Consider the following 144,179-nt stretch of genomic DNA (forward strand, 5'->3'; position numbering starts at 1 on the left):
CTAGGGATGGAAAGCTACAATTTAAAGGGGTGATTCATGGATGCAATTGGGTTGTAGGTATATAACTTCAATCTGGCACTTTTTATTTAATGCAAAGTAATTATAATTTAATTCTGAAAAAAATATTGGGGAGAAGTGTCCCAGTAATCTCCGTTGAGATAAATGGTGCATGTGCATTCTACCCGACTCAACTGCAAATAGGGCTGGTCTTCATAATTTTACAGGGCTGCTTTTTATTCCCAGACTGGCTCTGAATGTGAACCTTGCATATCACAAAAGCAAAAGTTATGAATGATATTAGGCTTCACCCTCCTGAACTTTTGATCCTATAATTGGAATGGATTAAGGCTGGATCAGTAAGCACATCTGACACTGCTTCATGACATAATATTGTTTGTAATGTATTTAAGGCAAATTCTACTAAGAGATGCATTTGAGAAAACCATTTGATACAAATTTGAAAACAAAAATCAGTTAAAAGGATAAATATGTACTGCATTTGTATGTAAATTATAACAATTATTCTGTTGGTTTTGAAATTATAGTGAAAATGTTCTATTACAAGTGAAGCATTAAACATCAACATAAAACATATTTTTATGTAATTTTTAGATATATTAACCAATTTGAAACAAAGAAGAAAAAAATACCTTTATTGGTTCATGCTAATCATGTTTGCTTCCTCGAACTTTGCCAGAAGAGAATAAAGACATTTTACAAGCACATAGTTTTATTACTGATAAAATATACAGTATGTAACTATTCAGGAAACATTCAGCTAGATTACGAGTTTTTGTGGTAAGCTGAAAAAGCAGCTTTAACAGCTCCCTAACGCTGAATTTTTTACTACCGCTGGTATTACGAGTCTTGCAGGTTTAGGGGGCACCACACACTTTTTTTGGCCTTTACCGCAAACCGACTTACGTAAAGTTGGTAAAACCCTTTTTTCTATGGGACTTCCCATAGTGCTGGTATTGCGAGTTTGTCCTGGACGGCCAAAAGTGAGCGGTACAACCCTCTACCTCCAAGATTCCAACGCTTTCTAAAGTCAGTAGTTATGAGTTTTACACTACAACACCGTAGCATAAAACTCATAACTAAATTGCTAAAAGTACACTAACACCCATAAACTACCTATTAACCCCTAAACCCAAGGCCACGCCCCCATCGCAAACACTATAATACAATTTTTAACCCCTGATCTTCCGCTCCGGACATTGCCACCACTATAATGAACATATTAACCCCTAAACCGCCGCACTCCCGCCTCGCAAACACTATGCCCCCATAACATCGCTGCCACCTACATTATACTTATTAACCCCAATCTGCCACCCCTAACATCGCCGCAACCTACATTATATTTATTAACCCCTAATCTGCCATCCCCAACGTCGCCACCACCTATTCTAAATTTTTTAACCCTTTAAACCTAAGTCTAACCCTAACCCTAACACCCCCTAACTTAAATATAATTTAAATAAATCTAAATAAAATTACTATCATTAATTAAATAATTCCTATTTAAAACTAAATACTTGCCTATAAAATAAACCCTAAGCTAGCTACAATATAACTAATAGTTACATTGTATCTAGCTTAGGGTTTTATTTTTATTTTACAGTCAAGTTTGTATTTATTTTAACTAGGTAGAATAGTTATTAAATAATTATGAACTATTTAATAACTACCTAGCTAAAATAAATACAAATGTACCTGTAAAATAAAACCTAATCTAAGTTACACTAACACATAACACTACACTACAATTAAATAAATTCCCTAAATTGAATACAATTAAATAAATTAAATTAAATTAGCTAAATCACAAAAAAAAACAAACACTAAATTACAGAAAATAAAAACAAATGACAAGATATTTAAACTAATTACACCTAATCTAATAGCCCTATCAAAATTTAAAAAAGCCCCCCTAAAATAAAAAAAACCCTAGCCTAAACAAAACTATCAATAGCCCTTAAAAGGGCCTTTTGCGGGGCATTGCCCCAAAGAAATCAGCTCTTTACCTGTAAAAATAAATCAAACAAACCCCCCAACAGTAAAACCCACCACCCACACAACCAACCCCCAAATAAAAGCCTAACTAAAAAAAACCTAAGCTCTATTGCAGGCCCAAAGCCCTAACCTACAAAAATAAATCCACCCAATACACCCTTAAAAAAATCCTAACACTAACCCCCGAAGATTCACTTACCGGGAGAAGTCTTCATCCAAACGGCAAGATGTCCTCAACGAAGCCGGCAGAAGTGGTCTTCCAGATGGGCAGAATTCTTCATTCAGACGGCATATTCTATCTTCTTCCGACGGACTACCGATGAATGAAGGTACCTTTAAATGATGTCATCTAAGATGGCGTCCCTTAATTCCGATTGGCTGATAGAATCAGCCAATCGGAATTAGGTAGAAAAAATCCTATTGGCTGATCGGATCAGTCAATTGGATTGCGCTTGCATTCCATTGGCTGATTGGAACAGCCATAGAATGCGAGCTCAATCCTATTGGCTGATTGGATCAGGGTTTGGTTGTGTGGGTGGTGGTTTTTACTGTTGGGGGGTTGTTTTGTATTTTTTTCTTACAGGTAAAAGAGCTGATTTCTGTAAGGGGCTATTTATAGTTTAGTTTAAGCTAGGGATTTTTTTTTATTTTGGGGGGCTTTTTTTATTTTGATAGGGCTATTAGATTCAGGTGTAATTAGTTTAAATATCTTGTAATTTGTTTTTTATTTTCTGTACTTTAGTGTTTTTTTTGTGATTTAGCTAATTTAATTTAATATATTTAAATTGTATTAATTTAGGGAATTGATTTAATTGTAGTGTTAGGTGTTAGTGTAACTTAGGTTAGGTTTTATTTTACAGGTAACTTTGCATTTATTTTAGCTAGGTAGTTATTAAATAGTTAATAACTATTAGTAACTATTCTACCTAGTTAAAATAAATACAAACTTGCCTGTAAAATAAAAATAAACCCTAAGCTAGATACCAATGTAACTATTAGTTATATTGTAGCTAGGTTAGGGTTTATTTTATAGGTCAGTATTTAGTTTTAAATAGGAATTATTTAGTTAATGATAGGAATTTTATTTGAATTTATTTAATTTATATTTAAGTTAGGGGAGTGTAGGGTTAGACTTAAATTTAGGGGTTAATACATTTAATATAGTGGCGGCGACGTTGGGGCAGCAGATTAGGGGTTAATAAATATAATGTAGGTGTCGGCGATGTTGGGGGCAGCAGATTAGGGGTTAATATAATGTAGGTGGCGGCGATGTCCGGAGCGGCAGATTAGGGTTTAATAAGTATAATGTAGGTGTCGGTGATGTCGGGGGCGGCAGATTAGGGTTAATAAGTGTAAGATTAAGGGTGTTTAGACTCGGGGTTCATGTTAGGGTGTTAGGTGTAAACATAAATGTGTTTCCCCATTGGAATCAATGGGGCTGCGTTACTGAGATTTACGCTGCTTTCTTGCAGATGTTAGACTTTTTCTCAGCCGGCTCTCCCCATTGATGTCTAGGGGGAAATTGTGCACGAGCACATATAACCAGCTCACCGCTCACTTAAGCAGCAGTAGTATTGGAGTGCAGTGTGGAGCTCAATTTTGCTCTCTCACTCACTTCTTGCCTGTTAACGCCGGGTTTGTAAAAACCGTAATACCAGCGCTGCAGGGAAGTGAGTGGTGAGAAAAAACTGCTCGCTAGCACCGCACAGCTCATAACGCAAAACTCGTAATCTGGCCGACTGTAATTTGCATAATCTATAAAAAGTGTTGATGCAAATGAAAAATGGTTCTTATTAAATAATTTTTTGTCATTTGCCATATGCTATTGGAACACATTATGATCAGTTTAACTGTATGCATTTATTGTTTAAAATGTTAAATGCTGTTGGTATTTTTTTTTTTATTTTTTTTTAAACGTTTTTTTTTTATTGAGGATCAGGTTCAAACAAATATCATCACATAACAATGAAACAGTGATACATTGGACTGTACAAGAACATAGCCAGTTACACAACAATAACTGGCTTGCAACCGGGAATTAAACTTATGGGGGGTCGATCCCGATAAAAATCGTCGCCCGCAAAAGCAGGCGACGCCAATATTTGCGCGGGTTTGGTATCCTATATACGGCGTAACCTAGAAGTTACGCGCAGTATATTTCTGCCGTCGGGCCGTCGTAGTTTTTTGGGCCATAGGCAGGTATACCAAACCCGCGCAGTTTGGTATCCAATCTACAGCGTAAGGACTTACGTGGCGAAAATGGAGAAATCTACTCCATTTTCACCTCGCCACAAAAAGCAGCCCGTAAGAAGCCTTACGCTGAGTATTGGAGCCCCGTAAGACTCTCTAAACTAGCTGCTAAATAAACCTAACACCTAACGCATGCCGCAATGTCTATCTAACTGTCAACCGCGATCTGCAAAATAAAACTAACATCTAACGCATGCGCAATGTCTATCTACCTGTCAACCGTGATCCCCCGCCGCAAATCCCTAATAATAGTATTTAACCCCCTAAACCCGCCGCCATCTACATAAAACTAACCCCCTACTGTGAGCCCCTAAAACCCGCCCGCCATCTACCTGATCCTATCCCCTAACTTCTGACCCCCTTACAACAACCCGCCGCCAGCTATATTAATATTATTAACCCTAATCTAATATACATAAAGTAATAAACTCTATTACCAAGCCCTTAAAAGGGCCTTTTGTTGGGCTTTGCCCAAATTAACAGCTCTTTTGCCCTATAACCTGCCCCTCCCCTACACCGCCGCACTATATTAATGGTATTAACCCCTTATATAAGCCCCACCCTTACACCCGCCGCCATCTATATTAAAATTATTAACCCCTAATTTAATCTACCTACCCCGCCGCCAGCTATATTATCTATATATAACCCTAAGTATATTATAGTTAATATAGTTATTACATTATATATATTAACCCTAATTATATTAGGGTTAATATAGTTAATATAGTTACTATAGTATATATATTAACTATATTAACTCTATCCTAACCCTAACACCCCTAACTAAATTCTTATTAAATAAATCTAATTAATATTATAAACTAAAATATTCCTATTTAAATCTAAATACTTACCTATAAAATAAACCCTAAGATAGCTACAATATAATTAATAATTACATTGTAGCTATGTTAGGGTTTATATTTATTTTACAGGTAAATTGTTAATTATTTTAACTAGGTATAAATAGTTTATTAAATAGTTATTACCTATTTAATAGCTACCTAGTTAAAATAATTACCCAATTACCTGTAAAATACATCCTAACCTAAGTTACAAATACACCTACACTATCAATAAATTAAATAAACTACAAATATCTATCTAAAAATACAATTAAACTAAACTAAACTAAATTACAAAAAAACAAACACTAAATTACAAAAAATAAAAAAAAAGATTACAAGATTTTTAAGCTAATTACACCTGTTCTAAGCCCCCCTAATAAAATAATAAAGCCCCCCAAAATAAAAAAATGTCCCTACCTTATTCTAAATTAAAAAAAGTTTTAAAGCTCTTTTACCTTACCAGCCCTTAAAAGGGCTTTTTAGTGGGGCATGCCCCCAAAGAAAACTGCTCTTTTGCCTGAAAAAAAAAACACAATACCACCCCCCCACAGTACAACCCACCACCCACATACCCCTAATCTAACCCAAACCCCCCTTAAAATAAACCTAACACCTACCCCCCCTGAAGATCTCCCTACCTTGTCTTCACCACCGGGCCGAACTCCTCATCCGATCCCGGGCGATGTCTATCCAAGCGGGTAAAGAAGAGGTCTTCATCCCAGCGATGTCTTTATCCAAGCGGCAGCAAAGTCTTCTTCCATCGGGCAGAATCTTCCATGAAGCGGCATCTTTGAATCTTCTCTCTACCGACGCGGAGCATCCATCCCGGCCGACCGACTGAACAACGAATGAGGTACCTTTAAATGACGTCATCCAAGATTGGCGTCCGTCCGAATTCCGATGGGCTGATAGGATTCTATCAGCCAATCGGAATTAAGTAGAAAAATCTGATTGGCTGATTGAATCAGCCAATCAGATTCAAGTTCAATCCAATTGGCTGAACCAATCAGCCAATCAGATTGAGCTCGCCATTTTATTGGCTGATCGGAACAGCCAATAGAACGCGAAAAAAAAAGCCCTTTTCAGGGCTATTTGTAGGTTAGGACTTAGGTTTAGTGGTAGGGATAGTTTAGTATTTTAGGGGTTAAATAATTTAATATAGATGGCGGCGGGGGTAGGGGGATTAGATTAGGGGTTAATAATTTTAAAATAGATAGTGGCGGGGTAGGGGCTCACTTTAGGGGGTAGGGGAAGGTAGATGTCGGCGGGGTAGGGGCTCACTTTAGGGGGTAGGGTAAGGTAGATGGCGGCGGTGTTAGGGCTCACTTTAGGGGGTTATAGATTTAATATAGCTGGCGGCGGTTTAGGGGTTAATAACTTTATTAGGTAGCGGCGGTTTTAGGGGTTAATACATTGTTATTGTTAGGATAGTGAGGGGGTATAGCGGATAGAGGGTTAGACGTGTCGGGCTATGTTAGGGAGGCATGTTAGACAGTGCGGGTGATTTAGACTTTAGTCAGGTTTTGTAGTTTTCTAACGTGCCGCAAGTCACTGACGACGCCAGAAAATTTGTACTTGCGCAGATTTCTGGACATCGCTGGTTATCCGATTTACGGCACGTTAGCATCTGACGGCGCCGTATATGGGATAGCTAGAGTTGCGAGCTGAAACTGCGGGCAACGCGGGTTCCCTCGCTTGCGCCGCAAACTACGATCTATATCGGATCGCCGCCAAGATATCTAACTTAGTGTACAGTGGGTGAAATATCAGGTTGGTGTTTCACATTTATTTATCAATCAGGAACCCGAAACCTCAGGTTTTTCAACTTAGTTATGTTAAGTAGTATCTTGTGCAGTTAGATCTGGTAAAGGTAAGCTGTAACCATTATAATACCTATGGAGTCAAGGGTGTGGGGAAAGTGCACAAATAGATAATTAAGGGGGAGGAAAGGGGAGAGAGAAAAGAAAGAGGAGAAAGAAGAAGAAAAAAAAGGGGGGGGGCTAGGGTATCACGATTAAGGGTCCTAATTAATCTGGAAATTTCTCTGTCCATATGGACCAAGTCTCCAGATGAAAGTCTACTTTATCAAGAGTTCTATGAGAATACAGCTTGTGCGATAGAGGGTGGTTCTTTGTTTTTCCACATTCTTGCTATAGTTAGTTTGGTGGCCATGAGGAGGTAAGTTACAAGTGCTTCTTTGGCCGGGGTTAGAACTGGGAAACATAAATGGAGTAGACAGACTTCAGGGTTTAAACGGTAGGCTGATTTTTAGCAGAGTTAAGATCCTAAAGAGTCTCCACCAAAGGGGGTAGAATCCCGGTGCAGGACCCACCACACATTAAGGAGGTTACCTAACCGTCCACAGTCTCGCCAACACAAGGGGGAGTGAGTGCCATATATCCTGTGCAATGTGGAAGGAACTAAAGTGCCATCTGACTAAAATTTTATACTGTAGCTCCCAAAGAGCAGCGCAATGTAAAAGTTTCTTTGTCATGAGAATGCTCCTATGCCATGTGTCGGTGTCTACTGTGAAGCCGATCTCTCTTTCCCCAAGCTCTGTGTTGAGAAATTTTAGTTAGTGTTGAGTGCTCAAGGAGTAGGTTATAATGGAAAGAGAGGGGCATGTTTAATGCCCTTTGCTTGTGTCCATTTGACCTCCCATCTAGACAGTGGTCTTAGGTTTTGTTTGGGAAAACCCCATGATTTCAGCCCAAGAGCTGAGGCGAAAGGCCTCAAGTGTAATATTGGGGGAATTTCAATTTTTTTACAAAATTTGGGGGTGCGAAACCCATCCACCCTCGATCATAGAAATCCACAATCGTGGCGGTGGGAGACTCCGCCAAAGCTCGAGGTGCGGAGTCTGGTAAGCAGTAAAGAGCGCTCATCAGGGAAAGTGCCGGGGGAGTGATGCGGGGCTAGATCCGATTATGTCTCGCTTGATCCCAAAACCTAAGGGTGTCTACTAGTATCGGGGATATACTGTCTAGTTTATCTCTGGTGATGAGAGGGGATCCATAGCAAGTCAGGGAGAGTAAGTCCTGTTGGTAGTACTGATGTCTCAATGTTGAACCCTCCGGGATAGTCATCTGTGAGTACTCCAGTTAACTAAAGGTGATAACCGGGCTGCAGTATAGTACAATATAATAGTTAGGGAGGGCTAGGTCTCCATACACAATCGGCCTCTGAAGTGTGACTCTGGAGGTTCTCGGTCTGTTATCCCTATGAACGTAATTAGGTGACAAGGCTCTGTAGTTTGTTTAATATGGGCCTTGGAATATTGTAGGGAATGCACCTGAAGAGATAAGTGAGTTTGGGTAATAAAGGACACTTTATCGTAGCTATTCTTCTTGTCCAACATATTTCCTTGAATTCCCAGGTTACAAGAAGATTCTGAAATTCTGTTAATCTATCTGTGTAGTTTTTAGTAATGGTAATGTCAGGGCTCAAATGGGTGGCAAGAATTTTAATGGAGTGTGAGTTCCATTGGAATTTGTATGTCCTTTGTAGGGAAACTAATTCTCGGTGTGGAATATTAATGGGCAGAGCTTCAGTTTTATTGATGTTTAATTTATAAAATCTTAATTGACCAAAACTGCTGAGGGGCCTAAAGACTGCTGTTAGAGAACTATCGCGGTGAAGTTGAGAAACAGGGTTATATCATCCGCGTATAGTGAGATTTTATGAGAAGATGTTGTCAGGGGGCTCCAGAGATTTGGGAAATCAAATCTAATTGCTTGCGCCAAATTTTCAATTGCTAGTACAAAAAGAAGGGGGCGAGAGAGGGCAGCCCTGCCTTGTACCATTGGTTATGTAGAAGGGGTCTGATCTAAAGCCCACTCCCTTCACCCTAGCTGTGGGGGAGACGTAGAGAGCTTGTATCGCGTGAATAAAAGTGTCCGGGAGATTAAAAGCTTGCATCGCGGTCCAAAAGTATTCCCATCTTACCCTGCCAAAGGCCCTTTCGGGCATCTAGCGACAGGATGAGGAATGGGACCCTCAGTGGCAATCGATAGAATATTAAGAATTCTCCTGGTGGCATCTGGTCCCTCCCTCTGCGGGATAAAACCCACCTGATCGAGATGGATCAGTAAAGTGAAAACTCTTGACAATCTGCGGGCCAAGATTTTAGTGTATAGCTTTGTATCTAAGTTGAGGAGGGATATGGGCGGTAACTGCCACATAACTGGGGAGGTTTTCCTGGTTTCAGGACCGTCGTGATTGTCGCTTCTAAGTATTCTCCAATAAAGGTGCCCTTGCACATTATCTCTCTAAATAGTTTGCATAGTAAGGGGGCTACCAGAGGTTGGAACACTTTATAGAAGCGGGCTGTGTATCCATCTGGCCCTGGGGATTTGCCCTACCTTGAGATCTTTAATTGCTTTCTGCACTTCTTCTAATGTTATGGGTTCCGCTAGAGCCAACGAGTTATCTGGTGGTAGGCGAGGTAAATGAAGAAGATTCAGAAACAGGGGTAAGTGGGGGGTTATCAAGTCCTTCCTCTATATTATAAGAGAGAGTGATAGTATGATTAAAGGAATCTCCATGTCTCTGGGAGAGTACACTGGTTTGCCAGCTCACTGTTTATGAACATAACTCTGGCCTGCGCTGGTGCAATGCCTAAGCCTTGCCGCCAACAGTGAGGAGGCTTTATTTCCGTGGTGATGAAAGATTCTTTTGCATTTCTCTAGAGTGTGGTGTGTTCATTGGTATTCTAGGTCTTGGATTTGTTTGGAGATTGCTGCTATGTCATTTATTATGGAGCTGGAATAGGCAACAGCGAGCCTACGCCTCAGCGCTCGTAGTTCCGCAGAGAGAGAGGCCAATGAGGCTCCCTGCCTTTTTGCGTAAATCGCTTCAATAGTGATAAGGTGGCCTCTTAAATAAGCCTTAAGCGTTGCCCATAGTATCTCAGCTGAGGTCTGTCAGTTATGATTAATAGTGAGAAATTCTGCTATTGTTCCTTGCAGCTCTAATTTAAGAATAGGATCTGTAATAAATTGATCTCTCAATCGCGATTTGGGAGGGAAAGTGCTTGTTATATGTGGTCCAAGAGATAAGGCTACAGCGTCGTGGTCTGACCAAGAAAGTGGCACTATTTTTTATGGAGGAGACATTATCTAGTAGTCAGGAGCTAGTAAAGAAGTAGTCAATACGGGTAAATGATTTGTGTGGGGAGGAATAGAACGTATATTCCCTGTCTTGTGGATGCCTTGCTCTCCAGCAGTCGTATAGATCAAATTGACTTATTAGATTTTGAAAGGCCCTGGAGAGGGGGTGAGTTGCTCTATCTAAGGTCCAGTTTCTGTCTAGGGTGTGATCCCAAATTAAATTAAAATCCCCTCCCCAGTACCAACTCCCCCTGCTTCACAGCAAACACCGATTTAAGCAACTTTGACAGAAACCTCACTGTTTGGAATTAGGCGCATAGATATTTACCAACGTCATCATGTGGTGATTTATTTTACAAACCTGAATAATGTAGCAGGCTTGGGTATCAGATTCTAAATATATGGGCTCATATATGAGGTTATTACTAAGATATATGGGCAACCCCTCTGGACTTGGACTGGAAGGAAGGATTCTAAAATTGTCGGGTATCCCCTAACCATGTGCGTTGGTACCTGAATCCCGAGTCCAATGAGTTTTCATGGACAAAGGCTATGTCTATTCTGGATTTTCACATAAAGTTCATCAGGAGGCTGCGTTTTGTAGGGGAGTCAAGGCCCTGGGCATTTATGGTGAGGAGACGACGGTCGTCTATCCTGAAGAAAAAAAAAAGGGGGGGGGAGAGAGTAGGTTTGAAAGAAGTGTGAGTAGCTGTTGGTATTTTTGGCATTATGCATGCCCTGGAGCCTTGAAATTTTAAAGGGACATGAAACCCACATTTTTTTCTTTCATGATTTAGAACGAGCATGCAACTTTTAAGCAAATTTCTAATTTACGTCTATTATATAATTTGCTTCATTCTCTTGGTATTCTTTGCTGAAAAGCATATCTAGATAGGCTCAAGTAGCTGCTGATGGTGGCTGCACATAGATGCCTCGTGTGATTGGCTCAACCATGTGCATTGCTATTTCTTCAAATAAAGGATATCTAAAGAATGAAGCAAATTAGATAATAGAAGTCAATTGAAATGTTGTTTAAAATTGTATCCCTCTACCTGAATTGTGAAAGATAAATTTTGGTGTTTAGTGTCCTTTTAACCCCTGGCAACCTGTATTGCTGGTGAAGGTTTCACTAGGTGCTTCTCATTGCAGCATGTTCAGTATCCAGAAAAAAATCTGTCTGGCTACCTGGGAGAAAGCAGCCAGGCTAAGCAGTCTCATTCTCTTGCCTCCCCCTGCATAGAAAGGCGTGTGTTTAAGAGACAGCACAAATGGTGAAGAGAAAAGAATGCAAAAGGTTGCAGCAAGACCCCAATGGACACATAACTGGGACTTACATATATTAACATACCAGCATAGTGTGAATATTTTCTGAATGCAGTGATACCAGGTTTACTATAATAATTTTTCAAAGGCCAGACTTCCCCTACAAACAAGACAAGTCTTATTTGGAGCACCAATCTGGACTTATTATTGGAGTAGACAGGGTTTACCATTGTAATTTTTTTTTAGAAAAAATATCAATTGTTTTGCAGTATCTTATCTTGCTACCCTCTGGTGATGGTCAGTTAAGGAGAGATATGCAGTAAGATAAGGCTTGTGAAGTCTGCAGTGTGTCCAGATTTCTACAGACTAAATACCGGAAAAAGGGACAACAATATTGACAGTTTGGGTACATATATCTGGGACTGTATGGGCCCCTATTTCAAATCTGAGTATCGTTGATAGCAGTTTAGTAAGATGATCACAGTAGCCACAGTGGTCACCTGGCTATTTTCAATGTTATTTACGATGTTCTTTACAAAATATAATTTTTTTTTAATATTTTTGTTGCATTGTTCTTACATGGTAATCAAATCAGGTTATTGATTTCACTAATCTTAGTGTAAAACGTCACATTTTTTAGCTTTAAATTTACTGAGCAATAGCATTTCTGGTTTAAAGGTACAATAAAGTCAAAATGAAATTTAAGTGGATTGGATATAGTGCATGACCGTTTAAACAACTTTCCAAGTTACATCTTTAGTTCAATTGGGATCCTTTGTAATAGAGTAATACTAGTTGAGCTCAGGAGTGTGCATGTTCTTCAGCCATTTGATAGCAGTGTTTGCATAATTCTGTCATGGTATGTCCTATCTTCCCACCAATTTTTAATCTCCAACAAAGTATATCAGAGAACACAGCAAATTTGAAAATAGACAACATTAGGAAAGATACTTAAAATTGCATACTCTATCTGAATCATGAAGTTTAAAGGGACACTCAAGTCAAAATGAAACTTTCATGATCAGAAAGAGCACATAATTTAAGAATCCTTTCAATTTACTTTCATTATTAAATTTTGCACAATCTTTTTATATACACACTTTTGAGGCATCAGCTAATAATGAGCATGTGCACTAGTTCACAGGGTACACGTATACTAGTGTGTTATTGGCTGATGTCTGTCACATGATACAGAGGGGCCGGCATATGGGAAAAATAAATTTACCAGAACATTTTTTTCAATTACATTGTCTTTTTTAGTATACACTTGTAAATTATGTATTTCTACTGCATTTAGTGATCCTTTAATTTTGATGTTACTCTCCCTTTAAGTTGCTTTCTAATTTATTCAATATGGTGGGAAAATAAAATGTGAATGTGTTTTGCATGTGCACAAAGACCAATGATACAAATACAAACTTTTTAGGGTATAGTAATAAGTGGCATGTGTTTCTATCCGGTGATTTATGAAGTAATTTTAGCAGTGGAATTAGAATAGTGAAAAATGGTGCCGTAAATGTGTCATTACGTACGTACATGAGTGAGTTCTTAACTATCTTTTTACCAAACTGATAATGAAAATGGCTAATTGTGATCATGTGGATATGGAAAAGAGCTGATCTGCGATAGCAAAACATTACAAATAAGCACTTGCGGCTTCTTGGAACTATTTAAAAAAAACATTATAGTATAAATTAAATAACGCTTATTTTTTTAATATCAGCTCTTTCAAATTGAACGTATAAAATAATACTTGCATATAATCTTTTTTTACTCTTTTATTAGAGCAAAACTAATTAACAATATTTTTAACTTAAGAAGTTAAGTGTCTGTGATAGTTATTCTCTGAACTTATACATACTAATACAATCTTAAGTAATATTCAAGGCTCAGTTTTAATTGTGATAAGCTCACTGCCTTTGTTTTTTGAATGTGGGAAAATTATAGATCATTTATACTGTTTTGATTATCACAATTAGGCAAAATGGCAATATAGACTTAACTCCAACAAACAAATATTTTTATGGTCAACAAAATACCCTTTTATAAATTATCTCTTTTTAATCCAAAAGCAGGTAAAATATACCTTTGTATGCATTTATTTGCTGTCATTTGTACCACCTACCAGCAGGTGGCAATACACATTATTTATTTGTCATCTAAGAAGCAGTCACAATTGAGAAAAACAACAAATAAAGAGAAATATATGTAAAACAAAAATCTCAATTGTGCATGGTAAACGTAAGTTGATATCAGAAAATTTAGAGTGATAAAGGACAATCATACCTATGGAAGCAGTAGGCATTATTACTGAAAAGAGTGCTACTTATTTGATATTTGATTAAAACTTCCCCTTTGTTGTTAAGGAAAGAGTTATTTTAGTCTGTTGAATTTTATCTGGTTATAGAACAGTTCATCTTCAAGGCAAATACAGCATTAAAGGGACATAATACCCATATGATAAATTACTTGAACGTGATGCAGCATGACTGTAAAAAGCATTATATCATGATATTCTCTATGTAAAACAGGAAAATATTTTACCCTCAAAATGTATTCAGCCACACACATATAAGTGCTCTGTAAATAGTTATCCTTCAGTTACTGTCCAGGTGCAGTTAAATAAAAAAAAACAAAAACAGCCATTCAACATCAGCAGTGCTGAGGTCATTCTTTGCTATACTGTGATCTAATGAGATTTTATTGAAATCATGCAAGATTTCATAGTAAAACTTCCTTAAACTGAGTAGAGAAATAACATGCCACATGCACGTTTCCTTGCAAGTCCCCGGACCTAGCCAGTTTGAGGTAAAATATCTTCCTTTTTTACATAGAGATGTTCGAGTGAAATTTTCTAGCCCGCTTTTTACAGCTAATGCTGCATCACTTTCAGGTGCTTCATACCATTTGGGTATCATGTCCATTTAATATGGCTATGAATTACATTCTATTTCCTTCCATAAAATATAGGAATATAAAGAATGATTGGCTTGAACAATGATAAACATCCAAAGAAAACATGGCTGATGCTCCAACTATAGTTTAAGAGGCTCATATATTTTTAATGTTATGGCACAGCTTAATATAGTTTTGTTGGTTTTACAGACCCAAACTCTAATTGATACTAATAATTAATTTCAGTGCAGTAGTACCCTTATCATTTGTTTATTGAAGTCTCCTGGCCTTACAAAGATTGCAAGCATCAACATAAGATATCTGTATAAGGAAAACTTAAAAGGCAACCTCCCAAGTTATCATGTTGTAGTCCACTTCTGAAAGGTAACCAAGCTCCTATTGCTTTTTTTATGCTTCTTAGGTCATTCTAGTCATTTTGACATCAAACCATATCTGTCTGGAAGTTAATTAATATAAGTTCTCACAGCAGTTAATCATAATGGTGGCACTGCATCCAACGCTTCCGACTTGCTAAGGGGATACCCTCGTTCCACACGCAGCTGTTTGTTCACTCGCCAGTACTTGTCCCCTTTAACAGAAATAAATCTTCCCATTCTTCCAGGTCAAAACTGCATCAAGCTGAGTTGGGACTCCTGTAAATAGGCTGGAGATTTTCTTAGATGATAAGTTGCTCCACCCAGCTCATCCCATTGCCAATAACTGTCCCCCTTAAAGAGAGAAAGATAAATTATATAGATTATATGCATAAAAAAGAAATCCCCTTAACCTTGAAGAAACATTCTACTCACTTCATTCAGTAGCAGACACGAAAGCTTAATTTGTTGGAATGTAGGTGTTGTTACCTAAACACTTATATCATTCATGTGTATAATTCTACAATTTCATATCATTTTGATTTATTTATTTATACACTTCATTACGTTATAACTTCTGATGATCATATTTTAGTTTTGTACCAGCTTTAAGTAAGCTATAGTTTTAATTATTATTATATTAGACACCAGTTTGTGTTTCAGTAGCATTTAAAATAAATCTGTCAGTTAAAATATTTCCATTTAGATTTAATACAGAAATGTTTTTCTTTCAAGAGGTCAGGTTGTTGGGAAACTCAAAAATGATTATAAACTTTCCTAGAAAAAGGTACAGTTTAGTGGATTAGAATATTGTTATACAAATTCTCTCAATATAAAATATCAGTAAAGTTAAAACTGAGACAAGGTATGGGAAAAGCACACAGTAACGTGGGTTCTTGAAAATGTCTTTGTAACTAGAATACTCTTTAATTTAAAAACACCTCAAATGCCTGTTTATAGCTCTTCTGATAGATTGTGATTTTCCTTGTACTGTGAAACTTTAACTTTCAGTCAGCTTTTATTTAAGATAGATAGTCCTTAAAGGGACAGTAAACTAAAAAATAATCACCTAGATTACGAGTTTTGAGCTAAACAGGGTGCAAAACTAACGCCAAAAAAGATTGTGTTATTTCACTCTCCATAGCGCTGCCATTACGAGTTACTAAAAAAGCCTCCTGTGGTGTGATAATGGTGGGACGTTACGCTGCATCCGCAACACAACTCCAACGGTGCTTTGAAATGCTAGTGCACGCTTTCACCCATAGCCTCAAAGGGAGAGAGTGTTAGAAAAAAACACCTAGAAGTGCCGGAATGAAAAATCTCTGTAACGCAACCCCATTGATGTCTCATGGGAGGAAAAAAAGATAAGTTTAAACCTAGGCCCCCTAACATCAACCCCAATGTCTAACCCCACCCCTAATCCGGCCCGACCGCTCAACATCGCTGCCACCTAAATAAAAGTATTAACCCTAATCTGCTGCTCCCGACATCACCAACACCCTAAATAAAGTTATTAACCCCTATTCCGCTGCTCCCCGAGATCGCTGCCACTATAATAAGCTATTACCCCCTAATCCGCCGCTCCCCTTACATCGCCAACACTATAATAATGCTATTAACCCCTAAACCTCTGGCCTCCCACATCGTTGCCACTAAATAAACCTATTAACCCCTAAACTGCCAGCCTCCCTACATCGAAAAACACTAAATTAAACTATTAACCCCTAAACCTAATACCCCCTAACTTAAAATTAAATTACAATATAACTATCTTAAAATAAATAAAAACTTACCTGTGAAATAAAAATAAACCTAACATTAAACTAGATTAACCTAACATCACTATTCTAATAAAATAAAAAAATAGTACCAATTAAAAATATATAAATTACAAATTTAAAAAAAACTAACACTAACATACAAAATTATAAAATTTAAAATGACAAAAAATAATAACACTAAATTATGAAAAATAAAAAAAAACACTAAGCTTACAAAAAATAATAAACGAAATGATCAAAAATAAAAACAAATTACACCAAATCTAATAGCCTATAAAAATAAAGAAGCCCCCAAAATAAAAAACCACCCCCTATTCTACAATAAACTACCAATAGCCCTTAAAAGCCCCCACAACATCAAAATCCCACCACCCAACCATCCCCCCAAAATAAAAAACCTAACTCTAAAAAAAAAACTAAGCTACCCATTGCCCATAAATGGGCATTTATATGGGCATTCAGCTCTTTTTCACTGCCCTTAAACGGGCATTCAGCTCTTTTACAAAAGCCCAAAGCCCTTATCTACAAAAAAAACACCCCCAAAAAAGACCTAAGCCCTAATCTAAAAAAAAACCCACCCCAAAAATTAAAAAAAAACAACAACAACAAAACCTAACAGTAACCCAGAATATCTACTCACAGTTCCTGAAGTCTGGGCATCCATCTCCATCCAGGCTGCGAGAAGTCTTTATCCAGGCGGCAAAATCTTCATCCATCCCGGGAGCGTCTTCTATCTCTATCCCCGCGGCGCAGAGTGGAGACATCCTGGAAGCTAATCCCATCCTGCGCGGAGCGTCCTCTTCATACGGTCACCATGCATTCCTAATGGCTGATTTGATTCTTCAAATTCAAATCAGCCAATAGGATTTCAGTAGTTCTCATCCTATTGGCTGTTTTGAATTTGAAGAATCAAATCAGCCAATAGGAATGCAAGGTAGACCATTATGAAACGTCTTCAACTTCAGTGTACGGCGGTGACCGCACAGGATGGGATCGGCTTCCAGGATGGCTTCACTCCGCGCTGCCGGAAATGAAGATAAAAGACGCCCCCCCCCGTGGAATGGATGAAGATATTGCCGCCTGGAATGAAGACTTCTCTGAATTGACATTTTTCAGCGTTAAAAGCCGTACCCGCAACACTTGTATTCTAGCCGTAAAATTACATAATTCAGCACATAGTGCAGCTTTAAAAATCACAGATTTTAGAGATTTTAGCCCTCAAAGTTATACTTACCTCCTTTTCTCTCCCAGGCTCTTCTGATCAGGTCTTCCTTTCAAAAGCAGTTCGCGGTCACGCTGTCTAATCACAGTGCACCTGATCGCGCTATTGAACTAAATGTAGCTCCGCTCCCGCTCTGGTCTTGTAGCGGGAGCGAGCCTACATTTAGTTCAATAACGTGATTGGGAGTGCTGTGATTGGACAGCATGTCTGCGAACCTTTAAGACCTGATCAGAAGAGCCTGGAGAGGAAAGGAGGTAATTGTAACTTTGGGGGCTAATATCCTCTAAAATCTTTTTGATTTTTTAAGCTATCGCTAAGATAATGTTACACAAGTTTCATATTGAACAGGCCTCCTTTGTAATAAGACAGATAATAAATACAATGTATCTTATTGCACAAATGTTATTTACTTGTGTTTTTTTTCTCTCTACATTATATATATATATATATATTATATATAGATTATATATAGATTGTTTAGTTTTTATTGTTGTTTTACTGTTATTAATGTTTTTTTGTAAAATGTTTTATTTACTTCTTTGTCATTGTACACTAAAAGCCATGTTTCACCTATATTAAGATGAACAGAACACAAATGCAGGACACCAATCTATCCAAATAAATGTATAGGTTAAAGCTGAATCCTTAAAAGATGCACATTAAGATGGGGAAGCTAGAATCCACTCAAAAATTAATTACACCGTCTACAAAAATGGTTTTGGGGACGTTGGATGGGACAAACAGAACATAACAACACTTCACTAATAGGACATGTCTATTCTTGAAATTAATCTAATCTCGCATAATGTGAGAGGTCTAAAATCTGACATTAAAAGTCGAACTGCAAATGACCCACTAAAAAAATCTTAGAGCAAACATATTATACCTCCAGGAAGCACATTTCCTAAGACCACAGATCCCTACATACACTTCAATACTATTCCACGACTGACACTAAAAAAAGGGGATTTTCGATTTTTATCCATTCATCCCTCCAATTTGTACATAAAGAAACAATCTCAGATAAAAGAGGGTCGCTATCTTTTAGTATACGGGCAAATACAAGGCATGATATCCTACTCTGTAATCTTTATGCACCTATGAGAAACAAGACACATTTTTTCGACATATCTCAAATTTACTAGCAGGTTGTCAAAGACCAGGATCATACTAGCGGGAAAATTTAATATAGATTAACAAGCCTTTTAACACAAAAAACAAAGACATAGATCCATAGACTAATCCATCACTAATACCTTAACCCAACATACTCTGCAAGATGCATGGTCTACAATGTATGGTTAACACTACAGACACAACCTATTACTCAGCCGCACATAATTGCGACACCAAAATAGACTACATTTTCACGAGCCAGATTCTCCAACCTACCCTTCAATCGCTTAAAAATATATACCTGTGTGTGGTCGGATCACTCTAAAATACAGATACACTTACTCTGTTTGGGGAACCAACAGAGTAAAATCTTGGACTTATGATCCCTCTTTGTAAAATCACAAAAAATGACTTACTGAACCACATGAAAGAATACTGGAAAATAGATTTGGAAACTACCACCAACCCAGTGTCCATCTGGGCGGCCCATAAATCAATGATTATGGGATTATTAATCAAAGAAAATGGCCGATTACATAGGAAAAAACTCATGGGATACACCTCACAGCTACAATCTGAAATAGAGAATTTAGAGAAGGAACATAAAAAAAACAAAATATAAAACTACTTTAATAACACTCCTAGACAAAAGACAAACTCTACAAACAAAACTTAACAAGCACACTGTTAAAACAGCTCAGAGATTAAAAACTTACTATTTCATATACGCAAATAAATCAGATAAATATTTAGCAAGAAATACGAGATTGTTATCAGGGGCCCTTTCCAACCCATTTATACAAAAATCTACTGGGACATCTCACCTCTCATCCTCAAGAAATTGTAGACGAATTTTGGCACTATATGACGGTAAGAAAATTTAACACAATGACAACTCAATACACTCGACCTTTTTGGATAGAGCAAATCTAAACCAATAATGACAGAAGATAAGGAAAAAATGAAATGCAAAGATTATGCAAGCAGAAATAGCGACACAGACATAAAAGAACTAAAACCTGGTAAAGCTCCGAGCCCTGACGGATTTTCAGGTGAATATTATAAAGCATTCAAAACAATACTCACCCCCCACCTAGTCCAATTTGCAAACCACATATAGAGGGTAAAAACCTTCCCACAGATTTTACCTCCAGGCTAAAAATAATAGTGATAACCAGCTATAGACCAATTTCACTCATAAACCAGGATATAAAAATAGTAACTAAAAATGTTTGCCAAATGCCTTAAACATATTCTACCCTCAATTATCAACCCAAAATCAAGTGGGATTTATAAAAGACAGAGAGGCCCCAGACAACGTCCGTAGGATGATATCAGTGATTGACAATCTAAGGGAGAGGGGGGAGTGCCTTCTCTGATTCTATCTTTGGATGCACAAAACGGCCTTTGACACGGTGGACTGAAAGTACATGAACACAATTTACACAGACTAGGATTTAATGGTCCATTCATGACGGCTGTCAGGAACATATACTCAACACCTACCGCCCAAGTCAGAGCTATAGGTCACCAATCAATCTCAATCTTAAACGGAACTAGACAGGGCTGCCTTCTATTCCCCCTCCTCTTTGCTATTGTTATTATTCTATTATTATTGGTTATTTGTAGAGCGCCAACAGATTCTGCATTGAACCTTTGGCATCCTGTTATTAGAAACTCTCCTAATATATCCGGGCTTCAAATAGGAAATATACATCACGAAAAACACTCTTTTTGCAGATTATGTTTTGCTTACTATCACAAAACCCCTAATTTCATTTCTCAGAAATCTCAGGCTAGAAAATAAACCTTGATAAATGTGAAGCCCTCCCAATAGCCTTACCCAACCACAAGGCAAAACTTATCAAAGCAAAATTTGACTTTCACTCGGTGAAAGAAGAAATAAAATATTTGGGGATCAAATTGACAACTCCACTCAACAAAAACTATATAAAGCCAATTATACTCCACTATATAAACAGATCAGATCAGACTTAGCCAAATGTAAAAGCCTATAACTTCTCATGGTACGGCCGATTGTCCTCCATTAAAATGAGCCATTCTACCTAGACTCTTATATTATTTAGAGCCCTCCCAATTAAAATGAATCAACAAGACCCTAGCTTCCCTTCAATCAGACATACCACAGTTTCCAAGAGACAGTAAACATGCAAGGATACCCAATCAAATATTAACTTGACATAGACAACGTAGGAGGAGTGGGAGCCCCTAACTTATTAGGCTATTATCTAGCCTCTTAGGCTAGCCCAACACTCTATGTTTAGTAGAACACAGGACGATACAATCTTACCAAAAATTAAAGGTCAAATTAACAGACTTGATTCACCAGAAGATGTAGTCTGGAACAACGCCAGAACCAGACATGAATACATTTATCAAAACCCGATCTCAATAACGTCCACACACCAAAGGGAATTAGCTACGAGATAGGAACATTTGATTACTAAAATCTCTCTAATAATGACTCTAAAATACCTGATACATAAAGACAACAGACAAATTATCACTTAGCGGGAAAATAAAGGCCTCTACAGAGTGGCTGACCTCATAATCAATACAAGACCCTTAACCTTTACTCAATTACAGCAGAAAATAGATCCCCACCATTTACAGTGGTTTCTATATTTACAACTCATGTCTGCCCTTAGAGAATATATTTCAGAGATTGAATCCTTCAAACCCAGAACAGTATTAGAACGCCTCTGTAGTGTCCCTCATAGACCTAAAAAAGCTATCTCCCAGCTTTACATAGAAATACAATCAACAAAAGCCAAAACTAAGATGCCTAATATTCTCAACTGGGAAACAGATTTTTGGCCAGAGAATTAGATATAACAGATTGGATCAAGACCTTTTTTTATTTCTTGCAAAGGCCTACTAACTGCAGACTTAAGAGAAAATAGTGTTAAAAGAAATTTTAGATGGTATATGACTCCGCTAAAATTAGCACATTTGATTGTGGGCGGTTCTAGGAAATTGCTACAGAGGATGTGACACAACAGGCACATATATTATATATATATACACGTGGTTGGAATGCAACCAAATACAAAGGGTGTGGAATGACCTATCAAACTTCTTAAGCACTCTCCTAGATGAACGAATCTCACTCACTCCTTCTCAAGCACGACTAAACGAGAAGACTCCCAAATACAATACACACATAAATACTTTTATTAGAATTCTTTGGTACCTCCATCAGAATTAGCATAGCTAAATATTTAGAAGGTAGGAGTGCCAGAGTGGCCAGGAGATCCCGAATAAAACTAAAGATGACATTTCAAATGTATAAATCTGCAGCTCACATACAAGACACAGAGGAGTCTTTTAACAAGGTGTGCTTTTAATGGATGCTCCAGAGTAATATTACTTAACACCTATCTAGAAATGTGAAGAGTAGCGGGTTACATATCGACAGGGCCGGTGCTAGGATTTTTTGACCACACAGGCGAGGATACATTTTGCCGCCCCCCCCCCCCCGAATAACATACCATCCAATTGCTAGTTAAAGGGACACTAAGCCCCACATTTTTATATCATGATTCAGAGCCATTTTAAGCAACTTTCTAATTAACTCCTATTATCATTTTTCTTCGTTCTCTGTATTTGAAAAGCAGGAATGTAAGCTTAGTAAGCATAGTAAAATATGGACCAAAGAAAAGTTGAAAACAAACCTGGAAGTTGTTGTATTCAATTTAATATATGTTACAGTTTATATTTACTTTTGAATGTGTTGTAAACTTAATAAAAAAAATATTTCAACCTAAGCTTTTACAGGTATTTTAGTTTTTGTGATATTTTAAAATTGCTTTTCATTTATCCAGTTTGAAATATTAACAAAACTAGTCAAATTACTGTATTCCAATCTATCAGAAGGGTTTTTCAAATCTGTGGTCATTTCAATCAACAGAACCCTCATGTATTGTGATGTCCCCCTTGGCTTTACACTCTCACTTTGCATTGAGATAATTCTAACAGCATTATTACTGTATTTCCAGCAGATTTTCATTAACATTTTAGCTCCATGCTCAGTTCACATCCACTTGTTAATATACACAATTGGTTCCTGGTTTAAATAACAATAAAGATAACAATATAGTTTATTTTGTTGTTTTTTTTTTAAATATGAAAATATTGTTTATATGACAATTGTATATAATTAAATTAGGAACTTCAGAGTAATCCATGTATGGATTAAAATTAAGCTCTGGGAAATTTAAAAAAAAGTTATAAAATTATATAAAATTGTGAATTGCATACATCATGAGTTGATATTAATAGTTAGTGGAACAGCCTGTATTCATATACATAAGGCAGTCATTTTCAATAATGACTCAATTAACCATCAAGTTTTATTCTGGCTTTGGCGGGGTATCTTTTGCTTCTACTGAAAGCCTGGTGAAATGACACAAGGGACAAAAAGGTCCACATATGTAATCTTGTAAAGTCAATATATGTGAAATTCAGAGAAGAAAATGACCTCACATTTTATGATGGCACCAAAAAACAATGGTGCAATAAGTGCAGACTGGTACTCTCAGCTCACAGGCTGGCTGGGACTCAAGTGACCTGCTCCCTGTATAAAGTGGTAGTGCAACAAGCTGTTTTCTGTATGTGGTTTCCTTTTTGTCCTCATGCTCTTGCAGAATCATATCAGTACTGATGTCTGAGGGAAGCGTTCTTTGTGAAACGCGCATCAGGGGTCCCGACAGGAGCAGCTCTGTCTCTCCTGGTCGTCCTTTTAACTTGCTTACTCTTGTTATAAAATATGTGCTAAAAATAATCCTAGTATTTACGCGCTCAGCCTCCAGTCTTAACTATATTGGTTAAAATTTAAATCAGCCCTCGGATTGTAAGGGCTTAGCTTATTGTAACACAAATTGTGACTGTGGGCTGTTTGATACTATTATTAATACTCATTATAGTAGCTATCCACTTTGGATCTAACCGAGTTGAAGTGTTTTTAATACTTTAGCCTTTTGCTACTGAATGCGTGTGTGTTCCTAGTTGAATAAATAAAGGTTATTATGTATGAATGAAATGGAACTTTTAAATACTCTTATACTCTACAGAGTTTTGTGTCATGGTATAATTGTGGATATGTTTGCTACAACCTTATTGTATCTCTTGTTTACAATAGTTTATCTAGTTGGACCTCCAAATATACATTTAACTTCTATTAATGGTAATATTCTTGCAGTATCGCCCTTTTGTGCTAGTAAATGACTGGCTCTAATTGCATACTACTTTTTATTAGTTTGCTAAATATTCAGTTTTCCTACCTTAAACAAGAAGATCTTCTGAATTTCCTTCCCCAATACAGAGCAGCATTAAGATTTGGTGGGAACTCTAATTAATTGTTTAGGGTATCCATAGTTCATTTTAAAATCTGTATAATCTCCAGACCTTTGTCCCCTTAGGATTAAATAGAACACACACAAAAAAATAAAAAATCAGTAAGAATTATTTATTGGAATAAAGTTTAACAGCTCATTAGTTGTTATCACACGTATAAATGCTGTAACATTCACTGGCATCAAAAGTGTTTTAACATTTTTGCCCAAAGATTTTTATTCTAAAACTTAACATCTTAATTTTGACATTTACCTTTAAAGAAATATGTTCTTTTTGTGCGGGCTGAGTGTACGGCAGCATCTATGTTCCCCGGAAGGCCTTTCCACAGGTTTGGATCTTTTATGAGGGGGGCTTATTCCAAAATCTGTAACTGTCCAAACATAATATCCCTTTAAAGGCATAGGTCTTCCCATAAGGTCCTAGGTTTAATGAAAGACAAACAAACAATGAAAAAGTGTATGTGCAGCTCACTTGTAACATGTACAACAAAAAACTTTGCTAATCCTCAGGCTTTCCTTCTCTTTGTTCCACAGAATACATGAAGAGAATTATGTCCCGCCCCGACATCGATAAATGCCGACAGCATAAGTTGTCAGCATTTAACATTGCACAAGCAGTTCTGGTGAACTGCTTGTGCAATGACGCCCCCTGCAGATTCGCAGAGGGGTTGTCAATCAACCCGATCGATTGCGCTCAAAGGCGACGTGATGAGTTAAGGAGCAGTGGTCTTAAGACCGCTGCTTCTTAACTCCTGTTTCTGGCGAGCCTGAAGGCTTGCACGAAAACAGGGGAATCAGGGGCCATTCGGCCCTTGATAATTCGGCCCCCTTAGTGTAGTTGTTAGGCAAAGTAGGCAACCTGACTAAGAGCACATCATTGAGAGAAGCTCCTTTGGCTGCAATGTTATACATTACTTATGTTTCTTACATTTTGTGTACTATAAAGAAATATTTAGGGGCACCTGGGATTTTGCAGGCCTCTGTACACCAATACTAAATACCGTACCCAGCATGTTCTATCATTCATATTAAGAAATAGCAATTAAATATGTGAAAAGGTTAAGTAAATAATTGTATAATTTAATATAAAACTAACACGGAATGTTTACTTAGTATTTATGCTCACATTAACGGCTCTGTTGGTGTTGCCAGGAGCCTGGCAAGAAAATTTAGCTTTCTACCGCTGCAGAGGAACACTTGTTTTGGAAAAAATTGTCACAAAAGATAGAAAACTGACCCTGGTAGCCATCATACCTCCCTCATCGCCTTCTGGGACTTGGATGTTGATATTGTGTGAGAGAAACTTCTGGGGGTAGAGCAGTGACCAAAGGTGGTTTAATTGTGGATTTACATTGGGCCGTCTGTTGAGGTGAAGACAGTGGAAAGAGACGGGACATGGGGGAGTCTGGAGAGGCCCTGATTTCACTTTGGAAACCAGGACATTTGCGCTGATGGTAAATCCTGAGGGAGGGACAGCATGCAGAGCAACACATGTGGCAATACCCTCAGTCCTCTAGGAGGAGGCAAAAACACCCCTAAATACTAAACTTAAATTCCTCCCACTCTCCCTGAACCCTAAGTCAAATCTTTGCCTCCAAAATGGAGTGAGGTGAATTCTGAAGTGCTGATATAATCATTCTTGATTTGGGAGGTCATTTCCCCCTCCAGTGTGGAAATGCCACAGCTTGCCAGGTGAAATGCAGATTTAATTGCCCAGTTCCATTGAAAAATAAAAGGGGAGATTCCACTTCTGAGGATGGATTTTCTGAATCTCATGAGAGGATGTTTCCTTTAATTGCAGGATTGAGCATATTAATGATGCAGAGTTTAGATAAAAAGGAACAAAGGGACGCCTCATGTGTAGAATCACCAAACGTGTGTGGGCTTGATGAAATATGAGCCAAATGAATACTAACATGTTCCTGAAGCCACCCTGATGTGCTAGTAGTACAGGCTGTAGAATTATAGGGTGTAACAGCTCACCCACAACTGGAGTTCCCTTTGTGCTGCAGTGAGTAAATGAGACAGAGAAAACACTACATGTGTAAGATCAACCAGAGTATAACAACTAGTAAATTATCAATGCCAAAGGGGGTACTCACATACTAGGACAAGCCACACTATGTGCTGGTAGAGATAGGCTGATAGATTTCAGTAGGGCGTAACAGTAGGGTGCTCCAGGATTATCGGAGTATTCATTTGGCTCATATTTCATCAAGCCCACACATATGTTTGGTGATTCTACACATGAGGCGTCCCTTTGTTCCTTTTTATACTACACTCTGCAGCTTATCCGGACTAGTCTGGTGAGAGGAGGCAGCCCAACCATGATAGTCTATTTTTGTGAAAACTTCTCTACACTTAAGAGTGCATCCAACTCATTTTGGGACTTAATGATTTTAGAACATTGTATGTATGTTAAACATATTCTTGAGCTTTTATGTATTGTACATGGTTAACTATTAATATTTCTATTCTGTTAAATATGCGCCCCCATCAAAACTTCAGAGCATATCAGCATATTAATGATCTAACACAAGAGATTCAGCAGAAAGTAGATGATTTTACTGCTACATATAAGTAGTCTTTTAAAAATTGTAATTTTTTAAGCAGCCCTCCAACAGTTATCTATTTTTCTAGTGAGTGACCAAGTTTAAGATTATGGGGGGTAGATTTAACAAGGACCGCTGCTCCATAACTTGTCTGCTGCATCTGAGGCTGCGGTGTTACAATCCGCCCGATCCTATACAATCCGGCTGATTGACACCCCTTGCCTAGCGGGCCGATTAGCCAAGAATCTGCAGGGGGCAGAATTGCACAAGCAGTTCACAAGAACTGCTTGTGCAATAATAATGCTGACAGCGATACATCGTATCATGTCCGCCTCGCACTTTAATAAATCAGCCCCTATGTTTCTTCCTCCTTCTGAAAATATATAGGTATGGGGAAACTATTCCTAACGGTGGATCCAGCTGTATCCACACTTGCCAGGCAGGCTGTAATTCATTGTAGGATAGCATGCCTTTTTAATGGATAGAAAACTTAAAGGTTTTCACAGACGGTCCTTCCAGCTTGCAGATTTTTGTTTAGGCTTGTATCAGTGTTGCCTATGCAGCTGCTGCTACTGCGCGCTCTGGTTGTGGACAACCTTTCAGAACTAATTTCTGGGGAAATTACTCTTGAAGAGATCCAGGAGTGCTTAAAGCTCCTAAGAACTGCAAACCGCTTTATTTGTGATGCAGCAGTGGAAATGATTCACATTAATGCAAAGGACTGCTGCTTTGGCAAGGCAAGCTTTATGGCTCAAGTCTTGGTTTACAGCCATAGGGCTTGTTTCATTTAGGTGGTAAAGTTTGGAATGGGTGATAAAAACCTTTATCTCAATTAAAGTCTTTAGAGATTTTTTTATATTACCACTAGTTTTCCAAACTTTACCACCTCAATGGAACTAAGCCATGGGAGTAGATTTTTTCATGTAGTGAATCATGTCCGCCCTGACTCGCTAAATGACGACAGCGTTTAACATTCGCTACAAGCATTTCCTGTGAAATGCTTGTGCTATGCCGCACCCCTGCACATTCGCGGCCAATCAGCTACTAGTAGGGGCTGTCAGTCATCCCGATCGGTAAAGGTGCGGACAAGTTAAGTCTTATGACTCGCTGCTTCTTAACTTAAATTTTTGGCGAGCCAGAAACTTTGGTGGTAGAAGCAGCATCTGCTGCTTAATACATCTACCCCATAGTCTCTAAACACAGGCTACCTATTGTTTCCCTTTAAGGGTAAAGTCCTGTTTGGGCAGGGACTAGACAAATTATTGCCACAGTCACTGCGAAGTAAAGGAGCATTTTTGAGTCAGGATAAAAAGTCTAATGGTAAACATAAATTGTAATTTTTTTCAAACAATCTAAGAAACAAAATTCTATCCTCTGCCCAGAGATCAGGTTCCCCCAAAACTTCTTGAAAGACCCAACCTTCCTGTCGAGAAAACAGCAGATCAAGAAGTCCACTCTCCAAGTCCGCATGAAGATGCGAGCCCCGATTCTAGGTGGGCCCGGCCCTTCCTACCCTTGCATAGTCCTATTTAATTGTAATTTTGTTGATATTACACTTTAATCACTTTTAATGCAACTAAATATTTGGCACTTCATAAATTAAAATAACTGATTATGAAATATAAGCTAAATTAAATAAGAAATATATATAATATTCCAAGTGTATTACACAACACCTACATTTAGCATGTTCCTTAGATTATGGTTACCTAATATGATGGCATCCAGGCTTGTCCTTGCATGGATCAGGAATTGGACTGGTGGGAATTGGCTCTGTGAAGATTGTTGGCATCTCTGTTGTTACAATGTTTTCTTCTTCTTCTGTTGCTCATTTTTACCTGCAAAATAGAATCATATACATTATGATGTAAATATCTAACAGTGTCATACACCAAAACATATATTGCAATGGTGAAGAGCAGAGTGAAGTAACTTTTTTATTTCATTTGTATCAGAAGTTAAGCAATATGGGGGCTACTTATCAAGCCGTCTACTTTTCTGGCTTCGCCGGCCAATACGTCCGCCTAAGCTCGCCTACCTTCGCCGCCGCGGACCTTGAATACGTTCGCTAAGTTATCAAATAAAGCTGTCAAAAAGCCGCGGGGCGATGAGCAGCGGACTGTGACAGTTATCACTCATCCGATCTCGCTGCCCTTCGGCTTTTTCCAGCTATATTGCTAGCCTGTCACTAAGCACTCACACTAAACTACACTGTTTACCCCTATACCGGCGCCCCCGGAGGCCCCCCCGCAACTAAATAAAGTTACTAACCCTAAACCCGCCCGCTCCTAGACCCCGCCGCAAGTCTTATAAATGTATTAACCCCTAAACCCGCCGCTCCTAGACCCCCGCCGCAAGTCTTATAAATGTATTAACCCCTAAACCGCCGCTCCTAGACCCCGCCGCAAGTCTTATAAATGTATTTAACCCCTAAACCGCCGCTCCCGGACACCGCTGCCACCTACATTATACCTAGTAACCCCTATCCTGCCCCCCTATACCGTCGCCCCTCTATTATAAAATTATTAACCCCTATCCTGCTGATCCCGCACCTCTCCGCAACTAAATAAATAGTTTAACCCCTAAACCGCCGCTCCATGAACCCGCCGCAACCTATAATAAATTTATTAACCCCTATCCTGCCCCCCACTACGCCGCCGCCACTGTAATAAAATGATTAACCCCCTAAACCTAAGTCTAACCCTAACCATAACGCCCCCCTAACTTAAATATTAATTAAATAAATCTAAATAAATTAACTCTTATTAACTAAATGAATCCTATTTAAAACTAAATACTTACCTTTAAAATAAACCCTAATATAGCTACAATATAAATAATAATTATATTCTAGCTATCTTAGGATTTATTTTTATTTTACAGGTACCTTTCAATTTATTTTAACCATGTACAATAACTATTAAATAGTTATTAACTATTTAATAGCTTACCTAGCTAAAATAAAGAGAAATGTACCTGTGAAATAAATCCTAACCTAAGTTACAATTACACCTAACACTACACTATACTTTAATAAAATTATTCCTATTTAAAAATAAATACTTACCTGTAAAATAAACCCTAATATAGCTACAATGTAATTAATAATTATATTCTAGCTATCTTAGGATTTATATTTATTTTACAGGTAACTTTGTATTTATTTTAGCTAGTTAGAATAGTTATTAAATAGTTATTAACTATTTAATAACTACCTAGCTAAAAGAAATAGAAAATTACCTGTAAAATAAATCCTAACTTAAGTTACAATTAAACCTAATACTACACTATCATTAAATTAACTAAATAAACTACCTACAAAGAACTACAATGAAATACAATTACATAAACTAACTAAAGTACAAAAAATAAAAAAGCTAAGTTACAAAAAAAAAAAAATTAAGTTACAAACATGTTAAAAATATTACAACAATTTTAAGCTACTTACACCTAATCTAAGCCCCCTAATAAATAACAAACCCCCCCAAAAAAAAAAAAAAAAACCCTACCCTATTCTAAATACATAAATTTCCAAGCTCTTTTACCTTTCCAGCCCTTAAAAGGGCCATTTGTGGGGGCATGCCCCAAAAAGTTCAGCTCTTTTGCCTGTAAAATAAAAATACAACCCCCCCCCCAACATTAAAACCCACCACCCACATACCCCTAATCTAACCCAAACCCCCCTTACAAAAACCTAACACTAATCCCCTGAAGATCATCCTACCTTGAGTCGTCTTCACTCAGCCGAGCCACCGATGGAACTGAAGAGGACATCCGGAGCGGAAGAAGTTAATCCTCCAAGCGGCGCTGAAGAAATCTTCCATCCGATGAAGTCATCATCCAGGCGGCGCTGAAGAAGTCTTCGATCCGGCCGATGTCATCTTCAAAGAGGCGCTGAAGAGGTCTTCTATCCGGGGCGAAGTCATCTTCCAAGCCGGGTCTTCAATCTTCCTTCCGCCGACGCGGAACCACCTTCTTCAACCGACGGACTACGACGAATGACGGCTCCTTTAAGGGACGTCATCCAAGATGGCGTCCCCTCAATTCCGATTGGCTGATAGGATTCTATCAGCCAATCGGAATTAAGGTAGGAAAATCTGATTGGCTGATGGAATCAGCCAATCAGATTGAGCTCGCATTCTATTGGCTGTTCCGATCAGCCAATAGAATGCGAGCTCAATCTGATTGGCTGATTGGATCAGCCAATCGGATTGAACTTGAATCTGATTGGCTGATTCCATCAGCCAATCAGATTTTCCTACCTTAATTCCGATTGGCTGATAGAATCCTATCAGCCAATCGGAATTGAGGGGACGCCATCTTGGATGACGTCCCTTAAAGGAGCCGTCATTCATCGTAGTCCATCGGTGAAGAAGGTGGTTCCGCGTCGGCGGAAGGAAGATTGAAGACCCGGCTTGGAAGATGACTTCGCCCGGATAGAAGACCTCTTCAGCGCCTCTTTGAAGATGACATCGGCCGGATCGAAGACTTCTTCAGCGCCGCCCTGGATGATGACTTCATCGGATGGAAGATTTCTTCAGCGCCGCTTGGAGGATTAACTTCTTCCGCTCCGGATGTCCTCTTCAGTTCCATCGGTGGCTCGGCTGAGTGAAGACGACTCAAGGTAGGATGATCTTCAAGGGATTAGTGTTAGGTTTTTGTAAGGGGGGTTTGGGTTAGATTAGGGGTATGTGGGTGGTGGGTTTTAATGTTGGGGGGGGGTTGTATTTTTCTTTTACAGGCAAAAGAGCTGAACTTTTTGGGGCATGCCCCACAAATGGCCCTTTTAAGGGCTGGGTAAGGTAAAAGAGCTTTGAAATTTATGTAATTTAGAATAGGGGTAGGGATTTTTTTTATTTTGGGGGGGTTTGTTATTTTATTAGGGGGCTTAGATTAGGTGTAAGTAGCTTAAATTGTTGTAATATTTTTAACATGTTTGTAACTTAATTTTTTTTTTTTTGTAACTTAGCTTTTTTTATTTTTTGTACTTTAGTTAGTTTATGTAATTGTATTTCATTGTAGTTCTTTGTAGGTAGTTTATTTAGTTAATTTAATGATAGTGTAGTATTAGGTTTAATTGTAACTTAAGTTAGGATTTATTTTACAGGTAATTTTCTATTTCTTTTAGCTAGGTAGTTATTAAATAGTTAATAACTATTTAATAACTATTCTAACTAGCTAAAATAAATACAAAGTTACCTGTAAAATAAATATAAATCCTAAGTTAGCTAGAATATAATTATTAATTACATTGTAGCTATCTTAGGGTTTATTTTACAGGTAAGTATTTATTTTTAAATAGGAATAATTTATTAAAGTATAGTGTAGTGTTAGGTGTAATTGTAACTTAGGTTAGGATTTATTTCACAGGTACATTTCTCTTTATTTTAGCTAGGTAAGCTATTAAATAGTTAATAACTATTTAATAGCTATTGTACATGGTTAAAATAAATTGAAAGGTACCTGTAAAATAAAAATAAATCCTAAGATAGCTAGAATATAATTATTATTTATATTGTAGCTATATTAGGGTTTATTTTAAAGGTAAGTATTTAGTTTTAAATAGGATTCATTTAGTTAATAAGAGTTAATTTATTTAGATTTATTTAATTAATATTTAAGTTAGGGGGCGTTAGGGTTAGGGTTAGGTTTAGGGGTTAATCATTTTATTACAGTGGCGGCGGCGTAGTGGGGGGGCAGGATAGGGGTTAATAAATTTATTATAGGTGGCGACGGTGTAGGGGGGGCAGATTAGGGGTTAATAAATGTATTATAGGTGGCGACGGTGTAGGGGGGGGCAGGATAGGGGTTAATACATTTAATATAGGTTGCGGCGGGTTCAGGGAGCGGCGGGTTAGGGGTTAATACATTTATTATAGTTGCGGTGGGCTCCGGGAGCGGCGGTTTAGGGGTTAATATGTATAGAGTAGCTTGCGGTGGGCTCCGGGAGCGGCGGTTTAGGGGGGTAATAACTTTATTTAGTTGCGGCGGTGTAGGGGGGGTCAGATTAGTGGTGTTTAGACTCGGGGTACATGTTAGGGTGTTAGGTGTAGACAGCTCCCATAGAAATCAATGGGATGTCTGTCAGCAGCGAACTTGTACTTTCGCTATGGTCAGACTCCCATTGATTCCTATGGGATCCGCCGCCTCCAGGCTGGCGATTTGAAAACCAGGTACGCTGGGCCGTAAAAGTGCCGAGCGTACCTGCTAGTTTTTTTGATAGCTAGCAAAAGTAGTGAGAATGTGCCGCACTTGTGTGCGGAACATCTGGAGTGACGTAAGAATCGATCTGTGTCGGACTGAGTCCGGCGGATCGAAGCTGACGTCACAAAATTCTACTTTTGCCGGTCTCGAGCCTTTGATAACTAAGGCGTATCAGCCTCACCACAAATACGCTGCGGAATACGCAGCGTATTTGAGGTTGACGGCTTGATAACTACCCCCCCTATGTGTGTGCTTAACTTGGCAATACCAGCGTTGGCGTTCGCATTGCTGGAAGCCAACCGTTCACGGGAGTGTGCTTCCATAGGCTTTAATGGGAGCCTCCTTTTTATGCCGACAGCCACATACAAACATCTCTCGCAGTCGAGGGGGCAACTCGCACAGCAATAAATATATATATATGTATATGAAGATATACATATATAATATATATATATATATATTTATGTGTTTATATGTGTATACACACATATAAACATATATATGTATATAAGCATATACATATATATTTTTGGAGGAAACACAGTCCCCCGTTGATTCCCATGTAAAGGCACTTTAGGTGCCATTTTTTTTTCTAACTCCCCCATCCCCTCACTTTAACCCCTATAACTGGTTTGTGCAGTAATTTAAAAAAAAAAGTAAAAATTCTGATATTTTTATTTTATGTTACTGTACCGTCCTCTTTATTTTGGGAGCAATTAGTGCAAAGTGAAAACTTGAGCTTGCGGTTGTATTAACCAGTCACTTGTAATAGCTGGTTATTTAACATGCGCCTGTAAAGGGGGCTATTTTTCACACAATAAGATAGAGCCTCACTTGTAATCTAGCCTTTTATTGGTATACGTCAAATTTCCTGGGATATTATAGCCGATAGCTGTTTACACTGCCATAATACAGTTTCCATTATTTGTTTCTCATTTTAAAGAGTAGACTACTGGCAATCTACTTTGCCAGTAGAGAGGTCCTTTAAGGAATATGACTACTAGTACATATTTACTCTCCTAGATTGACTAAATCTGGGAAAGTCTCTCAAGCTTCTACAATTTAATTATCACTCAATACAGCAGCTCTCTAATACTCACCCATGTCTATATTCTTAGTAAATAGAATGGAAATCCAGCAAATAAAGTTTGTAAAATATCAGTCTCCTTACTTTGGTGTAGAAATTTGTGTTAATAAAGAGGTTTATGCATTAATAATTACATGTCTACGGAATAATTTTCTGAATATTACAATGAAGAAGATCAGTAATTTGTTAAAATATTTCTTACAAAACAAGACCAGATTACAGATTAGATAAAGGAACCCGCTTCCTAAAATGCTTCAATGGAACTAGGGAGAACAAGAAATCTAGTGTTGATATCTATGACCCATCACTATGCCTAAAGCTGTCTGCAAACTTGGCTGGACAGTATAGATAATCTGAGACTACACTGTAAAAGGTATGATCACCCAAGCAAGGATACACTTGTAGTGAGTGTATATACTGTTTGTGATGCTAATGGGGATAGATGCGTGTAAACCCATAGGCACCTTAGTAATCTTTACCTAGGTAAGCTAGAGATCCACCCTGTTTTCCTGTCCTTAGAGAGTTCTGTTGTTTCATAGAAACTGCCTCACATTACATGTAATATGAACACTCAAAGTTAGAAGTGTATTCTGTCTATGAATTGCTGTGAAACCTTTTGATAATATCTTGCATCAATAAGTTACTGGATTTGTTGCAGCAGTTCTCTTATGGTCTGCCTTTAACTGCCACTTTACTTACTCATAAAATCTAGAAAAAACATACAGCTGTCACTTAGAATGTCTCAGGTCACTTACCATACAAGGCTTGGATCCCTCTCACATCATCATCATGCAGGCGAAAGTTGAGTTTGTAGCCAGCATAGACTGGTGCCATTAATGCATTGGGTATATCGTGAGTGTCCAAGGCCCAAGGCATGTCCCCAGCTCATGAGCTGCAATGATACGCAAGTTCACGCCATTATATGACCCTTCAGTCCAGGTTTCATCTTCATCAAATGAACTGTGCCCTCTTCTGGAATGTCAGCATGAGCAAGCACCTTCCCTGTAAAAGCAAATGCGCAATGAAGAGTATAGCACTGTATCTGACCTGCATTAATATCTCATTAATCCTATTGAGGATAAAAATCACGTTATTATTCATGAGTGTGTAGAATGTTATTCAGTCTATAAAAACTATATAAACATAGCATTTAGCATTGCTTTTTCTGTTCTTTTTTGTTATACCATCACAAAGGGTAGTAAAGTAAAAAACAACATGTGAAACATGTAAGAAATAAAGAGTAAATAGAAAGGAGCGCCAAAAATAGGCAGGGTCTAATATGAATGATGCTAGATCCTAGGTTGGTATAGCATATGCTGGGTGTTTAGAAAAGTCTCTATGTGTGTGTATCATAAGAACAAATCTAGAAGTTGGGTATGGTGTGTATAACACAAAATATTTATTACAATTAGCACAAAAATCGTATAAAATATCGCACAGTAAAAACAAATGTTATATAGTTAAAACAATTAAATACAATTTCACAGAATAAAAAAGACAGTTAGGTACATGGATCCATGTGGCCAAAGTCCTAAATTAGTATGGCCTAAAACAATCTAAAAACAAATATGGCTGTCTGAATGTGGAATATTTCTAATCCTCACTTATATAGTGTAATGGTGAGGTCGTATTGATAAGTGGTCTCTCTAGTGTAATTTGCACAGTAATTTGTGGTGCAAGTACAGAAATGCCAATCTAACATAACATGAGTTGGAAAAAGGGTGGTTGGTGTGATGTACAAATAAGTGAACTTCGTGATGAAATAAATATACAAAGTTCCATAAAAAATATATATAAAAATGGTCTCAAATGAGATTTACAAAAGCATTTGGGTGAGCACTTAAAATAAACACAAATACGAATGTGATCCAAAAAAATATATGTGTATATAAAAATAAAGCAAATCTCAAAAAAACTTCCTTACACAAGTAAAAATGTTAAGAAAGACTCTTGTGAACAACGAGTGTGTGCACAAATTGATTAGTGTGATCTATAAAATCATATTGGAAGGTGTAAACGTCCCTGAAATTCAGTCCATATGATGAAATGATCCTTTGAAGATCCTTAGTTTGGAATCCTAAAAATATATATGGAAGTCCTAAAAATGTATTGAAGATCCAAATGTGAAAATATGAAAAGTATAAAAAATATAAAAATATAAAAATATGAAAATTGTGTGAAAGTGTGATCGTGTAGAAAAAATGATGAATTGAAAGGTGAAAAAATGATGAAAAAGTAAAAACAAAAAAATTAAAAATAATGATACTCTGGAAATTCCTCAAGACCTATAAGGAAAAAAATACTGACATAGTGTGATACTGTTTAGGTATTTTAGAATTAATAGGAATATAACTCACCATCTATTTTGTCAACGCGTTTCGGCCTGCCAAGGAGGCCTTTCTCAAGACTAATAGATGGTGTTGGTGAGCTCAAGCTTATAAACCCTTACTTGACCAATCATCTCTATGTTGGTGGCGCCAAAATTTTGCGCCAAAAACGTTAAAACCGGAAGTGTTGAACCGGAAGTGGTTACATGTCTTACCGGATGTTCATTCCGTTTTTTTGTTGTTTTTTTCATTTTTTGGCCATTTTTTCTCGATACTGTTTTTTATTATTTAGTGGGGGAATGTATAATTGTTTCCCGTTAGAGTTTCTATATTGCCTGTTCCTAATCTTATTATGTTGCCGGGTGCCGTAATTCTTAAGGACCGGAAGTGCTCAGAATGATGTGACTTCCGGTATGTTTCCCTACAACCGGAAGTGTGAGAGGGGAGAGTTTCCGGTTCCGTCTATATATTGGTATTCAATTATCGTTATATCTACTTACGTGGTGCAATCTGCCCACCTGATTTAAATCGGTATAATCTTGCTACCTATCCTATAGGTGTCAAGTGTGTGTTGATTATTCTAAAAATGGGAAGTATTGTTTGGCCAAATCCCTTCCGGTATCATTACCTAAAACCGGAAGTTGAGAGCAGTATCCAGGTCTTTATCCTATATTGTTATAATAAGGGATTGATTGGTCAAGACTATAATACAAGATTCTATAGTTCTTGTGCATGTCATATACAAACCTTACCAATCTAATTATGTTTAGCGCATAATTGGTTGGCATGTGTCATTCTAAATATTTGTAATACATGTATATTGATCTTATGTATAGGGTCACACATAATTACATGTTTTTTAGTTTCAAAAAATGGTTTTCTACAAATCCGAGACCATAACCCATGGGTCTATAGTTATTATGTGTATCATATGCAAAACATAGTTCTGTTTGATACACAGTTGGTTGGCATGTGTCATTCTAGATATTTACAATATATACTTATTGATCTTACATATAAAATGGTATATAATTACAAGGTTCTTAGTTTTTTAGTTTCAGAAAATAGTTTTCCACAAATTTGGTGGAATCCTTACTATAATATGTCTATTGAGTAGAATCCTTACTGTTGGATGTAAGAAACACAACATTTTTTCTTTCACGATTAAGGGCTCCATGTACTAAGCAGCGAAAGCTGCTCCGGAGCCCTTGTGGGGCAGGTTTGCATATAAGAGCCTGCTTCACGCAATGTAAGAAGCAGTGGTCTTTAGACCGCTGCTTCTTACACCATACGCCACTTCTGAGGTGGCGAGGGAAAAAAGAGCTTGCTCATTCTTGGGTGATTGAAAATTCCCTTCTCTCAAACGATTAGTCACGCGAGAGAAGGGGTCGGCATTACACGCTCACTTGAGCGTGTAATGATACATACGGGCAGCGGATCCTGTTTGTCTGCTGCTCGTATGTTGCAAAGGCGAGTAGACAACTACTCGAGTTAAGAAGCTTGTCCGCTCGCTCCTTCATACATGGAGCCCTAAGATACTTTTAACTTTCTAATTTACTTCTATCATCTAATATGCTTTGTTCTGTTTGTATCCTTTGCTGAAAACTATACCTAGGTAGACTTAGGAGCAGCATTGCACTACTGAGAGCTAGCTATTAATTGGTTGCTCCACATAAATGTCTCTTTTCCTTGGCTGACCTAAAGTGTTCAACTAGCTCCTAGTAGTGCAATACTGCTCTTTCAACAAAGAATACCAAGAGAGACAAGCACATTTGGTAATGGAAGTAAATAAGAAAGTTGTTTAAAACGGTATCCTTTATCTGAATCATGAAATAAAACAAATTGGGTTTAATGTCCCTTTAAGTGATATAATTACAGTCTGCAATGAAAGCTGGTATTTTCTTGAATCATGAAAACTATTAAAAATATTTCACCTTAGGTATTGATGGAAATGAAAAACTGCAGAAGTGATGCATATAAGTAAATATAAAGCCACAAGATATTTCATGGTAATAAACCATTCAATAAAGAAAGACAGATAACCATAAGTAATAAAGGAATCATATTTGTTCACAAGTTAAATCCATATATAAACCAAAATAGACGTATAATAATATCTTAAAGGGACAATAATTTCATAAAAACTATTATATGTACACTAAACCAGATTAAATGAGATAAACAAGAACCAAAACAATTCTTCTTCTTCCGTTTGCTCATTTTTACCTGGAAAATAGAATCATATACTTTATGATGTATTATAGCAACGATCTAACAGTGTCATACACCAAAACATATATTGCAATGGTGAAGAAAGGAGTGAACTAACTATTTATTTCATTTGTGTACTTCATATTAATTTTATTAGTATACTTCATAATCATTTAAAGAGAACACTATTGGAAAGCTTACCAGGACCATCAAATGGACGTGAGCAGCTGATGCCACGTCGGTGGAATGAAATGCGTATGTCTGCTCTCCCGTATTTGACCTCCTTAAATGTAAGTGGTGTGACATCACTCCAGTACTTGAAGGCTGATTGGATAGCAGCCTTCACCTCAGAAGGCTTCATATCTGGTGTGTAATTGTATATTCGATAAGTCAGGTTCTTTTTCCGCCATCGACCTTTTTAAAAATAAAAAGACAAATGAAAATACATCAGCAGCATCACAAATCAGAAGTACAACACATTAATTTATGTTTACCATCTTGGGTGAAACATAAAGATGTATCTAGGATGAGTTTCTTATGCATTAATTAAATATGAATTTTATTTTTTAACATTTTCTTACATACAAATTATCTGTATTTATCTTATTAAGGGCTAGATTACGAGTGGTGAGCTAACAGCTGTGCGCGAGTGCTAACGGGGTTTATTGTTGCTCTTTGCGCGTGTCAGAAGTTGCGCAGATTTTACAAGTTGAAAGTAAACGAGTTCGCTTGAGACCAATTGAATTTAACGTTCATTGAGTTAGCGCGACTTCAGAGCTCTAGTTAACTGTTACATTCTAATAAAAAGTTGCACAAAACACATAAAAAACACATTAAAATGTACAGTTACACTCATACTAACACCATCTAATAAAAATTATTTAAAAAAGGGTTATAAGGGCTCAAAGATATGAGGCCTCAGCTGTGTGTGTGAGTGTGAGTGTGTGTCTGTGTGTGCAAATATGCATTTATTTATGCAATATTCATATTGAATAAAGTGGGTTTTTTGTGTTTGTATTGTAAATATTTCACATTCCAATGTTCTTGACATAGGGGAATATATTCACAGTATTTTTAAATAGATATTCCTATATATATCATTATATCTGTATACTGTATATCTATACCAATATTTAATTATATATATATATACAGGGAGTGCAGAATTATTAGGCAAGTTGTATTTTTGAGGATTAATTTTATTATTGAACAACAACCATGTTCTCAATGAACCCAAAAAACTCATTAATATCAAAGCTGAATAGCTTTGGAAGAAGTTTTTAGTTTGTTTTTAGTTATAGCTATTTTAGGGGGATATCTGTGTGTGCAGGTGACTATTACTGTGCATAATTATTAGGCAACTTAACAAAAAACAAATATATACCCATTTCAATTATTTATTTTTACCAGTGAAACCAATATAACATCTCAACATTCACAAATATACATTTCTGACATTCAAAAACAAAACAAAAACAAATCAGTGACCAATATAGCCACCTTTCTTTGCAAGGGACACTCAAAAGCCTGCCATCCATGGATTCTGTCAGTGTTTTGATCTGTTCACCATCAACATTGTGTGCAGCAGCAACCACAGCCTCCCAGACACTGTTCAGAGAGGTGTACTGTTTTCCCTCCTTGTAAATCTCACATTTGATGATGGACCACAGGTTCTCAATGGGGTTCAGATCAGGTGAACAAGGAGGCCATGTCATTAGATTTTCTTCTTTTATACCCTTTCTTGCCAGCCACGCTGTGGAGTACTTGGACGCGTGTGATGGAGCATTGTCCTGCATGAAAATCATGTTTTTCTTGAAGGATGCAGACTTCTTCCTGTACCACTGCTTGAAGAAGGTGTCTTCCAGAAACTGGCAGTAGGACTGGGAGTTGAGCTTGACTCCATCCTCAACCCGAAAAGGCCCCACAAGCTCATCTTTGATGATACCAGCCCAAACCAGTACTCCACCTCCACCTTGCTGGCGTCTGAGTCGGACTGGAGCTCTCTCTCCTTTACCAATCCAGCCACGGGCCCATCCATCTGGCCCATCAAGACTCACTCTCATTTCATCAGTCCATAAAACCTTAGAAAAATCAGTCTTGAGATATTTCTTGGCCCAGTCTTGATGTTTCAGCTTGTGTGTCTTGTTCAGTGGTGATCGTCTTTCAGCCTTTCTTACCTTGGCCATGTCTCTGAGTATTGCACACCTTGTGCTTTTGGGCACTCCAGTGATGTTGCAGCTCTGAAATATGGCCAAACTGGTGGCAAGTGGCATCTTGGCAGCTGCACGCTTGACTTTTCTCAGTTCATGGGCAGTTATTTTGCACCTTGGTTTTTTCACACGCTTCTTGCGACCCTGTTGACTATTTTGAATGAAACGCTTGATTGTTCGATGATCACGCTTCAGAAGCTTTGCAATTTTAAGAGTGCTGCATCCCTCTGCAAGATATCTCACTATTTTTGACTTTTCTGAGCCTGTCAAGTCCTTCTTTTGACCCATTTTGCCAAAGGAAAGGAAGTTGCCTAATAATTATGCACACCTGATATAGGGTGTTGATGTCATTAGACCACACCCCTTCTCATTACAGAGATGCACATCACCTAATATGCTTAATTGGTAGTAGGCTTTCGAGCCTATACAGCTTGGAGTAAGACAACATGCATAAAGAGGATGATGTGGTCAAAATACTCATTTGCCTAAAAATTCTGCACTCCCTGTATATATATATATATATATATATATATATATATATATATATATATATATATATATATATATATATATATATATATATATATATATATATATATACACACACAGTTGTATGCAAAGGTTTAGGCACCCCTGACAATTTCCATGAAATATTCCTATATATTTCTGTACCTATATTTAATCATCTATCTATCTATCTATCTATCTATCTATCTATCTATCTATCTATCTATCTATCTATACAGTGTATATATATATATATATATATATATATATATACACATACATAAATATATATATATATATATATATATATATATATATATATATATATATATATATATATATATATATATATATATATATAAAAATATATATGGATGGATGGATGGATATATATTTTACCAAAAAAACATTCATATACTGTATATATAAAATATGTATTTATGAATAAATAGAACATATTCTACTATGTGAAGAGCATTGGAATATGTAAGAACTTACCTGATAAATTAATTTGTTTCATAGTGGCAAGAGTCCATGTATACATATAGCCAAGAAGTGACGTGTAAAAAGGAGTAAAAAAGCATACAAAAAAAGAGGAACTGGAGAAAATAATGTGCTTTTATACAAAAAAACATAACCACCAAAAAATAGGGTGGATCTCTTGGACTCTTGCCACTATGAAAGAAATTAATTTATCAAGTAAGTTCTTACATAAATTATGTTTTCTTTCATGTAAGTGGCAAGAGTCCATGAGCTATTGACGTATGGGATACAATACCCAAGATGTGGAAATCCACGGAGTCACTAGAGAGGGAGGAATAAAATAACAACAGCTACTTCCGCAGAAAAAATTAAATCCAAATAATAAATGTTTTCTTAAATTTAAAAAAAATTAAATCATAGGCAAAAGGAATCACTGAGACAGCTACCTGAAGAACTTTTCTACCAAAGACTGCATCTGAAGAAGCAAATACATCAAAATGGTAAAATTTAGTAAATGTATGCAAAGAAGACCAAGTTGCTGCTTTGCAAATCTGATCAACGGAAGCTCCATTCTTAAAAGCCCAAGAAGTGGCAACTGATCTGGTAGAATGAGCTGTAATTCTCTGAGGCGGAGACTGCCCCACCTCCAAATAAGCCTTGTCAATCAAAAGTTTCAACCAAGATGCCAAAGGAATGGCAGAGGCTTTCTGACCTTTCCTGGAACCAGAGATAATAACAAATAGACTAGAAGTCTTTTTGAAATCCTTAGTAGCTTCAACGTAGTATTTCAAAGCTCTTACCACATCCAAATAATGAAGAGATCTCTCAAGAAAATTCTTAGGATTAGGACACAAAGAAGGAACAACAATTTCCCTACTAATGTTGTTAGAATTCACAACTTTAATCAAAAATGTAAACAAAGTCCTTAAAACCGCTTTATCTTGATGAAATATCAGATAAAGAGACTCACAAGAGAGAGCTGACAACTCAGAAACTCTTCTAGCAGAAGAGATAGCCAAAAGAAATAACACTTTCCAAGAAAGTAGTTTAATATCCAAAAAATGCATAGGTTCAAAAGGAGGAGCCTGCAAAATCCTTAAAACCAAATTAAGACTTCAAGGAGGAGAAATAGACTTAACAGGTTTGATACGAACCAAAGCCTGAACAAAACAGTGAATATCAGGAAGCTTAGCAATCTTTCTATGAAATAAGACAGAAACAGCAGATATTTGTCCCTTCAAAGTATTTGCAGACAAACCCTTATCCAAACCATCCTGAAAAAACTGTAAAATCCGAGGAATTCTAAAAGAATGCCAAGAAAAAATTATGAGAGGAGCACCATGAAATATAGATTTTGCCAACCCGATAATAAATCTTCCTCAAAACAGAATTATGAGCCTGTAATATAGTGTCTATTACTGAGTCAGAGAAACCTCTATGACTAAGAACTAAGCGTTCAATTTCCATACCTTCAAATTTAGAGATTTGAGATCCTGATGGAAAAACGGCCCTTGAGACAGAAGGTCTGGCCTTAAAGGAAGCGGCCAAGGCTGGCAACTGGACATCCGGACACAATTTGCATACCAAAACCTGTGAGGCCATGCAGGTGCTATCAGAAACACATGAGATTGTTTCAATATGATCTTGGAGATCACCCTTGGGAGAAGTACTAGAGGTGGAACAATGTAAGCAGGTTGGTAAAACCAAGGAACTGCCAATGCATCCACCATCTTTGTATGAGGATCCTTGGATCTGGAAAGATATCTGGGAAGTTTCTTGTTCAAATGAGAGGCCATCAGATCTATTTCTGGAAGACCCCACATTTGAACAATCTGATGAAACACATCCGGATGGAGAGACCACTCTCTCACTGGATGCAAAGTCTGATGACTTAGATAATCTGCTTCCCAATTGTCTACACCTGGAATATGAATCTAAGAAATTAGACAAGACTTGGACTCTGCCCAAGAAAGTATTCAAGATACTTCCTTCATTGCTAGGGAACTGTGATTCCCTCCCTGATGATTGACATATGCCACTGTTGTGATATTATCTGTCTGAAAATGAATGAAAAGTTCCCTCTTCAATAGAGGCCAAGCCTGAAGAACTCTGAAGATAGCACAGAGTTCTAAAATTTTGATTGGTAACCTCGCCTCTTGAGGTTTCCAAACCCCTTGTGCTGTCAGAGACCCCCAGACAGCTCCCCAACCTGAAAGACTTGCATCTGTTGAGATCACAGTACAGGAAGGGCGAACAAAAGAGGCTCCTTGAATAATACGATGATGGTCTAACCACCAAGACAGAGAGAGTTGAATGTTGGGATTTAAGTATATCAACTGTGATATCCGAGTATAATCCCTGCACCATTGATTCAGCATGCAAAGCTGCAGAGGTCTCATATGAAAACGAGCAAAGGGGATTGCGTCCGATGCTGCAGTCATAAGACCTAAAACTTCCATGCACATAGCCACTGAAGGGAATGATCGAGACTGAAGGTTTAGACAAGCTAAAACCAATTTCATTTGCCTCTCGTCTGTTAAAGGCAGAGTCATGGACACTGAATCTATCTGGAAACCTAAAAAGGTGACCTTTGTTTGAGGAATCAAGAAACTCTTTTGTAAATTAATCCTCCAACCATGCCTTTGAAGAAACGACATTAGTTGTTTTGTGCGAGATTCTGCTAAATGAAAAGACTGAGCAAGTTCCAAGATATCGTCTAAATAAGGAAACACTGCAATACCCTGCTCTCTGATTACAGATAGAAGGGCACCGAGAACCTTCAAAAAGATTCTTGGAGCTGTCGCTAGGCCAAATGGAAGAGCGACAAACTGGTAATGCTTGTCTAGAAAAGAGAATCTCAGAAACCGATAGTGGTCTGAATGAATTGGAACATGAAGATAAGCATCCTGTAAGTCTATTGTGGACATAAAATGTCCTTGCTGAACAAAAGGCAGAGTAGTCCTTATAGTCACCATCTTGAAAGTTGGGACACTTACAAAACAATTGAAAAGTAGACTTTTGTTCCTTATTCTGACGAAAGGAATGAAAACAATTAGGAGTCATAAATTTACCCTTAGATTTTTTATCTTGAGGTAAGAAAACTCCCTTCCCACCAGTATCAGTGGAAATAATAGAATCTAATTGAGAACCAAATAAATTCTTACCCTGGAAAGATAGAGATAGTAGTCTAGATTTAGACACAATGTCAGCATTCCAAGATTTAAGCCATAAAGCTCTTCTGGCTAAAATAGCTAAAGACATAGATTTAACATCAATCTTAATAATTTCAAATATAGCATCACAAATGAAATGATTAACATGTTGAAGCAAAAGAAAAATGCTAGTCAAATCATGATCTTCTACCTGCCATGCTAACTATCCAACCAAAAAGTTTAAGCAGAAGCCATATCAGCCATTGAAATAGCAGGTCTAAGAATATAGCCAGAATGTAAATACTGTATGCTCTTCTAAGATAAGATTCAATCTTCCTATCCAAAGGATCCTTAAAAGAAGTACTATTTTCCATAGGAATAGTAGTATGTTTGGCAAGAGTGGAAATAGCCCCATAAACCTTAGGAACTTTTTCCCAAAATTCTAAATTAGCCACAGGTAAAGGATACAACTTCTTAAACCTAAAAGAAGGATTGAAAGAAGAACTAGGCTTAGACCATTCCTTAGTAATAATATCAGAAACAGCATCTGGAACAGGCAAAACCTCAGGAGCAACCTTAGGAGGTTTAAAAACAGTATTCAAACATTTACTGGCTTTATTATCAAGAGGACTAGACTCTTCAATACCCAAAGTAACCAGAACGTCCTTCAATAGAGAACAAATATAATCAATCTTAAACAGATAGGAAGATTTGTCAAATTCAGAATCTGAATCAGTATCTTGTAAACCAGAAGAATCCTCATCAGCAGAGGATATTTCAGTAAGCTGTCGGTTAATACAAATTTAATCAGATTTATGAGAAGTTTTAAAAGACCTTTTACTTTTATTTGAATGCAGAATAGCACACATAGCCTTATCTATAGCTGCAGCAAAATCAGGTACTTTAGACTTTGAAGAAACAACAAACGGTTTATTAGTACTAATAGAAACATTATCGGCATGCAAAAGCTTATCATGACAGATGCCACATAATTGGGCTGAAGAAATAACATCAGTTAATTTACAACAGACACACTTAGCTTTGCTAGAACTGTTTTCAGGAAGCATGGTTTCTACAGCAACATCAGAGGCAGTATCAGATTGAGACATCTTGCAAAATGTAACAAGAAAAAAACCACATTTAAATAAAATATACAATTTCCTCATATAGCAGTTTCAGGAATGGGAATAAATGCTTATGCAAAAGTAGGATGCAAAAAAATAAGCATCATAGACGCACTTTCGAGCCAAAAAAATTTCCGCGCCAAGAATGACGCCATAAAAAACTGCATTTTGCGTCCCCGTGAGCCTAGTTTGTCTGTGACAATTTGGAAAGCAAAGTCAAATTTTAAAAATCTGAAGCCCCAGGTAAGAGATAAAAATAAAAAATAATCTTCCTAAATATAAATTCCATACTGAAACTGATAGTCTGTAGAAAAGGGAAATATACATGTACCTGACTCTTGGCAAATATAAGCAAATACATATATTGAAAACATTATAACATAAAGCGCCAAACATAGCTAAGAATGTCTTTAAAAAAAAAAAAGAAGATACATACTTACCGGAAGACAACCATCCACATATAGCAGACAGCCAAACCAGTACTGAAAAATATCAGCAGAGGTAACGGTATAATAGTATATAGTCGATCTGAAAAGGGAGGCAAGGAATGAATCCCTACAACCGATTACAGAGAGCCTTTGAAAGGATTTTCCATGGGTGAAACCACTTAATCAACAGGCAATACTCCCTTCACATCCCCCTGACAAACACTGTACTCTGAGAGGAATTGGGCTTCAAAATGCTTAGAAGCGCCTTTCACAGAAGAAAATTAAGCACATCTTGCTTCACCACCTCCACAGGGAGGCAAAGTTTGTAAAACTGAAGTATGTGTGAGGTGGGAGGTGTATTTGTAGGTATTTTGAGGTTTGGGAAACTTTGCCCTCTCCTGGTAGGAATGTATATCCCATATGTAACTAGCTCAATGTCTCTTGCCACTTACATGAAAGAAATTCATATTTCATAAAGGGTTCCCACACTTGAGAAAATGTGATTGGGTTTGCCCATGAGTATGGATGCTAGTTTTTTCCCCACTTTTTACTCTCTATTGATGTCTATGGGAGAATGTTCTAACTACGGCTTTTTGCATGTGTCGAGTTAGCACATGAGCGAAAACTTTTAACTTGTAATATGCACAGAACCAGCCAGAGCAGTTAGCACGTGAGTGCTATAGCAAGAGCTATCCAGGGTGCTATCACTATGCTATACTAAATAGAATATCAAAGCATTAGGAAAGTTTTTTTCTTACTTTGGAGATGTCTTTTATTTTTTTTAAGGGACATAAATTTAACATAATCTCCCTACAGAAAAAAATAATTAATAAATGAAAATAAAACATTGGAATATAAATTGCGCTAAGAGAACAACAGTGTTAAATGATTTTAAAACCATTTGTTTGCAGTGCTCAAATGCTGATAGATGCCATCAGTTTAATGCTCCTTTAAATATGGCTCATCTAAATCCCACCAGTACGGTACCAGCCTACAAACATTTTATTAGACATTTTAAGATCACCCTGCAGCTTATTGTCTTGCTTACCCAATAGCAAGTATCTAAGAGTCCTCTGATTAAATGGATCTTCAAGTCCACACCGAGGCTCCCTCATCTTTTCCAGTGATTTGTCATCCAGGATTCCTGTTCCAGGTAGTTGAAATGAGAGCTGGAAAATTCTAAAGGGAGAAAGGGCTAGTTTAGCTTATAGTTATTGATAATTATGTTGCAAAATAGTAACAAATATACTGTTCTGTTTGTTTGTTTTTACAACCTTCAGTGAGAATGACATCACATGAAAGATAAGAATCTGCCATTTAACTGAAAGATATAGGTGATTTCCATAAAAAATGACAACATTTAAAGTACTGTCTCCCCGAGGGGGACATGTTTTCTAACAGAGCCTCTCTTTTCCCTATTTTTGCTAGAGGGACATCCCTTTCAAATGAGGGGTCACTTGTTTCCCTAGGATGCTGCTGATCACCATTAAAAATGGTGATCACCTGCCCTACTAGAATCTAGGTGCAATGTTTGATGAATAAAAAGCACTTTCAGAACACATGTTCCCTTTTAGAATACAGAGGGGTTTAGGTCTACAGTTTGAAAAGAGAGGAGAACCCTTTTCAAAATAAGTGTTCTCATACCCTGGTCATTAGAGGTGATGACAATAAAAAGGGCTTTTACTCACCTGATGTATTTACTGTGTGGTGGACAGTGACTCCAAATGATCCCTAAGCCCCTAAAGGGAGCATAGAGTCCCTAAAGACATCATACAAAACATATGAAAGATGGGATAACCCACTTTTAAATGAGGGGTCTCATGCCTCTTTTAGGTAGCAAGTGAATGTCATAACAATATCACCTGTCTAATCAGTCAATTTTTTTGATTCTGTGGGCTTTCCTAGGCGTGTGCATGGGGTGTGTCAGATTTTGAGGAGGCCTGAGCACAAGTTTGAAAACTAGTGCTTAAGGTCATCAGTTCTGCAAGCCCTTGGGTGCAGCAACAGGCTGGGTGTCCACAACCTTCCCTTCCACACTTCCTCTCCCTCCCTTTGCCAACTTAAATTCACCTCCCTATCTCCCTTCCTGTGCTGTGTCAATGTCCCGCCCCATATAAAAACTAAACTGCAATGTAAGTGAAGCAGCCACTGGTTGGCTGAGAAACGCGTTGCTACTAATTTTAAATTTTATAATAAAGTAAGTTATTACTTACCACCCTACCAATCTGGTATTTGGACAACTGCGAGTTCCTGAACCGCTGGAGTATAAGTCTACTGGGTGACTATTGATCCCAGCTTGCCTCTGCAGCACCAAGGGAGGTGCTCCACCTATTGTGAGTAAATGTCATATACTCATATTATCTATTGTGTATCTACAGTACTAGGCCATATAGGCACCCTTTGTGCTCTATATTATTCTCTACAGATTACAACACTCTGATCGGAGGTCAGTCTTCTGTGTGACTGCATTTTGATCCCAGACTGCTCCTTCCACACCATTAGGGGTGTCTGAGTACATGTGAGTGAAACCATCACCTCCAATATTCTGATTTATATCTCTCAGTATTAAGCCATGTGGCGCTTTTGTCCTTCTCTATCCATTACAGATGTGTATAGTGTGTGTGTGCACAGTGTATGTTGGATATTATATGTGTGTTCTAGTGTATGTATGTATGTGTGCGAGTGTTATAGTGAATGTGTGTTACAGTGCATGTGTATGTGTGTTATACTGTACCTGCGTGTGTGTTTGTATATTGTATGGGTGTGTTATAGTATACCTGTGTGTGTGTGGATAGTGTTTGTGTGTGTGGATAGGATATGTCTGCGTGTATGTGTGTATAGAATGTGTATGTGTGTTATATTGTATGTGTGTGTGTTATATTGTATGGGTGTGGTATAGTGTGTATGTGTGTTATATTGTATCTGTTTGTGCAGTGTATAGGTATGTGTGTATAGAATGTGTATGTGTGTTATATTGTCTGTGTGTGTGTTTGTATAATGTATGGGTGTGGTATAGTGTGTATGTGCAGGGCTAAATAAATGTAGGGGCCTTTGTAGCTGTAGCTCTAGGTCCATGCCCTAACTAGGTCCATGACCAGGGTTACCACCTGGCCGAATGTGCGGGAGGCTCATTTGTGCTGAAACGCACATGGAGCTCACAGCTGCATGTAGGATGTACTCCTGTGTGGTCACAATTAGCTTGAAGGGGCAAACAGTTAAGGCAGGGCTGGAACTACAGGCTGTGCAGGCAGTTCAGTTGCATGAGGGCCTCCAGAGGGGTGTCTGCCACATCTGAATATCTGTGTGTTAGTGTCTGTGTGTTTTAGTATCTGTGTATGTCTGTGTATGTGTCTCTGTGTTAGTATGTCTGTGTAAGTGTGCCTGTTTGTGTGTTAGTGTCTGTGTGTCTGCGCTTGTCTGTGTGTTAGTGTCTCTGTGTGTTAGCATATCTGTGTGTCTGTGTCTCTATGTGTATGCCTATGTGTGTCTGTGTTAGTGTATCTGTGTGTGTATTAGCGTCTCTGTATGTGTTTTAGTGTGTGTGTTAGTGTCTCTGTGCGTATGTGTCTGTCTGCAAAAATAGGCTTAACAAAATAAATAGTGGCCACAAGCACAATTTTTTTTGGGTCCCGAACATCTCTGTCTAAACAGTGTCACCTTACCTTTTGTGAAGTATAAATGATAATATATATCATATCATTTAATCTAGATGTGGGCATTCGAATGCTAAAGAAGCAGGTGGCCGCTTGTGACATTCATCTCTTTTCGGAGCCGCAATTATTCTAGAGAAAGTGCAACACACCACGATCTGGATTTGCACAGTGTGTTGCAATTTCACCAGAATAAATGCGGCTCAGAAAAGATCTGAATAGCACCAGTGGCCGTCTTCTTCCACATTCGGATGCTAACAAAGAATACAAATGCCCACGTCTAATTTAATCTATTAGTAGAACCCCATTCATTTTTGTAGTTATATATGTGAAATTGTTTAAAACAATGAAGAAAATATGAAATAAACCATGTAGTCTGACGTAGATGTAAATTCAGTTTTAGTTTATTGAATTTTTTAAAAATATATTTGTGTGTCTACTGAGGATGAGTCGATCACAGGTAAAAAGATATTTTAAACCACTGAGTTGCTAAGCAGCATACTCTGACATGCTAAGTTCTTAAAGCTACCAGTTAAATGAACATGGAGTGTTGGGATTTAAGACTTGTTTTGTGCATTTTTAAGATGGAATAAGGGCATATGCTGAATGGTTTAATGCTCAAAATTAACACCAGAAATGTAAACTTGGTGTCATTCTCTTAAATCTCTATGCAGAATTTGCTTTCTTAGACCATCTCTTCCACTTCCAATCTCTTCACTTTTTAGTATCTAAGACACAACGCTTATAGTTTGCATTTAACCAGCCGCTCATTTAGAATCTTCTTTGTAAGACCTCTGATCCTTATAAAATCTAGAAATTTGTTTCGGTTGTAGTACAACTTTTATGCAGATGATGCCTAACTTTATCTCTCTTCAACAGACATCATACCATACCCATTGAACCAGGTCATAAACTGCCCCTCTGCAATTTCCTGCTGGAGTCTTCACAGAATCTTCATTTAAATTTCTAATAAAGCTGAGCTTCAACTACTTATAATCCTCTGTACTAAGTATCATATGCCAGAAGTATCAACATGTTGTCCAGGACTCTGCAATCACCACCACTATTGGGTCCACTATCTCAGAATCACACTTGACTAAGCATTTTTACTCTCATATCCAAGAACTTTCCAAATCATTAAACACTAATAAATGTAACTTCTTTAGGGCATAACTGTCTTTTGTCTTCTGTGTAGACTGCTGAAATCATATTTTCAAACCGTTTCATGTAGTAACATTTTACCTTAGAGCTTCTTTCACATGGTCAGGACTGAAATCTTCATTGTCACTTTCTAAGGGCTTTTGTAAATATCCAAATTGCTTCAGATACCTCTGTAATGAGAAAGACAAACATCACAACATATGCAACTGGTTCTGGGTGTGTATCAAGTACCACCTTACTCAAGTACATAATTAATATAAAACCACAAATCAGTATAGAATCTATAAGCAGGAGAGATCCAGTCTCTAATAATGATCCTTGAATTAGGTAATATGACATGATATAATTTTCTCTTCATGACTGAGAAATGTATTTGGCAAGCAGGAACATAGATTATTTTGTTATCACTAAGTTCCTTAATAAAGATTCATGGGTTTCAATATAATTTGTATACAGATGACACCCAAATCTACCTCTCTGCACCAGACCTATCTCCATCCTTGCTAACTCATGTCATTGTCTTTATAAAATTTCATCTTGGATGTCCTCTCACTATCTTTAGCCAAATCTCTCCAAAACTGAGCACCTTATTTTCCCCCTTTTTCCAAATCTCTACCCCTCATATTTCTATAACTGTTGATAATAACATTATTACCCCAATCCCGCATGCCCATGACCTTGGGATCAAACTTGACTCAGATCTTTCACTCCTCACATCCAGTCTTTGGCCACTCCCTGCAGTTTCCAACTTAAAAACATCTCCAAAATTTGACACTTCCTCAAAAAGCATGTGAAGTGAACATGTGCTATGTGTGAATGGGGGTTAAATATCTGCTTTGTATAACTATGGACTAGATTACAATCGGTGCGCTAAGCAATATAGCTAGACTGCGCTAACATTAGCGCACAACTTGATATTACAAGTCCATGGTAAATTCCATTTACCAGAAAAGGGTTACTATAGCCTATATAGCTCTAGTGCAACCTATACTTTCAATGGGTATTGTGACTGCTCTAAATAGTGCTCATATTGCAAGTTGAAAGTTATACGTTAAGCGCTTGAGCAAAAGCCAAAACTGCACTAGAATATTTAGCACAACTTGAGACCTGTAAAGTAAAGTGTAAGGGTTAAAAAAAAGACAAAACTATTACACTCGCATATACATATTTTAGTAAAAAAATATAATTTTAAAATGATTTAAAGAGGTTTTAAAAGGGTTAACAAGGGAAATGGTATATGGCAAGGTGTTTGGCTGGAAAGGGCTCCAATGTATATATATTTCTTGATATGTGTATATGTATACGTGTACATAAGTGTATACATGTGTATTTATGTGTAAATATGTATGTGCCCACATACATACATATATACATATATAGACATATAAATGCACTTTTGAGCCCTTTGAATGAATACTTTGAATTCCTATGTTCTTCACTTAGAAAAAAATAATATTTTTATTTGTAAATATAGATTTCTATATATACAGCTCTGGATAAAATCAAGAAACCGCTCCAATTGTTTTCTTAACTCAGCATCTCTACATATATGGCAACCATTCTAGTGTCTGTTTAATTCCGACACAGGCACACATCATTCTACTTAATGAGGAACTGATTGGGTGATGACCTGAACCAAATCTTATTAAGGACTAGATTACAAGTGGAGCGCTACTTATTGCTCCCACTTGTGCGTTAACTCAACTAGACTTTGCCTTTTTGCATGCGCCAGGTAGCGTGCGTATTACAAGTTGAAAGTAAAAAGTTTTCACTCAAGCACTAGCCCAACGCACGCAAAAAGCCGAATTTTGAACTTCCCCTGTAGACTTCAATGGAGCTAGAAAAGTGGAAAAAAACACCCTTACTTGTGTGCAAACCCGAATGCATTTTCAAGTGTGCTAACCCAACATGAAATTCCTATTCTAGTGTTCTATAATATTAATATTTCCCATTTCAATGTTCTACACATAGACGAATATGTTCTATTTGTATATGTATGTATCTCTATGTTAAAACCCTTTGCAATCCTTATTTTTACTAACACTGAGAATTCATACCTTACAGCTCTTATAACTTTTTATTGCAATTTTTTTTTAAATATTTTTTTATTAGTGTTATGTATGTAACTGTAATTTTTAAATGTAGTTAGTTAAATTCAATTGTGCTCGAGCTTCCAACACACGCAAAGAGCCGCAATTAAACCCTTTTTGCTTGCGCACAACACTCGTAATCTAGCCCTAAATGAGGAAAAGTATAAAAACTACTGCTGTGGTTATCGCTATCCTCTTGTAATAGGACCAGCTGGATGGCAAAAACAGTGCTTATAGTACCTCAAAACTAATTGGAATAAAAAAATAACTATTGACCATGTAAAAATTGTTTAAAAGAAAGATTTGAGTTCAGTGGGCATCAGGTTGCTTCCATCCTTAAAATTTCAAAGATGGCGGTTCATAAGAACAAGCAGCGGACATTGAGGATAACAAAGCTAATGATAGGTAAACTCTCCACTCCCCAGGATGACCACCAACTCAATCAAATGTCATTCAACAACTGTAGGATGACATCAAGTGACCTAGAAAAAGAATGAAAATGGCAGTTGGGGTGAAAATGCATGGTTAGGAAGGTTTGGAACAGGCTCCTAGGGGCAGGGCTGAAGTCATGTGAAGCTAGAAAAAGCCCTTCATCAATGAGAAGCAAAGAAGAGGCAGGCTGAGGTTTACAAAAGATCATAAGTATTGGACCGTAGAGGACTGTCATAAGATTATCTTCTCTGATGAGTCAGCTTTGCCCAACACCTTGTCATCTAATAGTTAGATGGAAACTTGGAGAGGTGTACAAGCCACAGTGTCTCACACCCGCCGTAAAATTTGATTGAGGTTTGGTGATGATCTGAGGGTGCTTCAGGATGCATAAATCAAGCAATCAGAGGATTGCTTTTTCCAGCAGGACAATGCTCCATGTCACACAGCCAGGTCAATCAAGGTGAGGATGGAGGACCACCAGATCAAGACCCTGTCATGGCAAGCCCAATCTCCAGACCTGAATCCCATTGAAAACCTCTGGAATGTGATCAAGAGGAAGATGGATGGTCACAAGCCATAAAACAAAGCTGAGCTGATTTTTTGTGCCAGGAGTGCCATGAAGTCACAGTATACTATTATATATTTTTTTGTTATGTAACCAGGTATGTATGGAGTCATGTCACATAAGCACCATTCCTGGTCCTAAACCACCCATTTCCACTCGGAGCTTGAATTCAGATTATTATTAGTCAGAATTCCTAGCTCCAAGTTCCTCTCAAGTTTTCTTCTGGCGCACAGAGCAATATTAAGACTTGAGAAAGCCCTACATAAATGACTAAATCTGTAAAAAAAAAAAAAAAAAACCCCCCCTGCAAATTCTGCTATCTCCTAGTAACACTATATATATATATATATATACACACACAGTATCACAGTAGTAGGTGATCTTGAAGATCAGGCACATGTGTAAGTATTAAAGAAACATACTAGTGCAATAGTAGAATGTGCTAATGTGTGACCTTTGCAGGGGGTGATAACAAAATGCTTCTGGTTACATTATGTTAGCAGTATGGCTAAGCAGTCCTGAGCAGCAGAATACCTCATTGAACAGGCTACAGTTTTGGGTGCTACAATAATGCCATAGCACATCACAGTGCCATTCTGGAAATGATCCTGTATTTTATTGATTATTAATTGACTATAGTTTTATGCTAGGTTTTCAACTATTGTTTTCTCAAGTTGAGTTATAAGCATTGGCCTCCATATTTTGCACCTTTTGAATAGTGAAAATAATTATCCTCTGATTAACAGCAGAGTGTTATATGCCTAATTTGCATGATCAGATTGTATCAAGAATACTCTATGGGCTCCATGTACTAAGAGGCGGGCGGACAGCTACTTAACTCGCAAAGCTGTCTGCCCGCCTCCGCTACATACGGGCAGCGGATCTATTGATCCGCTTGCCCGTATGTATCATTACACACTCAGCGGAGTGTGTAATGCCCGCCCCTTCAGTCGTGCGACCAATCACGCGACTGAAGGGGCTGTCAATCACAGAGAGCGAGCAAGCTCTCGGTGATTTTGCTTCGCCACCTAAGAGGTGGCGTAGGGTGTAGGAAGCAGCGGTCTAATGACCGCTGCTTCTTCCATTGCGGGAAGCAGGCTCGCATATGCGAACCTGCCCCGCAAAGGCTCCGGAGCAGCTTTCGCTGCTTCGTACATGGAGCCCTTGAATAAAACAGTAAAAAAATATTCCATTAAAAATAAAGCAGGGGGATATGTTAGTAAAATCTGGCCGTGCATTCTTCAGAGGGGTGATTATTGTGCTCGGATAGCGAATCTTTTAAACGATTCGCTATCCGAGCACAATAATCACCCTTCTTCATAGTGTTTGAGGTCAGAAAATGTGAGTTGAATGTGTGCTTATTTTTTTATCTGCTCATATTAATAAAAACTGTATTACACTAAAAAAAAATCAAAAAAAAATCTGGCCGTGCAACCCTTAAATTAAATTAGTATTTTTTATTAGTATTAAGTAATTGGTATCATGCAAACTGAGGTGTAAGAGGAAAGGGTTATTTCGTAAAGGTCACATAATATGCAAATTTCTTTTATGTTGGTCATACTAAAATGTACAAGACTAATATATATTACTTAGTTTTTGTTTCTTTGGGGTTATATTTTTGTCCTTTTTTATTTTCCCCTTTAGCACAAATATACCATTGTAGCATGGTAATCAGTTGCATTTATGAATCTCAAAAGAAGACTTAACTGAGACATTGATGTACAGATAGAAAACACTTTGGGAAAGATTTATCATATGTCGGATGCACATGATCCGCTGTAGCAGATCCTGTCCGCTCGACATCGCTAAATGCCGACAGCGTATGCCACCCCCTGCACATGCCGCAATCCTTAACTCATTCGCGAATGAGTTAAGGAGAAGTAGTCTTACAACCGCTCCTTCTTAACTTAAAGGGACAGTAAACCTAGAAAATAATGTTATATAATTCTGCACATAGTGTAGAATTATATAACATTATATTAGTGCTAGCTTTATGTAACATAATATTGCCGCTGGAATTTTTATTAAAATAGAGGATTTTTCAGACCCGCCCTCTGTGCTCTACTGGTCTGGTTTTCACTCTGAGCGCATCTGGGCAGCTGTCTAGTCACAGCCCGGCCCGACCGCGCCATTACACTCAATGTAGCTCGCTCCCGCTGTCAGACAGAGCAGGAATTATATAACATTATATGTGCAGAATTATATAACATTATTTTCTAGGTTTACTGCCCCTTTAAGTTTCAGACGGACCTGAAACTTCGGAGGTAAATTGCAGCATCCGCTGCTTGATAAATCCCCTGTATCTAAACTCCTTGGGACAGGAAAAAGTTTGGATTTCAGAATAGTTTTGATTTTGGAAGAGTGGATTAGACCAAGTGTAAACAACAATATGTACTTACCTGTCATAAAACAGCTGATACATCTAAAGGTAGTTTTATACTTCTGTATACATAGTAACATCAGAAAGATAGTACAGTATTGTAACCAGAAAGGTAATACTTATTGTTTTAAATAAATATAGACTATTTGCATTTTAGAACACAAAAATCAAACCAAAGACACAAGCAGAGAAGATTGTGACTTACAGACTAGGGGGAAAAAAGTAATGTTTTGATACTTTTAGTTTTAAAAAAAAAAAAAACTTATTAAAAAATTTCAGAATAAGTTTGGATTTTGGAATTCCGGATTTTGGGATTTGTACCTGTACTAGATAAGCATCTCACTGCATGTCAATAAAATGTCAATGTCATACAGACTATTTAAAAAGTGTCACAATTTTTGTATTTTAAATACTGAATTATAATATATTAAATAGGTTTAGTTGTATTTATTTAATACTAGCAGAGCAAGATTTACAATTAGTTGTCTGCTTGCTGTTTACGTATGTGATTAGCAGCAGCTGCATATTCTGATTACAGAAGTATATACAGAACAGCTGGCTTCCGGTTTCAGGCTGAATTATGTAAACTACATTGTCATTAGGATGCATTTCTTTAAAACTACAAGTATGGTTCAATATGTTAAAGGGACATTAAACCCAAATTTTTTCTCTCACGATTCAGATAGAGAATACCATTTTAAACAACTTTCTAATTTACTTCTATTATGTAATTTGCTTCATTCTCTTGCTATTCTTTCCTGAAAAGCAAAGCATATCTAGAAAGGCTCAGTAGCTGCTGATTGGTGCCTGCATGATGTCTCATGTGATTGGCTCACCCATGTGCACTGCTATTTCTTTAACAAAGGATATCTAAAGAGTGAAGCAAATTAGATAATAGAAGTAAATTGGAATGTTGTTAAAATTGTTTTCTCTGTCTGAATCATGAAAACAATTTTTTGGGTTTAATGTCCCTTTAACAAATATCAATGCACAATCTCAAAAGGTTACATTATATTATACAGCACCACCAACAGCTAAAATAATTATCCCTTATAGAGCTCTCTCCTATAAATATTTAAATAGATGGCTTCCCTATTTATCTATATAATGTCATACAATTTGCATACAATATCTCAGTTTACAAATATGCCTCTAACTTCTTCATCTATCTTTTTTCATAAAAAAAAATCACAGTTACATCATACACACTGAACATGTTTGTTATTATTTCTGCTTGGTAACTATGGTAATACAAATCTTATTTTAACTCAGAGGGGAAAAAAATATGAAACCAGAATATTGATAAGTAAACACATTTTAGGATCCAGAAAATTAATTTGTATATAGATATAGGTTGAATAACCCAAAAAGGAGTCAGAAATATAATGTCACCCTGGCATTTTTTTCAGCTTTGTTATAATATCAACTAAATTGATATCTTTAATTAATGAAAGTATTTGATTATATAGTACTCACATACCCTGCTGCTGACACAAACTTAGCACTTTAATGGATTGACAGAGATTTGAACAGCAGTTGCTTAGTACACACGAACCATATAAATATAAATACAATAATATAAATATAAATTACACAACTATACTTTTCTTTTCAAGCAACATAAAACATTTCCTTTATTTCAAGTCAGCTCTCCTCCCCAGCATCTACAAGTCAGCAAGCACACAGTTTGTATCACTGAGTTCTACACTCACTATGGTGAAGTCAGGAAACTTACCAAGGCCTCTTCTGTAGAGTTGGGGTCATTTAAAGTTGCATACGCTGTGAGGGAGAGAGCACCAAGCAACGGGAATAGCAGCATCCTGCAGAAACAGATCTTCTGTGTGTAGGGTAACCTAGCTGTGCTGTTCCCTTTGTAGCTGCTGCTGTGTCCCCCTTCTCAAGCCTTTTAAGAACTTTGCCAGAATGACTCACAGACTCTTCTCATTCACCCCCCTGAATCTCCCCTCTTGAGAAATGGCAATGGAATGCAGATGTTAACCCTCTGCTGCACACTCAGCATGAATAATTTTAGGAAACTTGAATATAAATAAATAAATAAATAAATACAAAAACATCACATTTTAGTAATTTGCAACTGTTATCTATTTTTTTGTGTGTCAATTACACTCTGACATGTTTGCAACACTATGATAATGAGTCATTGCCCTTAAAGAACCTAAGATGTTCTTTAAATATTTAAGAAAGAGTGAGATAAATTGAAAACCCATTAGTAACTGGTGGATTTTGGATTACACAACACCACAACTATTTTAGAAAGATCTTTACAGGGAACCTTAGGTAAACTAGCATTATCTGCAAACTGTATAAGGTTCTAATGCACAAATATTACAAACATAAAAGCTTTAACCATTGCCAACCCTAGACAGGCTATTATTGGTTATATCTGAGGTGTCCCCGACACATATAAGGCCGGATGACCCTAAACTTGCCTGCTTTGGGAGAAATATCTTTTGAGGAGATCAGAGAGCTATAGATTATCAGGCATCTAATATCCACAAGCATCATTTTTCATAGGGACATTAAACTATTTTTCTTCATATGCATAGTATATGTCAGCAATATGTGCCACATATCATCAAACAAAACAAAAAGTTTAAAAGCTTTTATAGCTATCATAAAGCTGCATTATTTTGCAGTCCAGGGACATACACATTGAAAACCTTCTTGGTTATGTTTATCTTATCTTTTATGATTTGGCTGATTATGAACATATATAAATAACCTCCTGTGCTGTTTAAGCAATCTCTGGCCTAGGTTCAATAAAATTGTTCATGAAACTAATATTTCCCTGACAAACCTGTCGCAACAATGACACTTAAAAATTGCAGAATTAATAAATATTTCTACCAATCCATCATTACAGCTGCGAGTTGCACGTTATTCTCCATTATAATTATTCCATTGCATAACCATTCACATCTTGGCGCATTGATTAAGTTCCTCTGTCAAGGACCCCCGTAACACCAAAATACCTCAAACAGAACAAACTAGTATAGGTTAAAACAAACCCTCTATAAACAATGCACTTTAATATATGCACAAAAGAAAAATTTAAACAGTTAACCTCTTAAGGACATATGACGGAATTTTTCCGTCATAAAACAATTGAGCAAACTAAAAGCTGTGTCCTTAAAGGGTTAAAGAGAAACAAATATAAAAACAAGACAACTTTAAAACAGTGAGATAAGACTACAAGACAGGATACCTCATGGGGAGTTATTATGAATTCCACATGCTGAGCCTGAGGCATAGGTGAAACTTTCTGACCATGTCTTTAAGAAGCTCCAGGATGCCCATGTCCAACACTAGTGATGTGCGAACCGCGTGAACCGCCATTGAATTCAATAGGCAGGCGAACTTTAAAACCTACAAGGACTCTTTCTGGCCACAATAGTGATGGAAAAGTTGTTTCAAGGGTACTAACACCTGGACTGTTGCATGCTGGAGGGGGATCCCTGGCAAAACTCCCATGGAAAATTACATAGTTGATGCAGAGTCTGCTTTTAAGCCATAATGGGTCTAAATCAACTAACATTCCCAAAGTGGCTGTCTCAAAACATCTCGGACAGAAGATAGATTGATAGTGATAGATAGGATAGATAGATATACATAGATTGATAGTTAGATAGAATCGATAGAAGAGAAATAGATAGATTTGTTAGATATATAATTACCCTAATAAATTCTAATAATCAAACATGCGTTCTTGGACCCAACTAGCTTGTGTTAATTAGTACTTTTCTTAGCACTTTAATCCCTGTCCCCCCCCCCCCCCTATCGGGGGAGTTCTATATGGCCTGCCAGATTACCCTGAAAAATTATAATAATAAGACATGTGGTCTGCTACCTATTTTAACGAGGTTGTGTTTTAAGTACTACCATTCTTAGCACTTTAATCTCTGTAACTCCCCCTATTTGGTGAGGTCTATACGGCCTGGATGATTACCCCTACAAAATATAATAATAAGACATCTGCTCTTGGTCTGCGACCCATGGTAACTATGTTGTGTTAATTAGTAATGTCCTTCGCATTTTAATAGCTGTTACTCATACTCACCCTATCGGTGGAGGTCTATATGACCTGCATGATTACCCTTACAAAATATAACAACCAAACATATGCTCTGGGACCCATGGTAAGTAGGTTGTGTTAAGTAGTACTGTTCTTTGCATTATCATACCTGTTACAACACCAAATGGTGGCAGGTCTATCTGGCCTTCATGCTTAGCTGCACCCAAACCCAAAAAAAAAGCAGAGTGGTCTTAGACTAACACCCATGGCTAACTCGGTTGTTTCAATTAGTACTATTCTTAGCACTTTCATCCCTGTTACGGGCGGTCTACATGGCCATCATGATTAGCCGAACAAAATACTACAATCCAACCTTTGCTCAGTCTTCATAGGCCCTTCATTGTCTGTATTTTGATAGTACAGTTCTTATTATTTTTATAGCTGATACAACACCGAATGGTGGCAGCTCTATATGGCCTGCATGATTAGCCGCACCCAATACAAAAATAAATCCAAGCGGTCTTGGATTAACAGCCATGGCTAACTCTGTTGTTTCAAGTAGTACTATTCTTAGCACTTTCATCTCATCATCCCTGTTACTTCCAGGACTCTCGGCGGTGGTCTACATGGCCATCATGATTAGCCTAACCAAATACTACAATCCAACCTTGGCTCAGTCTTCCTAAGGCCCTTCATTGGCTGTATTTTGGTAGTACTGTTCTTATTAGTTTAATAGCTGATATGACACCGAATGGTGAGAAATATGATTGCTGACAACAATTGGCTAGGTGGGCCTGGCTCACAGCAGGCTGCAAGGCAGGAGGAAAGTGCTATTCAATGGCACCAGCAAACTGAGGATTCAAATCACAGCAACTATTACCAAAAAGTTTAATTTTTAATTATTAGAATACTGTCACAACAAATATGATTGGTGTAAATATTTTTTAAGTAGGCCTGGCACACAGGCTTGGAAGGCTGTAGAAAAGTGCAATTCAAAGGCATGAGGAAACTGAGGATTAAGATCATCAACAATCAAGATTTTTTTAATTTTAATTAGTAACTATACTGTGACAAAAAATTAGGATTGGTGTAAATAGTTGGCAAGACGGCCTGGCACAAAAGGATGGCAGGCAGGAGGTAGATGCAATTCAAGGACACTAGGAGACTGATTACTGACAGTCTAAACAGTGATGATTGACAATTTTTGCAATACTGTTAACAGAAATATGATTGCTGACAACAATTGGCTAGGTGGGCCTGGCTCACAGCAGGCTGCAAGGCAGGAGGAAAGTGCTATTCAATGGCACCAGCAAACTGAGGATTCAAATCACAGCAACTATTACCAAAAATTTTAATTTTTAATTATTAGAATACTGTCACAACAAATATGATTGGTGTAAATATTTTTTAAGTAGGCCTGGCACACAGGCTTGGAAGGCTGTAGAAAAGTGCAATTCAAAGGCACAAGCAAACTGAGGATTAAGATCATTAACAATAAAGATTTTTTTAATTGTAATTAGTAACTATACTGTAACAAAAAATTAGAATTGGTGTAAATAGTTGGCAAGACGGCCTGGCACAAAAAGATGGCAGGCAGGAGGTAGATGCAATTCAAGGACACTAGGAGACTGATTACTGTCAGTCTAAACAGTGATGATTGACAATTTTTGCAATACTGTTAACAGAAATATGATTGCTGACAACAATTGGCTAGGTGGGCCTGGCTCACAGCAGGTTGCAAGGCAGGAGGAAAGTGCTGTTCAATGGCACCAGCAAACTGAGGATTCAAATCACAGCAACTATTACCAAAAATTTTAATTTTTAATTATTAGAATACTGTCACAACAAATATGATTGGTGTAAATATTTTTTAAGTAGGCCTGGCACACAGGCTTGGAAGGCTGTAGAAAAGTGCAATTCAAAGGCACGAGCAAACTGAGCATTAAGATCATCAACAATCAAGATTTTTTTAATTTTAATTAGTAACTATACTGTGACAAAAAATTAGGATTGGTGTAAATAGTTGGAAAAACGGCCTGGCACAAAAGGATGGCAGGCAGGAGGTAGATGCAATTCAAGGACACTAGGAGACTGATTACTGACAGTCTAAACAGTGATGATTGACAATTTTTGCAATACTGTTAACAGAAATATGATTGCTGACAACAATTGGCTAGGTGGGCCTGGCTCACAGCAGGCTGCAAGGCAGGAGGAAAGTGCTATTCAATGGCACCAGCAAACTGAGGATTCAAATCACAGCAACTATTACCAAAAATTTTAATTATTAGAATACTGTCACAACAAATATGATTGGTGTAAATATTTTTTAAGTAGGCCTGGCACACAGGCTTGGAAGGCTGTAGAAAAGTGCAATTCAAAGGCACGAGCAAACTGAGGATTAAGATCAACACTAAAAAAATGTTTTATTTAAATTAATAACTATACTGTCTGACTGTGACAACAATTATGATTGGTGTAAATAGTTGGCTAGACGGCCTGGCACAAAAGGCTGGCAGTGGCAGGCAGGAGGTAAATTAAATTCAATGGCACTAGGAGACTGAATATTTGCAGTCCAAAAAATTATGATTTTTTTTTTTTATTACTGTTACAAGAATTGTGATTGGTGCCACTAATTGGCTACTTGGGCCTGGCAGACAGGCTGGCAGATATGAGTCGTGGATGGTAGGTAGGGCAGCAATTTAACACAGTATGCTGTGTAAGTGACAAAAACACAGGACTGATAGAAAATTAAGTTACATTACACTAGCAAAATATTTGAAAATTTTAGATTTTAATATTAAAATTATGTTAAGAAGTGCAATGCACATATGACTCTATGAGTGGTCGCACTGGCTGGCTGCTACGTAGGGCAGCAATTATAACAACAGTATACTGTGTAAGTCAGATAGACAGTTAGACACAGGCCTGATAGAAAATACAATTAGATTACACTAGCATAATGATTTAAAGACTTTTTTTTGGAAATTTTAAGAAAAAGGTTAAGCACATACATATGAGTCGTGGCTGATAGCCTTGGAAGGGCAGCTATTAAAAACAGTAGGCTCTGTATGTCGGATACACACACGCCTGATGGAAAATACTATTAGATTACACTAGAAAAATGATTGAAATCAGAGGCGTAACTAGAAACCACAGGGCCCAGGTGCAAGAATCTAAGAAGGGCCCCCCCCACCACTCCTCCCCCTCCAAAAAAAGGTGAATTTAATTAAAAAAAAATTTTTTTTACATTTAACACAGAAAAAATGTGAATCAGATTACATTTATGCAAAAGTAGGTACCCTATGCCCACAGTCTGTGAGATGGTCTGACCCCCTATTACTGTATATATATAGTGACACTATTTAACCTTCCAGTAATGTATATAGTAAGTTAGTGACACAGTCTGTAATCTGCTGGTGAGATGGCTGGCCTGACCCTACCTGCCCAGTACTTTATAAAGTGACCACAGTAGTCAGTGACATGGTCCACCCCCCCATACTGTATATAGTGGTACTGTATAGTGACACTGTTTACCCCCTGCCCCCCCCATGCTGTAGTAACAAGGTCTGTAATTTGCTGGTTCCACAAACATACACAAACACACATACACACACATACATGCATAAATACACACACAGTCACATACATACACACGCACACACACATAAACACCAATGGGTAAAACAGAAATACTAACCCCTGTAGTTATGTCAAGAAAGGGTATAAAAGAAGAAAATCTAATGACATGGCCTCCTTGTTCACCTGATCTGAACCCCATTGAGAACCTGTGGTCCATCATCAAATGTGAGATTTACAAGGAGGGAAAACAGTACACCTCTCTGAACAGTGTCTGGGAGGCTGTGGTTGCTGCTGCACGCAATGTTGATGGTGAACAGATCAAAACACTGACAGAATCCATGGATGGCAGGCTTTTGAGTGTCCTTGCAAAGAAAGGTGGCTATATTGGTCACTGATTTGGTTTTGTTTTGTTTTTGAATGTCAGAAATGTATATTTGTGAATGTTGAGATGTTATATTGGTTTCACTGGTAAAAATAAATAATTGAAATGGGTATATATTTGTTTTTTGTTAAGTTGCCTAATAATTATGCACAGTAATAGTCACCTGCACACACAGATATCCCCCTAAAATAGCTATAACTAAAAACAAACTAAAAACTACTTCCAAAACTATTCAGCTTTGATATTAATGAGTTTTTTGGGTTCATTGAGAACATGGTTGTTGTTCAATAATAAAATTAATCCTCAAAAATACAACTTGCCTAATAATTCTGCACTCCCTGTAGATATGAGTGCTGGGTGGCTGCCTGGCACAGACCAATTAACCAAAAGACTGAAAAAAAAGAGGTATATTAATGCTGAGTGAGCCTGACAGACACAGGCATGATAGTAAATGTAATTAGATTACACTAGCAAAATATATATTTTTTTTATTTAAAATAATGTTATAAACGGATATTAACACTGGTGGCTGCTGGCTGGCACAGAGCAATGAACCAGAGTATATGCTGTTTGACACTGGCCTGATAGAAAATGAAAAAAAATTACACTAGAAAAATAATTATATTTTTGGGTTAGCTAAATTTAAACTAATGTTGTTAGGGAGATATCAGTGGTGGCAGTAGTCACAGCATGTGCTGTGAGCCTTAAACACACAGCTGAAAGCCAGGCAAATGCTAATATAAAAAAAAACGGCACGAAATATAGCCCTATAAAGGGCTTTTTGGGGTGCTGTGCTTGCAGCAGAGATGAGTGGAGTCCTTCTGGACTGTAAATACACTAGCCTAGCTATGTTTTTCCTATTAATGTCAGGAGAAAAAACACAACACGTCCTCTCATTAAAAAAGCAAGGTCGTTATGAGTCTAAAATGGCGGATTCAGAGTAGCTGGGAGTGTCTGTGAGGGAGTGTCTGATGTTGATTGGCTCTAATGTGTCAGGCGGCTGTGACATAAAGGGTCAAAGTTTCCACAATGATGACACATAGGGGCGGATCGAACATCGCCATGTGTTCGCCCACAAACGCGAACGCGAACAAGCTATGTTCGCTGTGAACCATTCGCGGGCGAACAGTTCGGGACATCACTATCACTTTCGGATACCTTTCATCTAGGTTTGCCAGCTGTCCTCCACAAAAATACTGGTAATCTGTTGCTGACTGGGCATGATGGTAGGTAGGGCCACGCAATAGCCGCTGTAAAGCTTTTTTTCCAACGCTTAATCCTATCATGCATATTTTTCACAACTGAGCAGTCATTTTACCCCTTGGCTGCCAGTAACATAAATAAATTATTTTACCTCTTTGGCTGACAGTAACATAAATAAATAATTTTATCTCTTTGGCTGACAGTTCACAAACATAAACAGAAGTGATTTGCCCCTTACTTCTTTCTACTCAATATTTGCTATGTGTTGAGTCACTCAGAGGGCTCCAAAAGAATATCTGTTTCCTGAAACTAAATATATACAAAACTCTGCTAATTGTCACCTTGTATAGAGCTTTCCCAGAGCTTCTTATTTCACTTTGTATTCATTAGATTTACTGAGGTTGGCAAGACATGCAAATGTGCCGTATCAAGGTAAAGATGCAAAAAACATATATTACTTGTTATGCTATAAATAAAAGAAGATCATTTCCAACACAAACTGCTTTTTTTTTTTTTTTTTAACATATTTTACATTTTAATTGTACCATAAGGTTTCAATAGTATTTGTGCTGTAAAATTACACCTACAGGGAGTGCAGAATTATTAGGCAAGTTGTATTTTTGAGGATTAATTTTATTATTGAACAACAACCATGTTCTCAATGAACCCAAAAAACTCATTAATATCAAAGCTGAATAGTTTTGGAAGTAGTTTTTAGTTTGTTTTTAGTTATAGCTATTTTAGGGGGATATCTGTGTGTGCAGGTGACTATTACTGTGCATAAATATTAGGCAACTTAACAAAAAACAAATATATACCCATTTCAATTATTTATTTTTACCAGTGAAACCAATATAACATCTCAACATTCACAAATATACATTTCTGACATTCAAAAACAAAACAAAAACAAATCAGTGACTAATATAGCCACCTTTCTTTGCAAGGACACTCAAAAGCCTGCCATCCATGGATTCTGTCAGTGTTTTGATCTGTTCACCATCAACATTGCGTGCAGCAGCAACCACAGCCTCCCAGACACTGTTCAGAGAGGTGTACTGTTTTCCCTCCTTGTAAATCTCACATTTGATGATGGACCACAGGTTCTCAATGGGGTTCAGATCAGGTGAACAAGGAGGCCATGTCATTAGATTTTCTTCTTTTATACCCTTTCTTGCCAGCCACGCTGTGGAGTACTTGGACGCGTGTGATGGAGCATTGTCCTGCATGAAAATCATGTTTTTCTTGAAGGATGCAGACTTCTTCCTGTACCACTGCTAGAAGAAGGTGTCTTCCAGAAACTGACACACAAAAATGAATAGTGACACTACTCGGGCTTTTCCTCATTAACTTTATTTACATATATATTAATATGGTTCATATGTATTAACTGTGTCAGTCTGTAGAGGAAATGGTGCTTGTGCACAAAGTCAATCCAACCGAAAGGAAAATTGATATAAAGGATACCAAAATTCCAAAAGTATGCACTTGTAGCACTCTGGGCCCTAAACTGAGGGGCAGGAATTCCCAACAGGGTTTTAAAATATAACTTTTATTTATTAAAATTAAAAAACCAAATTGTTGGTTAAAAATACACACACAATTAAAATACACACCAGTACCATATTCTAGTGGTATTACGTTTATAAGATCACAAACTGTTAAGATTAGGCCTGTATATATTCACAATTATAAGTGATCTAAATTGTAACAGATAACGTCCGCTAAATACTGTTGCAATAGGAATTGAAACAAACAGTTTTAGAGAGATGTGATTTGGGTAAGTTTTGATCAAACTAGTCCATAATGCCTATCCGGTATGTTAGTGTCTCATTGAGGTCAGAGTATCTAGAGGTTGCTGAATTGGTTTAGCTTCACCTATCTTATATTTCATTCAGGTTCCTAAATAGGAATATGTCAGTGTACTTGATAGTGGTATATCAATAATATCTGGTATCTACTCAATATTACTAAAAGAACCTGAGATATATCAATTCCAGTGTGAGGTGGATCTGAATCTCAGATTACATTAACTTCCAGAATTACTCAATCAACTAGTGTGAACTTGTATTGTATTCAAACTAATAACAACCCTTCCATTATAACTTTAAACAACTACTGCCATATAAATCACGACTGAAATATCAGTAACATATGCTAGTTTAGATTCTATATTAGGCAGTTGTCAATATTCGTTTTGTATTGTGAGTTTGTAATGTCACCTTAAATAAATTGAGCTGATTCTTGCATAAACCGGACTATATACAGTATATATTGTGTGTTAAAGAGTATTTTCTTTAATCACGGTAAACTTATGTCGTCTTTATCAGACATCCACTATATTCAAATGCTGTATATGTATAGTAAGGTTAGGTCTGGCACAACCCAAGCTATATATAGTGTGTTTTGTACGTTAGAGAGTCTTTTAGTGGATCAGCTGGACAGTACTAGCCCGGTCCGCAGGCACAAATCTACAATCATTCACTAATCACTGAATTATTCAGGCACACATCATTATATCGCTCTTGAAAAGGTTAAATTATAAGTTTGACTAAGTCTGGCACAACCCAGGCTGCATATTATGTAACTGTTATAAGTTCTGTGAACCGCGGTGACTCCCCACAGCAAATGCTGAATCACACGAGCTGAGCAACACTCATTCAGCTAAGATTGAAAATCCTCTGTGAATAAACACAGAAAGTTAGCGTTTTATTGTCTATTATCCACTATATTCACAGGCTGTATAAGGTTAAGCTAAGTCTGGCACAACCCAGACTATGTATATTGTATATATTACGTTAAAGAGCCTTGTAGTGGATCAGCACGGCAGTTACTGCCCGGTAAGCAAATGCAAACTAACAGTCATTCATTGCTCTCAGGTTTCATCAGGCACGCACCACTGCTCACATTATAAGAACCTTAATATTCAAGTAAACATAGTTTTTTTCTTTTATGTTAAATTAAATTAAATAGCCAGAAGGCAACTAGTATCGTTATCGTACTAGGGTACAGATCATAGCCATACCACTAGAAAAACCCCCAAATCACTCAGTAATGATTTTGTGTATAAAGTGCAATCTTAGCGGCACATAGATATATGGTACTGGGCGGTTAAAAAGACACAAAAAAGATCGAGTGTGAAGGAATCAGCACTCTCCCCTGACGCGTTTCGCCCGATAGGGCTTTATCAAAGGCAGCGAGCCGCCGAATTTTTGGGGATTTAAACCCTGCAAACCGTAAGTCCCGCCCTTGCTCCACTCTGATTGAGTAAAAATCATGTATATGTATGTTGATTGACATTTCTATGGACCAATCATAAAATCAAATTTACGTACTTAGAGTCTATGCTGAGTTTGAAAGATAAATATCATGTAATAACCTAATAATAGCCTCTGAGTTATGGTGATATTGCCAAATAAAATTGTAATTATGGAAACTAATTGTGTAGCATCATTATTCAGCACTCAGAGTCAAATGTCCTCTATTTTGATGTATATATATTTTGATGTATTATTTATTTGTCTTTAAAGTCTATCGTTACCAGAAATCTTTTATCATTTAAATTAAATATCATGTTAGTCTTATACATAATAGTTCTATATAACACTGATGAGTTCATGTGCCATATGGGTATTAATATCCAAAATGCCTATCATAAGATACAGATTCATTTTATACTCTGTATAGTTGAGTCCTGTATGAGAACATACTAAAGTGACTATGGGTCTGTGCTGGAAATGGGGATCAGTGCCCAGTGCATATATATCGATGCTTCTAATAACTGAAATAAGTGTCTGTAAAGATTCACCTTGTGATGTGTAAATAAATAATATTTAAAAGTGTTTAAGAAAAAAAGGGGGGCGAAAATTTATAATTAATAATGCTTATCTTCAGTGAAGATCTAAGTGCAATCAAATAGGTTGAATACGAGGTACTTAGATAAAATCATTCTGTTCTTGCAGATGATTGTGTGTTAAATTTTTTTTTTTTATTTTTATTTAAAAAAACAAAACAAAAAAACTTGTGAATAAAACTCAAACTCAAAATAATAGTGTAGTGAAAAACAAGGAAGGGTGGATTATCAGTATAGTGGCGTAAAAACATAATCATGATTTATGCCACTCGGGTAGGTGAAGGACTCTAATGTGTAATATCATACCTTTATTGTTTTACTCACTTGCTCTTATGATGCAAATACTGTTAGCAATGTTTTCATTCCCAGAATTTATTGTTAACTGTTCTTTTAATGTTATCAGTTCATACTCAGGATATCTTCTCTTATATTCAAGAGTGTGTCCCGTATTGTTGCTGTTATAAATTATTGACAGAAAACTTCCTTCATTTTAAGTGAGATATAAGATACTCAGTATACACATTTTGTATTTTTGATTTTTATTAATATATCCATTTACTTAAATATTTAAGTTTATACTATGAACCCTAAAATTAAGATTAAGATGGATGTCTATTAGTTATGTTCCAGGATAGTTCTTCACCTCTGTATAAAATATTAATATGTTATTAAGTGCTAGATGGTATCACACATTTTCTTCTTTTTTTCTTTATTTTTTGGAACATTATTAATACATACATGTGGTTTTAAATCACTGCTTGTGTATAATCATGTATGTTTATTGTCATTTACAGATAGACATAGAGATTATTTTGTTCATTGAGACCCCAAGGTTGAACCGAGTTTAATAGGTAGATCCAACGGCTTTCAGACTTTAGTAGTGCCGTTTCCAAGTCTCCCCCTCGGAACCCCAGACTCACTTTCTCAATGCCCCAACACAGTAGATCTTTCTGGTTAGAATTATGATGTTTTAAGAAGTGTGCAGCTACACTAGTTAGGGTTTTAAGATCTTCTTTGTCTTTGGCAGCATTTTTGATGTTTCTGAGATGTTCAAGAAGCCTAATTCTCAGTTTCCTGGTAGTCATACCCACATAATACAAATTGCACGTACACTGTAGTACATATATAACGCTCTCAGTGTTACAGCTAATGTATCTCTTAATTTTGTGTTTCTTCCCAAATCTGTCCTCAATTTCAGTGGTATTTTTCATAAAACTGCAAGTACTGCAATTTCCACATTTGTGGGCTCCTGGATTGAAGGAAGAAATGGTCTTTTTCCTTTGAAAATGACTGCTTGTCACAATATCTTTAATGTTCTTAGTTCTCCTAAATCCAAATGACGGAGTTGTTCCCAATGTTGATTTCAGTAAAGGATCTGTCAGGAGAACATTCCAGTGTTTTTTAATTATGCTTATGATTTGAGGAGGTTTGGGAACTGGTCTTGTTTTGTCTTTTATACAGTAAGTTATTTCTTGGTGTTAATCGGACTTTCTGTTTGGCCTTTTTGATCAATCTTTTACTGTATCCTCTCTTCAGTAATCTTGCTTCCAAATCCAGTGCCCTTACTTCAAAGGTTTGAGTTTCTGAACAATTTCTGCGGAGCCTCAGGAATTCCCCTGTAGGTAGGCTTTTCATAGTGCCTGGTGCATGTGCACTGCTACTATGTAGCAGGCTGTTAGTGGCAGTAGGTTTCCTGAATAGATCAGTACTTATGACTCCGTCAGAGTTTTTACGAATAGTAATGTCCAAGAAATTAATCTGGACTAAACTCTCTTCATGTGTTAATTTGATGTTAAGTTGATTATTGTTCAGATGTGTAAGGAACTGTAATAATTCTGAATGCGTACCCTCCCAGATAAAGAAAATATCATCTATAAATCTAATCCATAATGGTATTAGATCTATGTATTTTTTTTTTCATCTGTGAATACAAATTCTGTTTCCCACCACCCGAGGAACAAATTGGCATATGTGGGTGCACATGTCGTGCCCATAGCTGTTCCTCGGGTTTGTAGAAAGAATTGACCGTCAAATGTGAAAAAATTGTAATTCAGAACCATTTCCAGTAATTTAAGAATAAAATGGTCATGTTCTATACCTTCTTCAGAATTTTTCTCCAAGAAATATTGAACAGCTTGAATACCTTGTCTATCGTTTATGGATGTATAGAGAGACTCAACATCCGTCGTTACTAACCATGTTGTTTCATTAAGTATCAGGTGTTCCAGTCTTTGTAAGACTTGCATGGTGTCTTGGACATAAGACTGTAATTCTTCTACATAAGATCGTAATCTGTGATCAATATATTCACTAGCTTTCTCTGTTAGGCATCCGATTGCTGATACTATCGGACGTCCTGGGGGTATTTCTGCATTTTTATGTATCTTGGGTAGCATGTAAAACGTAGCAATTTTGGGGTTGACCACCGTCAGAAATTTATTTTCCTTAATTGTAATTACTCCTTCATTATAAGCTTTATTTATTAGATTGGAGTAGATTTTCATATATCCTTCCATTGGATTAAATAGGAGTTTAGTATAGCAGGAATTGTCTTTTAATTGTTTTGCGGCTTCTTTTAAATACAATTCTAACGGCCATATCACAATGTTACCTCCCTTGTCAGATCCTCTTATTACAACTTGGTCCCATTCTTTCATCTCTTGAATGGCCAGATGTTCTTTATGAGTTATATTTTGTTGTGAAGGTAAAATAGGTAAAGAGGTGATATCTCGACAGACCAAGTTTTTGAAAACTTCAATCTGAGGGGCGTTAATGAATTTTGGTACAAAAGTAGATTTGTTGTTAAGTTTATCTCTCCATTTAGTAGGGGGCTGAGGTTCAGATTCTGTCAATAGATTCTCCAGATCTCTAAGGCTATTCAATTCTTCTTCAGACCAGCCATTTGGATTCGAATTTTGGGAGAAATGTTTTTTTAAAAGTAATTTTCTGATGAACAAATGAATATCCTTTATAGTTTCAAATTTGTCAACATTAGTCGAGGGGCAGAATGAGAGACCTTTTGAAAGTACAGACATGTGTTCAGCTTTCAATATTATATTTGATAAGTTTATTACTCTCAATGATTCAGACGAATCTGTGAGAAGGGACTGTGTTCCCTCCTCGGAGGTCGCCAGGGCCCTTGATTGTCTTTGTGTGCTCTCGCACGTGCTCTGGCTGGTTTTTTGTGTGCGCCCCCTACCTCTGCGTGTCCTCCTCCCTGTTCTCCTACATCTAAAAAATCCTTTCTTTTATTCCTACTAGAGGATCTAGGTGTAATCGTGGATGTAGGGTTGGGGGGGTCTTCATTACTGGATTGATAATTGCTAGAACTACCTTCCTCCCCATCAGTGTCGGATATGTCACTTTAAATTATGTTGACTTTGGGATTCCTGTTGCTATTCCTATAAAAGCCATTTTTCCGCCATTTATAGACTCTGTTGTTGTTAAAGTCACTAATGTCTCTGTTGAGTTTACCCTGTTTTACACTTTTAAGTTCAAGTTCATATTTGTCTAGTTCTTGTTGGTAAGACTTATATAGTTGGTTAAAGTCTTTATGCTGTTGGAATTTTTTGAGAGCCTCATTTTGTTCTTTAATTTTTGTCTCTAGTAAATCATACTCAGACTTATCGTGTTTCACTAGTATGCCCATCAATTTGGCAGAGCATTCTGATAGGGCCTCTTCCCATTCTGTTGTTAGAGCTGGATTTTTAAACTCAAAGGCTGGGAAGAGCTGAATTCTAAGCCCTCTAGGTATTAATTTTCTTTCAATATACTTCTCAAAAAAATGACGATTCCACCATACTTTGTCTTGGCGGTACATAGTTTTGTGGACATCTTTTAGGGCCCCATCTAGGGTAGTAGCTATAGTGACATTCCCTGTGGTGTTGTCTCCATCAAAGATCTCATTAAGATCTGCATTTCTCTTAGCTTGTCTGGTTTGTCTATCTAGATCAAATGTAGATTCCATGTTTATACGTGGAGTAGTTTGTGTGCTCTACTATTCTGAATTCTGGAAAACCAGATACCATAGAATTAACACACAAAAATGAATAGTGGCACTACTCGGGCTTTTCCTCATTAACTTTATTTACATATATATTAATATGGTTCATATATATTAACTGTGTCAGTCTGTAGAGGAAATGGTGCTTGTGCACAAAGTCAATCCAACCGAAATCCAACAGAAACTGGCAGTAGGACTGGGAGTTGAGCTTGACTCCATCCTCAACCCGAAAAGGCCCCACAAGCTCATCTTTGATGATACCAGCCCAAACCAGTACTCCACCTCCACCTTGCTGGCGTCTGAGTCGGACTGGAGCTCTCTGCCCTTTACCAATCCAGCCACGGGCCCATCCATCTGGCCCATCAAGACTCACTCTCATTTCATCAGTCCATAAAACCTTAGAAAAATCAGTCTTGAGATATTTCTTGGCCCAGTCTTGACGTTTCAACTTGTGTGTCTTGTTCAGTGGTGGTCGTCTTTCAGCCTTTCTTACCTTGGCCATGTCTCTGAGTATTGCACACCTTGTGCTTTTGGGCACTCCAGTGATGTTGCAGCTCTGAAATATGGCCAAACTGGTGGCAAGTTGCATCTTGGCAGCTGCACGCTTGACTTTTCTCAGTTCATGGGCAGTTATTTTGCGCCTTGGTTTTTCCACACGCTTCTTGCGACCCTGTTGACTATTTTGAATGAAACACTTGATTGTTCGATGATCACGCTTCAGAAGCTTTGCAATTTTAAGAGTGCTGCATCCCTCTGCAAGATATCTCACTATTTTTGACTTTTCTGAGCCTGTCAAGTCCTTCTTTTGACCCATTTTGCCAAAGGAAAGGAAGTTGCCTAATAATTATGCACACCTGATATAGGATGTTGATGTCATTAGACCACACCCCTTCTCATTACAGAGATGCACATCACCTAATATGCTTAATTGGTAGTAGGCTTTCGAGCCTATACAGCTTGGAGTAAGACAACATGCATAAAGAGGATGATGTGGTCAAAATACTCATTTGCCTAATAATTCTGCACTCCCTGTAGTGGTAGTGCATAAAGTTTAGATGAGCTCATTACTTTCATCAGATACCTTACTGTTCACTGACTTCTTCTTCTCATATAAACTAACTGGGACATTGAGTTCTCATCACAAATGTCATGAATGTTGCAGCAGTAATGTCACCAGTGCGGGATTAATGCAGGTGACAGTGTTGTTGTAGGAGAAACACTTCTTGAAGACTTTGATGCCAGAGAGGGCTACAACCTTAGCCTTACCCAGATCCCCAGCCTATTTCCTATCCCCAATCATTAAATTAATCCTAACACAATCCCTATCACTGTCTGTAACCTGGTCCCCAATCCCTATATTAGCCCACTCCTAATCCTCAAACCTAATCTCCGTTCCTAACCCTATCCCCACTCTCTAATCCCATGTCCTAACCCTACACCCAATCTCTAACCTAATATTAATCCCTAACCATAACTTTGTATTTACAATGTGTTACTGTCCCTTTAACTAAACATTTTGAAATATTACCTAAATGTAACATGACGTCTTTTGAACAATTATGACGTGTTTTGTTCTATTAGCATATACTAATGTAAAGCAAGCAGCCCATCTGTGTAATAAGTGCTGCTGCTTCACAAAAGACTGTAATCAGTGAGTCTGTGTAATAATATTTGTACCATGCTGCATGTCATCTGTCTGTAGCTAAGGATGTTGTCATAGACCGGATGTTTCTGTTTTTGGATGCTTTTAAGAATGATTTTTCTTTGAAAACATGATGAGCTGTTTACATAGAAAGAGGACGTAACAAATATTCCTGACATTGATGAACATTTTGTTTTACAGACAAGCAAGGGTGAATTCATATACTAAAGATAAAGAGGTTGTTTCTGATGCAGCTGTATAATGGAAACCATATGTCAATATGGAGTTAATATGATTCCAAATGCCCTTAATAGAGTGGAGAGAGAAAAACAGGAGTTATTTTATGTTGTTGTCTAGGTTATTTGCTTGCTGGTGTCTCAACCATTCAAAGGGTCATAGTACTTAAGATTTTTTATTTTAAAATATTCATATTTGCAGCCCAGTGTCATATTGTCTAACCAGTTTTAGTCTGTGGGAGCAATATCCTGTGATCTGCTGCTTGCTGGTTGTTAAAGGGACATAAAACCCAAATGTTTTCTTAATTCAGATAGAGCATACAATGTTGAACAACTTTCAAGTTTACTTCCATTATCAAATTTGCTTCATTCTCTTGGTATCCTTTATTGAAGGGACATCAGTGCACTACTGCGAGCTAGATTAACACATCAGGTGAGCCAATGACAAGGGGCATATATTTGCACTCACCAATCAGCAGCTAGCTCCCAGTATTGCGTTTCTGCCCCTTAACTAACCAAGGTATGGTTTTTAACAAAGAATAACAAGGGAATGAAGCAAAGTAGAAAACAGAAGTAAATTGGAAAATTGTTTGAAATTACATGTTCTATCTGAATCATGAAAGTTTAATTTTACATTTTGTCTTATTTTGAGGAGCCAATCCAATATCATTTTGCTAGAAAAATCTTCTATTATTTTGTAGTATCTTATATTATCATCTCTGCTGAAGCATGGTAGGTATGTGGCAGGGTTAGGCTTGTGAAGCCTACAGTGCAAACTTCCAATTCTCACAATTTGAAAACACATCATTATCAGACTTATATGAAAATGGACAACATTTTCATATAAAAACTACACTGTCACCACATCTCTCTTGATACTTCCTTTCTTGTCGAGAGCTGCAAGAGAATGACTGGGGGTGGCAGTTAGGGGAGGAGCTATATAGACAGCTCTGCTGTGGGTGTCCTCTTGCAGCTTCCTGTTGGGAAGGAGAATATCCCACAAGTAATGGAAGAACCCGTGGACTGGATACCCCTTTACAAGAGAAATATATATTTCTATGCTTGATTAATGGACTATGGGGACACAATCAACAGAGAAAATGTATAAATAGTTTGTGCATCTAAAGATGATTATAAGTGTACCTCAAGGCAGAACACAAAATGTTGCCTCTAATCATGGCCAACACCTGTAAATTCCACCTACATTTTTTTTTATTTCTAATTGATCAAATAGAAAGTGTTTTTAATTGTTGCATGATTTTGGGCTAGAATCAAGAACTGAGCAAGAAGTAAGAACTTGCAAATGAAAGTAGCTGCAACTTGTGTTATCTACAATAGCCTGATTCAAAAAGATCACACACTATACATCGATTTGCTCCTTTGAAACAATAGAGCTGCTTTATTCTTATACTGTCACTGTATAGAACAAGGTTTCCCTGTGCAGGATAAGTAACAAATAAGTAAATTCATTAATCAATACATTAATGAGTACCTGGAGGTACAAGCCTATCATGAGGATTATTAATGTTTTGTTTTTATCCACTGGTAAAATCTTTGGTTGAATCACACAGTTATTCCCATTCAATTAAGAACAATATTAACTTGATGCTTAACTGTAGCTAATATTTTTTATGCATTATGAGGTGTTAATTATTAATATATTCATCAATAAAAGAGATTTCAGGTCACTGCAAGTTGTATTAGAAACATAGAAGTTTTTTCCTCCATAGTTCAGTAGGCGGGAAATGTAATTTAAAGTGAATGTAACTTTTGATGCTAAAGTGCCCGTTTTTTAAAACTTTGATTAAAAACAGGGGCATTTCACTCCTGTTGTGAAAAAAACTTACCTTTTAATCTTCACAGCAGCTCCAGCTTCCTCCGCCCGTTTCAAAGCCTCTTCCTGGGTCTAAAATGAGGCATCCGGCTTCCTCCAATCACAGCGTTGAATCAGACACTGATTCCCCGGGGGGGGGGGGAAGCTGTGATTGGAGGATGACCTATCAATCATTTCTGACATCAGAAATGACTTGTGAGACCCGAGTAAGCTGGAGCTGCTGTGAAGATTAAAAGGTAAGTTTTTTTTCACAACAGGAGTGAAATGTAAATTTTGATGAATTAAAGTGCCCTTGTTTTTAATCGAAGTTTAAAAAACCGGGCACTTTAGCATCAAAATTTACATTCAATTTAAGTGTGTGACATTGACATTTCTTTTGTATGCAATAAAAATACAAAATATTCAGTGTATAGTTATTAAAAATAATCAACTAGGGGGTGGAGCCGGCCAAAGAAGAACATGACTGCCTTTAGTTAGAGCTCCGGCGTTCACTCTGAACTTTGTGGATAAAGGAGGCTTAGGGAGACCTCATGGGCAACTCAATGCTACACTTCGATTGAGTACCTAAGAAAGTACATGGAACAACTTTTTTGAGGCGCCGGGGAAGCACTGAGACCTACTAAGATCAGAGCAGCGGACTAGCAAGCACAGGCAATCATGCTACTGCAGTGAACAATCAATGAAACGGATCACCCGGGCCAGACTAAAGCTCCACAGGGACACCACTCAAAAGGTAAACTCACCACGAGTCATGCTAAAATCATCATTGTGGGTTGCGCCAGCACCACCGTGCCCATGTGGCATATTCACTTTATGAACGACAGTTATACTGACAAGATCCGGGAGAGCTGAGACCTGACACGGATATGTGACAGTGTCCAAACACTGCTACATAAACAAACAGCTTAAGTTAGTATAAGGTCTAGGAGGCTTCATTCCTTTTACCAATTACCACCAAACCAATTTCTTGACACGTAACTCTATTTTACTTATCCAACCTTATTTAAAATAAAAACATGGACACAGTTGTTATGGCGAAATATGGAAAGGTCATGATTTATTAATTACATTTTGCCATTTTTACCTTTAAGTTTTGTAGAGCAAAATTCAGCCATATCATAAATCAAATTTACACACCACAAAAATGCCACTGCATTAACAAGAATTTTGGGACCCACGTCTAGGGGGTGGGGGGGTGGACCACAAATACCTCCCTGGAGGGGCAGAAGGGGAAAGGAGAACCCACGGCATAGCCTGCCCCATAGATAGACCACCGGATCACCCCTCAGGGCTGAGCATGCTGCGGGATCCCCCATCCCCCCTATGCCCCGCCCACATGGTACCCGAACTTCACCGCCTGCTGGGATTCCCAAGTTTACTAGACAAAAACAGCTTCCGTCTTTTTATCCTCCAGCCAGCATAGACCGTCGGGTCACCTGCTGTCTTTTGGTTGTGCTGCGCTGTTCCCCTTGTGGAGGAGCATGGACGGTATTACTATGACTCGACCAAGTAGTCAACGTCCTGCCCCTATCTGTGCTGCTATTGTTCTCTTTCACATGACCTCTCCGGATTGTTGCATTGTCCTTCATTGTCTCTAGGGTGGGAAACAAGGAAAAAAACAAAGGTTAGTGACCACTTCCTGTTGTCTCCTTCCCTATATCCCCTTTGCTCCACTCCTCCCCTTCCCTTTTTCTTGTCCAATGGCCTCTCGCTGACCCCTGCCACTCCTCTCAGGTAACCCCTCTTGGCTACCCCCACTCTGGCACACCTAGCCAGCCTATTGTTCTTCCAGAAGCCCCTCACTTAGGCAGTTCCTCTCATATGCATTCAATACACTATTTTTATCCACACATACAGGCCATGAGACAGCTCTGGGTAGATTAGTCTCATACACTTCACAGGATCCTCAGAACTCCCCACTTTTTATAACCTATTACCCTCGGAAAACTAGGCATATTATTTTTATTCATTAGCATCACATACAAGAGGGACTCATTTCCAAAGGCACAGACAATGTCTTCCAGGAGACCACTTAAAACCGACAAAACTCCCAGAACACCAGGGGCCTCATCCATAAAAATAGACACCTATTTCAAGGCACTAGAGGCAGCAGCAGTCCCCTCTCCAGTTAGTGATCAGAATGAGACATCTGATAACACGGAAACTTTACCATCACAGCAGGGGACAATAATCCCATCACTAAAGCTGACCTGCTCCTTCTCCCTTTGAAAGAGGACTTTAAAACCTTTATGACCCAAGTAGGTAAATTGATCAGAGACAGCCTCACGGAGATGAGGAGAGAAGTTGTGGATCTGTGTCAGAGAGTGCTACAAATTGAAGAGCGTACAGACGAAATTACCTCTGAAATGGACACTATGGCCATAACGATTGAACAGCAGAACACAGCCATCATCTAACTACAAACTCAGATGGAAGATCTGAATAATAGAAACAGGCGACAAAACTTAAGGATTAGGGGTATACCCGAAAAGCATACAGCCCAGTCAGTTACCAACTTATCTGCAAAAATTCTTTTGCTTTATCCTGGATACTGAAGAAGCAGACTCAATACCAATGGACAGAGCACATAGGGCTCTCAGGCCCAGACCATCTACAAACGAACCACCTAGAGACACAATCATCAACTTCCACAGATTTACAGACAAGGAAAGGATACTTTCTGCCTCTAGAAAAAAGTCCCCCATTAAATTTGAGGACTCTGACTTACAGATTTATGCTGACCTTCCCCGATGACTCTAGCTAAAAGGAGGGAAACCAGATACTTATCCCTCCACCTAAAACATCTGGGCATTAATTATTGCTGGGGATTTCCTTTTTGCCTAAAAGTCAACAAGGACAACAAAATATTCATATATAAAGACCCTGAGGACATTGAGGACCTCTACCCCCAATTAAACATTCCTCTTCCCTCTCCACCTTCCTTAACAGCAAGAGATGACATATCCCCTACCCAAGCGGGCTCAAAACCAAAACCACAGCACATGGAATGGTCTCAAATCTCTAGGAAACACCAGAATCCTCCAGTAACTAAAACAAAGACCACGCAAGCTACAGCAAAACCTCCATGAGGACATTAAGTATCACTGTGTCAGGGTTTTTTCCCTGATCTGTTTGCCATGTGCTGCTGGCAGCCATTTTACTCACCTCTTTTGCTGACCCTGGTGCATACTGTGTGATGCTGCTCATTTCCTGCACTTCCTTTTATGGCCAAACTGGTGTCATCATTCATGTGAGACAGGATGCAGTCTCAGAATTGTGATGTCATCACTTATTATTCAAAGGGCCTCTGTTCAGTATGCTTTGCCCTTGCGTTGTCTCAGACCTGTTTGTGAGAGCTCCTGTGTATTACCTGGCTGTCTGACGTCCCTCCTGGTCCCTGATCCCTGGCTTGTTCCTGAGTCTGCTGTTCTCCTTGTTCCTGATTCCGGCTCCTCTGACTATTCGCTTTGGCTCCTGACTCGGCTCGTCTTACTACCAGTTCTGGTTTTGATTCCTGGCTTGTTATTTGACTTGTGAACTTTTTATTATTTTTTGCTATTAATAAAGGTGTGATTATTTTTGCACTTCTTGTCTCAGTCTGATTCCTGGCACCCTGACATTACACAAGAGCCATGAATCCTGATGGTGCTAATAATCCACCTTTACCTGCCATCACCGCTTGGATCAATTTGCACTAGCCCTGCAAACCCTGCTGACTCGCACTGCACATTTGGACCAAAGTGTCCCGCAAGTTATGGCTGCTCCTGTTTCAGCTGCTGCACCTAGTCCTACCAGGAGCATGTCCGGTTCTGCACCTCTACCTCAGCGATATGGAGGCGATCCTAATCAGTGCAGAGGGTTTTGAACCAGGTTGGCATTTACTTTGAGATGTTACCTCAGGTGTTTCCCTCTGACAGAGCTAAGGTGGGATTTCTCATCTCGTTACTCTCTGACACAGCTCTTGCCTGGGCTAATCCCTTGTGGGAGATTAATAAGCCTGTGATTACAAATTTGTGGCCTTCTTTCGAAGGGTATTTGATGTTCCCGCTCGCTCCTCCTCTGCTGCTAAATGACTCATGTCCATTCAGCAAGGTACAAGATCTGTTGTTCAGTATGCCATTGAGTTCTGTACGATTACCGCAGAGGTAGGTTGGAACAATGAAGCCCTTGTTGCCGCCTTCTTTCATGGGCTCTCTGATGCGATTAAAGACGAAGTTGCTGCCAGAGATTTACCAGAAGATCTCGAGGCATTGGTGTCTTTTTTATCCTAATTGACATCAGACTAAGTGAGAGGTCCTCTTTCAAGGAGCGCTTGAGGAAGCCTCCTATTTTTTTGTCTCCTACGTGTTCGTTCCCACCCATGCCTCCCTCTCCTCCCATGCCTCCTGGTCCAGAGTCAACAGGTACTGCTGAGCCAATGCAGTTGGGATTGACGTGTCTCTCCACGGCGGAGACGGCCTTTAGGAGGAGGGAGGGGCTCTGCCTCTATTGTGAGTTACAGGGTCACCTTTTGAAGTCTTGTCCTACACGGCCGGGAAACGCTCACACCTAAGGTCTTGTCGGGAGCAGACCTTGGGTGGTTTATCCTCGTCCCCGGAACCGCTAAAGGAGAAACCTTTGGTCACAGTTGTCCTTTCCTGGGTGGACTCCTGCATAGTCACCCAGGCTCTTGTTGACTCCAGTGCTGCGGGCTATTTCATTGACAGTGCTTTTGTATCAAAGCACTCCATTCCTATTTTGCCTTGGTCCATTCTGCTTGCTATTGAGGCCATTGATGGGAGGCCCCTTCAGCCCGCACTCGTTACTCACGAAACTGCTCCGTTATCCATGGCTGTTGGGGTTCTCCATTTTGAAACCCTCCAGTTCCAGGTAATAAACTCTCTGCATTTTCCGGTTATTCTGGGTTATCCCTGGCTCCAAAAGCACAATCCCAGTCTCGACTGGCGCAGGTCCGAAATTTTGTCGTGGTCTCCGCAATGTATTTCCACTTGTCTTCGGAAATTAGTTAAAGTCTTGTGCACGTCTTCAGTATCTCAATTGCCAGAGGAGTACCGAGAGTTCCTTGACATTTTTTACAAGGTGCTTGCCGGTACATTGCCTCCTCATCGGTCTTACGATTGTGCCATAGACCTGCAACCCGGAGCCATTCCTCCTCGGGGCCGGGTTTACCCTCTGTCTGTTGCGAAGAATTGTGCTATGGAGGAGTATGTTGCTGATGCTCTGTCACGGGGGATAATCCGCAAATCCTTCTCTCCTGCAGGGGCTGGCTTCTTCTTTGTGAAGAAAAAGGGTGGCGAGTTAAGGCCATGCATCGATTATAGGGGTCTTAATCGTCTTACCATTAAGAATGCTTACCCTATTCCGCTCATTACGGTACTCTTTGACCGCCTCAAGGGAGCTACGGTCTTTACTAAACTTGATTTGAGAGGAGCGTACAATCTTGTTACGATCAAGGTGGGTGACGAATGGAAAACAGCATTTAACACCGGGAGCGGGCATTATGAGTATCTTGTAATGCCCTTTGGCCTATGTAATGCTCCTGCTGTTTTCCAGGAATTTATTAATGATGTCCTACGAGATATGTTGCAACAGTGTGTTGTGGTGTACTTAGACAACATCCTCATACACTCACCCACACTTGAGGCTCATTGTTCAGAGACTACGTGAGAACGGCTTGTTTTGTAAACTTGAGAAATGTGAGTTCCATCAGACTCAAGTAACCTTCCTAGGTTATGTTATCTCCATTGCAGGGTTCTCCATGGATCCTGACAAGTTATCTGCAGTTCTGCAGTGGCCTCGCCCAGTTTGTCTTCGGTCTATTCAATGTTTTTTGGGGTTTGCCAATTACTATAGAAAGTTAATTAAAAACTTTTCTTCCTTGGTCAAACCTATCACAGACATGACCCGTAAAGAGAATGATCCACTCCATTGGTCACCTACTGCCATTAAGGCCTTTGATAGTCTTAAGACTGCCTTTGCTGCCGCTCTAGTTCTGGCTCATCCTAACCCTGTCCTGCCTTTCGTTCTTGAGGTCGATGCGTCTGAGACTGGAGTAGGTGCCCTCTTGTCTCAACGTCCTACGCCTGACGGTTCCTTGCATCCGTGTGGTTTCTTCGCTAAGAAATTGTCTCCAGCGGAGTGCAATTATGAAATTGGTGACAGGGAATTACTGGCCATAATTTTGGCACTCAAGGAATGGAGGCATCTTCTCGAGGGTACTAGCGTGGCAGTGCTCATTCTTACTGACCACAAGAGTTTAACTTATCTATCTGAAGCAAAATGTTTGTCGCCCCGACAGGCTAGATGGGCGCTATTTTTGTCTCGGTTTAATTATGTGGTCTCCTACCTGCCTGGTAGTAAGAATGTAGGGCTGATGCCCTCTCTCGACAATTTTCACCTCTGTCCAAGGAGGAGTCTGTACCTACTCCAGTTATACCTCCTGACCATATTTTGGCTACCATATGTACTCATTTGACTTCTCCCTTGGGGGAGGAGATCCTGGCTGCACAAACCAATGCACCTCCTGAGAAACCTAGTGTTAAGTGTTTTGCCTGAGAATATTCAAACTAAACTTTTGCACACTTACCACTATCCTAAAGTCGCAGGTCACCCAGGCAAGAATCAAATTATTTGGTCTGTCACTCGACAATTCTGGTGGTCAGCTCTTCATTCTGATGTTGCTGCGTATGTTGCCTCCTGCTCAGTTTGTGCGCAGAATAAGACTCCTCGATGTCTTCCTGTGGGTCTTCTTCAACCTATTGCTAATGGTGAGCATCCTTGGACACATCTTTCCAGGGACTTTATTGTCGAGCTCAATGTTTCCAATGGCAATACTGTTATCCTTATGGTGGTTGACCTTTTTCTAAAATGTCACATTGCATTCACTTGAAGAAGTTGCCTAACGCTCAGGAACTTGCTTCAATTTTTGCCCGGGAGGTCTTCCGTTTACATGGGTTACCCAAGGAGATAGTGTCGGACCGGGGTAGCCAGTTTGTCTCCAGATTTTGGCATTCCTTTTGTGCTCAAATGGGCATCCAGCTTTCCTTATCCTCTGCATATCACCCTCAATCCAATTGGGCTGCAGAACGGTCTAATCAAGCTCTGGAACAGTTCCTCCGTTGCTATGTCTCAGATCACCACAATAATTGTTCTGAACTGTTACCTTGGACAGAGTTTGCTCGTAATAGTTCTATTAATGCTTCCTCCAAGTTATCCCCGTTCATGGCGAATTATGGGTTTCAATCATACTTGTTGTCCGATTCATTCATGTCTCAGTGTATTCCAGCTTTGTAGGAGCATCTCCGGCAACTCCGTTCCACGTGGGTGCAGATTCAGGATTGCCTTAATCGTTCTATGCAGCGCCAAAATTCCAGGCTGATCGTAGACATCTGCCCGCGCCTTCCTACCAGGTTGGTGAGAGAGTTTGGCTGTCCTCCTGCAACTTGAACCTTCGTGTGCCATCCAATAAACTGGCTCCCCGTTATGTTGGTCCTTTTCAAATACTCAGACGGGTCAATCTTGTGGCCTACGCTCTTGATCTTCCTCCTGCAATGCGCATCTCCAATGTTTTTCATGTCTCCCTCTTGAAACCATTGGTTTGTAATCGGTTTACCACTGTGTTTCCTCGTCCCCGTCCTATATTTGTTGACAACCATGAGGAGTATGAGGTCAGCAGCATTATTGACTCTCCTATGTCCAGGGGCCGCATACAGTATTTGGTTCACTGGAGGGGCTACGGTCCGGAGGAGCGTTCATGGGTTCCCTCCTCTGATGTTCATGCTCCCGCCCTCCTCTGTGCCTTCCATGCCCGTTTCCCCAATAAGCCTTTTGTCCTCCTGCGGGGGAGGGGTCGTTGAGGGGAGGGTACTGTCAGGGTTTTTTCCCTGATCTGTTTGTCATGTGCTGCTTGCAGCCATTTTACTCACCTCTTTTGCTGACCCTGGTGCATACTGTGTGATGCTGCTCATTTCCTGCACTTCCTTTTATGGCCAGACTGGTTTCATCATCCATGTGAGACAGCATGCAGTCTCAGAATTGTGATGTCATCACTTATTATTTAAAGGGCCTCTGTTCAGTATGCTTTGCCCTTGCGTTGTCTCAGACCTGTTTGTGAGAGCTCCTGTGTATTACCTGGCTGTCTGACGTCCCTCCTGGTTCCTGATCCCTAGCTTGTTCCTGAGTCTGCTGTTCTCCTTGTTCCTGATTCCGGCTCCTCTGACTATTCGCTTTGGCTCCTGACTCGGCTCGTCTGACTACCAGTTCTGGTTTTGATTCCTGGCTTGTTATTCAACTTGTGGACTTTTTATTATTTTTTGCTATTTATAATGGTGTGATTATTTTTGCACTTCTTGTCTCAGTCTGATTCCTGGCACCCTGACACACTGTAATCCTTTATTTGTTTTACATATTTAACCTGTTCATGATGTAGAATGGAATTTTACGGCCATGGATGTATGATGACGCCCATCATCTAATACTTTCGCTCCCCATAAAAAGAGCTTTCAGCAAAGCTCCCCAGCGTGCTCTCTCTAATATAATGATAGACCTTGAGTGTAACCTCTCCTAATTACAAGGGCACTGAGCCTAAAACACAGCCAAGATAGTACTATACTGATCTCCCCCTCCCCTGAAAGTTCTCTATGTTAAAACCCGTAGACAAAATTTCCAGGAGTAGCAATTCTAATTTGTTATAAGCATTTTTGTGCTGATTTGTTGCTTGTTTTTTGTATTAGTTGTTATTTTTCTTCTCGTTTGTTCACTCAGCGTGATTATTTGGAGAGATCTTCATTGTATATCTCTGAAACCCTTCTTTCCTGCTTACCCACACGTGATGAGGAGGAGGCCAGACATTTCCCTGAATAGGGGACAGACAGGTATGAAAACTATATCCACCAATTACACCTTTTTTAGACACACAGATGGCAGATAGAATAATCCATATCCTTTTTCAAAATGCAAAGGGCCTCAACTCCCTTACCAAGAGATCAAAAGCTGTGAAGTTGTTTGAAAGATATTCCAATGCTATAGTTCTAGTACAGGAGACCCAGTTCCTAAAGGCAGCAGAGCCCAAATTCACCTCCAAGGCCTATCCAGTAGGCTATTTTAACTCCTCAGACACTAAGAGAAATGGCGTAGGAATTTTAATCCATAAAAACTTAGTCTTCCAATTACTTAACAAAATAACTGATTCAGAAGGAAGAATATAAATTTTGGTTGGGTTATTATTTAATAGACCAATCACACTGGTAAATGTGTATGCTCCAAATTCTAGACGAGTAACCTTCTTTAAGAGCCTCATATCCTTAGTCACTGAACACAGAAAAGGGGCATTAATTGTAGGAGTAGACTTCAATATAACCATTAACCCTAGGCTAGACTCCACCTCCAACCACCCCAGCCCAATAACTAGACCACCAAACATCGTTTTTCAAATTTTTAACCCCTTGAGTGCTAACGACGGCTCTGAGCCGTTGCTAGCACTCACCCACCTTGAGGGCAATCTGGGGGCTCCCACCTACTTTCACCACGATGATCTGGCCTGAATAGTGAGAGGCATCGCTGGGGCTTCAGGTTTCGCATGGTGACGTCACATGCAATGACGTGATGATGTCACCACGCAACTTTATTTAAAATTAACAATGGACAATATAGGGAGATGGGGCAAGATCAAATCCAGCTTAGCACCCAGGTGGGAATTGGCTCAGCAGAACCACAACTGGGGGTTCCTTGACGTGTAGCGAATACAACACCCAACACAGCACAACTACTCCTTTTTTTCTAACCCCTGGTCACAGTATTCCCATATAGACTACATATCTTTGGATCAATTGAACTTCGGTTTATGCAGAGATTCTGACATAGAACCAGCAGTGTGGTTGGATAACTCCATGATTTCCCTTGATATAGAATGACCTGATAGCCCATTGGCCCCCTTTATATGGAGGCTAGATGATTCCCTTTTGAGACATGACCCTACCCAACAGAAAATGTTGTGGTCAATGCGGGAATACTTAACACATAATACAACACCAGACTCCTCACCTCTCACTATATGGGGAGCCCACAAAGCAGTGATCAGAGGGGAGCTTATAAAATATAAATCCCAACAGAGGAAAACATATAATAATGCAGTTAAGTCGGGAACTGACTGTCTGAACATGTTACAACTTCAACATAAATTAAACCCAAATGACACTAATATCCAATTGGACCTTACAAACGCTAGGTGCAACCTTAATTCTATCCTAACCAAAGAAGCTCAAAGGAAATCCTTTTTCCTTAAAAAAAAAATGTTCTTTTATGAGGGGAACAGGGCAAGTACTGGCGAGGGCCCTTCGAACGAAAGCAACAAGGACTAATATTCACAAACTACATTTGGTCTATAATAATAAACTAATTCACAAACTGTATCTCCTTGGTCTAGACTAAAAAATTTTGAACTGGGTGGAATGCTAGCTTAAAGACAGAAAACAGAATATCTTAGTAAATGGATTTCATTTAGCAGAGGGGGGCTGTTACTAGTGGTGTTGCTCAGGGGTCAGTTCTGGGGCCTGATCTGTTATATCAGCAAAGGGCTTCAGGGGAAAGTTTGTCTGTTTGCAGATGATACAAAAATTTGTAACAGAGTGGATGTTCCGGGGGGGGGGGGGGGACAAAATGAGAAGTGTTATACAACAATTGGAGGATTGGACAAACGACTGGGATCTAAAGTTTAACACAACAAAGTGTAAAATAATGCATTTAGGGAAGAAAAATCCAAATGTTAATTACAGACTCAATGACACTTTACTGACTGTTACAGATGAGGAAAAGGACATGGGAATTATTATTTCAGATGATTTAAAACTTAGTAAACAATGTAGTAATGCAGTGAGTAAGGCTAGCAGAATGCTTGGATGCATTGGTAGAGGGATTTGCAGCAGAAATAGTAAGGTTCTTATGCCACTTTATAGATCATTAGTTAGGCCTCATCTTGAGTATTGTGTGCAGTTCTGGAGGCCATATCTTTAGAAGGATATTAATAAACTTGAATCTGTGCAAAGGAGGGCTACCAAAATGGTACATGGTCTAAAAAATAAAACTTACCAGCATAGGCTTAATTACCTTAATATGTATAGCTTAGAGGAGAGAAGGGAAAGAGGTGATATGATAGCAACTTTCAAGTATGTTAAAGGGCTTAGTAAAACTGAGGCTGTGGGTATTTTACATAAAATGGAAAATTCAAGAACAAGGGGTCATGAGCTCAAGCTAAAGGGTAGTAGATTTAGGAGTAATTTGAGAAAGCACTTCTTTATAGAAAGAGTGATTGATTTATGGAATAAACTTCTTTAAGTGGTAGTAATGACAAACACTGTTGGGAACTTTACAAATGCCTGGGACAAGCATAAGGCTATCCTACAAACTAGTTTATACTGTTAGGTAATATCGGGCAGACTTGCTGGGCCTATTGCTCTTATCTGCCATCAATATCTATGTTTCTATGTTTACACAAATAGCAGATCAATTTAGTACATATTATACACTAGAGTGTCAAGAGGTTTAAATTCTGAGTGGGGTGTGAAGCTGTTTACTAACTAACTAAATAAATAAATAATATGTTGTGATTATAGTATTTCAGCTTTAAAAAGATGCATTTCATGTAATAAAATTGTATTCTCTTTTCACATTTGCCTTAAATGTTAAAATATTATGATGTATTAATATCAATTTTTATTGTACCATTTCTATTGGTTATTTCATTGTGTGTTATTATTTTGCAATATTTATTGTATTTGAATTAGGAGTATATATGTCATATAGCAATTAAGTAATTAGTAGTTTAGTGTTTTGATTGGATGACCAGTAGAGGAGGAGTTTATAGGCATATATAAGGACTATTGTAGCCATTTATCAACTAGTGGTCATTGAGAAATTTCAGTATCTTGTGCATACGAAACATGTTTGACCATTGTTAAAGTATACCTTCCTTTATGGATGCCGTTGACTACGGAACAGTTATGTAGCTGTATTGTTGTATTGCTGATTAAACTTCCTGTCTGCTTTTATCACTGAGAGTTTTGGATTGCTTTTACCTGTGCAACTAGTCTGGAGACCGGGTGCCTTTTCGTGTTTGCTGTATCTCATATTATACACAACTCTACAATCTCCCAGAGGAGACATCTTCCACATAAATTGATCGCATTACAGAATATATAAACAAAGCTCCTTTGAACAAACTCAGCCCCAACAAGTCAACTCTTTAGAATCACTGATTACACTCACTGAGGTCTTGAAACCGATTAATGATCTCCCCCTTGGGAAAAATCCTGGGTCAGACGGTTTTACAAACTCATATTATAAAACTTTTAAAGTCTTGCTAGCACCTCCTTTACTTTCCCTATTTCAAACATTAGATAGGGGCTTTAGCTTGTCCCTGAGAATGCAAGAAGCCCATATAACTGTTATTCACAAGTAGGGAAAGCCCCCTGAGGACCCAAGCAGCTACTGGCCAATTTCCCTTTTGGACTCTGATCTAAAAATTATAGCAAAATATTGTCTCAGCAAATTAACATGGTCCTGCAAGATCTTATCCACACAGACCAGGTGGGCTTTGTTCTGTGTCGGGAGGCAAGAGACAACACCATCCAGGCATTGACGGCGATGACCCATGTAAAATCTTGTAAACTAAAATCTGTCTTTATTGGCACCGACGTGGAAAAAGGGTTTGATCATATTAATTTGAACTTTCTACGCACCACCTTGGATTCATTGGGGTTTGGCCAAAATATGATTAGTAGGATCTTTGGGCTATATTCATCTCCATCAGCTAGAGTAAAGGCAAATGGTGTGCTTCCCAACTCTTTTAACATTAAAAACATTACCCATCAGGGATGCCCCCTATCCCCCATACTCTTTATACTCTCCATGGAGATTCTAGCGGCATATGTCAGAACTAATATTAACATCAAAAGGTGTCCCAGTTTGTCCCCACAAACTTAAAATTGCATTATATGCAGATAATATTCTCTTCTCTGTGACATTGCTAGAGAACTCAGTCCCAAAGGTTCTGAGGGAAATAATTCCGTTTGGAGAATTCTCCAATTTTTCAATCAATACACAAAAATCTGAGATATTAAATATTTCAATGCACCTAGAAGCATGGGACTCCTTGTGCAGATCTTGTCCTCTCAGAGCTCAAAAAGATTCCATCAGATACCTGGGTATTTTCTTATCCCCTAACCAGAAATCCTTTTTTGACAAGAACTTCAAAGACTTGTTACACACAATACAGAAAGACCTTACAGACTGGACGACTAAACAATTTTCATGGTGTGGAAGGGTTCAAACAATAAAAATAACAACACTACCCAGAATTTTATATTTCCTACAAGCACTTCCAATTCATCTTCCAAATTGGTATATACATCAGTTACAAACAACAGGTAACTCTTACATTTGGGGCAAACTTAAGCCCGGAGTAAATTAGAAAACAATGTACAGGACAACAAACATGGGCGGATTGGGAATCCCGAACATAAACGATTACTACTTACAGTTACTCTTACAAAGGGTCTTTGACTGGCATGGCTCAGCCAATACCAAAGCGTGGATATCTATAGATTCACATTTACTACAGGTACCTGAATTGGGAGCATTGTGTTGGATACCGAGGGATCTTCGGCCCCCTCAGTGTTCTCGCCTTGACATACACAAGCACCTTTTTGTGGTCTGGGTCCAGATAGCAGCCTCAGGTTACAATATCACTACTAAACGTTCTCCTGTTTTTCCCATACAACATTAACCCAGAAATGGTCGGGGGACTTGATAAAGGCTACAAGAGGGCTCTGGAATTGGATCATACAATTTCCCCATACAGATTATTAGAAGGGGGGATATTGAGGGCGAGAGAAAATCTCAGGGAAATTCACTAACTGGCTCAAAATTAATCATTACATTAATACGAGTCCCCACAAATCGGACCTCCTCCGCCCACTGACCACTTATGAGTAATTTTGTTTTAGTAATATAGTCATCAAGAACCCACTGCAAGAAAATTACTTATAGCTGCAGATAAGTCTATTCTGCCAGATTACACCTCCAGATAGCAAAATGATCTGGGTCTAGACCTTGATGAGAAAGAGTTGAATAGGATTTTTAAACAGACCCGTAGGTCCTCAACCTCACCACAGCTACTGGAGATGAATTACTTCTACAATGGTATCTGACCCCAAACCAACTGAACACAATATACCCTGGAGCCTCTAGGAGCTGTTGGAGGGGTTGCAGAGACAGCGGCTCTTTAGTACACATATGGTGGCAGTGCCCCCGGATTAAAGGGACACTGAACCCAAATTTTTTCTTTTGTGATTCAGATAGAGCATGCTAATTTATTCCTTTTGTCAAATTTTCTTAATTCTCTTGGTATCTTTATTTGAAATGCGAGAATGTAAGTTTAGATGCAGGCACATTTTTGGTGAACAACCTGGCTTGTTCTTGCTGATTGGTGGATAAATTCATCCACCAATAGAAATGTGCTGTCCAGAGGTCTGAACCAAAAAAAAGCTTAGATGCCTTCTTTTTCAAATAAAGATAACAAGAGAACAAAGAAAAATTGATAATAGGAGTAAATTAGAAAGTTGCTTAAAGGGACAGCCTACTCAAAATTAAATGTTCATGATTCAGGTAGGGCATTACATTTTAAATAACTTTCCAATTGACTTTTATCATTAAATTTGCTTTGTTCCCTTGGTGGTATTTGAAAGTTTTTCACAGTTAGACAGTACTAGTTCATGTGTGTCATAAAGATAACATTGTGCTCACTCCCGAGAAGTTATTTAGGAGTCTGCACTGATTGGCTAAACTGCATGTCTGTCAAAAGCACTGAGATAAGAGGGCAATCTGCAGAGGCTTAGATACAAGGTAATCACCGAGGTAAAAAGCATATTAATATAACTGTTGCTTATGTAAAACTGGGGAATGGGAAATAAAGGGATTATCTATCTTTTTAAACAATAACAATTCTGGTATAGACTGTCCCTTTACAATTGCATGCTCTTGCTCTATCTGAATTAAGAAAGAAAAAATTTGGGTTCAGTGTACCTTTAAGCCTTTCTGGATGAGAGTGGAGTCCCGCCTACGGGCAATTCTGAACCCTGACTTTGAGTTATCCCCTAGAATAGCGCTACTCAATGACATCCCTAAATGTCCATGTAAACTTAGGGCCCTGATATTACAAAAAGGACTCAACGCAGCTAAATCTTTGATAGCACGGCAGTGGAAAACTGACCAAACCCCGAGAGTAAGGATGTGGACAGATAGAGTACATGAGCTCATAAGATTTGAGGAATACGGACACCAGAAACTTAAGAAAATAACTTCTTTCCTTGAAATTAAATTTATCTGGGAGGAATCCCTACAAACCAATTAGGGAGGAACTGCCATGATAGAAGGAGTTTTGAGATTACTGAAATCAGGCACACGAATATAACTTGGTCAATGTGGCTTAAACAGCGATTGGTGGATGCGGCTTAAACTCCCCACCCCTTCAACCTCTGCAGCAATGCTGGCAGCACTCATACGTCTATTTCCCAAAGACAACCTCTGGATATGACGCTGAGCATGTGCACTAAACTTCTTTGGTCGGCCCATGGCGAGGCCTGTTCTGAGTGGAACCTGTCCTGTGAAACTGCTGTATGGTCTGCCCACTGTGCTGCAGCTCAGTCTCTGGCAATCTTCTTATAGCCTAGGCCATCTTTATGTAGAGCACCAATTCTTTTATTTACGATCCTCAGAGAGTTCTTTGCCATGAGGTGCCATGTTGAACTTCCAGTGACCAGTGTGAGAGCGATAACACCAAATTTAACACACCTGCTGCCCATTCACACCTGAGACCTTGTAACACTAACGAGTCAAATGACACCGGGGAGGGAAAATGGCTAATTGGGCCCAATTTGGACATTTCCACTTAGGGGTGTACTCACTGTTGTCGTTTAGACATTAATGGCTGTGTGTTGAGTTATTTTGAGGGGACAGCAAATTTACACTGTTATACAGGCTTTACACTCACTACTTTACATTGTAGCAAAGTGTAATTTCTTCAGTGTTGTCACATGAAAAGATATAATAAAATATTTACAAAAATGCGAGGGGTGTACTCACTTTTGTGAGATACTGTATATATATATATTTATATTTATAAATCATTAGGAGGGGAACACCTATTAAAAATGTCTATATTAAGGTTTGAGATGTTAGAGACTGACACTTTTGGTTTATTTGGCTCTAAGGCTCAGGTAAGTTGTAAACCAATCTATCTTGGCCCTGTGGTTTGTTCACTGGTATTGTGATGGGCACACAAAAGACTGATCCCTCACAAGTTGCCCTGGTTTGTGGAATATAGTCCAAGAACTTAAAGAGACATTAAACTACTGGACATAACTTTAGCAGAATAGTTACTACTCTTCATGGTTTTTCCTCCTATAGCAGCAGTTTTCTTAAAACCTGTTTTTTTTATTTTGGAAAAACATAATTTATGTAAGAACTTACCTGAAAAATTAATTTCTTTCATATTGGCAAGAGTCCATGAGTTAGTGACCTATGGGATATACAATCCTACCAGGACGGGCAAAGTTTCCAAAACCTCAAAATGCCTATAAATACACCCTCACCACACCCACAATTCAGTTTAACGAATAGCCAAGTAGTGGGGTGATAGAAAAAGGAGTAAAAAGCATCAAAAAAAAAAAAAAATTAGAAATATAATTGTGCTTTATAAAAAAAACATAACCACCATAAAAAGGGTGGGTCTCATGGACTCTTGCCAATATGAAAGAAATTAATTTATCAGGTAAGTTCTTACATAAATTATGTTTTCTTTCATGTAATTGGCAAGAGTCCATGAGCTAGTGACGTATGGGATAGTAATACCCAAGATGTGGAACTCCTAGTCTTGAGAAAGGCCCTTTTTTGAGTGCAGAAACGCGTTGACATATTGGTAAGCATTACTTTAATCTTTACTTCATTCTCATATTGGATACACTATGTTGTGAATTTCTTTTTTTACAGGGACACTTTTTAGGATACCATAGGAGCAGCTGACAGGTGCTAGGATCCAATCAGCTACTTCAGCAACCACACTCAGGAATTTGGATCTGTTAAAGTAACTAACATTGGAAGGAATCAATTTCCTCACTTTCACCTTGCTTTTCATCACCCATTTTTTCAATTTTTTAGTTTTGACTGACTTATTTTTGTTCTTCACTAACATTTGTTGATCAACTTTTTGAACACTTTTTTGGATTATATTTTATATTTAATTTTTTTATGTTATTGCATATTGTGTATTTTATTTTTTATGTTATTGCATATTGTGTATTTTATTTAATTATATCTTAACCTCACTGGATTAAGTAGCTAGCATTTTTATATCCATTTGCACTCACTCACTATTTGATTGTATCTATACAATTATTTTGCTACCCCCCTTTTTTTGAACTGCAGTGCATTTTTCTATTTTTTGGAACACTATTTTTGTAACACTAATTTTGAACACTATTGTTTGTATTACTGTTTATTAGTTTTTTGCTTGATGCACTTGCTACAGTTGTACTTAGGCTAATTCTGTTTTATTAGTATACACTCTTATTCTGGTGTACCACTCACACTGATCACCTGTTATTACCTCTGTTTTTATTGTAATTATCAGCTTTGGCCCTTTGAGCCGCTTCTGTAAAATATTCCTGTATTTGTAATTTTATTTATATGTGCTTTTTACATTTTTTATATATAGTCTTTTATTACTGATGCTTTTTAACATGGTTCATTAAATAATCTTCTTTTATCTCTCTGTGAGTATATTTATCCCTTGGCCTCTTGTTGGCGCTGTATTCACTTCTTACTACTTGTGCCTATTTCTGGAAGACCCCACATGTGAACAATCTGAAAAAAACACATCTGGATGGAGTGACCACTCCTCCAGATGTAAAGTCTGACAGCTGAGATAATCCGCTTCCCAATTGTCTACACCTGGTATATGTACCACAGAAATTAGACAAGAGCTGGATTACACCCAAGCAAGTATCTGAGATACTTCTTTCATAGCAAGGGGACTGTGAGTCCCACCCTGATGATTGACATATGCTACAGTTGTGACATTGTCTGAAAACAAATGAAAGGTTCTCTCTTCAATAGAGGCCAAACCTGAAGAGCCCTGAAAATAGCATTGAGTTCTAAAATATTGATTGGTAACCTCGCCTCTTGAGATTTCCAAACCCCTTGTGCTGTCAGAGATCCCCAAACAGCTCCCCAACCTGAAATACTTGCATCTGTTGTGATTACAGTCCAGGTTGGACGAACAAAGGAGGCCCCTTGAATTATACAATGGTGGTGTAACCACCAAGTCAGAGAGAGTCGAACATTGGGATTTAAGGATATTAATTGTGATATATTTGTATAATTTCTGCACCATTGATTCAGCATACAAATATGTAGAGGTCTCATATGAAAACAAGCAAAGGGGATCACGTCTGATGCTGCAGTCATGAGACCTAAAACTTCCATGCAAATAGCCACTGAAGGGAATGACTGAGACTGAAGGTTCCGACAAGCTGAAACAAATTTTATTCGTCTCTTGTCTGTTAGAGACAGAGTCATGGACACTATCTGGAAACCTAAAAAGGTGACCCTTGACTGAGGAATCAAGGAACTTTTTGGAAAATTGATCCTCCAACTATGTCTTTAAAGAAACAACAGTAGTTGATTTGTGTGAGATTCTTCAGAATGTAAAGACTGAGCTAGTACCAAGATATCATCCAAATAAGGAAACACCGCAATGCCCTGTTCTCTGATTACAGAGAGTAGGGCACCGAGAACCTTTGAAAAAATTATTGGAGCTGTCGCTAGGCTAAATGGAAGAGCAACAAATTGGTAATGCTTGTCTAGAAAAGAGAATCTCAGAAACCGATAGTTATCTGGATGAATCGGAATGTGAAGATATGCATCCTGTAAGTCTATCGTAGACATATAATGACCTTGCTGAATAAAAGGCAGAATAGTTCTTATAGTCACCATTTTGAAAGTAGGCACTGTTACAAAATGGTCCAAAATTTTCAGATCCAGAACTGGCCTGAATGAATTTTCTTTCTTTGGGACAATGAATATATTTGAATAAAACCCCAGACCCTGTTCCTGAAATGGAACTGGTATAATTACCCCTGAAAGCTCTAGATCTGAAACACACTTCAGAAAAGCCTAAGCCTTCACTGGATTTGCTGGAATGCGTGAGAGAGAAAATCTTCTCACAGGAGGTCTTATTCTGAATCCTATTCGATACCCTTGAGAGACAATGCTCTGAATCCAATGATTTTGGACAGAATCTGCCCAAATTTTCTGGAAAAATGTTAATCTGCCCCCCACCAGCTGAACTGAAATGAGGGCAGCACCATCATGCAGACTTGGGGGCTGGCTTTGGTTTCTTAAAAGGCTTGGATTTATTCCAACATGAAGAATGCTTCCAATTAGAACCAGATTCCTTGGGGGAAGGATTTGGTTTCTGTTCCTTATTCTGTCGAAAAGAACGAAAACGATTAGAAGCTTTAGATTTACCTTTAGATCTTTTATCCTGAGGTAAAAAAACTCCCTTCCCCCCAGTGACAGTTGAAATAATAGAATCCAACTGAGAACCAAATAAATTGTTACCTTGGAAAGAAAGAGATAGTAATCTAGACTTAGATACCATGTCAGCATTCCAATATCGGAGCCACAAAGCTCCTCTAGCTAAAATAGCTAAAAACATAGATTTAACATCAATTTTGATGATATCAAAAATAGCATCACAGATAAAATGATTAAAAAAAGAGATTCAAGAGTATCCAGTTATAAAGGAATCAAAGTGACTTTATTAAGGATAAAATCCAAAACTATACCAGCACGGTAACAGAGAGACAGCTGGCCCTACTAGTTTCGGCGGTGTGCCGTAATCTAAGACCAAAATATAAAATGATTAGCATGTTGAAGCAAGCGAACAATGCTAGAAAAATCAGAATCTGTCTCCTGTTGCGCTAAGCTTTCCAACCAGAAGGTTGATGCAGCTGCAACATCAGCTATAGAAATTGCAGGCCTGAGAAGATAGCCAGAATATTAATAAGCTTTCCTTAGATAAGATTCAAGTTTCCTATCTAAAGGATACATAAAGGAAGTACTATCTTCTATAGGGATAGTAGTACGTTTGGCAAGAGTAGAAATAGCCCCATCAACTTTGGGGATTTTTTCCCAAAACTCTAATCTGGCTGCTGGCAAAGGATACAACTTTTTAAATAGCATCAGGAACTGGAAAAACCTCTGGAGTAACCACAGGAGGTTTATAAACAGAATTTAAACGTTTACTAGTTTTAATATCAAGAGGACTAGTTTCCTCAATATCTGATGTAATCAACACTTCTTTCAACAAGGAACGAATATACTCTATCTCAGGGCCGCCACTAGAAATTTTGGGGCCCCTGACTTAACCATTGATCAGGGCCCCCCCCCCACTCCTTTGACATGTGCAATTTTTGATCAAGTGACTAAAACATATATGCACTTTATTCTTAAGTGTCTATTTAAACTTGGAAATGTTGTAAAGGTAGTAACATACACTGAAACACACACACACACTCACACATAAGGATTCACATATAGACACTCTAGCAAACACGCAAAGAAACTCAGACACAGACACCCAAACAGACACTCAGTACTTGTTTACATTTACCTGACAAGTAATGAGGTAGACTACAGTTTTGTAAAAAAAAAAAAGGAGATTTAGAAAACAAAATATGGAGTTCTGATTATCTTTTTGTAAAGGAAGATGGCAACTAAATGATGACAACAGCATGCAGTGGCTGAAAGGAAGGATCCTGAACTGCCTGAACAATAATTTAAAGGTTAAATGGTAGATTGGTGACTTCCGGAAAGGTCTCATTAGTCTCAAAGTCTGTAGAAAGATGGGAATAATCAGTAGTAAGGTCAAAATGTCCTAAAAAGGAACAGACAATGGACACACACAAAATCAAACTTGCACATACACCCAAGGAAACACCAGCAGAGACAACCTCAGAAAACACACAAAGACACACACACACACACAGAGGCACCCACAGAAAACACACAAAGACATACACACATTGAGAGACAACCACATAAAACACAGAAAGACATACATACTGTGATATACCTTTAAGGCATATCCCTCCCACCTTCCTCTCTCCCTATTTAATCACCTTCACGCCTTCTATTCACTGCCTGATAATTGATGTTACCTCTAAGGAGTATCATCCTTCCTTTTTGCTCTCCTAGCTACTTTATACTTATTTCACAGGTTCACCTGTCATTTTGGGAAACCTCCTGGAATTACCAATATATCGCTATACAGATTCATCTGACAACCTGCATTACCTTTTCTTTTTGCTATCAATAGGTAATTTGCACGCTGTCACTAATCTTCCTTGCAGCTTTCCAGCTGCCTGCTCGCCGATACCGGAAGTGAGTCACACTCGCTCAGTCGGAGCTACCGCTCAGACGCCACAACGCTCTGCCACTCTGATCTTCAGTTCACGGTCTGTACTTTTTACTTTTCCAAACCGAAGGTATAACTTTTCCTACAAACCTTATGCTGGCTAAGTGTATATTTTGTGAACTACAAGTATCTCTCTGAAATTTCTACCATAGTCTATAACAAGCTGAATTACTTATCTGAGTGAGTGTGTGAAAACGGACTTTACTTATTTTACTACTTATGCTGTTACATGCACTGATACATTCTATTTTGGCATTATTCAGAATTGCACCATTTTGAATTCACTCCACTAGTGTTTTCTGTTTTTCTCTTATCTTGTTATTTTAATAGGGTTATTTTTCATTAAAGATACAACCCAGACTCTCACCACATTACAGTAATTGCTCACAGATACTCTGCCTTAAGTTTAAGCACCAACTTATAGACAGAATTATCAAAGGAGCAACATTTCAACTATTTACTTGTTAGAAATAAAACATTTATATATTCAATATAACAGTATTATCAGGCCTTAAAAAACAAAATTGCCATATTATGGATCCCACAGAGATTCAAAAGGCATTTAACAATATCCATCAAAAATTGGATTATCTGGCTCGTGGCCTAACTGAAGTACAGGCAGAAACCACAACATTAAAAGCTTTAGTAAAAGACTGTTTATCACCTAAAACCCCTGAAATCCCAGAACCCCAAGTACAACCCCCAACTCCTTTTTCAGGCAAGAGATCTGCTTTTAGGGATTTCAAAAATTCCTGTCTTCTATTATTTACTTTAAAACCTCGCACATATCACACTGAAAGATTGAAAGTGTGCACTACCATCTCCTACCTCACAGGGGAGCCCCGCACATGGGCAAATAGATTTTTTGAATCAAACAATCCTATACTTGATTCCTTACAGGAATTCTTTGCTGCTATGTCTGAGTTATATGAGGATGCCCACACACAGCTAATAGCAGAGACTAAGCTTCGTTCCCTTAAGCAGGGAAAGCGTACTGTGGAGGAGTACACCACGGATTTTCAACTATGGGCGACTGACTCTCAGTGGAATGAGGTCAGTCTCCGAAATCAATTCAGATTGGGTTTATCAGAAGTCCTAAAGGACGAGCTATCTCGCCTTGACATGCCAGAAACTCTCTCTGCTTTGATTAAACTTAGTACTACTCTGGACAGACGAATTAGAGAACGTAAGGCTGAAAGAGGAGGATTTGAGACCTCTCCTAGACAAAATTACCCAAATACCTCTCATCATGATAAAACAACACCTATGGAAATAGGCGCAATAAGGGGTCACTTGACCCTTGAGGAAAAGACTAGAAGGAGACTTTCCAACCTTTGCATGTACTGTGCAAAGAAAGACCATGCTGTCTCAGATTGCCCTTTACTGGACATACAAAAGAGGGGTAAGAATGTTACCTTAGAACATATTAAAACTGATCTTACAAATCAACTAAGTATCTCTCTCTCTCTACAGTGGGACCAAAACAATCTTCAGAATAAAGCATTTATTGACTCTGGGGCTTCAGGGATATATATCAACACTGATTATGTATTAGTTAATAAAATACCCACGGTGTGCAAGCAAATCCCTGTGTTTGTTAAATTAATTGATGGTTCCTCTATACAACATGGTCCTATAACACACCATACTATACCTTTATTGATCACAACCACAAATGGACACACTGAATATTTATCATTTGATATCCTCCCAATTGCTATGCATACCATAGTATTAGGTTATAAATGGTTAAAAACCCATAACCCTCAAATAGATTGGTCACTCCATCAAATAAAATTCCAATCAGATTATTGCTTAAAAACATGTTTTCCACAAACACACATAGCAAATATACAGAGTATTCCAGAAGTTTATCAGGATTTGGCGGATGTCTTTAACCTTAAAGAGGCAGAGATTCTTCCTCCGCATAGAATTTTTGATTGCCCCATTGAATTAATCCCTGGCTCTCAAATACCTCATGGTAGAATTTATCCCATGTCTCAAAAAGAGCTTAAGGATTTACGTTTATATTTAGATGAAAATCTAAAAAAGGGGTTTATCTCACATTCAACATCACCGGCAGCTGCAGGCATGTTTTTTGTTAAAAACAAAGATGGCACTCAAAGACCAATCATAGACTATAGGGCTCTAAACAATATCACAGTAAAGAATCGCTATCCTCTACCTTTGATTCCTGAGTTATTAGAAAGGCTTACTGATGCCACAATATTTACCAAACTTGATCTGAAGGGTGCATATAACTTAATTCGCATAAAAGAAGGAGATGAGTGGAAAACTGCTTTCCGCACCAGATACGGTCTTTACCAATACAACGTCATGCCTTTCGGTTTATGCAATGCCCCGGCAACCTTTCAACATTTCATAAATGAAATATTTCATGATTTGATTGACGTATGCGTCATCATATATTTAGATGACATCTTGGTCTACTCCAGTACTTTATCAGAACACGAAAAACATGTTAGGTGGGTTCTCACAAGACTAAAAGAACACAAACTATATGCAAAACAAGAAAAGTGTATTTTTTACGTAAATCAAATAAAATTCTTAGGTTACATCATAACACCTAATACTATTAGCATGGATTCAGATAAAATTAAAGCTATTTTGGATTGGCCCACCCCCACTACCGTAAAAGCCTTACAAAGATTCTTAGGTTTCGCGAATTTTTACAGAAAATTCATTCATAACTTTTCTGTTATAGTGAAACCTCTTACTTCACTAACTAGTAGTAAGATTAGATATCTTTGGACAGAGGAGACCCAAAAGGCTTTTCACACCTTAAAGAAATCTTTTTCAACTGCTCCTGTTTTAACCCTACCAGATTATCAGCAACCTTTTGTTTTAGAGGTAGATGCCTCCAATTCTGGTATTGGCGCAGTCTTATCACAACACGATAAAACATCCACTCTTTTACATCCTATCGCTTATTACTCACGAACATACTTACCAGCTGAAAAAAATTATAGTATTGGGGACAAAGAGTTGTTAGCCATTAAGAATTCTTTGGAACATTGGAGACACTTGTTAGAGGGCACTGAAGTACCATTTACGATTTATACTGATCATAAAAATTTAGAGTACTTAAAGAAAAATAAGACTCTCTCTGCCCGACAAGTTCGTTGGTCTCTTTTTCTAGATCGTTTCAATTTCAAACTAACATATAAACCAGGGGTTCTTAACATAAAAGCTGATGCTTTATCCAGACAACATGATAACCCAAATGATAAGATTTTAGCTTCCCCAATTATCCCACAACAAAAGATAATAGGATGCATCACCACATTCGAAAATGAAGTACTAACTGCACTAATAAAGGATCCAAATATACCCAACTCATGTACCAAAGATACATCCACAGGTCTATATTATCACAAAAACAAACTCTTTGTACCAGATTCCTTACGCAAGACAGTTCTAACTTATACACATGACAATGTTCTATCAGGACATACAGGCATACAAAAAACTATTGAACTCACAAGAAGATTTTTTTGGTGGCCACAAATGGAACAATATATTACCAATTATGTTTCCTATTGCGATATTTGTGCAAGGAATAAACTAGACCATAAAAAGCCGATTGGGTTATTGACATCCATACCAATACCTGATAAACCCTGGTCAACAATCTCGATGGATTTCATTGTTGACTTACCACTTTCACAAACGTACAACACAATATTCGTTGTTGTAGATCATTTAACCAAACTTGCTCATTTTGTTCCATTGAAGTCCCTACCAACTGCAAGTACTACAGCTAAAGCTTTTATAGCTTCTATCGTACGCTTACATGGCTTACCCAAAGTCATAATATCTGATAGGGGAACTCAGTTCACCTCAGCCTTCTGGAGGTCTTTATGTAAAATCCTACAGATTGATGTCAGATTTTCAACTGCTTTCCATCCTCAAACAAATGGACTAACTGAGAGATTAAACCAAACCCTTGAACAATATCTCAGATGTTATATAACCCATTTACAGGATGATTGGGTCGCATACTTACCCTTAGCAGAATTCTCCTATAATAATTCAATGTCATCTTCCACTAAAATGACTCCATTCTACGCAACTTACGGTTATCACCCAATCTCTATTACTTTATCAAAGGTAACTGTTAACTCCCCAAGTGCTACCGATTACACTTCATCTCTACAACAAAGGTTGGACGTTTTGAAGTCCCATCTTCAAGATGCAAAGGAAAGACAGAAGAAATATTACGATCAAAAACACAGAGAAACCCCAAAATATAAGATTGGAGATCTTGTCCTTCTATCCACCAAACATCTCAAACTTCAACTACCGAGCAAGAAGCTCGCTAACCAATTTTTAGGTCCATTCCCTATTGAAAAAATCATAAACGAGAATGCAGTCCGTATAACCCTGCCGAAAGATTTTAGGATACATAATTCTTTTCATATTTCTTTACTAAAGCCATACAAATCGGACCCTACAAGACATCATCTAGTTCCTCCAGCCCCAATCCTTATTGATGGTCAGGAGGAATTTGAAGTGGAGAAGATTCTTGATTCCCGATTGAGACACCGACGTTTGGAGTATTTGGTCAAGTGGAGAGGCTACGGACCGGAGGAGAATTCGTGGATTTCCCATTCAGAGGTCCATGCACCTGTATTGGTACGCCGGTTTCATCTCAAGTATCCATTCAAACCCCGTCTAGGATCTTCTGGAGTGGTCCCTTGAGGGGGGGGAGATGTGATATACCTTTAAGGCATATCCCTCCCACCTTCCTCTCTCCCTATTTAATCACCTTCACGCCTTCTATTCACTGCCTGATAATTGATGTTACCTCTAAGGAGTATCATCCTTCCTTTTTGCTCTCCTAGCTACTTTATACTTATTTCACAGGTTCACCTGTCATTTTGGGAAACCTCCTGGAATTACCAATATATCGCTATACAGATTCATCTGACAACCTGCATTACCTTTTCTTTTTGCTATCAATAGGTAATTCGCACGCTGTCACTAATCTTCCTTGCAGCTTTCCAGCTGCCTGCTCGCCGATACCGGAAGTGAGTCACACTCGCTCAGTTGGAGCTACCGCTCAGACGCCACAACGCTCTGCCACTCTGATCTTCAGTTCACGGTCTGTACTTTTTACTTTTCCAAACCGAAGGTATAACTTTTCCTACAAACCTTATGCTGGCTAAGTGTATATTTTGTGAACTACAAGTATCTCTCTGACATTTCTACCATAGTCTATAACAAGCTGAATTACTTATCTGAGTGAGTGTGTGAAAACGGACTTTACTTATTTTACTACTTATGCTGTTACATGCACTGATACATTCTATTTTGGCATTATTCAGAATTGCACCATTTTGAATTCACTCCACTAGTGTTTTCTGTTTTTCTCTTATCTTGTTATTTTAATAGGGTTATTTTTCATTAAAGATACAACCCAGACTCTCACCACATTACAGTAATTGCTCACAGATACTCTGCCTTAAGTTTAAGCACCAACTTATAGACAGAATTATCAAAGGAGCAACATTTCAACTATTTACTTGTTAGAAATAAAACATTTATATATTCAATATAACACATACACACACCCTCACAGAGACACCCACAGAAAATACACACCCTCACAGAGACATCCACAGAAAACACAGACATACATAAACACACACACCCTCACAGAGACATCCACAGAAAAAAAACAGACATACACACCCACCCTCACAGAGGCATCCAGAGAAAAGACACAAAGACAAACACACGCCCACCCTCAGAGACACCCATAGAAAAAGCTCAAAGACATATGCACACACCCTCACAGACATCCACAGAAAATGCACAAAGACATACACACCCACCCTCACAGAGATACAAACAGAAAAAAAATACATTGTTAGGTGTCCCCTTCAGGGGGTAAGTGTCAGTGCAGGCCAAAGCCTGGGGCCTAGTGTACCACCTGAGGCATATGTAGATTACCTGATAAGGGCCCCTTAGAATGACTCAGACCACGCAGCATTATGATCGAAAGCCAATTCTGTTTATTGCACAGTGCAAGCCTTTCTTATAGTGACATACAGGGTTAAGGGGATGACACGTTAGGACCGCGTCATCTTACACAGTTATACAGAGCAATTTACAAGGAAAAACTGGAACATGAGTTTCTCATAACAATATTTACAGAGTCATAACAAACTACCATCTGCAGAGACAACCGAGTGTCTAAAGCCTCTTGTTTACATTATCTTATTCTATCTTACTTCTAGGCATTAGGCCAGGGTACATTGGCAAGGCTGAATAGCTAAAGAAACTCATAACATGCATATAATTCTCACTGCATAATACCCCAGTATAATAAAGTCTATTCATTACAAAATGGCTGCGAGGAACAAGATGGCTGCGAAGAACAAGATGGCTGCCATCAGGTTCATATTACCCCTAACATACCATCCTTTTATTCTAACAGAATAACATAAAAATAGACAGGCATAGAAAATTAGTAAAGCCTTACTAAAGAGAAAAATATTCCTATGTCGTGATATACTGTTATAGACTAATTGTCACTGCATATAGGTACAGTCCCTCCAATACCTTCCATCTATCCTCCAGCCTTCCCAAAACTACCGGTCTACCAGCACAGAGACCCAACCAGCCCCCCATCTACCCCCAAACAACGCTGCATCTTCTATCTCTCCACCTGCATTGCTAGCACCCCCCAATATGTCCAACAGTTCCTTTTCCACAGTAAAGCATGACATAGCAACAGCACAACTGTCTCTAGGTGGCCTCTGATCACTTTAAGAACAGTCTTTGTCCATTTGAGAGCGCTGCACCTTGACACTTTGCTATAATATAGTTCTCCAACAGTTCATTTGCAGTAGGGGTGCTTATCCACGGTTCTTCCGCAGGGAGATACTGGAAATCTGATGGTTTGTTCATGGGGTAGACAAGGCAACCAGTGGATACCCATGGCAAGCAGACACTCGAGTCACAGGGAGTCTAGGAAGCAAACAGAAACAGTACAGGATGAGTACACACCGCAATACAATCACAATTATGTCCAAATAAAACGTCACTTTCATCCTATGTCATTTAAAATCAAACAAAACATTGTTGATATATAATACAAACTAAATACATTGACATTTCTCAGAGAATAATTTACAACTTCTCTATACACTTTTAAATGATACTTCATGAATACTACGCAAGTGAAAACCTGTCAGACTTCCTCAAGGGCCTGAATGTTTATGCTCAAACTTATGCTAAGGCCTGCCCTGTTGTAAGAATGGAAAAAAGAAAACAGTCAATGAAAATAAATGAATTTCTTTACAATATCACTTTGAACTTCTAAAAAATAAAAGAACCTTGTGTTGCTTTATTCTGGATGGCTGCTATCTATAATGCTTATAATTCTCCAACCTAAATTCTCTCACACTCCTATATGAGAAAAGCATACAAACAGAACATCATTTAAAACTACAAGCTCTTTTAAAGGTAAACACATCTTTATGGTAAGAATTACACTCTTTGACAAACATCAGGAATGACCAAATTCACTTTGTAGATACCATACTAATTAATAAAAGGGAAAAACACATTTGCTTTCATAAACTATAATTATGCTATTCCCTGAACAAACATTTCTCTGTATATTTACTATAAACTTCTAGCTTAGACGTGTCCTCCTTATGTTCTAAAGGGTGAAGGGTCTAAAATATTATGCTATGTTGCAGCATTTTCCTTAAACCTATTTTCTATACTCAGTGGGCCATTCAATAGAGTACAATACTGCGAAGTTCACAGTTACACTTATCTAAAGGGTTACTTTGTTACGCACATAAACTACCATGTGCACTAATACCAATGAAGCATATGATTTCTTAGACCAAATATGATCAATAAAAATAAAACAAATACAAGAGAATACAAAACAAGCAATATAAGGAATAGGGTTAAAACAATACTCCCCTAATTTAATTGGTTGATCCTGTAACAGCATAACAGGACTTCCATATCGAGCGGTAAGGCACAGTCCAGAGAAGGATAGTCTTTATGTCCTGAAGACACACATCAGAGAAAACAGTCATGGATTACCCAGAGTCCAGTTCTGGGGCTGGTACCAGCATGCAAAGCAAAGAATGGATCCAAAGATAGTTCAGTAACTTTTTTTACTGCAGTATGATGGTTAAAACAAGCTTGACAAAAGGTCTTTCATCTTTATCTTTTCTTTCTTTAAAGGTTTACTTGCTTTCAATCTTTAATCTTTTGAAGAGTGCACTTATGGAATTTTGCCTGTACAGATTTTACCTAAATATGGAAACTCAAAAATAATTCAGTTAGTGTGTTTCAATCTCTGAAGACAGCATACTCTCATCCTGCAAATACAAATATAGTGTTAAGAACCACATAGAAAAATAAAACATTTTAGGCATCTGAAATTAACACAATAACATTGTACGAGGAGATTCAAAACGTTGTAGGTTCACCTCCTAAAAATAATCTCCTCCATTACATAAAGATATTCATCAATACTCATCAATACTTCCCCCATGTTTGCGTGAAACATCTCATGTGACACGCAAACACAAGATAACAAGAAACTAAACGATAAATCATGCACTCCACTCATGCAGAGACAATTCTCAATAGCAAGCAAAATGAAATACACTTCACAATTCAATATGCTGTCCACAAAAGAGAAAAACATAACAAACAATGAAAACCAATCGTTCTTGTCTTACACAAAACGAAACATTAGCTGCTGACACAAATTTCAAACAACTACAATTAACTTAGAATGCAACACATATTCTGACATTCGCTGAAATGCAACACACTCAGAACATGACAAACAATTAAAAACATCCACTATGTACAAAACTTTAATATCACACAAAGAAAGCAATCACAGCAGATGCCCAAGAAACTTAAGTTGCAGATTGCACAAATAAAATTGCGCTTATTTGGGAAAGATCAGATAACCACAGTAGCCACTGTTAAAGGGACATTCTAGGATAAATGAAAATTCATTATTCAGATAGGACTTTTAATTTTCACCAACCTTCCTAGATTAAACCAAACATAGGTAGGCTCATATGCTAATTTTTTAAACCTTTGAGGACTGCCTCTTATCACAGGCTGTATAAATCTCATTACAACACCAAGAGACAAAATACACGTAAGCCATATAAATAAAACCAAAACTGTGAACAGATAAATTAGCTAGTTATATAAATGCAGTAGAATCAGATAAACTGTGCATCATTTGTTTTAGGGGTGTTTATTTCTAGACACCTTATAGACCACGGCTTAACTGTTAAGCAGCAATCAAAGTCATTGCAATAATAGTGGTAGACTAGTTAATAACCAAATAACTATATATATTTTTAAAGTGTCACTGAAATCACTTCATTAAATAATATCTCATTTATTTATTGAACGCAGTGGGGGTTATTTTAAATAACAAAGAGTTATATCTGTGAGATACAGTTTGACAGCCACAGAAATAAAATTATCATTTTTTAAGCTATATTCTATGACAGAATATAATATAAATACTTGTTTCTTTGTAGTGAGCAATTTATAGTTATCATTTTTTATAACATAGAACACCAGTACTGCCGCTTTAAATGTACAGTGCAAATTGTTCTCTCTGTAACAAAGCCAAAAAAACCCCCAAAACATGCACAGTGTTATCAGTCTTTCTCAAGGATAGTAAGGCAAGCTCAAAGTTTCATTTCTACTTAAAGGAGAAACACTGTTTACTGCTTAAAAATATAAAATTCACACTAAAACGTGATAAAAGCTAATTAGTTTAACCACAACAAAATTATTGGATTTAACGTTGTATATAATTTGATATTCCCCATTCTGCAGCTCTCCAGCCAAATATAACAACCGTATATAACACAAAAATAAGCTTTCTGAAAAAGAAATACTAATACAATTTCTCCTTTAAATTAATCCCAATGATCCTTATAATAAAAAAATGCATACTGACGTTCATTAAATAGCCTAAACAAGCATAAGCAGCATAAGAACGCACTCACAGTGGGATGCAGGCTAATTAAAGGGACATTTTAACCAAATTAAAAATAATCTTTAATTGAAACTGCTAACACAGTGAAATATACTAGTGTTAGGCTTACAGTAAAACTCATCGTCTTTTATGTAAATATTCCCTTAAATTCTCAGATGTTATACCAGTTTTCCTGTATCCCTTTAAATATTTTCACTCCTCTGTTTTTTCTTGTTTTTTTTTGTTTTTTTTTTCTGTCCGCTAGTCTCACGGATCCCTACACTAAAATTGTAGACAACTTATCACTTCAGTTTGCATTACAGAGAGAATTAAGTTATGCTGCAAAAAAAATATCTGCTATCTGAACAGCAAATTTAAAATAAATATATACAAAGAAAGGTCTCTAAAAATATATTTAGCAAACTACTAATACAGGGTTATTGCACTGGTTCTTTAAATAAGAAAATGACAATTTTCTATTGCTCCGTCTACGCACTGAGCTCTGATTTTCCAGACAAATATAAGATAATATGCCGCTTGTATAACAAGTCATGGACAATACATTAATAGCAACACCTTGTTACAGTGAACTGTCCCTTTAAGGACTAACCATTCATCACGCAAATTACATATGTATATCCTAACCATAATTTAGGCTGCTTGTATGATTTACCACACCAATTTCACCTCTGTACTGTAGCATGACCTGCAGATTAATTTACTTGCAACAAAAACGGACGCCCTTTTAGAAAAACTTTCAATTACATCCTATAAATATATTTCATTGTGTGCACCCACGCTGTGCACAGACCTTACAAATACAACATACGTTAACCCATTAATCATACCAGAAACAATTTCATATTTACCAGAGCGTGACAAAAAATCACACACACCATCGCACTTTCAAAGCCACTTTCAAAGCCGTTACTTCACTTGCAAAACAATATCATATCTTTACATGCCGCCACACAATTATCACTTAAAACTAAAACTGCATATGAATACCACATACTTAAAACATGCTGGTGACTTTGAAATACAGTTATATAAAATAACATTACCAAATATCTTCTAAAAACGTCTGATTTCCCAGCAGAGAAACAGAAGGAAACATTATTACGATACAGAAGTTCATTCCATCTCGCATACCAGAGATTCACTCCCTTTTTTCCTTTCTCAGAAAAGCATCTATTTTCTAGCGTACGACATACATATATATATATAAAAAAACACTAGATTAACTTTTCACCATTTCCACAATGCATTTTTTCTTTTTTTCCGAAACCCCACAAAATGGCCACTTTTGCAGGGTTTGAGACAATCATTTTCAAATAATACATTCTGTTCCTGGTCCAAAGTAAATCTGTTACACGCATACCATAGTGAGAACCTACAGACCATCACACATTATGCATCTCAATATACAAAATTTCAGTTTTGTTACTGCAAGCAAACAAAAAAAATCTTACAAACGGAGACAGGATTTCTTTTCTCTCTTTTTTTTTTCTTTTCTGAGCTATGTGCGCGCTCAGTGGTGGCCCCCCTTCTTTGCCTGCTACATTCTTTAACACAGAGATTTCTCTATTTATCAAACAGCAGTACTTACTGACCGTGTTTTTTAAAAAAAATATTTCTGTCTTTTGCAGAAACTATTAACTCTTCTTTTCTTTTACCTTATACATGTAATTTTCTCTGTGCATTCTTATCTATGAGCAGTTCCCCTTTCTCAATACAATAATAGCCACAATTAACATGCACAGCCACTTAATATTTTCTACGCACAGCATAATTTTATATAGCAGCAAAAGCAAGCATCAGATATCAACATGAGCCTCAGGTGGGTAGCAAAACTCTATTATGGGAATGAATATGGGAAACTTCAACACACGTGAGACTTACTCACTTCACTGCCACGTTCGCCCGGGGGAGTTTATCTTAAAAAATCCTCCCGTCAACTGGCATTCATATATTTCTTGCGCGCTTATCACCGACAGGACTCACAATACCTGTAGTGTCCCAGCACAGGACTGATTACCTGTCTGGAGGGGTATCACAACTGCCGGCAGGACTTTAACCTCCGCAAACCTGTGCTTCAACCACAGGAACCCCTTTAACCTTATATCATTATCATCAACACCTATTACCAGACTAAATTTAGGTTCAAATTCACAGAAAGAAAGCATGGTAAAAGCACTCATAGTTACTCACTGCGAATCCCACTTCTGACACCAAAACTGTTAGGTGTCCCCTTCAGGGGGTAAGTGTCAGTGCAGGCCAAAGCCTGGGGCCTAGTGTACCACCTGAGGCATATGTAGATTACCTGATAAGGGCCCCTTAGAATGACTCAGACCACGCAGCATTATGATCGAAAGCCAATTCTGTTTATTGCACAGTGCAAGCCTTTCTTATAGTGACATACAGGGTTAAGGGGATGACACGTTAGGACCGCGTCATCTTACACAGTTATACAGAGCAATTTACAAGGAAAAACTGGAACATGAGTTTCTCATAACAATATTTACAGAGTCATAACAAACTACCATCTGCAGAGACAACCGAGTGTCTAAAGCCTCTTGTTTACATTATCTTATTCTATCTTACTTCTAGGCATTAGGCCAGGGTACATTGGCAAGGCCGAATAGCTAAAGAAACTCATAACATGCATATAATTCTCACTGCATAATACCCCAGTATAATAAAGTCTATTCATTACAAAATGGCTGCGAGGAACAAGATGGCTGCGAAGAACAAGATGGCTGCCATCAGGTTCATATTACCCCTAACATACATACACACTCATAGAGACACAAACCAAAGCACAAAGACATACACACAGACACCCACAGAAACACTCACAGGAGGAAACATTTATGCACCTTGCATCCCCTAAATCAACAGTGTGTGACATGCATGATAAAAAAAATTGCAGAAATTAAGAGATCACTTTTTGAAGAATCATATTTGTAAATGTGCAAACAAAAATAATTCTGTGAATTCAAAATTGTACATTAATGATCTGGGTAGATGGCTAGATGAAGAAAAGTACTTTTAAAAGGTTGACATATGTTTGTTTGATATTTTCCCCATTTTCCCCAACCAAGAGCACCACTTCAAATATAGTGTACAAATGTTCCCATCTGTCAGCTGTACTTGTGGATTTTGAAAATGCTGTACTCTATATGGTCTTGGTGGAACCATAAGCTGTGGTACTCATACCATTAGATCTGGTTAAATGCAGGATTTAAGCTTGTTGGTGTGCATTTCAAAATTAAGTCAGCTGTAGTGTAAACTGAACAGTTTTAAGTTAACCTGTCTCATTTCAAACACTGAGCAATCTTAGTCTGAGAGTATAACATGTTATGCAGATGTAAAAATCTTAGATAAAATGCCTCCTTGTATCTGGAAAGTCCTTGCATAAAGGGGCAGTAAACTGGAATGTAATATATATATCTCATTTGTGTATTGAGGAGGAAACATTTCTGCATGGTTTTAAATATAGAATTTCTACAGCATTGTCAAATAATCATAAATACACTGCTGCTAAAAAAAAAATGTTTTTATGGACCCCTGGCCCCACCATACAACTACTACCACACTGAAGTTACAATCTTAAATTGCACAAAGAAATACAAACATTTGCTAAGTAATTCCTACCTCCTCTGCAAATGAAAGTGATCAGCCGACTGACTCAGTCACACACTGTACAAACAAAGTCTCACACTGTGCTTAGTGGTTTAGTGCACACTCAGAAATCCTCTCAAATGCTAATACTTTACTCCTTGTAATAACATTTCCCATGCTCAATTAGCACTCTGCTGTAGTACCCAATGGCCAAAATTAAAAAAAAAAAAAAAAAATTTTTTAGTTCTTGCCTCATGGGGCCCCCCTAGCCCATTGGGCCCCTGACAGGAGTCACCCCTGTCACCCCCTGATGGCGGCCCTGCTCTATCTTAAAGATAAGTAGATTTGTCAGTGTCAATATCTGAGGTAGGATCTTCTAAATCAGATAGATCCTCATCAGAGGAGGATAATTCAGTATGTTTTCGGTCATTTGAAAATTCATCATCTTTATGAGAGGTTTTAAAAGACCTTTTACGTTTATTAGAAGGCAGAATGGCAGACAAAGCCTTCTGAATCGCATCAGCAATAAAATCTTTTATATTCACAAGGATATCATGTACATTAGATGTTGAAGGAACAACAGGCATAGTACTAGTACTGATGGATATATTCTCTGCATGTAAAAGCTTATCATGACAACTGTCTCCGCTAACTTACAACAGATACACTTACCTTTGGTAGAACTGTTATCAGGCAGCAGGGATCCAACAGTGGTTTCTGAGACAGGATCAGATTGAGACATCTTGCAAATGTAAGAGAAAAAAAAACCATATAAAGCAAAATCATCAATTTCTTTATATGGCAGTTTCAGGAATGGGAAAAAAATGCAAACAGCATAGCCCTCTGAGGATAGAAAAAGGCAAGAGGCATATAGGAAGTGGGGTTTAAATAATACAATTATTTCGCACCAAGTATGACGCGCAACACAAAACAATTTTTTTTTGGCGCTAACAACATCCAGAAATGACGCAACTCGCGTCATGGCAGACGCAACCATGTGCAAGGAAACCTTGTGTCAACTAAGATGCCGGAAATGATGAATTTGCGTCACCGAACGTACTATCGCTCCAAAAAAATTCTCGCGCCAAGAATGACACAATAAATATCAGCATTTTGTGGCCTCGCAAGCCTAAATTTTGCCTGCAAAAATTAATGAAAACAGTCAATTTTGAAGAAAAGACTATACCCCCAGGTAAGAAAAAAATAACTTCCTAAATATGTTTTTCCCAATTTTGAAACTGATAGTCTGCAAAAGGAAATATACAAAAACCTGACTCATGGCAAATATAAGTACATCACATATATTTAGAACTTTACATTAATACATAAAGTGCCAAACCATAGCTGAGAGTGTCTTTAAGAAATAAAAACATACTTACCGAAAGACACCCATCCACATATAGCAGATAGCCAAACCAGTACTGAAACAGTTATCAGTAGAGGTAATGGAATATGAGAGTATATCGTCGATCTGAAAAGGGAGGTAGGAGATGAATGTCTACGATCAATAACATAGAACCTATGAAAAGATTTCCCGTGAGGAAAACCATTGAATTCAATAGGTGATACTCCCTTCCCATCCCTCTGACATTCACTGTACAACTGTACTCAGAGAAATCGGGCTTCAAAATGCTGAGCAGCGCATATCACAGAAGAATATCAAGCACAAACTTACTTCACCACCTCCATAGGAGGCAAAGTTTGTAAAATTGAATTGTGGGTGTGGTGAGGGGTGTATTTATAGGCATTTTGAGGTTTGGGAAACTTTGCCCCTCCTGGTAGGATTGTATATCCCATACGTCACTAGCTCATGGACTCTTACCAATTACATGAAAGAAAGCTCTGTATTTTCAGACTTGGCGTGGCCATCTTGGAGCTCGTGTATTCTACCATGTGACAGAAGTGGTGAACACTTACAGATCTGTAATGTTGCTGACTTTTTCACAGATGTGCACTTCAGGTTACCATCCATAATGCAGAGTGTGAGGTTTACATTTTAGACATTTCTATGCACATTTTGAGAGTTGTGTAACACATATAAAAACAAAATGTATGATTACCTGATAAATTAATTTATTTCATAGTTTATTGATAGTGAGAGTCCACAAGGAGGTGGCAAAAGACACCCTAACTCCCATTCCCCATTTCCCATGATCCTTAGTCATTCTTATAGCCAAGTTGATGAGGGAAAATAAAATCAGGAAAGATAAAGCAGGGCAAAGAAATGCAAAACAAGTACTGCTGCCACCTAAATAAAAAGAAAGGGTGGGGCTCATGGACTGTCACGTTAATTAAATATATTAATTTATCAGGTAAACATAAATGTTGTTTTCTTTTATCAGATGGTGAAAGTCCATGAGTCATCTCTTGTGGGAATCAATAACCAAGCAGTGAGGTCCACAAAGCCACTGTGAATTGAAAGGGGGGGACATGGAATAACTAATTGGTCACTAATTCCTGCCAAAAGCAGCCTCAGAAGAAGCATAACCATCAAAGTGATAAAACTTCAAAAAAGTGTGTAAAGGAAGAGACTGCTCTTAGATACCAGATCAGCAGCCCAAGATTTAAAGGGATTGTAAAGTCCAAATTAAACTTTAATTATACAGATAGAGCATGTAATTTTAAACAACTTTCTAATTTACTTTTATTCTCACATTTGCTTTGTTGTTTTGGTATGCTTAGTTGAAAGCTAAACCTAGGTAGGCTCATATGCTAATTTCTATGCCTATTATCTTAATGCATTTGACAGTTTTTGTACAGCTACAGGGTGTTAGTTCAAGTGTTTCATATAATTAATATTGTGCTCACGCACGTGGAGTTATTTAAGAGTCAGCAATAATTGCCTGAAATGCAAGTCTGTCAAAAGATCTGAGATAATGAGGCAGTCAGCAGAAGCTTAGATACAAGTCAATTACACAGGTAAAAAGTATATTTCTATAAGGGATTATCTAACTTTTTAAACAATAACATTTTTGGTGTTTACTATCCCTTTAAGCTACAAAGCTTAAAAGCAGCATTCTTAGCATTAATGTGAATAATTTCCACTGCTGGATCGCAGATAAAGGAATTTGCTGTTAATGTGATCCTAAATTTCATGAAAAGTGGTTTTCCTAGAAACAAGTTCTGAAAGGTTGCCACATCAAACACTATTGACAGCAGGTCTAAATATAAAACTTGCAAGCTAAAAGATCGCCTATGAAAATGCCCAAGTTTATTATTTAAAGACGATCAGCTGATGGACTAGAGGCATGAGCTGCACCAGTTTGCTCCATAATACCAGTAAGGAAATAGTTTAAATATCAGAGATAGATTGAAACAAATAAGCAGTATGAAACACACAAATAGTTAACTCTAAAGTGAACAAAATAAGTTTTGAAAAACTGTGCAAAAACAGTTAAAGGCTTACATTGCAAATAACAGCACATAAAGGGTTAAATAAAATGTGTACCTCAAATTTAAAACCAAACACTGATAAGCAGAATGCCTTTCCTCCTTCACCGGTCCTGAGAGCCTTCTTTACATGCTGAATAAGTTACAGCCACACATTAACAGGAAAGGATTGTATCACATAAAAGGCACAATTAAAAGTGCGCTAGAACTGTCAACCCTTTGCTCACCTGCGCTACCAGCGAGTGCTAAAGCCAAGTACCCGAAGGGAAGAAGAAGACATTTAGTGCAGGTGAAGGAAAACATACTGTGTACAGCTCAGAAGCAATTTGTGAGCAAGCTAAGCCAGCCACGCTAAATTTAATGCAATAGTAATATAAAAAAAATTCAAAGTTTTTAGAAAGTACCCAAAAGTGCTATAAACTTCTAGTATAAGGTGTGTGGTGTATAAATATATGTCTCCAGACTTTGTGAAGCATTTTCATAAGAAAAGTCGGTGGACTATGAAGGTGCAGGAACTTACCTCACAGCACCTTCATCTACTGTGCTTACCTCAGCTGCAGCAACTTGCTTCCTGTAGACGAGCCCATCCTTGGCAGTGTGATCGTGACGCCAAGGATCTAAATCAGTAACAGCATCTATAACCCAGTGCACATTTCACTTGGAGAGGGCTGTGGATCCACAAGGTGCAGCTCACTGTAGACCAGGGTATTGGTGGACAAGTCCACAGTGAGAATCCACCTGTCATCACGCATGGGAAATTCCCCTGCTGACCAATAGGAGGCAGCAAAGGACACTCCAACAAACCAAAGCTTTAAATCCCTCCCTCTTCTCATGATCTTCAGTTATTTTCTTTTCTTCCTTGATGAGGAGTTAGGTGAAAGTGATGTGCAAATCTACTTGTTGTTGAAAGGTGTCTAACTGATCTGAAGTTCCTCCTTGCCGTAACCTGATGTTCAGAGGGGTAGACAAGGGGTTATCAGCCAGGCAATGAGTGGTCTTTCCTCAGTGAGAATCTCACCTAACTCCTCATCAAGGAAGAAAAGACAATAACTGAAGATCATGGGAAGAGGGAGGAATTTAAAGCTTTGGTTTGTTGGAGTGTCCTTTGCCTCCTCCTATTGGTCAGCAGGGGAATTTCCCATGCGTGATGACAGGTGGATTCTCACTATCTGATTAAAGAAAAGGTCACATGAATAATATAGAGCAATGCAGCCACTACATAAATTTAAAGTCCCTGCTCTGTATCGTGCATGTTAACCCAAAGTGTACAATACATCTGTCAAAAAGCCAGCAACACTACTGATTGAGGAATATGCATTGGTTCTGTGACATCAGCTCAAAGATGTTGGCTCCTAATGTTAAGATGCGAAGCTTCACTAACCTGTACCTAGAAGGGTTTAATATAGGAAATCAGCTTTAAAGAGAGTTGCAAGCACAGGTGGAAAACAACAGCATGGGGCATAGTAACTGCTATTTTAGTTTTGCCCAAACTTTTACTGTCTCTTTAAAATTGAGATGTTATGTAGAAATTAAGTCAGTCATTTAGAATGCACGATGACATACATTTTTTTCTATTTTTAAAACTTCTTTTTAAAAAAAAAAAAAAATAAGAAGTCAGAATAGCCACTAGTGATGGTAACTAACTGGTATAGACCATTTTCTGGATACAAGATAGTCTAGCTCGCTAAAGAGTTCATGCATAAAACTTAACTTTTTCTATATACAAGATACCCATACTTGTCTTCAAAGCTGCTTTATAGAAAAAAAAAATCCTGGAAATATCTCTTTGTATGTATGAAGCACTAAAGAGTTCATGCATAAAACTTAACTTTTTCTAATACTTAATTAAATAGAACAGATATGAATTAAAGGGACATGAAACCCAATTTTTTTCTTTCATGATTCAGATACAGCATGCAATTTAAAAAAAACCCCTTATATTTTACTTCTATTATCCGATTTCCTTCATTCTCTTGATATCCTTTGCTTAAAAGCATATCAAGATAGGCTCAATAGCTGTTGATTGGTGGCTGCAAATAAATGCCTTGTGTGATTGGTTTACCCATGTGCATTGCTATTTCTTCAACAAAGAATATCTAATGAATGAAGCAAATTAGATAATAGAAGTAAATTGGAATGTTGTTTAAAATTGTATTATCTACCTTAATCATGAAAGAAATTTTTTAGGTTTAGTGTTCCTTTAAGAAACTATTTAGTCAGCCTGTCAGTAGTTAAATATTAAAAACACACTGCTTGGCTCTTCACTAAAGATGGATATTATATTGTCAATGTAGGAATATATTATTGTGCGTGTCATCAAGTAAATTGCCTGAAAGGCTTCTCCATAGAAATAATCTGCCTCAAACGTATCCACTTTTCCTTAGAAGGGTTCCCACAAAAAAATATGACGGAAAAAAAAGTTCATTATTGCATCAAAGAATATCTGAGCCAGCAGGCAATATAAAAAGGAAAGAAAATTCTTCAAGACAGTCGCGTTTCACAATTTGCCTGACAAAGCGGATTGTGAAAGACGACCGATTTGGGGATTTGGGGATGATGACAAACATACTTCCTTTGAGTCATTCTCAAACTTGTCTTTAAGGTTGTTATATATATAAATATATGTGTTTGTGTGTGTGTGTCTGTGTGTATAAAAAGGACAGCACCTAAGCACAATTTTACATATTTAAACACCAACACACATGTATATAAAAATGTTTTATTTTACACCAATAAAAACAAAATAGATAATCCAAATCATCCAAATTCAATCCAAAATCACAATACATATTATTGTAATATAGAAATTGTAAAATGATACTTGCACTTATATTAAGCAATCACTACGGAGAGCACCTTGGTGCTGCAAGTATGACTAAGAGCAGCACTGCTCGTCTTGCCAGACTTCCATCACGGCGCGTTTCTGGTTTATGCCCTTCCTCAGGTCTCACACTGTAGTGACTGCTTCATATTAGTGCAAGTGCATTTTGAAAATTTCAGAGGCGCTCTCATTTTATAATTATAAATATCTATACTATAATCGTGTTTGTAACGCGTTTGTTGGTGTTGCCAGTTGCACACGCATCCTCAAAGGAATGTTGGCTGCGTGAGGCAGCCAAAAGAATGTTGGCTGTGCGCGCAGCCAAAAGAATCCACCTGGATGCAGCATAGGCAAACCCGAAGCCTTAAAAAAAAAAAAAACATGGAACCGCCAGCACGAAATAACTAAAAGACATATAACTGCCCAAACGAAATAGAAAAAAACACGTAAGCGTCCGCACGAAGTATAAACCCCCCCTAACCTCCCTCATAAAGTATTAACAAACACCGAAACCACCAACCCCCACATCGCAAAACAATAAAGTTATTAACCCCTTATTCGCAAATAACATAAAATATTAACCTCTAAACCACCAACCCCCCAGATCACAATAAACCTAATTAATCTATTAACCCCTAACCCCCCCACATCGCAATAAACCTATTTAACCTATTAACCCCTAAATCGACAAACCCCCACATTGCAATAAACCTAATTAACCCCTATACCACCAACCCCCCACAACGCAAATAACTAATTTAATTACTAAGCCCCCCCAAACTAAAAAAACTAAACTACCCATTGCCCCTAAAGGGGCATTTGTATGGGTATTGTCCTTAAAAGGGCATTCATCTCTTTTACTGCCCTTAAAAGGGCAATCAGCTCTTTTCCAGCCCATTAAATCCCTAATCTTAAAAATAACCCCCCCCCCAAAAAAAATCCTAACACTAAGCCCCAAATAAGTGCTCACCGTTCCTGAAGTCCAAAGGAGAATGTCTTCTTCCAGGCGGCTCCAACATCTTCTATCATTATCCGGAGCAAAGGCGGTGCAGAGCGGGGGTGTGGAGCTGGCTTCACCGATGCGTGAATCCTCAGTGGCAGTCCTCAATGGTGGTCGTCCTCAGCACCCATCGCACACTGAAGATTGAATGCAAGGTACCCCATATTTATTGGGATAACTTTAATTCCTGTTGGCTGAAATTTTGTACCCAGTCAATAGGATGAGAGCTACTGAAATCTTATTGGCTGATTTGAACAGCCAATAGGATTTCAGTAGCTCTAATCCTATTGGCTGATTTAAATTTTTCAGCCAAAAGGAATGCAAGTTACACCAAATTAATTGCGGTACCTTGCATTCAATCTTCAGTGTACAACGGACATTGGATGAAGAGGAGCCTCCATGCCGCAGAGGAACGCCGCCGCCATGGATCCACGCATCGGGGAAGACAGCTCTGGACCGTGCTGCCTTGGTTCCGGATGAAGATAGATGATGATGGATCTGCCTGGAAGAAGGCCTTTCTCCGCCGGACTTCAGAAACAGTGAGTACCTATCTGGGGCTTAGTCTTAGGCTTTTTTATTTTAATATTTCGAGTTTTCTTTTTTTTTAGATTAGGGTTTTTTTGGGCTTCAAAAAGAGCCGATTGCCTTTTAAGGACAGTAAAATAGCTAAATGCCCTTTTAAGGGCAATGCCCATACAAATGCCCCTTTAGGGGCAATGGGTAGTTTAGTTTTTTTTAGTGTTAGGTTTTCTTATTTTGGGGGTTTGGTGGGTGGGGGGTTACTGTTGGGGGGACTTAGAATTTTAAAGAGGTAAAAGTGCTGTTTAACTTAGGGCAATGCCCTACAAAAGGCCATTTTAAGGGCTATTGGTAGTTTAGGGGGTGTTTTTATTTTGGGGGGATTTTTTATTTTTATAGGGGTATTAGTTTAGTATATATATATATATATATATATATATATATATATATATATATATATATATATATATATATATATATATATATATATACAAAACACGGAAGGGAACTGCATTCTCATACTGCACCGAGTACACATCCCATGACCCTGCAACAGGCTCAGCCCTGGGTGCCACTAGCACTCACAGGAAGCTGTGCTGTTCCCAGAGCCACAGTCAGTTAACCCCAGTCAGGACTGGGTGCAAAAACCATAGGGAAAATTACAAAACAAATTAATACAACACACAGAGAAAACCCAGCACTCACAAGCTCTCAGCTAAGATTTAAAAGCAAAAATAAAAAGGTTAGTTACCGCATCTGGCCAAATGGGACAAGCCCAGGTACCTCGTCAAGGTCCTTTCCAATACCTGGGACCCTAAAACAGCCACACAATGCAAGCTTTCAAATCCAAACAAACTGGGAACAAGGGAAGGGTGAACAGGAATATGTAATCACCCTAGACATATACAAAACACGGAAGGGAACTGCACTCTCATACTGGACCGGGTACACATCCCATGACCCTGCAACATGCTCAGCCCTGGGTGCCACTGGCACTCACAGGAAGCTGTGCTGTTCCCAGAGCCACAGGCAGTTAACCTCAGTCAGGTCTGGGTGCAAGAACCATAGGGAAAATTACAAAACAAATTAGTACAACACACAGGGTTAACTGCCTGTGGCTCTAGGAACAGCACAGCTTCCTGTGAGTGCCAGTGGCACCCAGGGCTGAGCATGTTGCAGGGTCATGGGATGTGTACCGGGTCCAGTATGAGAGTTTTGTATATGTCTAGGGTGATTACATATTCCTGTGCACCCTTCCCTTGTTCCCAGTTTGTTTGGATTTGAAAGCTTGCATTGTGTGGCTGTTTTAGGGTCCCAGGTATTGGAAAGGACCTTGATGAGGTACCTGGGCTTGTCCCATTTGGCCAGATGCGGTAACTAACCTTTCCATTTTTGCTTTTAAATCTTAGCTGATAGCTTGTAAGTGAGTGCTGGGTTTTCTCTGTGTGTTGTATTAATTTGTTTTGTAATTTTTCCTATGGTTCTTGCACCCAGACCTGACTGGGGTTAACTGCCTGTGGCTCTGGGAACAGCACAGCTTCCTGTGAGTGCCAGTGGCACCCAGGGCTGAGCATGTTGCAGGGTCATGGGATGTGTACCCGGTCCAGTATGAGAGTGCAGTTCCCTTCCATGTTTTGTATATGTCTAGGGTGATTACATATCCCTGTGCACCCTTCCCTTGTTCCCAGTTTGTTTGGATTTGAAAGCTTGCATTGTGTGGCTGTTTTAGGGTCCCAGGTATTGGAAAGGACCTTGACGAGGTACCTGGGCTTGTCCCATTTGGCCAGATTCGGTAACTAACCTTTCCATTGTTGCTTTTAAATCTTAGCTGAGAGCTTGTAAGTGAGTGCTGGGTTTTCTCTGTGTGTTGTATTAATTTGTTTTGTAATTTTCCCTATGGTTCTTGCACCCAGACCTGACTGGGGTTAACTGCCTGTGGCTCTGGGAACAGCACAGCTTCCTGTGAGTGTCAGTGGCACCCAGGGCTGATCATGTTGCAGGGTCATGGGATGTGTACCGGGTCCAGTATGAGAGTGCAGTTCCCTTCCGTGTTTTGTATATGTCTAGGGTGATTACATATTCCTGTGCACCCTTCCCTTGTTCCCAGTTTGTTTGGATTTGAAAGCTTGCATTGTGTGGCTGTTTTAGTGTCCCAGGTATTGGAAAGGACCTTGACGAGGTACCTGGGCTTGTCCCATTTGGCCAGATGCGGTAACTAACCTTTTTATTTTTGCTTTTAAATCTTAGCTGAGAGCTTGTGAGTGCTGGGTTTTCTCTGTGTGTTGTATTAATTTGTTTTGTAATTTTCCCTATGGTTCTTGCACCCAGACCTGACTGGGGTTAACTGCCTGGGGCTCTGGGAACAGCACAGCTTCCTGTGAGTGCCAGTGGCACCCAGGGCTGAGCATGTTGCAGGGTCATGGGATGTGTACCCGGTCCAGTATGAGAGTGCAGTTCCCTTCCATGTTTTGTATATGTCTAGGGTGATTACATATTCCTGTGCACCCTTCCCTTGTTCCCAGTTTGTTTGGATTTGAAAGCTTGCATTGTGTGGCTGTTTTAGGGTCCCAGGTATTGGAAAGGACCTTCATGAGGTACCTGGGCTTGTCCCATTTGGCCAGATGCGGTAACTAACCTTTCCATTTTTGCTTTTAAATCTTAGCTGAGAGCTTGTAAGTGAGTGCTGGGTTTTCTCTGTGTGTTGTATTAATTTGTTTTGTAATTTTCCCTATGGTTCTTGCACCCAGACCTGACTGGGGTTAACTGCCTGTGGCTCTGGGAACAGCACAGCTTCCTGTGAGTGCCAGTGGCACCCAGGGCTGAGCATGTTGCAGGGTCATGGGATGTGTACCGGGTCCAGTATGAGAGTTTTGTATATGTCTAGGGTGATTACATATTCCTGTGCACCCTTCCCTTGTTCCCAGTTTGTTTGGATTTGAAAGCTTGCATTGTGTGGCTGTTTTAGGGTCCCAGGTATTGGAAAGGACCTTCATGAGGTACCTGGGCTTGTCCCATTTGGCCAGATGCGGTAACTAACCTTTCCATTTTTGCTTTTAAATCTTAGCTGAGAGCTTGTAAGTGAGTGCTGGGTTTTCTCTGTGTGTTGTATTAATTTGTTTTGTAATTTTCCCTATGGTTCTTGCACCCAGACCTGACTGGGGTTAACTGCCTGTGGCTCTGGGAACAGCACAGCTTCCTGTGAGTGCCAGTGGCACCCAGGGCTGAGCATGTTGCAGGGTCATGGGATGTGTACCCGGTCCAGTATGAGAGTGCAGTTCCCTTCCATGTTTTGTATATGTCTAGGGTGATTACATATTCCTGTGCACCCTTCCCTTGTTCCCAGTTTGTTTGGATTTGAAAGCTTGCATTGTGTTGCTGTTTTAGGGTCCCAGGTATTGGAAAGGACCTTGACGAGGTACCTGGGCTTGTCCCATTTGGCCAGATGCGGTAACTAACCTTTCCATTTTTGCTTTTAAATCTTAGCTGAGAGCTTGTAAGTGAGTGCTGGGTTTTCTCTGTGTGTTATATATATATATATATATATATATATATATTTATAATTTATAAAATCCATCAACAAATGGAAAAGCACATCCTTCATTGCCTCGCATTTCAAATTCAAAATTCTACCCTTGCTTAAAGCTCTCATCTTAGCTCTCTAAAATGCTCCAGCATTCAGTGAAATTATCATACCAGCCTTCGTATGGGCAGCCCTCACTCAATTCTGAAACCTGGTGACCTGCCTCACTTAGAAAGATCTCTCATCAATGGAGAATTGTGCAGGGGAGAATGGATATAACAGGGGGGCACCTGGCAATGATAAAAAATTTTTTTGAGCAAATACAAATCATATTATAGTGATTTCTGCATAATGAGCATTTGCTTCTATTTTTACATACTGCATTCTGCATTTTAAAACAATATCCCCTGCTTACATTTGAGAAAATAAAACTATGAGACCTGCATTTAAAGGATACCACTGAGAAAATGTCATACACCCCTAAGGAACCCCCCTATTCAGCCCACTACCCAAGATACTGAGATATGTAATATGTTTTGAATTTTGTACATTTTGGAACAATTATAACTTTGTATTTTGATATCACTATGCACATTAAAAGGGATAATAAAAACCTTGAGATTTGTATATACAATGTTTAGTTATCAATAATGAAACAACTTTGCAATATATTTTCATTATTTATTTACCCCTTTTTCATGTATATTTAGCGCTGAAAATTGAGCAAGTTCTAATTCCCAGAACTTAAACTGCACGCTGCTGACTTCTCACAATATTGGTAAAAAATAAGAGGTAGAAAAGGCTTATATAATTTATTTGAATGGACTTTACCGAGAGTAATAGAACATTTGCAAATTGGCAGTTGAAATAAAAGTTTAATCTTGTAATGCTTGGTTCAATTGCCAACAGCGCTGATACCATTTCAGCTCACTGTTTAAAAAATATTAACAATATTTACACAGAATTTTAGTATGAACTCTAATGTTTACATAAACTTTATGCTTTTAATTAATTAGTTATGTAGTTTATCTTAAATGTTTACATATTCAGTTAGAAAGATAACATTTCCCTAATATAATGTGTTTGTGTATATTATATGTCTGTGAGAAACTTACTGGATATTGGGCCACTCCAACACTTATTCTGTTACTTGAAAAAACTTTCTATCATTTATTAAAAGGAGCTGCATTTACATATGTCAAATATTTTTTTACCCTGAATTTTTTTTTTTTTAAATAAATTTTTATTGAAAATAATATTATGATAACAACATAACGAAACATTTTTCCATATACATCTGGTAACGATAGAGCATGTAGATTTACAAGAGACAAAATTACATCAGGTGTGTATCCATAGCCATGTTATGGGAGTCATATATTGCATTCATGGTCTATCCAATGGATGTGTAGATGGTTATATTGTTATATATTGGCACTCTTAAAAATTTAGTTTTATGATAGAAGAATATATGGCGAGTGTTGCCATATTTAATTACACTGACAGTTCAAAAGCACCCTTAAAATACAGAGGAGTAAAAAGTATATGCGGACAAATGTTGTGGTGATAAGTTGGGTTACACAGTGTTCTATATAGAAGGCATGAGGGGAGGGGGGTGTAGGGAGGGAGAAGGGGAGAGGGAAGGAGGGTAGAATAAGGGGGTAGGGGATTGGATAATAATGATGAAAGAGATTCACTTCTCTTAAGGAAGGGCACCTCAAAATATTCACAGTGAGGTGCACCCTCTGGGGCTGGGGGGGGGGGCTATTGCCAAGGATAGGCTGGTAGTGCAAGAAGGAGTGGGCCCTATTATTTATTCTGTGTCAGGTAGGTCTCCCAGGGTTCCCAGATTAGGCTAAATGTTGCTAAATGGTTTCTCATCCTAAAGACGTAGTTCTCCATGGATTTAATATATTGTAGGTAGTCAACTACACCCTGCCATCTTGGAGGCTGCGTTTTCTTCCAATTTCTGGCTATCAGCATTTTAAGCGAGGTCAGCAAATAGATATAGAGGTATCTCTTATGGGCAGGCAATTTTTTAATTCCTATGTGGAGTAGGGCCAGGCTTGGGTTACCAGGGTCTGGTAGTTCTAAGGCCATACAGACCACCCATAATTTAGACCAAAGCGGTTGGAGTCTGTCGCACGACCACCACACATGGAGCGGAGTACCTACTTCCCCACAGTCTCTCCAGCACATAGGTGAATGTCCAGGGTACAGGGTTTGATGCCATCTAGTAATAACTTTGAAGTAGAGTTCATACATTGTCACACAGTGCAGAGCAGATTTGGTCATTGCAATGGCCTTAGACCAGTTAAGTGTCGTGTGGGTTTGTCGCATTTCAGTCTCCCAGGAGGTCATGTATCTTGTCTTTACAAGGGTGGGGGCTCCTAGTAGGCATCTATAATGAGTGGTAAGAGGCTTATACAATTGTAGGCCCACCCTCAATCTAATCTCCCAGATAGTGGGAGTTCTGATCTTGTCAGTCAGGAATCCCCACATTTTCATGAGGGATCGCAGTCTCATATAATCAAACTCTAATGATGAGGGAGGACAAACCTAGTAATCATGTCTTGGGGCAAGAGGAGGTTATCATTAAGATAGAAATCACCTAAGGACTGAAGTTCCAACTGTCTGCAGTTAGTGAGCCTCACATTAGAGAGCCCCTGTAGAAGAGCAATAATGGGTTGGATTGGCGAAGGATGTGAGGCTATCAACAGGTTGTGCCGCAGTTGAAACCATGCCAACTGACAGTTTTTAACTAAGTGATTGGAGATAGTGATCCTGGATGCTAGGTGCGGGGGGAACCATAACAGATCTGAGAGATCTAAATATGCTGGCAGAGATGCTTGTTCTAACTCTCTCCACCTCATGTGTGGGAGGTCCCGTCCCCAGGCTGAGACGTGAGAGATCATTGCCGCCTGATGGTATAGTTGGACACTCGGTAAGCCTAGATCTCCCCGCTCAATTGGGGCCTGCAGGGTAGCCGCCGCAACTCTAGGTTTCTTATTGTACCAGATATATGAGTTGAATAGGGTTTGGAAATTTCTCAATATCTTCGTCGCAACTGGAATGGGGATACATCTCATGATATAAGTCAGCTTGGGGAGGATCATCATCTTCAAAGCAGCAATCCTGCCTATCCATGATATCTCCTCATATTTCTTTGACTTCAGTTGGGTATCAATTCCTTTTAGGAGAGTAGTATAATTGTCTTGTAGTACTATATCTCTATCGTGTGACAGAAATACACCTAGATGCCGTATCCCTCTCAATGACCACTTAAACGTATAATGTCTCCTGAGGGCTTTCTGTTCAGTCTGGTCCAAGTGTATCATGTAGGCCTCCGTCTTAGTCACATTGATTTTATAGTTCGAGATCCTGCTAAAAGAGTCAATGGTTTCCAGCAAGGGTGGGAGTGACAAGACTGGATTTGTAAGAAAAAGAGTGAGATCATCAGCAAAGAGCACAAGTTTCTGGAGTGAGTCGTGCATCTGGAGGCCTTGAATCATGGTATTTTTTCTAATTGTTTCTGCAAGCGGCTCCATAGCAAGCGCAAAGAGGAGCGGGGACAGGGGGCACCCCTGTCTGGTCCCATTGCTGATATGGATTTTAGGGGAGCAGAAGCTCAGACCCTTAACCATAGCTGTCAGGGAAGCATAGAGTGCCGCAATCGCTGTGCAGAAAGATTGGGGGATCCCAAAGTTTTCCAGAACGTCGAACATGTAGTCCCATCCCACCCTGTCGAACGCCTTTTCTGCATCTAGGGACAGGGTGGAAAGGGGCAGTCCCATGTAAGCCGCCTCCATAAAGATATTGAGTAACCTGCAGGTGTTATCCGTGCCTTGTCTACCCTGCACAAATCCCACCTGATCCAAGTGGATCATTGAGGGTAAGTGTCATCCAAGTCTTGTCGCCAGGACCTTAGCGTAGATCTTCATGTCGACATTAATAAGAGAGATAGGCCGATAACTTTTGCACAGTGTTGGGTCTTTCCCTTCTTTAGGGATAGTCAAGATATTGGCCTCTAGGAATTCTAGGAGGAAAGCCCCGCCTCTTGCCACCTCACTATAAAGTCGAAGCAATAAAAGTGAGAGCACCTGGGTGAAGGTGCGGAAGAACAAGACTGTAAAGCCATCCGGGCCCGGTGCCTTATGAGGTTTCAGGGTTAGGATAGCTGCCTTAATCTCATCGAGGGTGAAGGGACTGTTCAAGTCATCCATGGAGTCATTGTCCAGGGATGGAAGATTTAGTTTTGCTAAGAACTGTTGGATCACCTTTCTACGTGGGCCTGCTTCAAGGAGGTTATATAGGGAGGTATAATACTCAGCAAATGCCTTTCCTATGTCTCTAGGGGAGTATACTGCCCCTCCTGCCGTCTTGATTGTAGGGATTCTGGCTTGAACTGCGCGGTTCCTAAGTTTGTGGGCGAGCAGCCTATCAGCTTTATTCCCCTTATAGTAGTATAATTGTTTAAGCCTAAATAGGTTAGCCTGAGCCGAAGCTGTTCTCTCTTATTGATCTAATCTCTAAGGGAACCTACCTGTGCGGCTAGGATGGGAGAGGGGGCTCTCTTATTTGTGAGCTCGAACTGTCGCAGTTCCGCATAAAGTTTGGCAAGGGGGATCTTAGTTTTAGCTTTTAAGTGCACGCTCTTCTTCAGAAAATGGCCTCTTAAGTATGCTTTAAGGGAGGCCCACAATATTTCCAGGCTCGTATCTCCCATATCATTGAGTCGCAGGAAATCTAGGATTGTCTCTAGTAGCTGGGGGATCTCTCCTTCAGAGAGAAATTGGTCCGGAAGTCTCCAAGAGGGTCTGCTGTCAGGGGGCCGTAAGATCGAACACTGAGCACTAACTAGGTCATGATCTGACCAGGGGCAAGTCCTAATGCATGGGGTATGAAATTTGTCCAGGGTCCAAGAGTCACATAATAGGTAGTCAATCCGTGAATAAGAGTTGTGTGGCTTAGAGTGATGTGTATAATCCCTTTCAGTTGGGGCGAGGGGAATATGCAATTTTAAACAACTTTCCATGTATTATTTGTGTTGTTCTCTTGGTATCATTTGTTGAAAATTAGCTCTAAAGCAGCAATGCACTACTGGGAGCCAGCTGAGCACATTGGGTGAGCCAATGTCAAGAGGCAAATGTGTGTAGCAACCAATCAGCAGCTAGCTCCCAGTAGTGCATTGCTGCTCAAGACCCTACTTAAATTTACTCTTCAACAAAGGATACCAAGGGAATTTGATAATAGAAGTAAATTAGAAAGTTTTTTATAATTCATTCAGGGCAACAACATAGGTTTTTCAAGAAAGGAAAAACTCAGATTTTGAAATGTCTGCTTTCAGATGAAACAAATAAAACAGTTGACTTTCTTCACTTTGTGATGTACAGTATCTTCTCCCAGATACAGAAAAAATACACATTAGCTTTAATAAAGTCAAAACACCATTAGCTTTGGTACTAAATAACCTTTTAAAATATATAGGGCTGAATTCTCACAAACTCGCTGGCATGGAAAGAATATATCAGCTTATTTTACTGAGCATTAAATTGTAAAGTAAGTGTCTCTCCTTAGGATAAAGAATATTAGAAAATCCCCCTTAATGAGACACAGTTTCCAAGGTAAAAATCCCTGATGGGCCTCATAATACTTTTGAGTAATGTTATAGAATTTCACTAGACCAAGGAGCTTTAGAGAATTGGGCCCATAGTCACTTTTGTTGTTTCTACCAATTATATCCTAAGTGTTGCTGTTTTAGATGATATTTGATATTCTGCATTAAAAAATAAATAATATTGTGACATTAATAAAAAAAATTCTCAATCATGTAAAGTGGAACCCACCTATAGATGCATATGTCCAATAACATCATAGATATTCCCTTTGTTATTTCTTTATAAATATTAATAGTGATATAAATTATACACTTTGTTTAATAAACTTGTTTAAAATGCAATCACATAAGAACAGTCAATGTTTAATCTACGTTAAAGGGACAGTCAACTAATATTTTTATTGTTTAGAAAGATAGATAATCCCTTTATTACCCATTCCCCAGGTTTGCACAGAAAATATGGTTGTATTAATACACATTTTACCTCTGTGATTACCTTGTATCTAAGCCTCTTGTTACTATCAATTGACTTGCAGTTAAGCCAATTAGTGCTGTGTTGTGCACAACCCACGTATGTGAGCACATTAACTAGCAGTCTCCTGTTGTGAAAAACTAATAAAAAAGCATGTGATAAGAGGCTGTCTGTAATGACTTAGAAACAGGCAGAAATGTAGAGGGTTAAATGTTATAAAGTATATTAATATAACAATGTTGGTTATGCAAAGCTGGGGAATGGGTAGTAAAGGCGTTATCTATCTTTTTAAACAATAACTATTTTTGTGTTGACTGTCCCTTTAAGGGAAGAGAAGTGCTGAGGCATGCAAAAAAGATAAATGGTGTAGACTAATTTATCCCTTTCTCCTACTGCATATGTGTATGCCATACAGACTCCTACCAAATTACAATCGCAAAGTGTTTACTGTCCCTTAAAAACATTTGAAATGCAAACAAAGACTGAGAGGTTTTTAGAACGGAAGGAAAAATAGTTAACTAGAAGTACAAGGAAATAAAACAAAAAAATTATATTGAAAGAAATATTTATTATTCCTTTGAATCAAATAGAGTCATGAAACACCTGCTAATTACAATATTTGTTTCTGCAGTCTGTCATTAAATGAGCATACTAGGTGGAAAAAGTTGAACACCCTGTTTGCTGCAATTGTTTTTCCATAGCCAATCTCCTCTACCACTTATTTGAAGGAGCCAATACAGACTAGTCACTGGAGTAGACACATTTAGCTGCTGTTATTGTGATAACCAATTTTTTTGCAGATCTTTATCTGATAATGTCTGCTGAGGTCATTTAGGGACAGATATGTAGCAGGGTTAGGCTTGTGACATTTGAAGTGTGATCGCTTTATTCTCACACTTGGAAGAGACATCATTTTCATTTAATTTACAGGGAAAGTAGAATACGGTAAATAGTAAGAGTATATTGCAAAGTTATTTTACGCTCAAAGATTTTCATGTTCCGATAAGCAACACAAGTCTTATGGATATGAATCATCTGTAATTATGTATTATCATGTGTAATTATGGTAGCTGAATCTTTGTGAATGTGTAGAACAGGGATGCCCAGATGATACAGACCTGAACTTTTCCATCAATTTTGTCAGTGCCATCAACTAATAGATAACATTATGCAGCAGCACTGATCAAAACAAGATGTAAAATATTTATTGAAGCAGCACACAAAAAAAAATACATAAAAACAAACAAAAAAACAGACAACGTTTCAGGCTCAAATGGATACTCTACTTGTCCATGTGATGAATTTAAAGGGACATTAAACACAAAATAATTGCTAGATAGAATAATGCTTTCAAAGAAAAGGATTAGTCTGAGAATAACGTAGATTTATTTATTAAAGTTTCATTAGCTATTTAAATACTGACAAAATAAGTGTTAAGTTTTAGTGTCTATAAAACAATGGAAGCTGCCATGTAGTAACTTAGGTTACCTTATTTGCTGTGGCCAATTAGGGACAGTTATAAATAGGTCACTAGAGTGTGTAGCTAAAGGCTGTGTGAAATATATCAGTGTTTTCCATTTCTAACAGGCATCAAGCCTTTTTAATGCCAAATACAAAATGTGTACAAACGGCCCTAAGCCATAACGTTTTGGCTCCAAGTCAGCCTTTATCAAATGGAGGCCACATAGACATAAATAACACAAAACAAAAGACCCCTTATATACCCACTACCTGAACATAACCCAGTGTCAAACAAGATGCAGCTGATCACCAGAATCGTCATTACCATGCAGCGGCAGTCCGCTGTGCCGTCTGAAGACGTCATCGTCCATCAACGACATTGCCATAGTAAGCAAACAAGCATTGTTATAGTAACGAGCCAAACAACGTTTGTTTGGTTACTATGGCAATGCCATTGATGAACAATGTCATCAGACGGCAGGGCGGACTACCGCTGCACACTGCACGGTAATGACGATCCTGGTGATCAGCTGTATCTTGTTTGACACTTGGTTATGTTCAGGTAGGGGGTATATAAGGGGTCTTTTGGTCTGTGTTATTTATGTCTTTATGGCCTCCATTTGATTAAGGCTCACGTTGGAGCCGAAACGTTATGGATTAGGGCTGTTTGTACACGTTTTGTATTTGGCATTAAAAAGGATTGATGTCTACAGTCCTGTGTTGTGCCTGCTTCTGTATTCCCCCATACACTGGCCGAGTAAGGGTCTACATTGTAATTCTGGATGAAAGTGTTAGCAGTGCACCAGGAGGTTGCAATAATTGGCGTGTGCCGTTTCACAGGTGATGAGTTATATATATATATATATATATATATATATATATATATATATATATATATATATATATATATATATATATATATATATATATATATATATATATATAACAATTAAAATTATGGGAAGGCGAAAAGTGAGTTTAAAATCCTCCACTAAGTACAACATGTAGAGAAAATAACTCATTGTGTAGTTCATTTACAAATCTAGACAAGTCTGAAGACTTGCTTTTCCCACAGAAAACCTCTGAATACATTGTTTCCAATGCAGCAAAGGATTCTGGGTAAGATATGCAAATGATGTTTACAATGACTCACTTTTTTACTGTAGCCTGCTTTTAGGAAGACTTCCCTTTACACCATAGCATCACTGTATACACAGCTTTTAAGTCTAGCTAGGGTTAGTTAGTGTTTTTTGCCACTCATCAGCTGGGAGTAGGTTGAATCACTGCTGGGTAAAGTTGATTTATGCACAAAATAAATTGTTTTCAATGCAGCAAAGGATTCTGGGTAAGATATGCAAATGAGGTTCATCTTTATGTTGAAACCCTTTGCAGCCTTTTTTTCTAACACCTACCTGAGATCTCATATCTTTGAGCCCTTATTACTTTTTTGTGCAATACTTTTAAAAAAAAATGTTATTATATAGCATTATTATGAGTGTAACTGTACTTTTAAATGCATTTTGTATATGTTTTGTGACACTTTTTTGTTTCGCGAAACATTTAACCAGAGCTCTGAGGTTACCATATCCCAACATCTATTAACTTCAATTGCCCTCAAGCGATCAAATTTACTTTCAACTTGTAATACAAGATCTACATCCGACGTGCACAAACAGCCGCTATAAACCCGATATCGCTTGTGCGTTAATTGTTAGTGCACCATTTGTAATCTGGCTCTATATGTATCACAGAAATCAGTTCTACTCTCAAGCACTCCTAACTGGTCAGATTGTATTTCTCTGTCTGATCTGGTCATATGCTCATTCACTGTGACTGACTCACTTGTAGTCAGGAAGGGAAATCCTTAGGATCTGGCTGCTTAGTGACATTTGAGGACTGGAGCAAGTGGATCATTGAGGGTAAGTGTCATCCAAGTCTTGTCGCCAGGACCTTAGCGTAGATCTTCATGTCGACATTAATAAGAGAGATAGGCCGATAACTTTTGCACAGTGTTGGGTCTTTCCCTTCTTTAGGGATAGTCAAGATATTGGCCTCTAGGAATTCTGGGAGGAAAGCCCCGCCTCTTGCCACCTCACTATAAAGTCGAAGCAATAAAAGTGAGAGCACCTGGGTGAAGGTGCGGAAGAACAAGACTGTAAAGCCATCCGGGCCCGGTGCCTTATGAGGTTTCAGGGTTAGGATAGCTGCCTTAATCTCATCGAGGGTGAAGGGACTGTTCAAGTCATCCATGGAGTCATTGTCCAGGGATGGAAGATTTAGTTTTGCTAAGAACTGTTGGATCACCTTTCTACGTGGGCCTGCTTCAAGGAGGTTATATAGGGAGGTATAATACTCAGCAAATGCCTTTCCTATGTCTCTAGGGGAGTATACTGCCCCTCCTGCCGTCTTGATTGTAGGGATTCTGGCTTGAACTGCGCGGTTCCTAAGTTTGTGGGCGAGCAGCCTATCAGCTTTATTCCCCTTATAGTAGTATAATTGTTTAAGCCTAAATAGGTTAGCCTGAGCCGAAGCTGTTCTCTCTTATTGATCTAATCTCTAAGGGAACCTACCTGTGCGGCTAGGATGGGAGAGGGGGCTCTCTTATTTGTGAGCTCGAACTGTCGCAGTTCCGCATAAAGTTTGGCAAGGGGGATCTTAGTTTTAGCTTTTAAGTGCACGCTCTTCTTCAGAAAATGGCCTCTTAAGTATGCTTTAAGGGAGGCCCACAATATTTCCAGGCTCGTATCTCCCATATCATTGAGTCGCAGGAAATCTAGGATTGTCTCTAGTAGCTGGGGGATCTCTCCTTCAGAGAGAAATTGGTCCGGAAGTCTCCAAGAGGGTCTGCCGTCAGGGGGCCGTAAGATCGAACACTGAGCACTAACTAGGTCATGATCTGACCAGGGGCAAGTCCTAATGCATGGGGTATGAAATTTGTCCAGGGTCCAAGAGTCACATAATAGGTAGTCAATCCGTGAATAAGAGTTGTGTGTCTTAGAGTGATGTGTATAATCCCTTTCAGTTGGGGCGAGGGGAATATGCAATTTTAAACAACTTTCCATGTATTATTTGTGTTGTTCTCTTGGTATCATTTGTTGAAAATTAGCTCTAAAGCAGCAATGCACTACTGGGAGCCAGCTGAGCACATTGGGTGAGCCAATGTCAAGAGGCAAATGTGTGTAGCAACCAATCAGCAGCTAGCTCCCAGTAGTGCATTGCTGCTCAAGACCCTACTTTAATTTACTCTTCAACAAAGGATACCAAGGGAATTTGATAATAGAAGTAAATTAGAAAGTTTTTTATAATTCATTCAGGGCAACAACATAGGTTTTTCAAGAAAGGAAAAACTCAGATTTTGAAATGTCTGCTTCCAGATGAAACAAATAAAACAGTTGACTTTCTTCACTTTGTGATGTACAGTATCTTCTCCCAGATACAGAAAAAATACACATTAGCTTTAATAAAGTCAAAACACCATTAGCTTTGGTACCAAATAACCTTTTAAAATATATAGGGCTGAATTCTCACAAACTCGCTGGCATGGAAAGAATATATCAGCTTATTTTACTGAGCATTAAATTGTAAAGTAAGTGTCTCTCCTTAGGATAAAGAATATTAGAAAATCCCCCTTAATGAGACACAGTTTCCAAGGTAAAAATCCCTGATGGGCCTCATAATACTTTTGAGTAATGTTATAGAATTTCACTAGACCAAGGAGCTTTAGAGAATTGGGCCCATAGTCACTTTTGTTGTTTCTACCAATTATATCCTAAGTGTTGCTGTTTTAGATGATATTTGATATTCTGCATTAAAAAATAAATAATATTGTGACATTAATAAAAAAATTTCTCAATCATGTAAAGTGGAACCCACCTATAGATGCATATGTCCAATAACATCATAGATATTCCCTTTGTTATTTCTTTATAAATATTAATAGTGATATAAATTATACACTTTGTTTAATAAACTTGTTTAAAATGCAATCACATAAGAACAGTCAATGTTTAATCTACGTTAAAGGGACAGTCAACTAATATTTTTATTGTTTAGAAAGATAGATAATCCCTTTATTACCCATTCCCCAGGTTTGCACAGAAAATATGGTTATATTAATACACATTTTACCTCTGTGATTACCTTGTATCTAAGCCTCTTGTTACTATCAATTGACTTGCAGTTAAGCCAATTAGTGCTGTGTTGTGCACAACCCACGTATGTGAGCACATTAACTAGCAGTCTCCTGTTGTGAAAAACTAATAAAAAAGCATGTGATAAGAGGCTGTCTGTAATGACTTAGAAACAGGCAGAAATGTAGAGGGTTAAATGTTATAAAGTATATTAATATAACAATGTTGGTTATGCAAAGCTGGGGAATGGGTAGTAAAGGCGTTATCTATCTTTTTAAACAATAACTATTTTTGTGTTGACTGTCCCTTTAAGGGAAGAGAAGTGCTGAGGCATGCAAAAAAGATAAATGGTGTAGACTAATTTATCCCTTTCTCCTACTGCATATGTGTATGCCATACAGACTCCTACCAAATTACAATCGCAAAGTGTTTACTGTCCCTTAAAAACATTTGAAATGCAAACAAAGACTGAGAGGTTTTTAGAACGGAAGGAAAAATAGTTAACTAGAAGTACAAGGAAATAAAACAAAAAAATTATATTGAAAGAAATATTTATTATTCCTTTGAATCAAATAGAGTCATGAAACACCTGCTAATTACAATATTTGTTTCTGCAGTCTGTCATTAAATGAGCATACTAGGTGGAAAAAGTTGAACACCCTGTTTGCTGCAATTGTTTTTCCATAGCCAATCTCCTCTACCACTTATTTGAAGGAGCCAATACAGACTAGTCACTGGAGTAGACACATTTAGCTGCTGTTATTGTGATAACCAATTTTTTTGCAGATCTTTATCTGATAATGTCTGCTGAGGTCATTTAGGGACAGATATGTAGCAGGGTTAGGCTTGTGACATTTGAAGTGTGATCGCTTTATTCTCACACTTGGAAGAGACATCATTTTCATTTAATTTACAGGGAAAGTAGAATACGGTAAATAGTAAGAGTATATTGCAAAGTTATTTTACGCTCAAAGATTTTCATGTTCCGATAAGCAACACAAGTCTTATGGATATGAATCATCTGTAATTATGTATTATCATGTGTAATTATGGTAGCTGAATCTTTGTGAATGTGTAGAACAGGGATGCCCAGATGATACAGACCTGAACTTTTCCATCAATTTTGTCAGTGCCATCAACTAATAGATAACATTATGCAGCAGCACTGATCAAAACAAGATGTAAAATATTTATTGAAGCAGCACACAAAAAAAAAATACATAAAAACAAACAAAAAAACAGACAACGTTTCAGGCTCAAATGGATACTCTACTTGTCCATGTGATGAATTTAAAGGGACATTAAACACAAAATAATTGCTAGATAGAATAATGCTTTCAAAGAAAAGGATTAGTCTGAGAATAACGTAGATTTATTTATTAAAGTTTCATTAGCTATTTAAATACTGACAAAATAAGTGTTAAGTTTTAGTGTCTATAAAACAATGGAAGCTGCCATGTAGTAACTTAGGTTACCTTATTTGCTGTGGCCAATTAGGGACAGTTATAAATAGGTCACTAGAGTGTGTAGCTAAAGGCTGTGTGAAATATATCAGTGTTTTCCATTTCTAACAGGCATCAAGCCTTTTTAATGCCAAATACAAAATGTGTACAAACGGCCCTAAGCCATAACGTTTTGGCTCCAAGTCAGCCTTTATCAAATGGAGGCCACATAGACATAAATAACACAAAACAAAAGACCCCTTATATACCCACTACCTGAACATAACCCAGTGTCAAACAAGATGCAGCTGATCACCAGAATCGTCATTACCATGCAGCGGCAGTCCGCTGTGCCGTCTGAAGACGTCATCGTCCATCAACGACATTGCCATAGTAAGCAAACAAGCATTGTTATAGTAACGAGCCAAACAACGTTTGTTTGGTTACTATGGCAATGCCATTGATGAACAATGTCATCAGACGGCAGGGCGGACTACCGCTGCACACTGCACGGTAATGACGATCCTGGTGATCAGCTGTATCTTGTTTGACACTTGGTTATGTTCAGGTAGGGGGTATATAAGGGGTCTTTTGGTCTGTGTTATTTATGTCTTTATGGCCTCCATTTGATTAAGGCTCACGTTGGAGCCGAAACGTTATGGATTAGGGCTGTTTGTACACGTTTTGTATTTGGCATTAAAAAGGATTGATGTCTACAGTCCTGTGTTGTGCCTGCTTCTGTATTCCCCCATACACTGGCCGAGTAAGGGTCTACATTGTAATTCTGGATGAAAGTGTTAGCAGTGCACCAGGAGGTTGCAATAATTGGCGTGTGCCGTTTCACAGGTGATGAGTTATATATATATATATATATATATATATATATATAACAATTAAAATTATGGGAAGGCGAAAAGTGAGTTTAAAATCCTCCACTAAGTACAACATGTAGAGAAAATAACTCATTGTGTAGTTCATTTACAAATCTAGACAAGTCTGAAGACTTGCTTTTCCCACAGAAAACCTCTGAATACATTGTTTCCAATGCAGCAAAGGATTCTGGGTAAGATATGCAAATGATGTTTACAATGACTCACTTTTTTACTGTAGCCTGCTTTTAGGAAGACTTCCCTTTACACCATAGCATCACTGTATACACAGCTTTTAAGTCTAGCTAGGGTTAGTTAGTGTTTTTTGCCACTCATCAGCTGGGAGTAGGTTGAATCACTGCTGGGTAAAGTTGATTTATGCACAAAATAAATTGTTTTCAATGCAGCAAAGGATTCTGGGTAAGATATGCAAATGAGGTTCATCTTTATGTTGAAACCCTTTGCAGCCTTTTTTTCTAACACCTACCTGAGATCTCATATCTTTGAGCCCTTATTACTTTTTTGTGCAATACTTTTAAAAAAAAATGTTATTATATAGCATTATTATGAGTGTAACTGTACTTTTAAATGCATTTTGTATATGTTTTGTGACACTTTTTTGTTTCGCGAAACATTTAACCAGAGCTCTGAGGTTACCATATCCCAACATCTATTAACTTCAATTGCCCTCAAGCGATCAAATTTACTTTCAACTTGTAATACAAGATCTACATCCGACGTGCACAAACAGCCGCTATAAACCCGATATCGCTTGTGCGTTAATTGTTAGTGCACCATTTGTAATCTGGCTCTATATGTATCACAGAAATCAGTTCTACTCTCAAGCACTCCTAACTGGTCAGATTGTATTTCTCTGTCTGATCTGGTCATATGCTCATTCACTGTGACTGACTCACTTGTAGTCAGGAAGGGAAATCCTTAGGATCTGGCTGCTTAGTGACATTTGAGGACTGGAGCAAGTGGATCATTGAGGGTAAGTGTCATCCAAGTCTTGTCGCCAGGACCTTAGCGTAGATCTTCATGTCGACATTAATAAGAGAGATAGGCCGATAACTTTTGCACAGTGTTGGGTCTTTCCCTTCTTTAGGGATAGTCAAGATATTGGCCTCTAGGAATTCTGGGAGGAAAGCCCCGCCTCTTGCCACCTCACTATAAAGTCGAAGCAATAAAAGTGAGAGCACCTGGGTGAAGGTGCGGAAGAACAAGACTGTAAAGCCATCCGGGCCCGGTGCCTTATGAGGTTTCAGGGTTAGGATAGCTGCCTTAATCTCATCGAGGGTGAAGGGACTGTTCAAGTCATCCATGGAGTCATTGTCCAGGGATGGAAGATTTAGTTTTGCTAAGAACTGTTGGATCACCTTTCTACGTGGGCCTGCTTCAAGGAGGTTATATAGGGAGGTATAATACTCAGCAAATGCCTTTCCTATGTCTCTAGGGGAGTATACTGCCCCTCCTGCCGTCTTGATTGTAGGGATTCTGGCTTGAACTGCGCGGTTCCTAAGTTTGTGGGCGAGCAGCCTATCAGCTTTATTCCCCTTATAGTAGTATAATTGTTTAAGCCTAAATAGGTTAGCCTGAGCCGAAGCTGTTCTCTCTTATTGATCTAATCTCTAAGGGAACCTACCTGTGCGGCTAGGATGGGAGAGGGGGCTCTCTTATTTGTGAGCTCGAACTGTCGCAGTTCCGCATAAAGTTTGGCAAGGGGGATCTTAGTTTTAGCTTTTAAGTGCACGCTCTTCTTCAGAAAATGGCCTCTTAAGTATGCTTTAAGGGAGGCCCACAATATTTCCAGGCTCGTATCTCCCATATCATTGAGTAGCAGGAAATCTAGGATTGTCTCTAGTAGCTGGGGGATCTCTCCTTCAGAGAGAAATTGGTCCGGAAGTCTCCAAGAGGGTCTGCCGTCAGGGGGCCGTAAGATCGAACACTGAGCACTAACTAGGTCATGATCTGACCAGGGGCAAGTCCTAATGCATGGGGTATGAAATTTGTCCAGGGTCCAAGAGTCACATAATAGGTAGTCAATCCGTGAATAAGAGTTGTGTGTCTTAGAGTGATGTGTATAATCCCTTTCAGTTGGGGCGAGGGGAATATGCAATTTTAAACAACTTTCCATGTATTATTTGTGTTGTTCTCTTGGTATCATTTGTTGAAAATTAGCTCTAAAGCAGCAATGCACTACTGGGAGCCAGCTGAGCACATTGGGTGAGCCAATGTCAAGAGGCAAATGTGTGTAGCAACCAATCAGCAGCTAGCTCCCAGTAGTGCATTGCTGCTCAAGACCCTACTTTAATTTACTCTTCAACAAAGGATACCAAGGGAATTTGATAATAGAAGTAAATTAGAAAGTTTTTTATAATTCATTCAGGGCAACAACATAGGTTTTTCAAGAAAGGAAAAACTCAGATTTTGAAATGTCTGCTTCCAGATGAAACAAATAAAACAGTTGACTTTCTTCACTTTGTGATGTACAGTATCTTCTCCCAGATACAGAAAAAATACACATTAGCTTTAATAAAGTCAAAACACCATTAGCTTTGGTACCAAATAACCTTTTAAAATATATAGGGCTGAATTCTCACAAACTCGCTGGCATGGAAAGAATATATCAGCTTATTTTACTGAGCATTAAATTGTAAAGTAAGTGTCTCTCCTTAGGATAAAGAATATTAGAAAATCCCCCTTAATGAGACACAGTTTCCAAGGTAAAAATCCCTGATGGGCCTCATAATACTTTTGAGTAATGTTATAGAATTTCACTAGACCAAGGAGCTTTAGAGAATTGGGCCCATAGTCACTTTTGTTGTTTCTACCAATTATATCCTAAGTGTTGCTGTTTTAGATGATATTTGATATTCTGCATTAAAAAATAAATAATATTGTGACATTAATAAAAAAATTTCTCAATCATGTAAAGTGGAACCCACCTATAGATGCATATGTCCAATAACATCATAGATATTCCCTTTGTTATTTCTTTATAAATATTAATAGTGATATAAATTATACACTTTGTTTAATAAACTTGTTTAAAATGCAATCACATAAGAACAGTCAATGTTTAATCTACGTTAAAGGGACAGTCAACTAATATTTTTATGGTTTAGAAAGATAGATAATCCCTTTATTACCCATTCCCCAGGTTTGCACAGAAAATATGGTTATATTAATACACATTTTACCTCTGTGATTACCTTGTATCTAAGCCTCTTGTTACTATCAATTGACTTGCAGTTAAGCCAATTAGTGCAGTGTTGTGCACAACCCACGTATGTGAGCACATTAACTAGCAGTCTCCTGTTGTGAAAAACTAATAAAAAAGCATGTGATAAGAGGCTGTCTGTAATGACTTAGAAACAGGCAGAAATGTAGAGGGTTAAATGTTATAAAGTATATTAATATAACAATGTTGGTTATGCAAAGCTGGGGAATGGGTAGTAAAGGCGTTATCTATCTTTTTAAACAATAACTATTTTTGTGTTGACTGTCCCTTTAAGGGAAGAGAAGTGCTGAGGCATGCAAAAAAGATAAATGGTGTAGACTAATTTATCCCTTTCTCCTACTGCATATGTGTATGCCATACAGACTCCTACCAAATTACAATCGCAAAGTGTTTACTGTCCCTTAAAAACATTTGAAATGCAAACAAAGACTGAGAGGTTTTTAGAACGGAAGGAAAAATAGTTAACTAGAAGTACAAGGAAATAAAACAAAAAAATTATATTGAAAGAAATATTTATTATTCCTTTGAATCAAATAGAGTCATGAAACACCTGCTAATTACAATATTTGTTTCTGCAGTCTGTCATTAAATGAGCATACTAGGTGGAAAAAGTTGAACACCCTGTTTGCTGCAATTGTTTTTCCATAGCCAATCTCCTCTACCACTTATTTGAAGGAGCCAATACAGACTAGTCACTGGAGTAGACACATTTAGCTGCTGTTATTGTGATAACCAATTTTTTTGCAGATCTTTATCTGATAATGTCTGCTGAGGTAATTTAGGGACAGATATGTAGCAGGGTTAGGCTTGTGACATTTGAAGTGTGATCGCTTTATTCTCACACTTGGAAGAGACATCATTTTCATTTAATTTACAGGGAAAGTAGAATACGGTAAATAGTAAGAGTATATTGCAAAGTTATTTTACGCTCAAAGATTTTCATGTTCCGATAAGCAACACAAGTCTTATGGATATGAATCATCTGTAATTATGTATTATCATGTGTAATTATGGTAGCTGAATCTTTGTGAATGTGTAGAACAGGGATGCCCAGATGATACAGACCTGAACTTTTCCATCAATTTTGTCAGTGCCATCAACTAATAGATAACATTATGCAGCAGCACTGATCAAAACAAGATGTAAAATATTTATTGAAGCAGCACACAAAAAAAAAATACATAAAAACAAACAAAAAAACAGACAACGTTTCAGGCTCAAATGGATACTCTACTTGTCCATGTGATGAATTTAAAGGGACATTAAACACAAAATAATTGCTAGATAGAATAATGCTTTCAAAGAAAAGGATTAGTCTGAGAATAACGTAGATTTATTTATTAAAGTTTCATTAGCTATTTAAATACTGACAAAATAAGTGTTAAGTTTTAGTGTCTATAAAACAATGGAAGCTGCCATGTAGTAACTTAGGTTACCTTATTTGCTGTGGCCAATTAGGGACAGTTATAAATAGGTCACTAGAGTGTGTAGCTAAAGGCTGTGTGAAATATATCAGTGTTTTCCATTTCTAACAGGCATCAAGCCTTTTTAATGCCAAATACAAAATGTGTACAAACGGCCCTAAGCCATAACGTTTTGGCTCCAAGTCAGCCTTTATCAAATGGAGGCCACATAGACATAAATAACACAAAACAAAAGACCCCTTATATACCCACTACCTGAACATAACCCAGTGTCAAACAAGATGCAGCTGATCACCAGAATCGTCATTACCATGCAGCGGCAGTCCGCTGTGCCGTCTGAAGACGTCATCGTCCATCAACGACATTGCCATAGTAAGCAAACAAGCATTGTTATAGTAACGAGCCAAACAACGTTTGTTTGGTTACTATGGCAATGCCATTGATGAACAATGTCATCAGACGGCAGGGCGGACTGCCGCTGCACACTGCACGGTAATGACGATCCTGGTGATCAGCTGTATCTTGTTTGACACTTGGTTATGTTCAGGTAGGGGGTATATAAGGGGTCTTTTGGTCTGTGTTATTTATGTCTTTATGGCCTCCATTTGATTAAGGCTCACGTTGGAGCCGAAACGTTATGGATTAGGGCTGTTTGTACACGTTTTGTATTTGGCATTAAAAAGGATTGATGTCTACAGTCCTGTGTTGTGCCTGCTTCTGTATTCCCCCATACACTGGCCGAGTAAGGGTCTACATTGTAATTCTGGATGAAAGTGTTAGCAGTGCACCAGGAGATTGCAATAATTGGCGTGTGCCGTTTCACAGGTGATGAGTTATATATATATATATATATATATATATATATATATATATATATATATATATATATATATATATATATAACAATTAAAATTATGGGAAGGCGAAAAGTGAGTTTAAAATCCTCCACTAAGTACAACATGTAGAGAAAATAACTCATTGTGTAGTTCATTTACAAATCTAGACAAGTCTGAAGACTTGCTTTTCCCACAGAAAACCTCTGAATACATTGTTTCCAATGCAGCAAAGGATTCTGGGTAAGATATGCAAATGATGTTTACAATGACTCACTTTTTTACTGTAGCCTGCTTTTAGGAAGACTTCCCTTTACACCATAGCATCACTGTATACACAGCTTTTAAGTCTAGCTAGGGTTAGTTAGTGTTTTTTGCCACTCATCAGCTGGGAGTAGGTTGAATCACTGCTGGGTAAAGTTGATTTATGCACAAAATAAATTGTTTTCAATGCAGCAAAGGATTCTGGGTAAGATATGCAAATGAGGTTCATCTTTATGTTGAAACCCTTTGCAGCCTTTTTTTCTAACACCTACCTGAGATCTCATATCTTTGAGCCCTTATTACTTTTTTGAGCAATACTTTTAAAAAAAAATGTTATTATATAGCATTATTATGAGTGTAACTGTACTTTTAAATGCATTTTGTATATGTTTTGTGACACTTTTTTGTTTCGCGAAACAT

At 38.2% G+C, this 144,179-nt stretch overlaps 1 protein-coding gene across 1 annotated transcript; it reads right to left on the reverse strand.

Moving 5' to 3' along the window:
* Positions 1-14,637: 14,637 nt before the first annotated feature.
* On the reverse strand, positions 14,638-58,715 carry MMP19 (matrix metallopeptidase 19). The gene is given in 20 exon segments (XM_053705508.1): positions 14,638-14,903; positions 14,905-14,979; positions 14,981-15,084; positions 15,087-15,111; positions 24,180-24,209; positions 24,212-24,241; positions 24,243-24,295; positions 24,499-24,601; positions 24,603-24,644; positions 24,646-24,671; positions 28,513-28,534; positions 28,536-28,624; positions 34,850-34,937; positions 34,939-34,974; positions 34,976-35,049; positions 35,052-35,096; positions 38,834-39,046; positions 47,585-47,715; positions 51,429-51,517; positions 58,550-58,715. Coding segments are annotated over 20 exon segments (1,389 nt in total). The 5' UTR covers positions 58,634-58,715; the 3' UTR covers positions 14,638-14,873.
* Positions 58,716-144,179: the final 85,464 nt, after the last annotated feature.

Source organism: Bombina bombina, chromosome 3, assembly GCF_027579735.1.
Source record: "Bombina bombina isolate aBomBom1 chromosome 3, aBomBom1.pri, whole genome shotgun sequence".
Lineage (NCBI taxonomy): Eukaryota > Metazoa > Chordata > Amphibia > Anura > Bombinatoridae > Bombina > Bombina bombina.